General features: G+C 35.1%; 5 protein-coding genes and 4 pseudogenes across 6 annotated transcripts; 5 read left to right on the forward strand and 4 right to left on the reverse strand.

The window, feature by feature from the left end:
* Positions 1-65,462: 65,462 nt before the first annotated feature.
* On the forward strand, positions 65,463-67,408 carry LOC143540399 (uncharacterized; annotated as a pseudogene).
* Positions 67,409-75,802: 8,394 nt separating this feature from the next.
* LOC143540407 (filament-like plant protein 7) lies at positions 75,803-79,774 on the forward strand. Its single transcript, XM_077033481.1, has 6 exons — positions 75,803-75,821; positions 76,457-76,559; positions 76,653-76,782; positions 77,264-78,962; positions 79,042-79,078; positions 79,143-79,774. The coding sequence occupies exons 2-6, from the start codon at positions 76,470-76,472 to the stop codon at positions 79,599-79,601; spliced, it is 2,415 nt and encodes an 804-aa protein (XP_076889596.1). The 5' UTR covers positions 75,803-75,821; positions 76,457-76,469; the 3' UTR covers positions 79,602-79,774.
* Positions 79,775-80,219: 445 nt separating this feature from the next.
* Positions 80,220-82,818, reverse strand: LOC143540379 (1-acyl-sn-glycerol-3-phosphate acyltransferase BAT2, chloroplastic-like). 2 transcript variants are annotated; one of them, XM_077033463.1, is made up of 6 exons: positions 82,805-82,818; positions 81,850-81,913; positions 81,532-81,729; positions 81,040-81,446; positions 80,851-80,952; positions 80,220-80,777 (listed from the first exon to the last, which is right to left on the reverse strand). In XM_077033463.1, exons 3-6 carry the CDS (start codon positions 81,638-81,640, stop codon positions 80,562-80,564), a joined length of 834 nt encoding a protein of 277 aa, XP_076889578.1. In that variant the 5' UTR covers positions 81,641-81,729; positions 81,850-81,913; positions 82,805-82,818; the 3' UTR covers positions 80,220-80,561. The 2 variants fall into 2 exon arrangements, with proteins under 2 accessions (XP_076889578.1, XP_076889577.1); XM_077033462.1 differs by lacking the exon at positions 82,805-82,818 and having other exon boundaries at positions 81,532-81,924.
* A 1,442-nt stretch (positions 82,819-84,260) lies between these two features.
* Positions 84,261-95,126, forward strand: LOC143540400 (histone-lysine N-methyltransferase CLF-like). Its single transcript, XM_077033475.1, has 18 exons — positions 84,261-84,407; positions 85,158-85,289; positions 90,840-90,941; positions 91,037-91,332; positions 91,479-91,640; positions 91,757-91,841; positions 91,973-92,098; positions 92,193-92,240; positions 92,323-92,406; positions 92,474-92,802; positions 92,903-93,050; positions 93,175-93,380; positions 93,469-93,600; positions 93,850-93,940; positions 94,271-94,318; positions 94,401-94,529; positions 94,630-94,707; positions 94,944-95,126. The coding sequence occupies exons 1-18, from the start codon at positions 84,261-84,263 to the stop codon at positions 95,124-95,126; spliced, it is 2,526 nt and encodes an 841-aa protein (XP_076889590.1).
* Positions 95,127-100,572: 5,446 nt separating this feature from the next.
* Positions 100,573-101,935, forward strand: LOC143540401 (sm-like protein LSM36B). The gene is made up of 4 exons (XM_077033476.1): positions 100,573-100,601; positions 100,694-100,752; positions 101,544-101,657; positions 101,739-101,935. The coding sequence occupies exons 1-4, from the start codon at positions 100,573-100,575 to the stop codon at positions 101,783-101,785; spliced, it is 249 nt and encodes an 82-aa protein (XP_076889591.1). The 3' UTR covers positions 101,786-101,935.
* A 209-nt stretch (positions 101,936-102,144) lies between these two features.
* On the reverse strand, positions 102,145-103,735 carry LOC143540402 (tRNA nucleotidyltransferase cca2-like; annotated as a pseudogene).
* Positions 103,736-104,773: 1,038 nt separating this feature from the next.
* Positions 104,774-105,874, forward strand: LOC143540380 (protein HAIKU1-like; annotated as a pseudogene).
* Positions 105,875-106,994: 1,120 nt separating this feature from the next.
* On the reverse strand, positions 106,995-113,943 carry LOC143540381 (mitochondrial carnitine/acylcarnitine carrier-like protein; annotated as a pseudogene).
* Positions 113,944-115,640: 1,697 nt separating this feature from the next.
* Positions 115,641-117,690, reverse strand: LOC143540382 (eukaryotic translation initiation factor 5A-like). The gene is made up of 5 exons (XM_077033464.1): positions 117,568-117,690; positions 116,360-116,482; positions 116,223-116,279; positions 116,070-116,144; positions 115,641-115,984 (listed from the first exon to the last, which is right to left on the reverse strand). The coding sequence occupies exons 1-5, from the start codon at positions 117,688-117,690 to the stop codon at positions 115,883-115,885; spliced, it is 480 nt and encodes a 159-aa protein (XP_076889579.1). The 3' UTR covers positions 115,641-115,882.
* Positions 117,691-144,179: the final 26,489 nt, after the last annotated feature.

Genomic DNA, 144,179 nt, shown 5'->3' on the forward strand with positions numbered 1-144,179 from the left:
CATGCACGAGCGCGTTAGGATTGATCACCATAAGATTAATTACTGTTTCGTTTTAAAATAATGAAAATTCACAAGAATAAGACAACTGCAAAAGTGCTTAAATGTTTAATGTCAACAAAACTGTTGATGATTAGCAAACAAAAAGGGAATTTAGAACCACTTAATGTGGGCAAGTAAGTCTAACAACAGTAAGCCCTAAACACTTTAAATGAAGGCAAGTAAGTCCGACTTGCGTGGCATGTAAGTCCATGGTTCAACCTTTAATGTTTGTAAAAGTTTGCAAAAAGTTTAAATAAGCTTTAAATGTTTTAATCAATCATTAGGGGGTCGGAGTCAATTCGGGGTGATCTGTTGAACTGCCCGAGATATGATGGAGTTAGTAATTTGTTGGATTAAATGGGGACCACATAAGTCTTATGCTTAATACATGCCTTAATATATCACGATGACACCAAAATACTTGTTATAATAAAATTGAAATAGAAGTGTGATCTAGGACATTCGAACAATGTGTTTTCATGTTACGATCTTTCTCACAAAAATATTTACGGCTTATGTTTATTATTTGCATTTTTCATCATGGAAAAATACAAAACATTATGTATATATTTTTGTAATTTTAAAATACATGAAAATGCCAAAAAGATAAGTTTTTTTTGTTCGTGCCTATTTATTAAACCTTTATTTTATTCAAAATCACGTGTTTGTTGTCAAGGTCGTTCATGCAAAGTTCGTTGGATACTTGGGACTTAATAAATCATTTACAAGTTGAGAGACTGAAATTGATATTTTATGAAAACTTAATAAAAAAAACATTTTAAAAACATTTCTTCAAACCAAGGGCATGCTTTGAAAAAAAAATTCTTCCTTGACCTTCAAGAGGGTCTGTGAACGAATTTTATTCGTTCTAAGTTTTGTGCAGTTGTACATGAACATGTTAACGAAGATCAAGTCTGCTGGGCTGCAGAGACCGAAGTTGCAGATGCTGAAGTGCTTAAAAGAAAACGAGAATATGAAAGTTGGTGGTTGAACCTAAAAATTAACTGATCGTGTCTGAAGATCAGAAGATCAGTAGAAAGACAAAGGAAAGAAACCAGTCGGATCAAGAAAGTCAATAAAAGAAAATTAGATGTTGAGTCTCCCGCATATGATGCTTCTAAAATTTGTTGTTTCCGGTCATTCCCAGAAAATAAGATTGAAATTCAAGTATACAAGAATGGAAAATAAAGAATTGTCCAAAATCCAATTGATATAAGGCTGAATATATATAAATCCCTTGTATATTTTATATAATATTTTATTAGTTTTTGTTTGGTTTTTATTAGAATTTGTATATTACTAACATACTTAAATAATGTAGGTTCCAGAGGTTTATCGTGGTTAAAAAGAGCGAAAAATGAGCTAAAACAAGCCAAATCGGTGAACCGGAGCATCAGAATTGAACCGGACCGGTCAGACCGGCCCTCCCACTTTGCCGGAGTGCTGCGCCGCCAACAAAAGCTTCCCGCTGCGCGGCGCGACGGGAATCAGAGTCCAGAAACTTCGATTTTTACTTGTTTTGGGCCCAGAAAACCTATTTAAACACCTCCAAACTTAACCTTAAAGATAACCTGAATACCTTAGACGGCTTGGACGAATTTGGGAGCTCAAGAGAGGATATTTCCGAGGGTTTGAAGGCTACGAATAAGCCGACGAAGTGCTTATTATTCAAGGACGAAGACTACGGGTTTTATCGCCTTTAATCTTCCGTTCTTATTTATTTTCGCCATGATTTCATTTATCATTGTTTTGTTTTATTTTATGATGTTAGGCTAAACATTATAGACTGTCTAGGCGTATGATGAACCTACTTTGACGTTGTGTGTTGATTTGGGATTTATTTATCGTTATGGTTTTATGTTTTGGTAAAATGTTTAATTATATTAAATTGATGCATATGGATATTTAGGATTGTTTGATTAATTGTTATTATTCCATAGTTACATTGATTACTGTTTGTCATTATGATAAGTTGTTATTAGGTCATCTAATTTGCGTTTTTGACTATTTTATGATTGATTCGCGATTAGATCATAGAAATAATTATTATTAATTAATTAAACCTAAGTGTACTGCCAACCTAAATCTGTAAAGTGCTAGGTTATTGATAGATCTTTATTATTTGATCTTACTAGATTTAGTTCTTCGTAAGGAGTTCGTCTAGGTTTGATTATTTAATTATTGTCTATTGAATCAATTAAATATATTAAATTGTCTTTGATTTTCACGCTGTAAGGTAGTATTTCGTATAAAGGAACTAAGTCATAAATAATTAGGTGACCATAAGGAAACTTGATTTTTAATACTGGTGTGCATTAAAACTTATTAGAAACCCATAGGTGTCTCTTGAGAAGGGTCAGGGGTCATGTTCTGGTTTTCTCTTAGGTGTCTATTTTACGATCTCAATCCATAACTAAATATTTTCCAGATTAATTAACAGCTGAAATTTAGGGAATTCTAACCTAGGTAGTTATCTCATCATCATCTGAATTAAGTCTAAGTTCTAAGTTTAGTCTTCTTTAGTTTTCTTAATTAGTTTAAATTAGTTTTAATTTAGTATTTTGAACAAACCCCCCCTTTTAAACAAATAAATAGTCGTGTCAGTATTAGTTGAGTATAATTAGCTAGTTACGTAATTTAAAGAGTCTCATGGGTTTGATATCCGGACTTACTTAGCTGTACTATAGTCGACCGGTTCACTTGCCGGTTAGTAGTTTTAGTTAAGTTAAGAGTTTAGAATTTATTACTTAGTGTCTAGATTAACGTAATTTTAGTTAATATTATTAAACTACTTCAAGCACATCACCAATCTCGTTCAAGCTCTTGGATCAAGACAAGTACTAAATTTCAAGAAATAAAGACAAAGCAAAAAACTTGATAAAGGTGCCTCGGCATACTTAATCATAGAGGGAGATTGTAGGGATAAGCTAATATTCTGTATTATTATTAGGATTGTGTATGTCTTTCAGTTTGCTTATAGCCGATTTATTACGTACTCAGTACGTTTCTTTTGTGCGGTAAAAGCCCATGGGGTAAACCCACTTGGACCCATGAAATGAAAACCTAGAAGGAATGGGAACCCTATAAAAGGGTCACTTTCACCCATTTATCCACACAACTTCTTACAAAAACTTCATCTTTTTCCCTTTTCTTTGTGCAAGACTAAGATACGAGATTCGAGTGTTGTTAGTGATTTCCGCTAACTAACAACACAAATTAATCTGAGTAAGTTATGGATCCGTTAAATAGGACCTACAAAAATTGTTTTTCATGTTTAAACTTTGTGGTACATTAAACAGTAACCACCCATCGTTAGCAATGCTAAACTATTAACTGTTAATTAGTATCCTTATTAATTTAAGTAAAAAATTCATCCTTCATTAGAGCTCTTGTCTTAGTGGCTGTTAGAGTTGATAAAATAAATATTCTAACCTGACGGGAATATATCTCCGAAACCTTCAAGACGGTAAAAATGATATGTATTCATGCATGTGACCGAGCATGAGATCGATAAATGTGTGTGTGGAGTGAATCAAGAGAAAACTCGTCTTTAGAGAAAAAACTTAAAAACTCTTAAACAATTGTTTTTTTAATTACACATAAAAAATTTTCAAAATTTCCGTTTCTTCCATTCTTCTTATATTTTGTTACTATTCACCGGATAAAAAAAAGACATTGTAATGCACATAAGTAATACCGTGCGATACTGTTGTATAGACATGTGTAATACTATGTATTTTTATGTTCAATAGTGTTTAGTTGCATATATTCAATATTTGTGTATTGTATACGTGCAGTAATGGTGTATTATATGCAAAAAAAATATATAAAAGAAAAAATAAAAGTCGATGTAGTACACATGTGTATTATTGTTGTATTACATATACACACTAATGTGTATTCGATGTATGCATTAGTATTATATTGCATATATACAACAATGTGTATTGAATATGTGCAATAGTGTTGTATTCTATGCAATACAACACTCTTGTATATATGCAATGCACACTATTATACATGTGCACTACACCGACGAGGTTTTTTTTCTTTCTTTTTTTTTTTGGAATGATATCAAACTATAAGATTCACGGGGAAAAAAACTACAAAATATTTTTTTTTTAAAATGTTAAAAACTCTTTAAGAGGAGTTTTCATTTGATCCCACCCCTATATATATATATATATAGGGTTTGAATCAAATACAAATAACTTTTATCGTGAGAGCTGTACAAATAACTAAAGTAATTATGTTAACACTAGAGTAATTATTATTACACTATATTATTTTTTACAACATAAGTACTTTAGTTCAAAATTGTAATTACTCTAGTTATTTTTATATTAAGTATATTAACTTTATTTGAATCGGATCCCACCCATATATATATATATATATATATATATGGGTGAGTTAAAATAAAAAGAGATAGTTTTCTAGAAAGAATAAGAATAGAACATAGTCATTGGATCATGTTAATCAATGGTTGAGATTTAAATTTACCAAAAACCGACATAGTTTTCTAGAATTACTCTTTCACCTTTATAACCGACATAGTTTCCTAGAATTATTCTTTCACCATAGGTTATAATGCCACATGTCAAAAATCTATTGGTTTTTATCATTCTTAGGAAACTTCTTATTCTTATTTGAACCATTATATATATATATATATATATATTGGGGAGGGATATTTTGAGAACCTTGTTGAGTTTTAAGAACTTAAAAACTTCATTCTTAACCACACATTTAATTAAATATATTAGATTATTTTGTTAAGATTAAATATGATTAAAAAATTAAGTAGGAGAGAGAATAAAGATGTACGGTGATTACACTAATTTAAACGTCCGTTACGCCTATGTAAAAAGTCAACTCGGTGCGTAAAAAATTATATAATTTTTCTACGTACATGTAACCTACATATATTACATGTATGCAAAAAATATTCAAAAAAAAATGTTATGTTGTGTTTTTTCGAATTCTTAAAACTCAAAGTGGTTCTCAAAAGAATAAATATATAGACACATATTTGCAAATTCAAGCACAATTAGTATGTTGTCATGTGATACCCAACCTAGTTATCTGAAACCATATACACGCTTTAACTGAACCATTTAAGAAAAAGATAATTTTAAGAAACAAAAACTTTTTATGTCTAACCGTTTTCTAGCAATGCTTTATTTTAGAAGCTTCATTATGTTAAAAATAAACTTTTCCTTGTAGACATGTCTACTTATAATAAAATTATCTATATTTTGCACACTATGAAGTAAAAACTTGTTTTATTTTGTTGTTTTTTTCTTTGTTTTTGAAAATACATTGAAATTTACATATTTTAAATATATATTCAGCCCTTCAATATGGGTAAAGTTAAAATACAAAGTACAACAAAAATGAAAAAAGTAAGAATGAATCTGATTCATTGATCTTATATTTGGATGGTGAAGATTAATTTAAAAATAAAAAATGATGAGAAGGGCATTAAGATAATAATCCATTTATGGTGACTTTCTTTCTCCACATGCAAGGCACATGCTAATTCCTTATCATTTTAAAATGTTCATAACTATTTCATACGATAGTTTTGTTAAAAAAATTCATCATAATAACAAGTGTTTTTTTTATCTTTAATTGAATATCATATTGTTATATAAAAATAAAAAAAAGTTAGTGGTTTTTTATTTATATTGCGTTATTTGGTTGTTAATTGTGTTTTTTTCATTGGGGTTTTCTATGCATTGTGTTATAGATTTTGATTATTGTGTTTTTCAATTGGCACTCATATTAAAGATAAAAATTGAAACAAAGATTATGTTATTGTGTCTTTTTGTTCGTCATTGTGCCTTCGTGCTCAACATTTGTCTTTCTACTTATCATTGTGAATGCGCCCATGCTCTTTTGTTCGGGATTGACATCTGCCTTTCCCTTGATTTGAGAAAAATACTATTATGTTCAGGTCATTGTGTAATATGTAGTTTCCATTGTGTTTTACGTTTCAAGTCATTGTGTTATATGTGTTCACCATTGTGTCTTACGTTTCAGGTCATTGTATTATATGTATTCATCATTTGTTTTACGTTTCAGGTTATTGTGTAATTGTGTTTTAGGTATTGGATAATTTGTTGTTATTTTATCATTATATTTATATATTATTATTACACAACGGTGTTATTAGTATTTAAAAAAAACACAATGATGAGCTGAAGACATAATGATAAAAAAAAAGAAGATAATGACAAACAAAAAGAAAGACACAATAATGAAAAAAGACACAATGATATAATTTTTGTTTTAATTTTTATATTACAAAATGATACTCATATTAAAGATAAAAAAACGTTTGTTATTATGGTGATTTTTTTAAAATTATCATATGAAAAAGTTATAAATGTTTTAAAATGATGGAGGAATTAACGTGTGACTTGCATGTAGAAAGAGAAAATATGTACTATTACTTTTATATCATTTTCCCCTTAGTCCATACTTAACACATGTTAATTAATTATGGCCTCTCACATTTCTCATTTTTATTAGTGTTTGTAGAATAACTCAACCCTATTTAACATATTATAGCGATGGGTAAGGTTAAAATGAAAACCCACTTGAGTTGTGAAAACCCTATGTAACATCGTTTTTTTTTGTTACATATAATATGTGTTGTAACATTTAATACAAAACATCGAAACATCAAAAAAAATGTTTTGCTATTTTTTAACATGTTTTTACTAATTTTTATATATGTTTTCAGAAGAGAGAAAAAGTTATATTTATATTTACATTTTTTATTCACTTTAATTGTGGACCACAAGATTTAAACATTAATTAAAAACATGTGGTTGAGAATGAGTTTCTAGAGTTTTCACAACTCAAGTGGGTTTTCCTTTTATACTTAGCCTTATAGCGATAATATAATATATGTAATCTATTATCATATTTTTTTTATTTGTTGTACTTATTATAGCATAATATTATATAAAAGTTAAAAATTAAGAAAAATAAATACATTTAAAAATCCGACATGTATTTTTCAAACAAACTAGCATGTACCATATCTAACACCAATGGATAAGCATTATGCTCGACGTGCATTGGGTCAAGGATCTGCTACAATGGTATGCTTAGAGGTGAGTACTTATTATAGCATAATACGCGTCTCAAACTCATCTTTGTCATTCTTAGACAATCTTAGCTAGTGAATAGAGGGTGAGTAATTAACGTTGAGGTGATTTATAAGTAATGAGCTAATATGCTTAGCAAGCTTCTTACCAATGTTTTAAGCCAGCACCTACATATCCATGGTGTGCGCAGATTTTGATCAAAATGACTTGAAAATCCAAACTTGCCAATGTCTGTTACCAACATATATGGATGACAAACTAAAATCCTAAGGTTTAGCTATCTCTCTACTTACTTGGATTATTTTAGGAATTTTGATAACGCTAGAATAAATACCCCTAATTTGATCATTAACAAATTACCTTTTACTTAATGAAATGTTTTCAAAGATTTTTATTCCTTGTATTACCATTTTGTTTTAAACATGGTATATTAGGGAAATCTATATCGTATGTATCTTTAAGTGCCTATGATTCGATGATGCAATTAATTCAAGGAGTACAAATTAGGTATGCGCGTCATCGGCCACAATCCATTCATGATCATCCGTGCTCGTTGTCTTAAACTTATACTTATTAGAGTTATATTTAATGTTTTATGTTTAGTGTTAAATACCTACAACTTATAGCATGTATTCCATGTATACGACTACTAACATAATCAAAAATAATAAATAATATTATATGTTTTCTCAGAAATAATAGAAGGTATTATTGTATTTTATCGAAAAATAAAGCAAGTAGAGGTGAATTGTCGCAATCGTGGGTGTCCTATGAATCAATTATGGTGAACCAAAAAGCAGTCAAAGAATGGCTTATGGCTCTTGTTTATGAGAGGGACTACACCTACATAAACAAATACTCCTAAACACCACTTTCAAAAAGTATATTTGGTACTTGCGTTGCAAAATGTCAAAAACATTTCATGTGAGATGAGATAAATAAAAAAGCGTAGGAAAAGATAAAAAAATATTTTTTAAAAGACCTTTACATTTTTATTAAATGCATGCTATGTGTGCCCAAAATGTATGTTGTATGAGAGAAATGAGAATGAATATGATTTAATACATCAAAAGCATAATCAATTTTAAATAAAGAATCATGCAATTTTGCAAATAACATTGACACATGTACACCTATACGTTAATGTTTGTGAAAAACAACACTATGTAGTGTAGGTCCTATAATCGGAATCAAACAACTAGTTTTTGAATCAATCTCAACTACAAGCTAGTGAAAATCACTTATAGCCAACTGAGATCTCGAATCTTGTTTAGTGTTAGGTTATTTCCATAAGTAGAAAGTGGGAGTAGTTGAATAATATTTGTCAGACTGTTGTGTGCATGGAGACTTGCGCTATTTATATTACAAGATCCATGCACCTATCTTTCATTGCATGGGCCCAAATGGCTTTATTTACATTGGGTCAAGCTTAAAACATTACAAGTTACAAACGAAAGCTAACAAAATACATCGTAAACTAATATAACAAATATAAAAAGACCTAATACACAAAATGGGCTCTACAATCTCCCTCTAGTCTTTAGGTATTTGTTGTAGCTTTCGTCTTCAGTCCGCCTCATATACAAGGCAACCGGCATTCACACTCGGCTTAAGCGGAAATACCTGAGTGTGACGTACAGGTTGTTCAAAACACATGTGTAACATCCCGAAATTTCAAGATAATATTAATTATATTACTTAATAATAGAGGGAAAGTTTACTCGGGTTATCAGGAAATAAATAAAAGAATAAGAGTTGGTATGGGTCGGGCTAGTGTCGGGTAATGGATGTGGGTTATGGACTTGGATTAATAGAAATGGGTTAAATGAGAATGGGCCTTAGGTCCATGGGATTTCAGGGATATAAATATCCCCTAAACCCAAAATATCTTTCATTTTTCACCAAACTCCCTAACACACACACCAAGCACACCCAAAACCGCCGCCGGCCGGGCCGAGAAAGAAGGAAGGATCGAGCGAGGTCCGGGTAAGAGAGAAAGATTAGTGGTGATACCAAGATAAACGAGATCCAAACAAGCTCAAAAGGTATGATTCTTGATCTTGGAAGTTTAAAGATCCGAGCTTTTAGTGTATAAACGACCAAAAATGGTCGGGAAGTGTAGTGGGTGGTATTGAACCTTAACAAGGGTGTTAAAATCGCCCGAAATGTTGATCAGAAACCGAAACAGCGGACATCTGGGCAACTTCGCCTTCATCTGGGCAACTTCGCCTTCAAGCGATGAACTTCGCCTGCAAGCTAAGTTCGCCTGATGAACTTCGCCTGCAAGCTAAGTTCGCCTGATGACAAGTTCGCCTGAGGTTTAAGTTCGCCTGATGATAAGTTCGCCTGAGGTTTAACTTCGCCTAAAGCTAAGTTCGCCTGAGGTTTAACTTCGCCTAAAGCTAAGTTCGCCTGAGGTTTAACTTCGCCTGAAGCCAAGTTCGCCCGAGGGTTAACTTCGCCTAAAGCCAAGTTTGATTAGAAAATAAATTATCAAGCGATAAGTTAAAGTAAGCTAATACTAGACCACCAGATTAGATCAGGCGAGTATTGATACGTGTAACTTGTACAGTTAGCCGAGCTCAGTTAAAGAAGGGATTTACAGCTATCAGAAGAAAGAAGCAGAGTTCAGGTGAGTTTCTAGCCCCATTCCTTGTTATGTTTTCGGGGCTGTGTGCATACTCGATGTGTTGTTAATACATTTATCCTAAGTGATAAGTGTATGTCATATGTGATATGTGTGATAGATATGAATGATTGTTTGTCGGTACGTGAACGATCTTCGGATATTGCGCGTACTGTCAGGTTAAAAATAAAGGTACGAATATTATATATCGAAGATGTATGAATATTTCAAATGAATACTTGTCGGGGCGTGAACGATCTTCGGATATTGCACGTAACGACAAGGGGTATGGTTGTTAAATGAATGAGGTAAAGAATGCCTAGAGTGTTCTTATGTTATAATGTAAGTATGTGTATATAGGTACACGAATGGCATGTGAGTTCTACGTTCGACATAGTAAGTTGGGATGGCAAATCCCTCTAGCTTCTGTCGGACATAGACTCGGCTGGTGATGGCGTAGTTAAGGACTGCGAGCCTTATATGTGAAGTAGATGATATATGTAAACGTAGATAAGGACTGCGAACCTTATACGTAATGTAGATAGGCGTCAGCATAGGAAAGGACTGTGAACCTTATACGTGCTGTATTTGAAGCATAGGGGAGGACTGCGAACCTCGTACGTGCTATGAATTAGGTTGCAACATAGGGAAGGACTGCGAACCTTGTACGTGTTGTGGATGTATTTCAGCATAGGAAAGGACTGTGAACCTTATACGTGCTGATTTTGTAGCATAGGGGAGGACTGCGAACCTCGTACGTGCTATGAATTAGGTTGCAACATAGGGAAGGACTGCGAACCTTGTACGTGTTCACGACCTTGAGTACGGGTATAGACGGTGAACTATGAACGTACTCTCGGTAGACTGAGGTTAGTGATTGTAGATATGTATGTATGTATGGTAGCAAGTATGTATGTAGAACAGAAGGGTAACTAGTGAAGTATGGATATGTATCTACGGATATGTGTGTATGTGTATGTATTGTATGGCGTTCGATTAACTAGAACTCACTCAGCGTAGCTGACTTTTAGTATGCACGCAGGTGAGCTGATTATAGAGTTAGCATGAGGATGACACACGGCATGGATTGAACGGCTGGCATCTGAAGAAAGAAGTAAAGATGTTTTAAATATAAAGTTTTGTGTTATGGTATCAAAGAAAAGATTTAATGTTTTGTAACAAATGATTGATGTTTTATATTCCGCGAAAAGTTTTAATAAACTCTGATTTGAAGGACTGTGTTTATGAGTAAATCCGACGCTAAAGTAGGGCTACCGGGTTCGGGGCCTTACAAGTTGGTATTAGAGCATAAGTTCGAGAGATTTAAGCATCCTACATGCTTAGACTCGAACAGAGAATGGGATTTAAGTAAGAAAGGAAAGAAGATGCCAGTTCAAGAATGCCATGTGTCGCTCAAGCAAGATCAGTAAAGGTAAAGTGCATGATTAAATGATATATGTTAATGAGAAAGGAAAGATATGTGAACGATAAGGATAGAAGTAATTGATTGTTTGATGTGACTAACTGCTTAAGTAGAACCAGCACAAAGAGACTCATAAAGGGAAGTGTATAGGACACGGAAAGCAATGTGATCAGCTAGTCACAGCTGGCCACTGTTATTACCTGTTAGCCTTGCTATCCTTGTGCTAAATAGTTCCTTGAGTGATGATGTTTGTGTTGTCCCTTTAAGAATACTGATGGCTGGAGCTGGAGAAGTTGTGGGAACTGGGGGTCGCACTGGACGTCGTGGCAGGCCTCGTCTTGTCCGGCAACCCTCGGTAGAAGAAGTTTCCCACACCGAAGATGAAGGAAGCGCCGCTGGAGGAGACCAGAACAACAACGAAGAAGTTCAACTTAGCCCTGCAGTTCAAGCAGCCATTGTTCAAGCTGTAGTTGCTGCTGTGAAGAACCTGAATCCCGAAGGATCTGCTGGAAGCCGTGAACGAACTGCTGAAGGGGCGGGTGGTGATGGTAGGAAGGATGGGGAAGGAGAAAGAGGGGCCTCGAGTGAGGATAAGTCTGTGAAAGTCGATGACAGGAGAAGAGGCCAAGGTGGGTGCAACTATAAGTCCTTCAAAGGATGCGACCCGCCAAAGCTGACTGGTTTGGGAGACGCAATCGCTACTCTCCAATGGATAGCCACAATGGACAAGGTTATCCGCATTAGCGAATGCCGTCCCGACCAAGCTGTGGGTTATGCTACTCAGTCATTTGAGGAAGAAGCTATGTATTGGTGGGAAGGTGTGGAGCAGAGAAAGACTAGGGATGAGATCAAGGCGTTGAGATGGGACGATCTGAAGGAGTTGGTGATGAAAAAGTTCTGCGCAGATGCCGAGGTTGAAAGGACGGAGATGAAGTTCTTGAATTTAAAGGCCGGTATGATGACGCATCGTGAGTATACTACTGAATTCAACCGACTATCTAGGTTGGTGCCTGATATGGTTGACACTGAGGTCAAAAGAATCAAATGTTATGTGAGGGGATTGCCACAAAAAGTCCGCATGTTGGTCAGGGCAAATAAACCTGCTACTTTTGACTCTACTGTTGAACTTGCAGAAGTGGTTTATGCTGACCTGGCTGAGGACGATGTGGTGGTGGGGGAAAAGAAGGAGAAGAAATGGGCTACCTCTGCTAAGCGGTCTGGCGAGATGGTGACAACAACTGATGAGAGGAAGGCCAAGGTTGGGAACAAGGATGCGTGTAAGACGTGTGGGCGAGTGCACCCGGGGGAATGCAGGATTGGGACAGACAGGTGCTATCGGTGCGGAAAGGGTGGGCATTACTCTCGAGACTGCCCTGATCGTCCAAAGTGCTACAAATGCGGAAAAGCTGACCACATGGCTAGGGATTGCAAGGAATCAGGGGCGGAAGGTGCGAAAGGATGAAGACTTGGGGAAACTGCAGAGAGGAACGCTTGATGAAGGAATAATTGCTCATGCAATGGTTTTATTAAGTTACTTTTGCTTAAGGACTTGTTTTGTGTTAAGGTTTAAAACTTATGTTTATCAGTGACGTGTAATATATTGAGTTTGGTTATGAATGATTATTATGTTGTGATGAAAGGTTGTTTTAGACAATAGTGTTAAAAGTACTAATCGAAGCCCTTGGAGGTATGAGATGAGTTGTGGTACATCGAGGGTCTCATGGACAAGCTACCTTAAATAGCTAAAACACATGACCACCATTCGATGACTGTAAAGTCAGAAGTAAGAAGGATAACTCAGAAAGCGAAGGCAATTCAATAAAGCGTGTAAATATAAGAAGTTTCCTTTTATTGGGAATAAGTTAGGTTTCGGGGACGAAACCTTTTTAAGGAGGGAAGACTTGTAACATCCCTAAATTTCAAGATAATATTAATTATATTACTTAATAATAGAGGGAAAGTTTACTCGGGTTATCAGGAAATAAATAAAAGAATAAGAGTTGGTATGGGTCGGGCTAGTGTCGGGTAATGGATGTGGGTTATGGACTTGGATTAATAGAAATGGGTTAAATGAGAATGGGCCTTAGGTCCATGGGATTTCAGGGATATAAATATCCCCTAAACCCAAAATATCTTTCATTTTTCACCAAACTCCCTAACACACACACCAAGCACACCCAAAACCGCCGCCGGCCGGGCCGAGAAAGAAGGAAGGATCGAGCGAGGTCCGGGTAAGAGAGAAAGATTAGTGGTGATACCAAGATAAACGAGATCCAAACAAGCTCAAAAGGTATGATTCTTGATCTTGGAAGTTTAAAGATCCGAGCTTTTAGTGTATAAACGACCAAAAATGGTCGGGAAGTGTAGTGGGTGGTATTGAACCTTAACAAGGGTGTTAAAATCGCCCGAAATGTTGATCAGAAATCGAAACAGCGGACATCTGGGCAACTTCGCCTTCATCTGGGCAACTTCGCCTTCAAGCGATGAACTTCGCCTGCAAGCTAAGTTCGCCTGATGAACTTCGCCTGCAAGCTAAGTTCGCCTGATGACAAGTTCGCCTGAGGTTTAAGTTCGCCTGATGTTAAGTTCGCCTGAGGTTTAACTTCGCCTAAAGCTAAGTTCGCCTGAGGTTTAACTTCGCCTAAAGCTAAGTTCGCCTGAGGTTTAACTTCGCCTGAAGCCAAGTTCGCCCGAGGGTTAACTTCGCCTAAAGCCAAGTTTGATTAGAAAATAAATTATCAAGCGATAAGTTAAAGTAAGCTAATACTAGACCACCAGATTAGATCAGGCGAGTATTGATACGTGTAACTTGTACAGTCAGCCGAGCTCAGTTAAAGAAGGGATTTACAGCTATCAGAAGAAAGAAGCAGAGTTCAGGTGAGTTTCTAGCCCCATTCCTTGTTATGTTTTCGGGGCTGTGTGCATACTCGATGTGTTGTTAATACATTTATCCTAAGTGATAAGTGTATGTCATATGTGATATGTGTGATAGATATGAATAATTGTTTGTCGGTACGCGAACGATCTTCGGATATTGCGCGTACTGTCAGGTTAAAAATAAAGGTACGAATATTATATATCGAAGATGTATGAATATTTCAAATGAATACTTGTCGGGGCGTGAACGATCTTCGGATATTGCACGTAACGACAAGGGGTATGGTTGTTAAATGAATGAGGTAAAGAATGCCTAGAGTGTTCTTATGTTATAATGTAAGTATGTGTATATAGGTACACGAATGGCATGTGAGTTCTACGTTCGACATAGTAAGTTGGGATGGCAAATCCCTCTAGCTTCTGTCGGACATAGACTCTGCTGGTGATGGCGTAGTTAAGGACTGCGAGCCTTATACGTGAAGTAGATGATATATGTAAACGTAGATAAGGACTGCGAACCTTATACGTAATGTAGATAGGCGTCAGCATAGGAAAGGACTGTGAACCTTATACGTGCTGTATTTGAAGCATAGGGGAGGACTGCGAACCTCGTACGTGCTATGAATTAGGTTGCAACATAGGGAAGGAATGCGAACCTTGTACGTGTTGTGGATGTATTTCAGCATAGGAAAGGACTGTGAACCTTATACGTGCTGATTTTGTAGCATAGGGGAGGACTGCGAACCTCGTACGTGCTATGAATTAGGTTGCAACATAGGGAAGGACTGCGAACCTTGTACGTGTTCACGACCTTGAGTACGGGTATAGACGGTGAACTATGAACGTACTCTCGGTAGACTGAGGTTAGTGATTGTAGATATGTATGTATGTATGGTAGCAAGTATGTATGTAGAACAGAAGGGTAACTAGTGAAGTATGGATATGTATCTACGGAAATGTGTGTATGTGTATGTATTGTATGGCGTTCGATTAACTAGAACTCACTCAGCGTAGCTGACTTTTAGTATGCACGCAGGTGAGCTGATTATAGAGTTAGCATGAGGATGACACACGGCATGGATTGAACGGCTGGCATCTGAAGAAAGAAGTAAAGATGTTTTAAATATAAAGTTTTGTGTTATGGTATCAAAGAAAAGATTTAATGTTTTGTAACAAATGATTGATGTTTTATATTCCGCGAAAAGTTTTAATAAACTCTGATTTGAAGGACTGTGTTTATGAGTAAATCCGACGCTAAAGTAGGGCTACCGGGTTCGGGGCCTTACAACATGTGACACTATTAAGTGACAATATTATCATTAATTCATTTACTTCAAATGCACAAGTTCAAACAAAAAATACATTTAATAAAACAAAATAAACTTGTCCATTTATTCAATGTATCCTAAGTCTAATGTCTTCGTCTTGGCATCATCCTCTGATAATGGTACATGTAGCACATATATAAAATAATTTCAACTATATGGATAATTACGTAAAAATCAAGGTTGTAAAATTCGTTAGGCGGTCGACTAGGGAGTCGCGAGTACTCGGGAGTAGTCGAGGATTACTCGGAAAATACCTACGGAGTACTCGGCCGAGGCGGGGAGTACTCGATCTAGGCGGGGAGTAATCGAGGGGTACTCGATCGCCTACTCGGGAGTTTTACAACATTGGTAAAAATCATACAATTCATGAACAAGTGTTAAACGAGCAAGTGAAGTCCTTGGATAATCAACGTACTCGGATAATCACGCTAGTAAGGTCCTTTCCAGTTGGTAACAACTAGCGTACTCGGATAATGAGGCCATTTTCTACTCAAAACAAAATAGTCCTGAGTGCAAATTAGGGGGGCATATGATCATACTTATTGAGACTACCACGTGCAAGTAAGTTCGAGCAAGTAATCAAGTAACACACAAGTCCACATAGTGAATTGTAGTTTTGTAAGTGAAATCATGATACTTTGAATTTGTAAAAATACATATGCTACCCTCAAAAGTAAGAAAAGCGTTAAAAAGGCGGTGTGAGAAACTCACATTTGATATTGAAGCGTAAATAAAAGAAAACCCAAAAACGCGTCAAAAAAGTAGAAATTGTTGAACCTCATGAACTATAAATAAAATAAATACGAAAATTTAACGACTAACTAACGGAATTTTTAAAGTTAATTATTGTATAACTTTGTGGGGAATATATATTATTTTATTATAATTTTTTACTATTTTAAGGCATTTGATTATTTTAATAATATTTTATACTTTAACAGAAATTTTAACGGTTTAATATTATTTTAATAACATTTGATTAACAACTTAACACTAATAAGAGAAATATGATATTTGCAAGGCACGGGCTAAAGCTTACGATTTAAAACTAATTTCTAACGGTTTAACGTATTCAAATGTGACATTCGTCAATTTCGGGTCTTGTTTGTATTCGTTTTTGTATTTGTTTATTATGTAAACCGACCCGATTTGTAAACCGAAGCTTATGTTATAATCAAAATGATGGATTTATGTTACAATATTGTTTCACACTTGTTAGGTCTTGAAAACATCCTACCTTTATTTTTATTTTTATTTATTTATTTATTTTATTATTATATTTTTTTGTTGTTTTGTGTTTTTGTCTTGATCCATTTTGCATGAAAACTCTTGTGTCTCACACCTATATTTGACCACCAACATTACCCTATATATACACCACCTTTCCTCTTCATTTTCCCTTGCTACAACTCCAAAAAAAAAACTCTCTCAAACATCAAAGATTCAAGGTTATCTTCTTAAGTGTTCTTGAAGGTTTTTAGTCTTTCATCTTAATTAGTTTATGTAACCTTATTAATATTTGTTTATGGTTGTGCAACATATATATAATATACACCCCTTGTTTACCTTTGGTAGTTACTTCTCCGATTCCGGTCGGTGAGGTTTCGGACGTCATAAGGCAAGGCTTCATGCAGGACTTCGTGTCCTTGATATATATACATCTATATAACTTGTTCATACATATTAATCTTTCATATTTTAGTTTGTTGGTCATGTTTAAAAGTTCCATGGTTATGGGTTTTTAAGAGTCTATGCTTCGGTTTAACCGTAAATAGCTCTAAACCGTAAACCGAACTTTGTTACTAGTTTTGTTAAATAATTATTTAAACATACTTATTGTTAGATCTAAGTTTCTAAAATCATTTTTACAAATTCTATGGTTATCGTTTTGTAGAATCTTACCTCGGTCTTAACTCGAAACACGATCCGAACCGAAAACCAAACTTTTGTTTAAAGATTTTATTGTTAACTTTCGGTTGTAAAACTTAAAGTATTTTTTTTATTTGTACATTATTATACAAGTTCTTTAGTGTTTGGACATGTGGAAACCATCTATGAACTTGTTGTGAGATGGAAACCGCACCAAACCGATTCTTGCTCGCTTAAGACACACAAGTGTGTTTTTTTTAGCCATCAAGACTTGTATATTTCTTTAAAAATAGTTACAAATTGATTTTTAAATATTTTCTTAAGTACTTGGAAATGTTGTATCCAACTTGATCTCATAACAAAGTTTGGACCGAAAAAACCGAACACTCGCTTAACGTGCGTTGTTAGTTCTAAAACAATGGAACTACATACTTGGTTAAGTCTTATTAAATTTTATTGAGTTATCTCATAACATTCAATATTTTGGAAAGTTGACTTTTGGTTTGACCAATTATCAAGACCCGAACCAACAACCCGAACACTCGATAAAAAAAACTGTTTTAGTATCTTTTTTCCAAAGGGATTTGCATTCTTGCATTTTACCCACCTTATTACTTAACATAGGTTGAGTAAATATTAAGGTTAGATACTTTAACCCGGTTTCGAGCAAACTTACATTTTTAAAGGGTTATTATTATAAATTCTTAAATAGTTACATTTTAAACCTTGAACTTTAATTATTTACATTTCTCAACATTTATTTTATTTAAAGACCTTCAAGACAACCTTTCTAAATTCAAGACTTCTTTTCTTTTTAGGCATTGTGCGTTAAACTCGTCGTTCCGACAAATCTCCAAATTATCATCTTTCAAGTTTACTACTTGAAGGTGAGTACTTCATACCCCATTTTCCATTTTTTATTTTGGGGGTGACATTTCATACTTATTCAACAAAATGCTTTATATTTGAATCTTAAACCACAAACGTAGTTGTATACTTTACCTAAATAATTGCTTGATTTGGTATTTTATGCTTATATGCCTATGTGTTTATCTCTTTTGGTTGGTGAAACTATAAAATCCTAGACTATTTGGCTTCCTCTTATAGCAAGGTGTCGTTAATGTAATGCAATTAACGATAACTATAAAATCCTAGACTATTTGGCATCCCCTTATAGCTAGGTGTCGCTAATGTGTTTAGTGATATCTATTTATCCAAATTACCACTTTTATTTATCGTTTCGTATGCAAGTTTTGTGGCTATCTTTATTATATACTAATATGATTAAACTTATGAATTGCTCACCGACCTTTGTGTTGACAAACTTTATTTTATGAAATGTTGCAGGTTTGCATCTTGGTTGATTTATGATTGTGAAGAAAACGACATCAAAGACCTTAGGATATTAGTAAAAATGAACAATATCAAATTTGCCATATTTTGTGATATCTTGTTTATGGTTATTTTATGGATAACTGTTATGTGACATTTTCGATGTTGTGAAATAAATGAGTTTATTAAATACTGTCACTTTAATTAGTGTCATGTGCTTATGGACAATCGTTACACCTCGGCATGTTCCGCCGCCTTTGGTCGGGGTTTGGCACAAAGCTAAACAATTAAAGTTTAACGAAATAAAATTAATGAATAAATTATAATCAACGGATGAACGAGTTTGGAAGTTTGGTTTTTAAATGGAAAATGAAAAATTATAATTGATAAAAATTTTATTTAAGTTGAAATTAATTATATTTGATTTATTATGATTTTTAAATAATTTATTTGATTATTAAATATATGAAAAATGGTTTTAAAAAAAATAAACAAAATGATTCACTGACCCGGGTTCAAACCCAGGTCTAGTGTGTATTAACTCAACGTCTTACCCACTGGACTAATTTAACTATTCAGTTATGAATGGAAAGAAAAATATATAATCAATATAACATGTTCATCATCATCTACATAAACCCTAGAGTTTCAATTCAGTCAATTCGTTCCATGTACGGTCAATTTATGTTAGGGCTTTTGTTAAAAGGATAGAAACAATGAAAACACCTAAATCATTTACATGGAAAGATACGATTTGACGAAGAACGGGACTTAGCCGGAAAAATGCTTTGACAGTGAAATTGGATAATTTAGAGACTGCTTTAGTATAGTTGGATGTTATGAGCACGATTAGGCGATGATATGTGGTCTATTTATAGCATCAATTGTACTGTTGGATGTTAATTGCCCGTTATTAGAAATTAATCACATTTCGGATGTTGAAGGGATTAAAGTGCTATTATTTGCTTGTTAAAACTTGTTATTATAGACGATTAATATTTTCCGTTAGTGGAGAAAGGTATTATAATCATTAATTTGGTTTAAAACCCATTTTTGGTTACATTTTGATATCGCTGGAAAATGTTAGCCGTCGCTGGACAACCGCCAAAGCAGCCGTCGGAAATACGGGGGCACAAGGGAAGGCAGAAGGGCTGCTGTCTTTATTATATATATTAAAATTTAAAATCCAATTTACACAATACGTCCCTCTATTTTCAAGATTCTTTTAAATCAAGATTTAATATGTATTTATCATTTAGACCTTATGCTTTGAGATGTATATAAATGTATCAACAAGTTATAAAGTTTGATATCTTTTGTATTATACTCAAATAGTTAACGAATTGTTTAAACTTCATTTCTCGGAGCTTTAATAATTGAACAAAAAATAATAAAAAAAATGAACGAGCAATGAACTTAAGTTCTCGGGAATCTTTTATTAATGAAGAATAATAAATGAAATACATCGAAATGACACAATGGTTCAGATACAAATACAAATGCAAATACAAATAAAATTGACGAATGTCACGGCATTCCCTACTTTTGAAAATTCCGTCCCGAAATTATGTAGACGAATCTGTATAAAAAATATGAGGATACTTGGTTCGCATTTGGTTTTCCCACCCGCAAGTGAATTTAGCGCCATGTTGGATTCCCAGCGAACCTTTACCAATGGTATACGGCTATGTTACTTTCCTTATCTTTGCGATCCATGATTTCCACCAGTTTCTCAATGAAGTGCATCGTTTCATCAATGCGCATCTCATCAAGTGGTATGTGGAGATTTCCCTCGACTAGACATTTCTTAAGATTTGACACATAAAACGTCGGATGAATATTCAAAAGTTCTTGCGGAAGCTCGAGAGTATAAGCCATACTACCGACACGTTCAAGGATTTTGAAAGGTCCAACAAATCGAGGATATAGTTTGCCTTTCTTGCCGAAACGAACCACACCTTCCAAAGGGATACCTTGAGAAGAACATGGTCACCGACATTAAACTCGAGAGGTCATCGTCGGTTATCAACATAACACTTTTGATGACTACGAGCGGCTTAGAGATATTGTAGAATTTGAGCGATTCGATAAGTAGTCTCTTGAACAAGTTTCGACCAGTGATTTGAGTTTCACCAATTTCACTCCAACAGATAGGGGAACGACATTTATGACCATAAAGTGCTTTGAATGGAGCAATACGGATACTCGTATGAAAACTATTGTTGTATGAAAACACAATCAAGTGAAGATGGGAATCCCGGTTTCCACCAAAATCCATGACACATGACCTAAGCATGTCTTCGAGCATTTGAATCGTTCGCTCGGATTGCCCATTGGTTTGAGGATGATAGGCTGTACTAAGATCCATTCAAGTTCCCAACGCGGTTTGAAGTGATACCCAGAAATGCGAAGTAAAACGACTATCACGATCGGAAATGATACGCAAAGGCATACCATGACGACAAACGTTACACTGAACATAAATCTGAGCGAGCTGATCAATCGAGAACTTTTTGCTGATCGGAATGAAATGAGCGGACTTAGTTAAATGGTCGACTATAACAGTCGTGGCGGCTTCGAGTTGTCGGAAGTTTGAATACGAAATCCATGGTTACATCTTCCTACTTCCAAATATGAATGTGCGGTTATACGAGCAAACCAGATGGTCTGATGCTCGGCCTTAACTTTAGCGCAAGTAAGGGATTTTGCAACGTATAACACAATGTCTTTCTTCATACCAGACCACCCAAAAGTGGACCGTAAATCGAAATATAATCTTTCCCGCACCAGGGTGCATGGAATATCGAGACTTATGAGCTTCGTCCACGATGAATGTGCGAAGATCGTCATGATTAGGAACCCACAAATGATTAAGGTAATACAACAAACCATCACACATAGTTTCGAGTTGAAGCTCAGCGCCACAGGACATTTCATCGTGCATATTACCCTAGGTGACAGAGATATGTTGGGCTTCAAAGATACGAAGTTAAAGATCGGTTTGAACGGTCACGCTATGAAGCAGAATCGATTTAACATGGGTCTTTCAACTAAGAGCGTCAACTACAACATTTGCTTTACCAGGGTGGTAGCTAATTTCACAGTCGCAGTCACTAAGTAATTTGGCCCGTCGTCGTTGCCGCATGTTTAGATCATTTTGGTCGAAAAAATGTGAACACTCTTTTGGTCGATGAATACCACACACTTAGTGCCGTAAAGGCAGTGACTCCAAATTTTCAACGCGAATGCGACAGCACCTAGTTCGAGATCGTGCGTCTTATAATTCCTTTCATGAATCTTAAGTTATTGTGAAGCATAAGCGATAACTTTACCTCATTGCATAAGGACACCACTAAGGCCTTGATTAGAAGCATCACAATAGACAACAAAATCTTCATTTCCCTCGGGGAGTGCAAGGATCGGTGCATTGCAGAGCATACACTTAAGAGTTTGAAAAGCTTCATCTTGCTTTGCCCCCACTCATAAGGTTTATCCTTGTGAGTTAAAGCGGTTAGGGGCAAAGCAATCTTGGAAAAATTAAGTATGAAGCGACGATAATAACCTGCAAGACCAAGAAAAAAATGAACTTCGGTAGGAGAGGTTGGAGTTTTCGAATTCTTAATGGCTTTGACTTTGGTTGGGTCTACATGGATACCTTTTCGTTTACTATAAGCCCTAAGAACGGAATTTCATTCAACCAGAATTCACACTTCGAGAACTTAGAATAAAGATGATCCTTCCTCAAAAGATCAAGGGTGGAATGAAGATTTTTCTCGTGCTCAGCTTTAGACTTAGAGTAAATGAGGATGCCGTCAATAAAGATAATCACGAATTTATCTATGTAAGGTTTGTATATGCGGTTCATGAAGTCCAAAAACACTACGGGTGCATTGGTTAACCCGAAGGGCATAACCCTAAATTCGTAATGTTCGTATCGAGTCCAAAAGGCAGTTTTGGGCATGTCATGTTCATGCACGCGTAGTTGATGATAACCCGAACGAATATCAATCTTTGAGAAGCATGAAGCTCCTTGGAGTTGATCGAAAAGATCGTCGATGTGAGGCAAAGGATGATGATTATTGATCGTAAGCTTGTTGAGCTCGTAGTAGTCAATGCACATACGAAAAGAGCCATCTTTCTTCTTGACGAAAAGAACAGGTGCGCCCCATGGAGGTGAACTAGGGCGAATGAACCCTTTGTCCGAAAGTTCTTGGAGCTGATTGGACAATTCCTGCATCTCGGATGGTGCAAGATTGTAATGAGCCTTCGTAATCGAGGTTACACCAGGCACAAGATTTATTCGGAATTCAACTTCACGAATAAGAGGAAGATCGGAAACATCACCAGGAAAGACTTTGGGATACTCGCGGACAACTGGAATGTCTTCGATTTTTTGCTCCTTCTTTTCCACCACATGAGCTACGAACGCAACATACTTCTTGCGTAAGTACGTTTGGGCTTGAGAACAGGTTATAAATTTAAGGTTCGAGGGGGAAGGTTTTTCGTTAAAGACACGAAGAAGTTGACCATCGGCAAGCAGGATACGAATGAACTTCTCAAAACAAACAACTTCAACACGATGAAAGGATAACCAGTTCATGCCTATTATGATATCGAAACTTCCCATTTGCATAGGAATAAGGTCAATCGAGAACTTGTGGCCGTTTAAATTTAACTCGCAATTCCGAATAACAGAGTCGATCGATACGGATTTACCGTTAGCTACTTCAATAGAGTACGAGTTTCTAAGCTTGGATCGGGGTTTATCAAGCAAAAATTCAAAATCTAAGGACACGAAACTCATATTGGCACCGATATCAAATAAAATGGATGCAAAGTTGTCGTTTACCAGAAACATGCCGTTCACCACGTCGCCGCTTTGCTGGGCTTGATGGGCATTAATCATGAAAGCACGCCCACGAGCATCTTAGGGAGCTTGAGCGACTTGACCATCTAGTGGTGAAGGTGCTTGGATAGCTGTAATCGGCTGAGCTTGAGCTTGATTAGCCAAAAATTGTGGAACTTGTGGCTAATAAGCTTGATAGGCATGGTGAGCTTGAAGCTGAGACTGCGGGGCTAGGGTAGCTGAAGTGTAACATCCTAAAATTTTAATGTTGAATAAAGAAAGTTATGTTTAGTGATTTCGCGTTACTAATTATTTAATATCGAGTAAGGAGCGGATCATGAACTTAGATTAATTGAGATGGGTTAAATGAGAATGGGCCTTAGGTCCATGGGCTTTAAGGGATATAAATATCCCCTAAACCCTAAACTATCATTCATTCCATCTTATTCTCTAACACTCCAAAACACACACACATCACACACACCGCCGGCGGCCGAGGAGAGGAACAAACAAGATCCGAGAGAGGGTGAGCGATTAGTTGTGATTAAACAAGTTAAACGAGATCCAAACGAGCACAAAAAGGTATGATTCTTGATCTTTAAAGTTTAAAGATCCAAGCTTTATAGTATATATACGACCGAAAACGGTTGGGGAACGTAGTGGGTGATGTCGAACCGTAACAAGGGTGTTAAAATCGCCAAAATGGTTGATAGAAACCAAACAGTGGCTGAACTGGGCAACTTTGCCTTCAAAGCGATAACTTCGCCTTCAAAGCGATAACTTCGCTTAAGGCCAAGTTCGCCTAATTGATAACTTCGCTTACGGCCAAGTTCGCCTAATTGATAACTTCGCTTACGGCCAAGTTCGCCTAATTGATAACTTCGCCTGAGGCTAAGTTCGCCTAATTGATAACTTCGCCGGCAAGCTAAGTTCGCCTGATGACAACTTCGCCTAAAGCTAAGTTCGCCTAAGGTTTAACTTCGCCTAAAGCTAAGTTCGCCTAAGGTTTAACTTCGCCTAAAGTCAAGTTCGATTAGAAAATAAATTATAAACGATAAGTAAAAGTAAGCTAATACTAGGCCGCCAGATTAGGTCAGGCGAGTATTGATACGTGTAACTTATACAGTCAGCCGAGCTCAGTTAAAGAAGGGATTTACAACTATCGGAGGAAGAAGCAGAGTTCAGGTGAGTTTCTAGCCCCATTTCCTTGTTATGTTTTCGGGGCTGTGTGCATACTCGATGTGAAGTGTGAATACACTTACCTTAAGTGGTAAGTGTATGCTATAGATGTTATACGAGGTATATATATTTTATAATGCTTGTCGGTACGTGAACGATCTTCGGATATTGCACGTATCGCCAAGGATAGTAAATTCCAAGTGGTTGATAGTGTGTATGAATGTTATGATGTGACTTGTTTATTACGTAAATACTGAACTGATATGAAGTGTGATATAGGCAGGTAGAGGTAGAGTGTGTTAGAAGTGGCAAGAGTCTAGTAAGGGTATTAGTGGCATAACGTGAGCGCGTGATAGGGAAAGCCTGTACGTGCCATCGTTATTATGTGTGTATGATTGTTGATGTGACTTGCTTATTATGTAAATGATATGAAGCGTGTTGTAGACAAGTAGAGGTAGAGCGTGTTAGAAGTGGCAAGAGTCTAGTAAGAGTGTTAGTGGCATAACGATAGTACGTGGTAGGGTAAGCCTATACGTGCCTTCGTTATTAAAGTGGCAAAGTGGCATAACGTTTTACGTTATTAAAGTGGCAAAGTGGCATAACGTTATACGTTATTAAAGTGGCAAAGTGGCATAACGTTTTACGTTATTAAAGTGGCAAAGTGGCATAACGTTTTACGTTATTAAAGTGGCAAAGTGGCATAACGTTATACGTTATTAAAGTGGCAAAGTGGCATAACGTTATACGTTATTAAAGTGGCAAAGTGGCAAGGTGGTAGGTGTAAATAAGAGGCTAAGTGGTAAGGTAAACAGGTTAGATAGTGGACTACGTGTCTGCGGATACGTATATGATGCATGTAGTGGTTGTATGATAAGTTGCTTGATTAACTAGAACTCACTCAGCGTAGCTGACTTTTAGTATGCACGCAGGTGATCAGACCAAAGAACTAGCATGAGGATGGCACATGGCATGGATTGAACGGCTGGCATCTTAAGATGGAAGAAAAGATGTTTTAAATATAATGATTTGTTTTATAGTATCAGAGAAGAGATTGAATGTTTTGTAACGAATGCTTCAAGTAAACGTTTCCGCGAAAGTTTTAATTAACTCTGATTGCAAGAACTGTGTTTATGAGTAAATCCGACGCTAAAGTAAGGCTACCGGGTTCGGGGCCTTACAAGTTGGTATCAGAGCAAAGTTCGAGAGATTTAAGTATCCTACATGCTTAGACTCGAACAGAGAATGGGATTTAAGTAAGAAAGGAAAGAAGATGCCAGTTCAAGAATGCCATGTGTCGCTCAAGCAAGATCAGTAAAGGTAAAGTGTATGATTAAATGATATATGTTAATGAGAAAGAAAAGATATGTGATCGGCAGGGATAGGAATAATTGATTGTTTGATTTGACTAACTGCTTAAGTAGAACCAGCACAAAGAGACTCATAAAGGGAAGTGTATAGGACACGGAAAGCAACGTGATCAGCTAGTCACAGCTGGCCGCTGTTATTACCTGTTAGCCTTGCTATCCTTGTACTAAATAGTTCCTTGAGTGATGATGTTTGTGTTTTCCCTTTTAAAATACGATGGCTTGGAGACATTGCTGGAGCTGGAGGTCGCACTGGACGACGCAGGCCTCGTCGTGTCCAGCAACTTTCGGTTGAGACAGCTTCTAACACCGAAGATGAAGGAAGCGCAGCTGGAGGAGACCAGAACAACAACGAAGAGGTTCAACTTAGCCTTGCAGTTCAAGCAGCCATTGTTCAAGCTGTAGTTGTTGCTGTGAAGAACCTGAATCCCGAAAGATCTGCTGGAAGCCGTGAACGAACTGCTGAAGGGGCGGGTGGGGATGGTAGGAAGGATGGGGAAGGAGAAAGAGAGGCCTCGAGTGAGGATAAGTCTGTGAAGGTCGATGATAGGAAAAGAGGCCAAGATGGGTGCAACTATAAGTCCTTCAAAGGATGCGACCCGCCAAAGCTGACTGGTTTGGGAGACGCAATCGCTACTCTCCAATGGATAACCACTATGGACAAGATTATCCGCATTAGCGAATGCCGTCCCGACCAAGCTGTGGGTTATGTTACTCAGTCATTTGAGGAAGAAGCTATGTATTGGTGGGAAAGTGTGGAGCAGAGAAAGACTAGGGATAAGATCAGGGCGTTGAGATGGGACGATCTGAATGAGTTAGTGATGAAGAAGTTCTGTGCTGACGCCGAGGTTGAAAGGGCGGAGATGAAGTTCCTAAACTTGAAAGCTGGGACGATGACACATCGTGAGTACACTACAGAGTTCAATCGAATGTCTAGGTTGGTACCCGATATGGTCAGCACTGAGGCTAAGAGAATCAAGTGTTATGTGAGGGGATTACCACAAAGAGTCCGCATGTTAGTCAGGACAAGTAAACCTGCTACTTTCGATTCTGCTGTCGAACTCGCAGAGATGGTCTATGCAGACCTGGCTGCGGATGATGTGGTGGTGGGAGATGAGAAGAAAGAGGAGAAATGGGCCGCTCCTGCTAAACGACCCGGTACTCGGTTATGGAACCCCAAAGATAAGAAGCAGAGAGTGTGGGAGAAGAGATCGTGTAAGACCTGCGGAAAGATGCATGGTGGTGAGTGCAAGTGGGGTAAAAGTTCTGGTGTTTGTCTCAAATGTGGAAAGGCTCACGGTGGGGAATGCCGGATGGGGTCTAATGTGTGTTATAAGTGTGGGAAGGTAGGGCATTATGCCAATGAGTGCAGTGCAAAGCCAGCATGTTACAAATGTGGCAAGACAGGCCACATGGCAAGAGAGTGCACCGATGGTGAGGCTGGAGGTAGTGGGAAGAAAGATGCTGATCAAGCAAGGCCGAGGACTAGGGCCTACATGTTGACCCAAGAGCAAGCTAGACAGATTCCTGATGTTGTGACCGGTACGTTCTTAGTAAACGGCATTTCTGCTGCCGTATTATTTGATTCTGGTGCGAATAGAAGTTTTGTAGCTACGACATTTAGTAAACTAGCTAAAATGAAAGGCTGCCGAGTGCCTGAAACTTTTGTAGTAGAAACCGCCAGTGACACTTCGGTTAAAATAACAAAAATGGTTAAGAACTGTAAGATAGAATTGGAAGGACATGAGTTCCCGGTTACCTTGTACGTTATGACCTTGGGAGGGTTCGATGTGGTTTTGGGTATGGATTGGTTGTCTGAGTTTGAGGCTTAGATAGTATGTAAGAGTAGGATGATAAGGTTAAAGTCATTGGATGGTAGTGCGGTAACGGTTTATGGTGATAAGGAAAGTTCTGGGCTTAATGTCATTTCGATGATAAAAGCCGAGGGTTTGCTAAGGCGAGGGTGTTGTGCCTACCTGGCGTATGTCGTCAACGCTACGGCCGAGACGAAAGAAAAGAAAGATGTTCCTATTGTGCGCGACTACCCAGAAGTATTCCCTGAGGATCTTCCGGGGTTGCCACCGGGGCGAGAGATAGAATTTCAGATAGATTTAATACCAGGAGCCCAACCTGTCGCAAAAGCGCCTTACCGTCTAGCACCGTCCGAGATGAAAGAATTGATGTCCCAACTGCAAGAACTCCTCGACAAAGGTTTCATAAGACCGAGTGTTTCCCCGTGGGGCGCACCAGTATTGTTCGTGAAAAAGAAGGATGGAAGTATGAGAATGTGCATAGACTATCGTGAGTTGAATAAGCTTACGGTAAAGAATAGATATCCTTTGCCAAGGATTGATGATCTGTTTGACCAACTGCAAGGTTCAAGTTGGTTCTCACGAATATATCTCAGATCAGGCTACCATCAGCTGAAGGTGAAAGAGGAAGACATCCCTAAGACAGCGTTCCGAACGCGGTATGGACACTACGAGTTCCTCGTAATGTCATTCGGTCTAACCAATGCTCCTGCAGCATTTATGGACATGATGAATAGGGTGTGTCGACCGATGTTGGATAAGTCGGTTATCGTCTTCATCGATGATATATTGATTTATTCAAAGAGCGAGTCTGACCATGTTGAGCATCTGAGAGAGGTATTGGAGACTCTGAAGAAGGAGAAGTTGTATGCCAAATTTTCGAAGTGCGCGTTCTGGTTAAGAGAAGTGCAATTTTTAGGTCACGTGGTTAATCCGGAGGAGATTACCGTGGACCCAGCTAAGATTGAAGCGATAACGAATTGGAAGACTCCGCAGAATCCGACTGATATACGAAGCTTCCTAGGGTTAGCTGGCTACTATAGGAGATTCATCGAAGGTTTCTCCAAGATAGCCGCACCGCTGACCGGTATGACCCGAAAGTCGATAGTATTCAGTTGGGGAAAGTTTCAGGAAGAAGCCTTTGAAGAATTGAAGAAGAGACTCACGCAAGCTCCAATCCTTGCTCTACCCGATGGTGACGAGGATTTCGTTGTTTGTGCTGATGCCTCACATCAAGGGTTAGGTTGCGTATTGATGCAACGAGGGAAGGTGATAGCTTACGCGTCTAGACAGTTGAAGGTCCATGAGAGTACTTACCCGACGCATGATTTGGAGTTAGCAGCTGTAGTGCATGCTCTTAAGATATGGAGGCATTATCTGTACGGTACTAAGTGTACTATTTATACAGATCATAAGAGTTTAAAGTACTTCTTCGAGCAGAAAGAATTGAACATGAGGCAGAGAAGATGGTTGGAGTTGATTAAGGATTACGACTGTGAGATTAATTATTACCCCGGTAAAGCTAACGTGGTCGTTGATGCATTAAGTCGTAAGAATGAGGAAGTCCTTGCAACAGTGAAGTCATACAAGCTGATCATGAACCCAAGCCTTTTTGAAGAAATCATCAAAGTGCAGTCAGAAGTGTTAGTAGATGAAGGGTTAGTAAAGAAAGAAAGGATTTATGGCCAGCAAGATGAGTTGATGGAAAACACTCATGGAGTTAAGACTAGGTTCGACCGTATGTGGATCCCACGCCATGGTGATCTTAGAAGTCGAATCTTAGATGAAGCTCATAAGTCAAGGTACTCAATCCATCCTGGAGCTACAAAGATGTACCAAGACTTGAAAAGAGATTACTGGTGGCCAGGAATGAAGAATGATGTAGTGGATTATGTTAGTAAGTGCTTAACTTGCTCACAAGTCAAAGCCGAGCACCAAAAGCCTTATGGGAAGATGCAACCGCTAGAGATACCTGAGTGGAAATGGGAACACATCACCATGGATTTCATAACTAAGCTACCTCGTACAGCTAAGCAACATGATACCATCTGGGTGATTGTGGACCGTTTGACCAAGAGTGCTCACTTTCTGCCCATACGAGAGGCCATCTCGTCAGAAACGTTAGCAAGCTTGTTCATCAAAGAAGTTGTAACCAAGCATGGAGTACCGTTATCGATCGTGTCTGATAGAGATACACGGTTTACTTCGAGGTTCTGGAAGAAATTCCATGAAGCTATGGGGACGAGGTTGAACATCGGTACGGCGTATCATCCTCAAACCGATGGACAGTCTGAAAGGACGATCCAAACCCTTGAGGATATGCTACGTGCTTGTGTTTTAGATTTTGGTGGAAGTTGGGATGATCATCTGCATCTGGCAGAGTTCTCCTATAACAACAGTTACCATTCAAGTATTGGTATGCCACCGTTCGAGATGCTTTACGGTAGACGATGTAGAACCCCGGTGTGTTGGGGTGAGATTGGTCAGAAAGAAATGGGAAGCCTAGAAGTGGTTCAAGAAACGTCTTCAAGGTTCGATCAGATCAAAGCAAGAATGAAAGCCGCTCAAGACAGACAAAAGTCTTATGCAGATAAGCGGCGACGACCAATTGAGTTTAACGTTGGCGACAATGTGATGCTTAAGGTCTCGCATTGGAAAGGAATTATCCGTTTTAGAAAGAGGGGTAAGTTGAGTCCGAGGTACATTGGACCGTTCAAGATTGTAGATCGTGTGGGTGAAGTAGATTATAAATTGGATTTACCCGATGAGTTAGAAGGAATTCATTCAACCTTCCATGTTTCCCATCTGAGGAAGTGTCTAGCTGATGACACGTCTCACGTGCCATTGATGGACATTGAGGTTGATGAACAATTGAACTACATCGAGCAACCGATAGAGATCGTTGATCGCAAGGAGAAGCAGCTTCGTCACAAGATTATACCTTTGGTAAAAGTGATATGGAAACACCGCAAGGGATCAGATGCTACTTGGGAAGCCGAGGATGAGATGCGCAAGTTTTACCCTAGTTTGTTTATGTAATAGTTAGGTTTCGGGGACGAAACCTCTTTAAGGATGGGAGACTTGTAACATCCTAAAATTTTAATGTTGAATAAAGAAAGTTATGTTTAGTGATTTCGCGTTACTAATTATTTAATATCGAGTAAGGAGCGGATCATGAACTTAGATTAATTGAGATGGGTTAAATGAGAATGGGCCTTAGGTCCATGGGCTTTAAGGGATATAAATATCCCCTAAACCCTAAACTATCATTCATTCCATCTTATTCTCTAACACTCCAAAACACACACACACCACACACACCGCCGGCGGCCGAGGAGAGGAACAAACACGATCCGAGAGAGGGTGAGCGATTAGTTGTGATTAAACAAGTTAAACGAGATCCAAACGAGCACAAAAAGGTATGATTCTTGATCTTTAAAGTTTAAAGATCCAAGCTTTATAGTATATATACGACCGAAAACGGTTGGGGAACGTAGTGGGTGATGTCGAACCGTAACAAGGGTGTTAAAATCGCCAAAATGGTTGATAGAAACCAAACAGTGGCTGAACTGGGCAACTTCGCCTTCAAAGCGATAACTTCGCCTTCAAAGCAATAACTTCGCCTTCAAAGCGATAACTTCGCTTACGGCCAAGTTCGCCTAATTGATAACTTCGCTTACGGCCAAGTTCGCCTAATTGATAACTTCGCCTGAGGCTAAGTTCGCCTAATTGATAACTTCGCCGGCAAGCTAAGTTCGCCTGATGACAACTTCGCCTAAAGCTAAGTTCGCCTAAGGTTTAACTTCGCCTAAAGCTAAGTTCGCCTAAGGTTTAACTTCGCCTAAAGTCAAGTTCGATTAGAAAATAAATTATAAACGCTAAGTAAAAGTAAGCTAATACTAGGCCGCCAGATTAGGTCAGGCGAGTATTGATACGTGTAACTTATACAGTCAGCCGAGCTCAGTTAAAGAAGGGATTTACAACTATCGGAGGAAGAAGCAGAGTTCAGGTGAGTTTCTAGCCCCATTTCCTTGTTATGTTTTCGGGGCTGTGTGCATACTCGATGTGAAGTGTGAATACACTTACCTTAAGTGGTAAGTGTATGCTATAGATGTTATACGAGGTATATATATTTTATAATGCTTGTCGGTACGTGAACGATCTTCGGATATTGCACGTATCGCCAAGGATAGTAAATTCCAAGTGGTTGATAGTGTGTATGAATGTTATGATGTGACTTGTTTATTACGTAAATACTGAACTGATATGAAGTGTGATATAGGCAGGTAGAGGTAGAGTGTGTTAGAAGTGGCAAGAGTCTAGTAAGGGTGTTAGTGGCATAACGTGAGCGCGTGATAGGGAAAGCCTGTACGTGCCATCGTTATTATGTGTGTATGATTGTTGATGTGACTTGCTTATTATGTAAATGATATGAAGCGTGTTGTAGACAAGTAGAGGTAGAGCGTGTTAGAAGTGGCAAGAGTCTAGTAAGAGTGTTAGTGGCATAACGATAGTACGTGGTAGGGTAAGCCTATACGTGCCTTCGTTATTAAAGTGGCAAAGTGGCATAACGTTTTACGTTATTAAAGTGGCAAAGTGGCATAACGTTATACGTTATTAAAGTGGCAAAGTGGCATAACGTTTTACGTTATTAAAGTGGCAAAGTGGCATAACGTTTTACGTTATTAAAGTGGCAAAGTGGCATAACGTTATACGTTATTAAAGTGGCAAAGTGGCATAACGTTATACGTTATTAAAGTGGCAAAGTGGCAAGGTGGTAGGTGTAAATAAGAGGCTAAGTGGTAAGGTAAACAGGTTAGATAGTGGACTACGTGTCTGCGGATACGTATATGATGCATGTAGTGGTTGTATGATAAGTTGCTTGATTAACTAGAACTCACTCAGCGTAGCTGACTTTTAGTATGCACGCAGGTGATCAGACCAAAGAACTAGCATGAGGATGGCACATGGCATGGATTGAACGGCTGGCATCTTAAGATGGAAGAAAAGATGTTTTAAATATAATGATTTGTTTTATAGTATCAGAGAAGAGATTGAATGTTTTGTAACGAATGTTTCAAGTAAACGTTTCCGCAAAAGTTTTAATTAACTCTGATTGCAATAACTGTGTTTATGAGTAAATCCGACGCTAAAGTAAGGCTACCGGGTTCGGGGCCTTACATGAAGCGAGTTCACGTTCATGAGTCATGGACATGTGCTGTGAAAGCGGCCAGGGTCACCACAGTTGTAACAAGCCCGCACTTGATTAATGGGTTGATCAAATTGCACGGGACGAGGGTTTGGTTGAGCAGCCCATGGGGGGAGCAATTATGGTGGTTTCACGACAAGTGAGACTAAGGTGTCTGAAACGGATGCAACGGGTGCATTGTCGGCAAGTGGCATAGGCAGGATGGTGACGTTGGTAGTTGTTGCAAAACGGATAAGGTTCGTTATAGGGTTTCTTGATAGGTGGTGTGGGATTGGCTTGGGGTTGCAAAACGGATAAGGTCCGTTATAGGGTTTGTTGGTATTGCTGCTAAACGGATAAGGTCCGTTATAGGGCTACAACACCCCCCCCCCACCCAGAAAATGTTGAGGCGATAAACGGGAGGTGACATAGATTTTTCGTCGGGTTTGGGTTGTTTAGGGTTGAAAAATAATAACATAACAATAATTAAACCTTGGGGGGATTTTTTATGTGGAACACCACTGCACCTTTAAAATGAAAATATTCCCTCTGCTGATGTGGCGCCATGTGTCAAAAATTCCCACACCCTCACCCATTTTGTAGCCCTCCAGTACACATAATTTTAACGATACTTTTATTGTTAAATCAATATAGGCTCAGAAATTTAACATGATACATGTTGACTTGAAAACAAATCATTCGAGATTGGTTTGTATCTAATATAATGCACTCTTAGTTTTGGGTGTATACTTATACCGGATAATACACTCCAGGAGTTTGTACAGGAGAAAAAACAAACATTTAAACTGGTGCGAAACTCATGAACCAGAGATGACGTGTAACATTCGTCAATTTTCGGACCTGAAAACCCGGTCCGTTTAAATTTTTGATTATTTTGGATCCTTGTTATTAATGTATATTAGCAAATTATTATTACTTATTCTACTTTGTTTTGTCTATATCTATTTTGTGTTACTCGGCGCTCGGAATTATTTTGTAATCTAAATTACTTAAAGTATCAATCATGTGCAATTATAACCCCTACACATTTGTTTTCCTCTTTTGATGAGCAAACAATAGTGCATGGACCAATTTGCAAATAAAATTTCGAACCCCCCTCCCCCACCCCACCCCATTCCCATCACCGAAAACGACCTCCCCCCCCCCCTATTATTTTTAGCAACAAAACAAAGCGTGATTTCCAGGGTTTGATCCATCTACATGTTTCTTGTCCATCATAAGATCAAACGATATGGTAATTGTGGTTAATTAACAGCTATTGATACCGAATTTATACATAACGACCCACGGCCTAAACGGTCCTATAAACCCTATAAATACAAGCCTATAATTCAATTAAATCATCCTACATACTCCTTACAACATTCGGAAGCAAAACCCTAACGCAATTTTCACTTTAAAGCATTCAAGAATCGTCCTTGAATTCTTGTTCTTGCCGGAAACCCTAGTTCATCGTTCTCATTCAATTCGGCTTCAATCAGGTAATTGATTAGGGCATCTTGATCAGAATTGGATGCTTCACAAAATCCCTCTATCAATTTCGATTGACAGAGGGCAAGTATGCATCAATTGGGTTTTTATCGATTAGGGTTTATGCGATATTCGGTTGGGATTATTATCGGTCAATAACATTTAGGTGGGATTATTAAAATCCACTTTGTCCAATATATTGAAACTAATTTATATAAAAAAACTAATAATTATTTCACTCGTTTTAACGGACCAAACAACCTTATTATCTAAAAATAATTTATCACTGAAGTTTTTCCTCATATGTGTGTGTATATTTATACTAGCTTTAGACCCCGTGTATTACACGGGATGATTGAAATAATAAAAATACAAATAAAGTTAATCAAGAAGTGCATAATTTACGTAAAAAAAAGTATTACATATATATTTCTTATTACTTAAATTTTAAGAGTATTTCTCAAATACCAATTATGTCATTATAATCAAAATTAATGGAACCTAACAAATTAATTTTGAAAGTACCATAATGTCTGTAAATATTGTACTAAATATGACCACAACCTATAATACTACAAAGTAATCTATTTTTCTTTATTGAAAACATTAAAAGGTACTTGTACACTCAAATATATATTTTGGATTATGTTCAACTTGTTTCCTTTTAGTTAAAAATGTAACTTAACTTATTTTATGAATTAGGGATGAAACATAACCTAACTTCACAACATAAAAATAATAATAAAACCATTCACTTAAGATAAAACTCATTCAAGATAAAATTACGTACGAACCAATTCAACGAAATACAGAAAACCCCTATAAATCATATCAATCAAATAATAAGCAAACTTATCAAAACATATTCAAAATCAAAACAAAGAAACACTATGAGAACCCAAAATGAAACTATTTAAATCAAATTAAAGTTGAAAATTAAAGGTTTGAGAATAAACTCCACATTAATCTAAGTCGTGTACTTTTTACAATATATTAAGTTGCATGTCAAACGAAATGTTACAATAATGATTTACATTTGAAATATACTTCTTGGTATACAAATTGACGTGATATTCATAACTTTCTCCAATTATCAAAGATTAATAACATGAGTCCATCTTTGCTTTTTACTCTATATAATGCAACATATAGATGACAATTAGTAAACACTAGGCATTTTAAATACAAACCAACCATTGAAAATTATTGTCATTGATTTTTATTTATAGTAATTCGAAAACATACATCAGTCGAAAATTGTCTTCCTTGAAATTTAAATGGACTTTTCTTGTCTGAAGCTGGTAAAAGTGTGATGGCTAATGTTGCTTCAAGATATATTCTCCGCTTTTATAACATGATTTCCATTTGATTTGACATAAAGTTTTGTTTCATTATATAAACCGTTTTATTAAACAACACATTTTAATAGCATAACTGAAACACTGACCTTTAAAACTATCATCAAATTGATATATTATAATTTACGGTTTGGAAAACCTAATATTTTTAGTTCATTTAAAAATCAAAAGTATCATCCAATGCTCAGTCAACAAATACCCTATGCACATAGATATTCACTAAATCTTCTAAAAACATTGACATCAAGTGGCTATTAAACTTCTTGAACAAGATCAATTTTTAGACAAGTATCACTGTGTTCTTGAAAATAATGTGCATGATCATCTTCTCATAACTGATTCATTTGATACTATTTCATATCGAATTAATTCCATGTATCATTTTATTTTTCACTATGTATATACATATGTGTGTGTGTGTATAATCAGCTCTCCGTCACTCACACCATCAATTTTTCATTCACCTAATTCCAAAAGTGAGTTTGCAAAGTGACGTGTGCGAATATATATATATAAAAATTAAATAAAAGTTTCACACAAATAGGGTTTTAAAAATGGTTTTCACCAACAATCAAACCACACACGAAAGGCAAGTGTACCTATCGTTTGTAGCAAAGTATCGATAAGAACCGAGTGTCAATCCATGGACACGGCTAACTTTTGATAGTAAATCTTTGTAATTAATTTAACCAAACAAACAATCCAAGTAATTTTTCAAGTAACTAAACTAGCATTTAACAATAACAAAGCAAGTAAAATACAACTAACAATCAATCCAAACAAGGCTACTTAGACTATGCATCCACTCAAACTTAGTGACAAAATAGCAATGATAATGACAAACATCATGTATTAAGCACCAACATCAAATTCCAATCAAGGCAACCTAATACTAGCAACAAAACAACATGATGGGTTTTCAACAAGTTAATAACCATAGATTAGTAAGTTTGTCAAAACTACCTAATCTCATAATGAAAAGAAAGCTAGAATGAAAACAACAAACTAACCACCTAAAATCATGTAAAATAGACAAGTTCAAGAACACTAGTTAAACACATGAAACTTTTAATTAGCAAAATATGAACCAAGAATTATTGCCTTAATCCCTAGCAAATATTAACCAACTCAAAGAATCATATCACCATACAATTTTCCAATATCAAGTGATAGGTTTCATGCTTGTTAAAATTCATAACCAAGTTAATTTCCACTAGTCATTCCTAACTTAATGATATAAACAAAGTATACATACACAAACTAAGTTCATAAACAAATGCTTAACACATAGTTTTCCAACATATTATGGTTAAACATCTATCAAACTAACAAGACCAGGAATTAAAACAAGCATTCAACCATCAAACTTTATTCAAGAACATGTCATAAACTTGAAGAACACCAACTTGTCAAAATCATGCATAGATAAAATATCACATAAGTAGAAGTTTCAACATAATCTAAGTAGTAAAAGTATTAGCCCATAAGGCTTGATACAACAAACAAAATCAAAGTAGTCTTACAAAGCATTGTTAGGAACAAGAAATTGCAAACTAAGATGAATGATGAATGCTACTTGCAAGGATGATCATACAAGATGGAAGCCTTGAATTCTCTCTAACAAACACACAATAATTTTCCAGCAATTTAGAGAATTCCCCTAAGGCTCCACACTTGAAATGGGAGTAGTGGAGGTGTATTTAAGCTTTCTGGACGTCTAGCACGGGCATGCACGGTCGTGCATATAACTGGAAAGTCAACAACCTGCTTTAGTCTGACCAAAAGGGCAGACTTCTCTATTCTGGCACGGTCACCGGCACGGGCCCACACGGCCGTGCAGATCAAGCACGGTCATCCGCACGACCATGCACGGTCGTGCACTTTTGAATTTTTGCGGCACTGGCTTGCATCTCCCCGAAGCACGGTTGTGCAAGATCTTGCACGGTCGTGCGGGGTCGGCAGATTGCTGATTTTGTCCACGAAACGCCCTCTTTTCTTGTTTTCTTTGTCGGGCGGGCGCCCGAACCTGCAAATTCACAAATAACTCAAATAAGTATCAAAAACAATGAATTTGCATGGAGTTCGGCTAAAATATGAAGAAAATTTGGTGTAATAAGATGTACACTTTGTGTTACATCATAAAGATCTTTCTTTCTTTCATATCATATCATATCAAACGCTTCACTTCCTACACTTAAGAGTATTTTTTTTGGTTAAATTTAAGATCTACATTTTGCCCAAAAATCATACAACAAATTATAATGATTAAATAGTAAATTTAATATATCATGACTTTAAAAAAAATGTCTTTTACTTAGAATATCAACAGTTTTGTCAAATATTTATATAAGTAGATAGTTTTTAATCTAGGGAAAAGTTAGAATACAAAAGGAGACAAAAAAAAAGAGAAATGTGAGAAGTATTTGTAGCAAAAAAATTAATAAAAAAATCATAACTCAAAATACAAATAAAAAATGAAAAAATTGAAACTAGAATGTCCCCCCCTCCCCCATCCCGTTTTAAAAAAATGACAAAAAGAAACAATACTAGAAAAAAGAAACAATGACAAAAATAAACAAAAAGCACAATGATAAATAAAAAAAATGCACAATAGATCGTAAAATACAACACAATACCGAACAAAATATAACACAATGTTGAGTAATATAACACAATATCAAGACAATGTCAAGAAAAAAGACACAATCAATGACGAAAATGTCACACCCCCACCTAAGGTGAAAATGTCGGGGTGCGAACTGATGGTTCACAGCTCACAAGGTACCATCATACATTATAAAATATGACAATATCTATTTAATTTATTTATTTCAAATTTCAAATAAAATGCACAAGTTTCAAATATAACAATAATAATCCCAAACTAAATAATAGAGTAATTATTCTTTATATTATTTCCTAAGGTCTTTCTATGCATTCTTCACCTTGGCTTCGAAACAATTGTTAACCTGCATATGCGTAGAAAATAAAAAGATTTATCATAAACACATGTTGAGTGAGATTATCACCAGTTTTCATGATATATAATAGATAATAAATGATAGTAATAACTGCGCAAACAAAATAATGTGAGTAATAATCAATCAACCCGTGAGCAAATATTATGTCAACTGACCATGCCTCACGAACACAGGTTATGGCTACTATGACTAGCATACAAATGTGATTGTCGGTTGACCATGCCTCACGAACATGGGCTATGGCTACTAGGACGGCGTATGATCATACTATAATGTGACTATGATGGACCTTTTCAAATATGATAGCATACAAACACTTAAACAAATAGTAATTAGCATTTAATTGAAATACACACAATATTAACGTTTGTGATTTTGTGTGTATATATAATGAAAATATGAGTTAAATACGCATATGTCCCCAAAACATTTGAAAACAGTAAAATAAAAGGGGATTGTTATCTCACCTTATTGCTTAGGCGAGTGCGCAAGAAATACGAATAAAAACGATTAAACGAACGGACCTTCCTTTAACGTGTTGACTGAGATAAACCGAATAGATCTGTAACTTAGAGATAATACACTATGATTAAAACCGAGAACATATCTGCTGGAATCGATCCAAACGGATGTCTAGAACTCCAGTTATGAGAAAATTAATGTTTAAGCGACCCGGTACTGACCAAAATCCGAACAGCGAGTCGGATGTCGGGTTTTGGTCAGTAGCCTACAAATCTCGAGATAAAAATAAAAGTCTTCTGAACCGAAAGTCGCTTCCAACCAGAAGTATGAGAAATTGATCGGTCAAATTTGTTGACCAATATGCCCTTAAACGGGTTTTAGTCAAATTGACCCGTCAATACCCTTCAATATCATAAATTGATTGAGGTTTATTGACTAAGGAATAAAAATGGATGCTTTACAATAGACAACTTACCCGGAACGTGTATGAATCGAAAGAAAAGTGAAGTCAAAGGTTGATATTATGACAAAATCAAACAACAAAGCTTGTATCTTCAAGTAATATGACAAAAATGGAGAAGAACTTGAAGGTTAAAGGTGGGTGACGGCTGAGGAAGTAATTTTTAGGGTTTAGGGAAGAATGTGGCGGATGATTTATGCCTTTTTATATAGATTAGGCAAGCAAAAGTTAATTTTAGTTAGTATGCTCGATTAAGAAATCGAATATGGTTTTAATGACTAAATCAACTATAAAATCATCAAAATTCATTCTTGATGAAGGGGTTATTGAATGTGGACATGTACTTAGTCTAGATTAGTTTTCTTGAGGCTTAAATCATGAAATTTGGTCCAAAAATAACCGATTTTGCACTAAAAACGAACTAGGAAACAAAAATAAGAAACTGTGCAGACATGTGGCCGCGCCACGCAACCACCTCACCCTCCTTGGCCGCGCGGCGCGGCATGCCTAGGGGGGCGATTTACATGGTTTGGCAGTTTTGGTCATGGAACTTGTTTAAAGTGTTAATTTTTTATATTTTAAGAGTTTTTAAGCAAGAAATGACTAATTTGAATAAAATAAAGGGTAGGAAATAAAAATACATCAAGAAATACTTATAAATGTATGATTTTATTAATAAAAAGATCTGAATAGCATTCCCGAATTGGGTTAAAATGTAAACGAATACAAATACGGAAAGTTTGAGATGTTACAGAAAATAAACAAAAAACACAATCAATAATAAAAAAATACAATGGTCTTTTTTCCTCAGCATTGTGCCTCTTCTTTTAAGAACGAGGAAAACGGTGAAAATATTTTTGTGTTTTTATTTTTTCATTTTTTTAAACAAATTTTGAGTTATGATTTTTTTATAAATTTTTCATTATTTTTAGGGGTTTTTTTTTTGTAACCACAAATCCTTCTCATCATTCTCAATCTTGTCCCCCATTGTAGAATAACTCAACCCTTTAATCTAATAATATAAAAAGTGAGAAAATGAATTTTATTAAATAATAAGATTTATTTTGGGTTTTTATTGCCAATTAATAAAATGTCATCAACACATTTATTTATTTGGTAATTAATTACAAATAGAGAAAATTACAATTTTTGTCTTTTTGAATATACAAAATTATGAAATGGGTTCTTTATGAAAATGACTTTCCCTTACTATCCTTTATTTGTATATATCGCTCGATTTTTGTCCTTTACACAATCTGAGATGTAACCGACAGTGACAAGGGATGACGGTGTTGTGGTGGGGGTTACGATTGGAGATGCCAAGTTAGGAGATAGAGATGGTGGGTGGCCTGTTTTTAAGGTGTGGTTGCTCGATTGTAATATTGCCGAAAAATGTGAAGGTGGTTGGAGAAGGCAAACAGTAGTGGTAGGGTCAGAGAATACTAAACGGTGATGATGGCAAAGTGAAGGGTGTTTGATTTTATAGATTAATAATTTTTTTAATATTATTTAATTTATTTTATAATAACTGTATTGGTGACCCTTATCTTTATTTATGTTACACAAACAGTCCTTCAAGTGTAAAAAGACTAAAATACCCTCATATGCAACGCACATGAGATAACTTAACGGAAAAACTTAGCATTCGTTAGTGTAAAGGACAAAAATCAAACGAAACATACAAATAAAGGATGGTAAGTGAAAGTCATTTTCGTAAAGGACCCATTTCATAATTTTGTATATTCAAAAGGACAAAAATTGTAATTTTCTCTACAAAATAAGATCTATTTTAACAAAATAGTGAACATTTAATATAATATTTTCAGTTTTTTTACTATCGTAATATGATTATTGTATAGTTATTAAGAAACTAATCTTTTTGTTTATTGAAAGAAATTATAGTTAAATAAATTCGATTTTATATAAAATAAAAACGACTTAAATTTGGAGATGATATAAAACCTAAGTTGACTTTTATAACTAAAATTTGAACTTAAATATAATATTAGGTAGATAAAATCTCTTATGATTGACTTATATATAGCAAATATATATATTAATTATAATTGAATATTCTAATTTATGAGATATAAAATTAAAGGTGTCTTGTTGGGAAAATAATTGTTAGATTAAACATGATGATAACATGTGGCAAAATTATTTTATTTTATTAGAATAGGTAGACATATACCTATGTATATAAGGGAAGTATCGAGAGAAAACTCTTGCTTAGTGTACATGTGCAGTACTATTGTATTACGTATACACACTAGTGTGTATTCGATGAGTGCAATAGTCTTATTGCATATATGCAATAGTGTGTATCAAATATGTACAATAGTCTTGCATGATATGCAACACAATACTCTTGCATATATACAGCACACACTATTGCACATAGCACTACATCGATGATGTTTTTTTTTTAACAATATCATCATATAAGAAGAATGAAAGGAAAAAAAACTACAAAATATTTTTGTAAAAAAAGTTAAAATTAATTCTTTAAGAGTTTTTAAGTTTTCTTTTTAATAGGATTTTTCATTTGAACTCACCCTTGTGTGTATGTGTGTGTAAATATATATTATTAAACTTAATGTTTATAAATAGATATATCTTCTCAACTTAACCTAATATATTTATCAATAAACTAAAAATAATTTTCACTAGTTAAAATAGGTTTTTTTCGTTTGATATGTATGTATGTGTGTATGTGTGTATATGATACAAATATAACAAATTGATGATTTATTGTTTAAAGATCGATAGGTAACTTTTGTGAATATTTATACCATTTAATCTTTTCACTCATTTTTTTGTAAAGGTAATATATGTATTTAACACTTTACTGATCTCCAAATCCGTTAAAAATCCATCAAGTCATGTTTTGTTCGTTTATGTCGTTAGATTATTTATTTTAGTTGTACCCTTTATAGTTAGGACTTAGTATCGAGACTCCTCGTGGAACTAACTAGTCCGCTTTACCCGTCTTCTCGTTACCGCCTTTATTTATTTTAAGGTGAGTAATCGCTTCCCCTTTTTCCTATTTTTGTTTTGGGGGCACTATGTGTACTAAGTTATTTACTATTATATAATTATGTTTTAAACACAATTCCATAAATTGCATGGTTGTGATATTGCTTGATTAACTGTTAAATGCTATATGATTTTGTGTTTACTGCTTTTTGTGGTTGGTTGGTATCTCATCCTCATAGTAAGATCATACGCCTTTCGAGTAGACTTGACCGAATCTAGTGTCATGATCAAAAGGACACATTGTTTACTGGTTACGAACTTGTCCGAGCTAACATGTCCAAATTTAGTGACATGTTGAAAAGACACATCTAGTTGTTTATGTTAATTGATGTTATTCACATGTCGCAAGTAATTGTTTTACTTCTCAAGATTATTATTATTACATCAAACTATGAATTACTAGCTCAACATGTGTTGTTGACAAATTATTTTTACGCATAGGAATATTGGTTTTAAATAATCCCAACTATAGCCTATTGGTAAATAACAGTCCCAACTTTACACTTGCCTGCTAGCAGTCCCAAGTATTGGTGCATTTGTTTTTAACGGGCCGCGACTAACGGATGACTAACTCCGTTAGTGATTTGCTGATTTGGTACGCCTATGTGTCAAAAAATTGCTTATATGGCATCTTACTTGGCTCAGTATAAGAACTCTCTCTCTCTCTCTCTCTCTCTCTCTCTTGCAATTCACCCTCCACCACCAAACCCTAGCCCGCCAACACTGTTGGAGAAACAAGATGATGTAATTCAGAAACTCCGAAACGTCATAGAGTTACAATTCCGTGTTTGTTGATTCAAAAACATAACTCAAGCACGAGTTATAAATCCAACAAAGCAACCACTACAGCACCACCATCTCTCCCCACCATTCATCAATTCAAGTTTCAAATATCCATTAAATGCATCTAAGATTTACTGATTCGAGTTTCAGGTTTACCAATTCAAGAAAATCGGAGGTTGCAGAGGTGCATAACGGAAGTTGCGGGTGGCGGCGGTGGTGGCAGAGGGTGGGGCGGAGGTTGCAGGTGGCGGCGGCGGGCAGCAGAAGTGGTTAACGGAGGTTGCAAATGCTGACGTAGAAGAAAGTGTGGAGGTAAGACGGTGGTGGCACGGAATATCTATTGTAGCGACGGTGGTGGCGGAAAGTCTGGTGTGGCAGCGGTGGCGGAAAGTCTGGTGTGGCGGCGAAGGCCAATGGTGGAAGTGGGTGGCCGTGAAGTGAAAAAGGTAGAGGAGTTGCAAATGGTGGAAGTAAGGAGATGATGGATTTATTGAGATCTAGGGTACTACTCCTGCTTATGTTGTTGGGGTTGCCACCTAAGCTGCCACACAAATAATTTTTTGACAACTAGGCGCGCCACATTAGCAATCACTAACAGAGTTAGTCATCCAATAGTCGCGGCCTGTTAAAAACAAATACACCAATAGTTGAGACTGTCAGAAGGCAAGTATAAAATTGGGACTGATATTTACCAATAGGACATAGTTTGAATTATTTAAAACAAATATTCCTTACGCATATTGTAGGTTGTTATTCTAGATGATTTGAAGTGGAGAATTTAGATTAGATTTTAGGATGATTAATAAAGATAGAACAATGGTTGTATTTTTCTTTTAATTTGAATACTTTGTGTACTTTAATTATGAATGAATAAATTTAGACATTGACGCTTTATATTGTTTTAGTGTCTTTGAGCTATAATACAAATATTGTCGCGCCCGGCATGTTTCGTCAAAGATTGGGGTATGACATGACAACAATCCAAGGGTGAAGATGTTAGCATGTTGAGAGCTTGATAGAACATGGAGGATACGAAATTGGATTATTATCACTTTCTATTAAAGAAAGCTAATGCGGATCTCAGTATGCTTGGTACGTTATATGTTGCGCCAGGTTAAGGGACATATGCACAACACTGACATTGTCACAGTACACAATGGAGGCATGAAGCTCAAGGAGCAAATTATGTATCCAACATGTCTCGACAACAACATATAGCAATTCCTCGATATTCAGTCTCGACAGTAGAGCAAAAAACTAATTCATTAATAATTAGGATTGATATGAACAATCTCAATAAACCCTAACACGAGAATATATTATAGCAGTTATCATATCGCATGGTCAATTATGCAGAAAACCTTCAACATGGTGATCTCATAACAATACGAGACAATACATTCATGTCATAAATCAAACGATTACAAGAAAATGAGAAATTGTGTTTCAAAAGGATAGATAATGACAAAACCCTAAGATCTTACAAACTTTACACCCAGAGAATCAGATATAATCATTAGTGGATTAGCCACTCATATTGTTGATTTCATTGGAATCCAGAGTTGATTTAGAATTAAATTGATGAGAGAAAACCCCTTAAGTCAGATTTAGAACTTAAAACCTTAATAATATTAAGCTTTAACCATCACCCCAATGGCAATTACACTATCTAGCAAGTAGCAAAAACTACATAGGTTTTTAAATGAAATCACAAATTTTGTACAAACAAGTACAATAAAAATTATTATATGGTATAGTTTCAAGATATACTGTTATATAGGTTGATAAAGTGTACAAGTTAAGGAAACAAACAATATCGAAGATTAAAACTTATGGAACCATGGACCATAAGTAGTACAACTACTTATATGGGGAAACGAGTCCGAGGTGAGTGTGTGCACAATTTTCTTGGTACATGTATGAGTGCAAATTACGCAAGGAAATATCAAACTTAACGTTAATTTAGGTATTTAAATTTTTTTAAAAAAACAACTAAATATATTATACATTACAAGGATTGAACCCATGACCACCAAATTCACATCAAAACCATATAACCATCCCCATTAAAATGGGGAATGACCCTTAGGTATTTAACTTCTTTTTTGTTAAATAAGGATATATTTTTTTAACCGCTAAAGGTTGACATTTTTATAAGGATTAAATTATTATATCTTATTCTATACTCTAACCACCTTAAATATTCTTATACACTAACACTTTTGCATGCTTTTAAATTATAATAATAACGTAATAGCAAGACATGCTTAAATATAAAACTAAAATGTTAAAACATATTAAATTAAAAAGTTACAACACAATTAAACCGATTATCTTTCTAGTAGAAACATAATTGATATAATTTTAGTGAAATGTCTTAAATCCAGGGTCTCACAAGTTTGATTTACAAATTTGTAACATGGTTATTAAACTGGATATTCAATAATTTATACACGGCGAAAATCATTCGAACATAACATAACATAACAAGTCTTTTAGGTCAATTACAAATCCTCAAATTAAACATGGAGGTTTGATAACAAATCATAATGAGGGACACCAGTCTTTGTATAGGGTAGTCTTCACCTCAATGTCATTCATGCCCACAGAATCTCCTGCAACAAAACTACACTTTAATTTAATGTGTGTACTAAAAATCAATTTCATTGAGTTAGTTCTAGCTTTCATAAATCATTGAAAAAAGGTCTTTAACGTAAAAATATAACCTTAGCAGCATGACATAACTTTTAACATGAAAACATAGCATACATATATCACAATGACATGTGACTTTACAGAATACATACTTTAAACTATTGATCAAACATAACATCAAGGTCGTTACACCTTGTTGAGGTCATTAGACCTCGTGAATAAAATAACATTTAGTTTGTAACCCCTTATTAAGGTCATGAAAACCTCACGAATAATATAACATTATGGTCCTGAACACCTCATGAATAACATCACATTTAGGTTGTGAATACCTAATGCATAGCTACGTAACATTAAGATCGTGAACATTTCATGAATGATCGTCATCACTCCATTCGTTAGTCATCACTGCTGTGCCCATACGCTAGTTGTACAACAATTGGCAAGCCACAAAGACAATGTCCTATACCGCTCGTCCATAGAGGGGGCCATACATCCATATAAAACCAAACATCCATAGAAAAACTAAAGATATTTATAGAATGAATTAATTGACCTAATAAAACATTACCTTCTCTTTGTCATCAGACCTTTTTGTTTAGCATTTGTCCGCATAATCATTATACTTTAAAATTAGTATTTCGTGCGTTTAGCCAATGTACATTCTTTAAGAAATAGTTTACCAGGTATGCACGCCACCCCCAAGGTTGGTTAAAAATGCGTAACATCTTGAAAGTTTTTGAGCCAAAATTTACAAACTTTGAAAGTTGGAAGGCCAAGGTAATTAAGCTATATTTAAGTCCAGGGGGTTCAAGTTAAAAGTATGAAAATTTTGATTTAGACAGACCATCTAAAGATTTGTGATGATCCTTATCAGAGCATTTGACGGGTCATCTAAAGGTTTATGATGGTCCGTCTAAAGGTTTATGATAGTTCATCTAAAGGCTATTTTACCCGAGATGAGTTTGAATTAGACAGACCGTCTAATCCACCATAATTTTTAGATGGTATGTCTAAAGGTTAAAGGGTGTCTCAGCAAAGAAAATATTGACAGCACGACCTATGTGTGTCAAACTCGTGGTTAAGCTTATCAGGTTGCAATGAATAATCTTGAGAACGGTAAATATAGCAAGATTAAACAGATTGTTTTTCAATAATAATAATAATAAAAGAATACTTACGTTTTTTAATTTACAATACACATATTCTAATTTATTTTATTATGTAGAACATAAAGATTGCAATTTGCGTCATCTGGGTTGTCATCAATCTTATTAATTATTATTATCATCAATAAACTATTCAAAGTTTGCATATAATAATACCTCAAAACCCTAATCAACAAAAGTTGACGCTGTCTTCGATGTTAAGTATACTAATATATATACTATCAAACCAGATGCTGTTTTTAGGGAATTTATTCTCTTTGAATACCTACGAAAACAATTTAAACTATATACATATACTAAAATGAGATTAGATGTACACAGTTGTTTCCGTTTGTTTAATCTTAGTTATATCTAACTGCGTAACGAATCTTACATTTTAATTTCTTATTCAGAGAATAAATATATTTTAATCTTAGAAAGAATGATGATTGCAAAGTAAATTTGTAAGTCCACATGAACATGCTTGATTATTTTTGGATAACCTATTAAATAAGGTTCAAATATATTGATCAAAACTTGATATCATGCGTATTGTTTACCAAGAAAATATTAATCTTATTATTGTTATTTTAATCTGAATTTCATAACTTGAATTAGTAATTGCATATATAAGTAAAATTTCAATTCTAAATATCATTCATATTAAATATTATATATATATATATATACAGGGGATGGTTCAGGAGAGAAATAAGATTACTGTGAGAAATGTAATAAATAAATATGAGCCACTAGTTTTATTTTATGTTTTAAATACTTAAAGATAAATGAGGAAAGTATTAATGTATACTCTCTCTTCAATTAATATAACTAATAAATATAATAGTTATCTATTTAATTAATATAACTAATCAAATTATTATAATTAGAAAATATTAAGAATTCATTTATTTTTAGACAGAATTACAAATTTTGTCCTTTAAACAAAGCCAATTTATGGATCGTGTCCCTTTTTTAGTTTTCTTATAGGCGGTGTCCTTTAAACATTTTTTTCTTACACGTTATGTCTTTTACGCTAACTGGGTTAGAAAAACTCAGTTAAAAAACGTCACATGAGTCGCATGTGAGGGTTGTTTGGTCTTTTCATCTATACCGCTTTTCTTTTACTTCAATTCCCCTAAATTAAACATTCTCCTACGCCGATTAATCAAAAACCCTAAATGGATGATCCCCGATTCTTCATCCGTGAAGCCTTAGAACAATCGGATGTTGAGAAGTTTTATGGTAAGTTCAAATTGAAGTTCGAACAACAGCTAGCTTGCCACAAACACAGTAAGTAATCCTCAATTGATTCGCATCGAGCCCTAATTTGGGTTATTGAATTGAAGCCCTAATCGGGGGGGGGGGGGGTTAAAAGAGGAGGGAACTGACATACATTTGCAGGTATGGATGAAAAGACCAAACAGCCCTCACATGCGACTCACGTGACGTTTTTTAACTGAGTTTTTCTAACCCAATTAGCGTAAAGGACATAACGTGTAGGAAAAAAATGTTTAAAGGACACCGCCTGTAAGAAAACTAAAAAAGGGACACGATCCATAAATTGGCTTTGTTTAAAGGACAAAATTTGTAATTCTGTCTTATTTTTATAAATTATTTTTTCTCTCTTAAATTTTTATCCTACACAAGTGCAATTTATTCATACATTAAAATTTCTTTTTATCCAAAACCAATTTCGTCCAACTCAATATATTAATATCCATCAACATGTATTTACATTGTGATGAGTAGTATAAAAAACTATCTTAAACGTGTTTGCATTAAATATCAACAAAAAAGTACACAGCCTACACAAAAATATCAACAAAAAAGTACACAGCCTACACAAAAACATACAACCTACACACGAAAAACATATAACCGACACACAAAATTCAGTATCAATAAACTACACACGCACACGAAAACATATAACCTAAACACGAAAAACATATAACCTACACTCGAAAATTTTATCCTACACAAATACAATTTATTCATACATTAAATGTTTTTTCTATCAAATACCAATTTCTTCCAACTGAATATAACAATATCCATCAACACGTAGGTACATTGTGATGAATAATACAAAAAACTATCTTACATATGTTAGCATTAAATATCAATAAAAAAATATACATCCTATACAAAAATATATAACATACACTTGTTTTAAGAATAAGAAAACATATTACCTGCACACGAAAAATATATAACCTACACATATATAGGATATGTGTATTTTTGTCTAGTTTATATAATTGTTGATGTCAAATTACATATGTAAGTTGTATACTTTTTTGTATGTTGTACGTTTTTATTGCTCAAAAGAAATGTAGGTTATATAATTTTATTTAGGTTGTATATTTATTGTTTATATTTAATGAGCATATTTGTATGATATTTTTTTATTATTATTTATAACAATAATTTTCTAAGTATATCAATTGAAAAAAAAAATATTATGTCTTGATATTTATTAATTAGAGAGGATTTATTATGGTTATATTAGTTGTATTAATTGAAAAGAGAGAATGCATTTATTGTTTCATTTACATTTTTTTCATTTATTTTTAAACATAAAATAAAACTAGTGGTCTATATTCATTTCTAGCATTTCTCACAGTAATCTCATTTCTCTCCTGAACTTAAACCTATATATAGGATAAGGATCCTAAGAGAACCCTTTGCAAATTAAGAACTTTGAGAACCATTTTAGACCACTTAAAAAACCTCTAAAAACATATTTAAAAAATTATAAAACAAAAAAAACGAAAATTTTAAAAGAGTAAAAAAATCAAATTCTTATATTTCATTCCAGTTTCATTAAAAAAGCCGACAAAAAATTTTAATTCGTATTATACCTATACACATATGTATAATTTCATTTAATCTCTAGTTACATAATATACATATATGTACATTATCATTTACCTTGATTATATATATGTGTATAAAAAAACATATGTGTACATATATGTACATATTATACATATATGTATAATTTAGCTAAACCGAGAATTTTTTTTTCGTTTTTGTTTTTAGAAACCGGGATAATAAATAAGAATTTTTGTTTTTTTTACTTTTTTTTATTTTTGTGTTTTTTTTATGATTTTTTTTTATTTTTGGGTTTTTTGTGGTCCAAAATAGTTCTCATAGTTCTCAATTCCCAAAAGGTTCTCACATGATCCTGATCCTTTATTAGTGTTGAATTATGTGTTATTTATTAAATAACATTATCTTTATATAGGTAATTATATGATCCTAAATTCATTTCATCGTAATCGTGATTAATCGTTAATATGGTACGTTGAACCGGAATGCCTAGATTAATATTTTATAATATGTAACAAAATATTTTGTTATTATTAGTTTTATCCTAAGTATATATATATATATATATATATATATATATATATATATTATCAAGATCATGTGAGAACTTTTTGGAAATTAAAAACTATGTGAACTATTTTGAACCACAAAAAACCCAAAAATAAAAAAAAATCATAAAACGAAAAAAAGCACAAAAAAAAGGAAAAAAAAAACAAAATTCTTATTTATCATCTCGGTTTCTTTAAAAAAACGAAAAAAAATTCTCGGTTTAGCTAAATTATACATATATATATAATATTTATATATGTGTGCAAATATGTTTTTTCACATACACATATGTATAATTTAAGGTAAATTATAATGTACATATGTTTACATTACATAATTAGAGATTAAATGAAATTATATGCATGTGTATAGGTATAATACGAATTAATTTTTTTTTTTTTTGGTTTTTTTTTATAAAACCGGAATGAAATATAAGAATTTTAGTTTTTAATTTTTCTGTTTTTTAATTTTTTAAACATTTTTTAAAGGTTTTTTTTAGTAATGAAAAATAGTTATTAAAGTTCTCAATTTGTAAAGGGTTCTCTTAGGATCCTTATCTTATATATATATATATATATATATATATATATATATATATATATATATATATATATAACATTTGTGTGTCTCACTTAATTTCTATGGTGTTGTTTAATTTGTCAACTCCATATATATATATAACATTTTTGTGTCTCACTTAATTTCTATGGATTTGTTTAATTTGTCAACTCCACTTTATATTCAAATAATAATGATTGAAAAAAATCATTCGGATCCATACAAATCTAAATTTTCAGATGAATTATTGCATGTTTTAATAAATTATTAATACAACTTATTTAATTAAATAATTTACATATAAAACTATTTTATATGCATTTATTTAAGTAATATAAATTCAATTCACATATACGAATACCTTGTAAATTAAATTATTTCTGTACTTTTTAAATTTTATAATTATTATTATTATTATTATTATTATTATTATTATAACATGGTAAATAATAAGTGTTTAATTTTTCTCTTTATTAATACGCATGATAACACAGATTAATAAGTCAGTTGCTAAAATAAAAGTCACATCACTTGCAGTGATAATCCAATAAAAAAATAAATAATAACTCAACGTTATATTATATAAATTTGATACTACAGTTTATTTTAAAACTATAATAAAAGATTTATTTTTAGAAAGAAACAATTCGCCATTGCATTAAAAAAAAAACTTAATATAGCATTACATCAATAATATGCTCACATATAGATTCTAAATCCAAATAACTTTTGTGATTAGGGCGGATCTGCGATAGGTTGAGGGATATCTCGAAGTGTCTCTTAACTTTGTTAGCAATCTACAGTTGCAGTGTAATTTATTTCTTTTTCGTTTTATGTATCAACTGTCGTTAAATAAACTTCTTTTTACTTAATGTTATCCCTTAACTTTTTATCTAGACCCATTGCTTTTTATAACACTAGTTTTTGTGACCTTGTTGACTTCGGTTTATGTGTTTACTTTTTTAGTTATTTATGTAACGTGTTTAATATTCCATAAACGTACAACCACATAACTTTTATTAAAATATTCATCCAATATAACATTCGACTTTCAGCCTTTCTTTGATTCATATGACTTTTTAAATAAGTAATCTACAATTTGCATTAGTAAAACGAGGTGCAATTGCGTCATGTGGTGCGTCATCAACCTCCAAATAAAATGGAGTGGCCATATTCCAACAATAAAATATAGTATTCTTATTATTAAACTAATTAACAAGTGGAATTATTATTATTATTATTATTATTATTATTATTATTATTATTATTATATTTTCCTCGTACCCAATCTTTTTATTTAATTAATTATTTATCAAATTGGTTTTTCTGTAACCGCAAAAGTTTGGTCCTTTTGTTTTCTAGTTTCTACCAAAGATTTTTAATTTCTTTCATTAGTATTATTGTAAGTTGTGTATCACTCCTTTTTAACACACTAGTGTGGTTATATATAATCCTGTGTACATATACTACCAAAGGACATTTAGCTAAATATACTATCTTGTTCTATTAATAGCGTCCTTCCCTAGAGGTCAGGGGTTCCAAGTCCATTTGTGAAATGTGAAGTAGAACTATGAATAACTAAATCTATGTGTGAATTGTTCCCAAGAAAAGAAAAACACTAATCTTGCTCCTAAACCTACATATATGTCTGTCACGGATTCGAACTTTCAACCACATGCGGAGGAACACTGATATATGCACACCTTAATATGAATAAGATAGAAGCCTTTTCAGGTATATTTAGTTATTTTATTCATATTTACAATAACAATATTTATAGCCTAAGTAGATGCTTATTATGTTAAAAAATATATTATATTTGTATAAACAATAGATTTTCAGGTCCAGTTAAACTCAATTTAAAAAGCTAATATTCGAGCTCGCTTGCTAAATGAGCTCTAAATGTTTAGGCTCATGGTAAACCTAATTTTACTCCCCTAGCAGTCATTTTCTTAAATAAAAAGTTCAAGGTGTCGTACCAGTTAATTTTGCTGTCCTTACTTTACATATTGCATTACACTATTTCACATTTTGAAACCAAAATTACTCAGACAGAAGATAAGGGAGAAAGTTAGGAGCCCAAATTTGATTCAGCCCATCCTGTTATATGGGCCTGCAGAGCAAGTGAGCAAGAAGAGCATGTTACATTGTTACACTAGGATAATAACCCGTGTTACACACGGGTGGAAAACATATCAACAAACAATATAAAATATAAACTACGCATTCAGTCAACACAGATATTTAACATAAGTTTTTTACCCTCAGATATTACAAAAAATGTTAAACTATGTCTATAACATAAAAAGAAAATACTTTATAAATAAACAATGCAATGAATAAGAAATAATATAACATAAATGAACCATTAGACCTAAAAAAAATAAAAACACATATTAGTATTTTGTAATATTAATTGAAAACTAAGTTTACAAATACATACCAGCTTTAAACTGTATCACATTAAGTTTTCGAAAATCTCTTTGTAAACAGCTTTATTTAATTTTTTTAAATGTTCCTAATTGTTCTAAAGAACGTTTTTTTTTTCTTTTTTCTTTTAGAGTGTTTTTTATAAATAATTTTCAAAGATATCTATATTTTTATAGCATTTTTCATGTCATTTCTTAATAAATATAAATAAAACTTAAAGAACATTCGATTTGATCACCATTCACCGACTCTTCTTCTTTCCTCAAGAGTAAATTAAATCATTGACAAGGTGGTTGTTAATTAGAATAAATAGACTTAATCATGGAGTTAATTGCATTAATTTGAGTAAATAGATTTAAATGAAACAGAAACTTAAAAAGAAAGACATACATTTGACAAGGTGTTTATTAATTGGAATAAATAGACTTAATCATGGAGTAAGCATTAATTTGAATAAATAGATTTAATTGTAAAATTAATTGAATTAAATTGGAATGCTAATTTTAAATAGCGGATTAAAAATAATTGTGAATATGTAAAAATTATTAATATGGAAATATGATTACATGGAATCTTATGTGGATAGACTTGAATAAAGACATATGAAGAGAATCATCTTGCTTTAATATATTAACAAGATGTTAGTATCATTGTTTGGCAGATATTTTGAATCCAAATTTAAACACAGCTTCAACATTTTTAGTTTCTTACGGTAGACTTGCTAGGTTTCTCTTATAAACTGGAAAAGGTTTTTCTTTTAGATGATTACTATTTTTTTTAAATAAGTTAATTTGTCAAATTTATTTTTTGGGTTTCATTCCGGTACTAGTAAAAACGTGACAGTTACGACCATAGATACAACCGAATTCGTGTAGATTTGTCATCTCAATGCTTGGGCTTTATCGACCCAATAAACGTTTTAAAGATGTTAAATTTTTTATACCAAGCTATATGAATGCTGCTACTATTTTGGGTGTTTACTAATTTATTTTTTGAGTTAGTGCCAGCGCCATAACAAACCTAACGGATACCAACATAATTCGTGGCGTTTGAATATAAGTTTTATGTGTATCGATACTATTTTGGGCGTTAACAAAATTATGTTTTGGATTTAGTGTCGGTGTTGTAAAAAGTTAACCGATACCGACCGAGTTCAAGTAAACGGTGTTAGCTAGTAGTTATACTTAATGAATAACGGTCAAATGACCATTGCCAACGGTCATGTCTTGCCTCCTAGCCCTGAGTTCCACAACCCAAAAACGATATTCAATTGCACTAATGTGTGGGGGGGGGGGGGGGTGATGCAATCTGCACTTTAATCCGAATTGCAATTGAATATTGGTGATTGAAGATCAGAGATTAATGAATCAATCACAGATTACAAAAGTAAATCAAGAAAAGAATTGATCTCGGAATGTGTAATCAAATATTAGAGAAAGAGAGAATTAGGGAAAAGAGAGCTAGTATTAGTTTCTTGACAAACTGAATTAGTTATAATACTAAGACTTTGTACACTTGTTCACTAACTAATCTAACAAACTTGATACTCTCTGTTGACTTATCATTTGCATTAAGTCAACATTTGACTTTGACTAGCAATTCATATCAATACCCCTCGCTTAAGAAGATCCTTGACCCCAAGGATCAAATGCTGGAAACCATTTTGAAATAAGATCTGCATTCTCCCATGTAGCATCTTCTGGTAAAGACTTCTTCCACTTAATCAACCACTCAATACACATGCGATTATGTTTCTTAAAAACCCGCTTATCAATAACACTTTCAGGCTGTTTTCTTCTTGAGGTGTATAATTCTGAATAGTAAGAGCTGGAACTGGTAAAGGACCATAATACTTTTTCAACAATGAAACATGAACAGTTGGATGAATTTGAACATCCACAGGTAACTTCAAAGTATAAGCAACAGTGGCTACCTTAGCAATCACAGGATAAGGTCCAAAGTATTTCGCGAACAGCTTTTGATTGGACACCGATCGAATCGTAATTTGTCAATAAGGCTGTAACTTCAAATATACCCAATCTCCAACAGCAAAACTTTGTTCAGATCTATGTAAATCAGCCAATTGCTTCATTCGGTGTTGAGCTTTAAGCAAATTGGTTTTAACAATGGTAATAACATTTTCTCTAGCAGTTAAACTACGGTCAACTGCTTCAATGTTACTATCACATGGCAGATAAGGTACATGAATAGGAGGAGGTTGACCATAAACAACCTCAAAAGGTGTACTTTTAATGGCTGATTGAAAAGTGGTGTTGTACCAAAATTCAGCTAAAGGTAACCAATGAGCCCAATCACTAGGTTTATCAAAACACATACACCTCAAATACCCCTCTAAACATCTATTTAATACCTCCGTTTATCCATCAATTTGAGGATGGTACGAACTGGTTAACTTGTGATCAACGCCTTGTAGTGCCATCAATTCTTGCCAAAACGAACTGACAAAAATTTTATCTCTATCGGTAATAATAGACTTTGGTGAACCATGCAGCTTGTAAACATTATCAAGGTAAACTTGTGCTACTGTGATAGCAGTAAATGGATGTGTTAAAGAAATAAAGTGAGCTGCTTTACTTAATCTATCAACCACCACCATAATTACATCTTTACCCTTTGACTTTGGTAAACCTTCCACAAAGTCCATAGCAATATCTTCCCACACCCCTATAGGAATTGGCAATGGTTGTAATAATCCTAGATATGCAGCATTATCTACTTTACACTGCTGACAAACTTGGCAATCACTACAAAAAAGAGCAGTATTTAGGACTGAAAAATCAATCACTAATACTAACGAATCAGTCCCTAATGGTTATCAAGGACTGATTTTTCCAGTCCCAAGTCAGGCCCCTATTCCTAGTCCTAGATAGTAGTTTTAGTGACTGAAAATCAGTCCCCGTTGCATGGCGCCAACAGGGACTAACATTCAGTGTCCAATACACATAAATTCAGTACTTAAACTGATTAATAGTACCACGTCATTTCAGTCTCCAATACATATTTTCTATGAGTAAAAATCAGTCCCTAGTATTATGATATTTCAGTCCCAATTGCATTTCTTTAGGGACTAAAAATCAGTCTTCTAAGACATGTCTATTTGTCTATAATACGTTTTATTATATTCGTAACTCTATACCATATTAGTCCCTAAAAAGGTGTATTAGAGACCAGTTTTTAGTCTCTAATATCACAAATTTCAATCTCTGATAAAGTGTTTTAGTAACTAAAAAGTGTTCTCTTATAACATGTCATTTTAGTCCTTAATAAGTTTTTTAGTGACTGAAAATTAATCTAAACTGCATTGTCATTTTAGTCTCGAATATCTTTTTATATAGACTAAAATTCAATCTCTAATAACAAAATTTACCAGTCTCCAATACGTTTAATCAGATTCTGAAAATCAATCTCTAATACGCTACTTCAGTAACTATAAATCAGTCTTTGATATTATATTTAAATCTAATTTGGTTATTTTAGAGACTACAAAACAGTTTCCAATAAAATCTTATTCAGTCCTTAATATGTATTTGCATTGTCTTAATTTATTTACTTTTAGGACTAAAAATAGTCTTCATATATATTCATTTAACTGTCAATATCACAACTTTATAATGCTAAACCAACAATATCATAACTTTGAAACGTTTTAGACAGAAAAAAAAAACAAAGAAACAAAACTTGGTTCAGTATTTCCAAACATTAAAATGCTAGTAAATAAAACAAGTAATAAACCATAAAGAATAAGTCGCTAGCTAGATTAGGTTTTCGCTACCACTTTCATTGAGTTGTCCATTAGATCCATTTCCTCCATTACTACCTTTATATAAGAAACATGCATATATTAATCTAAACTAAAAAGGGTTGAGCTAGAGCAATAAAAATTACTCACGAGTCGACCTCAAGCTTTATAAATAAAGATTTAAACAAGCCGATCTAGATCTCTCTTTTGACAAATGAGCCAGGAGCCACTCCACTCGCTTACACCCCTAATCATTATACAGTTCAAGAATATAAGTGTGATTTAACAATATGAGACAAAGCGAATAAGTTCATGCTTAAATTGCTAAATAGCATCCAAACAGTTTCTTTTTTTTACACAGTGCATATCTATTATAACCTTAAGAAATAAAAGCTTCATTGTGATTTAAATCAAATTTATTAATTATTTCACTGGCTACATATACAACATATATTCTAATTGTGAACTATGAGCGGTTAATGGAGTCTGTTCAGGGTGATTTCAAAACAAGAGTATTGTCGGTAGCAAGGGGCCCTGACTTTTTAGTCATACATAATAAGAGGAAATTTCCATCAAACGATCCACAATCATTTGAACTTCAGAACTTTAAAAGTGGGCAAGAACATGGCAACTGCATATTTACCTGATCGGGTTGGCGGTTGAAAGGTGCAACCCGAAACCGGCCTATTTTATTATATGCATCAAAGATTTCAACCCTAACCCACATATGCATAAATTCGGGTCAACCCAAACACAACCCATTTAACCCATCTATAAGAAAATATATGTGACAAAATTAATGACTATTCTTCCTTTCTTTTTGGTCTTTTAATGCATTTAGAAACTACAAAACATACAGCAGCAGCCTTTACAAGGGAAAAAAAGGAAACTCTCGAACTCACTTCTATTTGCAACTTTGGCAACAATAAGAAAGTGATCAAACAGTAAAACAAATGTTCTATATGCAAAAATGTGGAACAGTTAAGTTTTGTAGCTCATACCTTAAAAATTCAGGTTCAAAACAAAAGCATTCATCTTCCGTGCATTATTATTTGTCTGGATGTGCACATTTAGCCTTGCGACTTGGTTGGTTAGGCTGGGTCTTTTAGCCTTTAAATAATCAAAAGTCAACCGTTAACTTTAAATAATCAAAAGTTCTCAAAACTTACATAATTTGGATTGTTATATTGTTGGCTCGATGCATCACCACTTTTAACCAAATGAACACCCGGTGTAGCCTGGATAAAAACCGGGTTAAATGGGTCGGTGGGCCATGAAGCCAGGTTGACCGAGATGAACCCGATAACAAAATCAGAACGTTCTTCTGCAATCTTTGCAGCTGCAAGTGCGTAATCTCCTGGAGCAAAGTTAACAGCTTAATTGTCAACCCCTTTTATATAGTGTCCAGACAAGAAACATGTCAAAAAGTCAGACCTTTAGTTTCAAACCGTCAACGATTCCAGAGCCTGAAATAATGTGCGAAATTACTATATCTGCCCATTGATCCATTCTGTTGGATTCTGTGCAGACCCGCTTATTCCTTAATTTTTCTTTTTAAAGTTTTGCATGTTATAAAATAGTTGGCTGTTTTATGAAAACAATTAACAATAAGTCACAAAGTAAATTAAAAAGCTGTAGAACCTTAGGATGACATAGCAATTATGCACAAACAGCAATGCATAAGCACACCACCAGCAGACGCTTCATATTCAATCACCCATTTTGTTACCGATGCTCCTGGAAGTAAATATATGAAATTAGTAATCTATTAGTTTTCAAAGATGGGTAAGAAACACCCTTAACAATATACATACAGCAAACACAAACCTTTTAAATCCAAAACCCCAAATATATGTGATTACATACCAATTAAAACCAAAAAGACCAAATTATCTTCAAAAGCTGCAAATAACATCAATCCAACAGAGTTCTTAAATATAAAACCTAAAATAGACAAACAAATTACCAAAAGAAATTAGCAATTCCAGAAATAAAATTACCAAGCCAGATTGTCAACACAAGACACATATAATTACCTTCAAATCCAACAGAGTAGAAGAAACCATAACCTAAAATCGAAGAAGAAATGCGTTAACAAACTCTGACCTGCATTTATTATCTGAAACATGGAAAATTGGAGTATAATCAGGCTAGGGTTAGGTCAAGCGTACCTTTTAGATGACGAATTACAGAGAGGATGGTCGGATCAGACGGCTGTTGGTCCGGACTGACGTGTGTGGTGGTCAAAATCAGGAAGAAAGGAAGTGAGTGTGGGAGCGGGAGCTGGCCAATGAAACCCTATCGTATATTCGTGGAAGAAACAGGAGCTGCGGATTCGAAATTCAAAAAAAAACAAGAACCGCGGGTTTCAATATTGTTTTAAAACTTTGTGCTTCAAACACGGTAACTTATAATAAATTCATCGTAAAATTCAAGAGATTTGTGGAAAAGATTATTATCTCCCTGTTCTAATAAAATAAAATAAAATAAATTGAGATACTTTTCATGTTTTGGTAGATTTTCACGAATTTTTTCCTTCCAAAACTAATATATATAATAAATCAATAATTATTCACTTTCCTTTTACACTATATTTATATAATATATATATTTTTTTATAAATATAAATATTAACAAATTATTTTACTATATATTTCAAAATACTTGGTGAATTCCAAAAATCAACAACAAATCATGTTTCTCAAATGAAAATTGTTTCGGGTTTTTTGTGGAAGTTAAATTTGATTTTATGGGTCAAAAGTTGGTAAATAGATTGTTTGGTACAAATTAACTACATTTATGTCAAAATTTGTTACGGGTCAAAAATGAAAATTTTGAGTATTTTTAAAAGTTTGAGAATGCAAAATAGATTTATCATTAAATTTGTTATTAGTTCAAAGTGTTAAACTTTAAAATGTCAAAAATATGAAAGTTAGAATTTTAAACATGATTCGGCGGGTTTCAAGTTTATTTTTAAGTGCATTTTTTTAAATAATCAAAAGGTTCAGGATTTGGCAAATTGACTAATTTCCCCTCAACTATTAAAATTTAAGAAAATATTGCGAACACTTTCAACATGCCACCCCCATGCCTATCAATGCTTCTAACTTTTCTCAAATTTGAAATATTTATGTCAACATTAATTTTTCCTTCAATGGTGATCAAAACTTTGTATGGGAAGCATGTCATGCAAAACTATCCTCAAATGAAATAAAATATTCACAAAATTAAATTGGCTAACATGTTGTTTTTTATGTTGTCAAGAAGCCCTCTGAAACTTATCAAAATCTTTTTTATGGTGTAGCTCAGAAAAACATAGTTCTTGAAGAACATCCATTGCTACAATTTAATATCCTACTTTCTGATGATTGGTAAATTGATAAATACATCAATAAAGATAACGTCTCTTTTGTATTTAGGCTGAGTGGTTAGAACTACAATCGTATGAGAAGTCTTATTTTCGAAATTGATTCATAACCAAAATTCTTTCAATTATACATATATGACACCGTGAATGAATTTTTCAATAGAAAGAAGCAATCTCGGGTACGATTTTGCTACGAACATTTGTTTTATTAGGTTTATTTAAAAAAATCATTTTGTGATATAAATAAAACCAATTTATGTAAACATTGTATAGATATAAGCATAGATGTAATATATTTTTTTTCATATTCGCTATGTAATTATTTGTTTTACTTATAATTTGTATAATTTGAATTATCTCGTGTGTGACACGGGCTCTAAAACTAGTATATATTTATAGGGTTAGGTTATAATAAAAACCCACTTAAGTTGTGAAAACTCTAAAACTCATTCTCAACCACATGTTTTTAATTAAAGATTAAATCTCGTGGTTCACAATTAAAGTTAATAAAAAATGTAAAAGTTTATTTACATTTTCTCTCTCCTGAAAACATATATAAAAATTATTAAAAAAATATAAAAAAATAGCAAAACATTTTTTTTAATGTTTTCGATGTTTCGTATTAAATATAACAACATATACTACATGTAGAAAAAAAACGATTTTACATAGGATTTTCACAGGTTTTCACAACTCAAATGGGGTTTCATTCTATACTTTGGTAAAAAAAAACTCAAATCAATTATGAATAGAAATCATGACTTGTATAGAACTAAATCATTAGTGATAAATTTTAAAAAAATTATTCGTATGGCAACTAATATTCAGTCTCTAATATTATATATATGTTCAAATCGTATTAGAGACAGAAGATCAGTTACCATACGAATAATTTTCATCATCAGTTTGGGATTGAAATTCAGTCTCCAATAAGTTTCCGGCGTAAACCTAATATTGTTCAATTAATTAGTAACTGATAAATCAGTCCCAAATACCATGCATTTGAGACTAATATAGCAGTCCCTAAAAGTTTAGACGCAAAATGATTGAAGTTTCGATGATGTTTGGAAAATGAAGATCAATCCCTAATATTCTACGGTTATTAGAGACTATATATTAGTCCCAAATTACTTCATCAAAAATTATATTTAGAGATTGAAAATCAGTCCTGAAAAAGATACATTACATGATTTCTGAGACTGATTCTTAGCCCCGAATATTTTTCCTTAGATTGTAGAATTTGCTCCCAACAAATAGAGACTAAGAATCAGTCCTTAATCTTTCCATACACAAAATACGTCAAATATTGAATATCAATTCCTAATTCGATATGTGTTGGAAATATTAAGAACTGATTTTAAGTCTCTAATGTGTTCCTTTCACGTTAGAGACTAACGACTAGTTACCAAATTTTTGTGCTATTTTTCAGTATCTGTTTATGACTAAAATTTAGGCTCAAATAATATATGCGACTGATTATCAGTCCCTAACATCAGTCACAAAAAAGTCAGTCTCCAATAGTAATGGTAACTGATAAATCAGTCTTAGATACTAAGCATTCGAGACTGATATATCAATCCCTAAAAGTGTAGTTTCTAATGGTGACTTTTTTTGTAGTGAATTCTTGATATGCAATTCCATATCTTTCCTCATTTTTTGCCAATAAAACAGCCGAGTAGTCTTCTGAATTATAGACGTAACACCTGAATGACCACCCTGTGGAGAATTATGCATCCAATTCAAAATCTTACGTTTAAGATCGTCATCATTGCCAACCACCAGTCTTCCTTTTCTTCTTAATTGATCCAATGACCAAGTATAATGTTTATGAGAAAGAGAATTTTGCTTCAAAGCACTAATGAGTAATACTAACTCAGGATCAGTGGACCATAAATGTTGGATAGAGCTCATTAAAGAAGAGTGAATATTAGAAACAACTAATTGTAACAATTCCCCATGCCCCACTCTAGATAAAGCGTCTGCCACTTTGTTGTTAGATCCCTTTTTATACACAATATCATAGCTAAAACCCATTAACTTGGATAACCACTTTTGTTGAAAAGGAGTGGTTATTTTGTTATCAAGCAAGTGTTTTAGACTCTGCTGATCAGTTTTAATCAAAAAATGACGATTCATAAGATAAGGTTGCCACTTCTGAACAGCATGAATAATAGCCAATAATTCTCTTTCATAAGTGGATAACATTAGATTCTTAGGAGATAATGCTTTACTCAAGAATGCAATAGGATGACCTTTTTGCATCAAAACAGCTCCTATACCATAACCAGAAGCGTCGGTTTCAATGACAAAAGTATCATTGAAATCTGGTAAAATCAACACAAGAGGTTGACTCTTAGCAGTCTTTAATGTCTCGAAAGCTTGTATTCCTTCTTCGGACCACACAAAAGCCTCATCTTTTTTTAACATTTGAATCAAAGGTTTAGCTATGCTGCCATAGTTTTTAACAAATCTCCTGTAATACCCCGTAAGACCCAAAAATCCTCTAAGCCGTTTACAATTAGTAGGTTTAGGCCATTCCTGAATTGCCTTGACTTTAGCTGGGTCAGTAGCCACCCCTTTATCAGATATTATATGCCCCAGATATTTAACTTCTTTAGCCCAAAAACACACTTTGACTCTTTAGCTAACAAACTGTAAGCTCTTAATAAAACTAAAACAGTTCTCAGGTGTTCCAGATGAGTTGGCCAATCGGGGCTATATATCAAGATTTTATCAAAAAAGACTAGGACAAACTTTCTCAAATGGGCTCTAAAGACATGGTTCATTAGGCTTTGAAAGGTAGAAGGAGCATTAGGAAGCCTAAAAGGCATTACCAAAAATTCATAATGACCATTATGAGTTTTAAAAATAGTTTTAGGGATATCCTAAGGGCTCATTCTTATCTGATAATAGCCTGACTTAAGATCCAATTTAGAAAAATACCTTGTACCATAGAGTTCATCCATCAGTTCTTCTAGCAATGGTATAGGAAACCTATCAGGAATTGTAGCCTGATTTAACTTCCTATAATCTATACACATATGCCAGCCCCCGTCTTTCTTTTTGACCAGCACTACCGGATAGGCAAATGAACTGTTGCTATGCCTTATCACACCTTGATCTAAAAGTTCACTGGTCATCTTTTCAATAACATCTTTCTGAATCAATGGGTATCTATAAGGCCTTGAATTGATACCAAGGGTACCTTCTGACAACGGAATTTTGTGATCAAAACCTTCTCTAAAAGGAGGCAGGTTTGGTAAATCACAAAAGATATCATGAAAGTCTAATAAAAGGTCTTTAATATCCTATTTCTGTTTTTCATCCTGTGTAACTTCTTGAAGAACTAATGAAGTTTGAGTTGGTTGTCCTTGACTGGAACATATTTGCAACATAGAAAGTTCACCCCTTTGTTGACCCAACTTCTTAAGACTACTTTTACCCATATTTGCCAATTTCTTAGTATTTCCACCCCTTAACACCACTTTTTGTCCCTTATATTTGAACTCAATAGTTTTATCTTGATAATTCAAATGAATACTACCAAGATTAGTAAACCACTTAACCCCTAAAACCAAATCACAACCCCCTAAAGGCATGACATAAGCCTCGGCATCAAATATAATACCCTGCATTTTCCATTGAAATCCCGTAACCATTTTATCGCACACCACCTGACCACCATCAGTCACTTTAACAATCATAGCAGGTCTAGAACTCATTTTACATCCCAATTTCCTCACTAATTTCTCATCAACAAAATTATGAGAGCTGCCTGTATCCATCAGTATTTGTATATCTTTTTTTCCTACATGACCGGTGACTCTCATTGATTGATATACTTCACTTCCCTCCAACGCATTAACCGAAATTTGTGCAAATTCTACACCCACCTCTTCTAATTTCTCTTCACATTCTTCATCAGAACATCTCGACTTCAATGTGATAGAGTTGAGGTTTTTTCCAATACATATATAACCTCTAACACACTTTTCATCACAAACATAACATAATCCTTTTGACCTTTTCTCTTCAAACTCAGCAGTAGTAAGAGTTCTCCTATGACCACCTTTATCATCCATTCTAGGAGGAACAATTGATATAGGCTTAACATAAGGTAATAACCCTTTTCCTGTATTGTTGGTTTTACCACCTATTTTAGTTTTCTTAACATTTTGAGAGGCTTCTCGTAATTTTACCAACCCACAAGCCTTTTGTACTGTCTTAGGGTTAAACATCCTAACATGTAATTGTATATCTTCTTCTAACCCAGCCAAGAAACAACTTAAAGCATATTCAGGTGGTAATTGTAATCTACAAACAAAATGCATCATGATACTCTTCAGCACTACCAGTCTGTTTTAAATTTTTCAGTTCTGACATTGGATCATCAAAAAGATTGCCAAACCTTACCTTCAGTGCTTCTTCAAGTTCACACCATGTTGGTGGAATATTATTCCTTTGTTTCACTAAAGATTGATACCATTGGATAGCTCTATCTTAAAAATGAATAGTTGCCAATCGAACCCTGGTTGCATCTGGTACTTTGTCTAACTGAAAGAATTGTTGTGCCTTGTATAACCATGCGGTCAAATTATTCCCATCAAATATTGGTAATTAGCATTATCATCAGAATATACAACCGAACTTCCTACTCTGGTTGACTTGGTATGTTGACCATCGAGGGAGTTGGCTAAATCTTTGATTGCTTCCTTCATTGCTAACAGTGATTGTGCTTGTTCTCTTATGATTTCAGCAATTGATCCTTTTTTGCATCGGCAATTGATTGAAAACACTCCTTTAGTTGTTGAAGAACTTGCAAATCTCCCATACGTTGATTCGATACTTCTGTCTCTGAACTATTACGATCTTCTGGATTGGCTTGGCGATTAGAATCTGTTCGTCTCGTCATGTTGCTGATGATTACGAACTGTGGAATTGAAATGAACGACGAATTCAAATTAGGGTAAAATTGAACAGAATATGGGGTAATTGATCGAACAATTGATCAATTGGAATTGAAATGAAACTAAATCGAAAAGAGTTGGATGAAATTGATCAAACAATCAATCAATTTCGGTCGAATTGAAATGAATCGGAAAAAATTTGATTGAAGTATCAATCGAATTGGATTACAGATTACCGAGGATCGGTGCTTTGATACCAATGATGCAAGCTGCACTTTAATCAGAATGCAATTAAATATTGGTGATTGAAGATCAGAGATTGATGAATCAATCACAGATTACAAAAGTATATCAAGAAAAGAATTGATCTCGGACCGTGTAATCAAATACTAGAGAAAAGAGAGCTAGTATTAATTTCTTGATAAACTCAATTAGTTACAATACTAACACTTTATACCGCAACGGCTATAGTAACCGATGAGGGCGAAAATTCGACACCAAAAACGAGAAGAGCTGCTTTGAACAGAGATCGTGAAGCGGGTCATGAGCGCATAGTAGCTGATTACTTTGGCGACAATCCGGTATATGACGAAAAAATGTTTAAGAGACGTTTTTGTTTAAGCAAAGAGTTATTCATAAAGATAGCTAAAGATTTAGAAGCCTATCACCCATGTTTTAGACAATCGATGGACGCAAGAGGACATAGAGGTTTTACAACTTACCAAAAATGCACTGCTGCACTACGTTAAATGGGGTACGGGACGACATCCGATGCATGGGATGAGTATTTGAGAATGTCAAAGTGAACCGCACGAGAAAGTATGTACAAATTTTGTAAGTGTGTCATCGAAATTTATGGGAACCAATATCTGAGAAAACCCAATTTGAATGACATTCAACAACTATATGAAGCGCATGAATCTAAACACGGTTTTCCGGGAATGCTTGGTAGCTTAGATTGTATGCATTGGGAGTGGTTTAATTGTCCAACTGCTTGGAGAGGTCAGTACATGAAAGTTGATCATCGTCATCCAACAGTGGCTTTAGAAGCAGTAGCTTCACAAGATTTGTGGATATGGCATGCGTATTTTGGTGTTGCCGGTTCGAATAACGACTTGAACGTTCTGGAACAGTCACCGTTATTCAACGACATTGAAAGCGGGGTTGCACCTGATTCTTCTTTCGAGATTGATGGAGTAAAATATAAATACGGTTATTATCTTGTTGACGGTATTTACCATGATTATGCCGTGTTTATAGACTCGTATTTGGCTCCAATCGGTGAAAAATGTAAGGTATTCGCAAAAGCTCAAGAGACAGCGAGAAAGGATATCGAGCGAGCATTTGATGTGCTTAAAAAAATGGCACATTATAGGTAACCCGGCGCGAGCTTGGGAATCAAAAAGGCTAACAACTGTTATGTATGCGTGTATATCATATTACACAATATGATGATAGAAGAAAAAGGTGGGGCGATTTGTACGTACATTGAAATGGATCATCAACAAGAAGCTAGCGATGAACAAAGAACAATAAATTATGAAGAAATCCGCGACGTACAAACACATCATCTCCTTAAGTCAGATTTAGTTTATCATATTTACGACCTACCAATGAATTAGTTGTGTTTTTTTTATTTACCTTAAGTTATTTTATTTTTTTTAATGTGTAATGTTATTTTAGTTATATTCAATTTTAAATTTAAGTTATATTAATTTGTTTAAACACAATTAAAGTGTCAACGGATCTAAAGATTAAGATGAAATGCATGTGTTTTTCATTTAACTACCAACCATCACCATTTAATGTCTCAAACCGTTGTACAACGGGTTAAAAAATTAACTCTCAACTCAAAACTATTTAACCTCATTTAAACAAACTAATCTCTTAATTCAAATCACTTCTAAAAAAAATTACCTACTGTGAATCCAAACAACTCACAACATCCATTCGGAAATGATGTTTATCAACCGGGGTTCGAGCCTTCTATTTGGCATCGAGTTCCACAGTTCCAATGGGTGCAACAACGACAAGTTGCACCCGGTATGCCAATGATGCTCGATGCAAGTGAGTTTCCCGATTATCAAGCGATACCCGACTCTCAACCGATACCCGACTCTCAAGCGATACCCTACTCTCAAGCGATACCCGACTCTCAACCGATCCCCGAAACTCAACCGTCTAAAGTTTCTAAACGAAAAACCACCAAAAATACCCAAAAAAAAAGATGCACCGGAAGGATCCGCCCCGGCCTTGAGTCAACATTGGACTCCTGAGGAGATAGAAGCATTGGCAAAGGCGTGGATCGACGTTTCGGAGGATGCCGTAAGTTTATTTTTATCTTTATTAATAATTTTTTAAATCTTCACAAAACGTAAACATATATTTTTTGCGTAGGTTCTTGGTAACTCATGAAAGCGAATCGCTTTTTTAATACCGTTACTAAACGGTTTCATGAAGTTCAAAACCGTGAAGAATACTGAACTATTCATCAAATCAATACGAAGTGGCGTGAATTGAGTAGGTGAAGAGGTAGGTCCCAGCAGAGCCCAGTTGGACCCGCAAGACTCACCTTGAACAGGGACGTCTGCGCAACGATCAACTGCTCCCGCAGGACCCACCATGCTCAGAGAAAACCTTACGCGCAGTACGCCAGCTGTACCCGCAGGGAAAGCCTCCCAATGGTGAAGTACCCCGCATGTTCCCGCAGATGCGGATACAAGCCATCAGGGAAGGCTACCCGCACTAACAGCAAGGCTACACGCACAAGGCACTAGCTACTTCAGTAGTCACATGAAGGAATGAGCAAGGCGGGAATACTCCCGTCTAAATGAGCCAGTCCGTATGCTTCTGGAAGATCTTTTGTACTATACCTACTAAGGTATGGGCAGAACAGACGATCTGACCAGAACAGCCCATGAACCAATCACAGGGTGACAGCTCACCGACAACAGTACTCGGAGGAGCACCCTCTAGTACTGTTTGTCACTATTAGCCGCTGCCTACCCACCAACCCTTACTATAGGACGTGCGCAGCCTACAGTTGGTGGAACAGTGCATAGCCGGCAGTAAAGGAACAGTGTACAGCCGACCTTGTTACTGTCAGCCGTAGCCTATCCACCAACCAGCATGGCCTGTGCGTAGTCCACTGTTGGTAGAAAAGGAATACTATTCAGCCGGCTGTACCTTCTATGAAACCTACCTTCGGCTATAAATACTCCAACACCTTGGAATGGTAAGGACATCATCTGATATCTCATCTTATCTAGCAATCTCTTAATATACACTTATATTCAGAGCAATCTAGTCTGATTCTCACGCCGGAGGGTGGTCACAAGGAGGAACCCCCCCCCTTCTCAGTGACGAGCTTACGGTGTCTGTTTTGCAGGTCATCTGAAGAACAATCTTCTCTGCTGAACCTCATCCTCGTGGGAAACATTACTTAGCCCCCAGATTATCTATAATCTGCCCCGGGTCACTTAGTGTTTCTTCAGTAGGCGAACCGCACGGTTTACCGGTATCTACAACAACTTTCGCGAAAAGCCCAAAAGCGGTTGGAGCGATAGTGACATTATGATGAAAGCTCAAGAGAGATACTTAAGCATCGAAGGAGCAAATTTTACTCATTTTTCATGCTGGCACATTTTAAAGGATAAACCGAAATGGCGCGTGGTGCCTAGCGTGACCGCGTATATTAATGGTGGTGGTGTTATTGGTGGTTCGAAACGCACAAAGACATTCGAAGACAATGATTTCATCTCTATCGATTCCGACGCTCGTTGTCAACAAGATCTCAACATGGATGATGTTGATGACATCCAAGACATAAGCCAACCTATCCGCCCTCCCGGGCGGGAAAAAAGCAAACGAGCGGCCGGAAGCTCGTCATCAAATTTAACGATGGATAAATTGGAATCGTTGTCAAACAAGCTAGATGCGTTTAACACCAACTATACGGAAATTGAGGAGCGGAACTCAAAATGAGAGAAAAAACGATGGATGAGGCGAGGAAGCGGGAAGAGGAGGCATCGATGAGGGAGGACTTTAAAATCCTCCAAACTAACATCGACGTCACGGACGAAAAACGTAAACAAGCATTGGAGGTGGTGAATTGGTAACTTGAAATGGGCAAGCCCAAATCGCCGCAAAATATGTTTAATTTTATTTTTTTTCCTCATTTTAGTTGTTAAATTAAGTAATTTTTATTAGTTGCTATTTTTTCAATGAATGTAACTCTAGTTTTATTTAAGCTTTAATTTTAGTTGTATTAAATTAATTCTAGTAATATTATATTAAATTAGTAATATATAAATATTATTATTTTATTTAGAATGAAGGAAAGTGGTGAATTGGCAACCATTTCCATGATATTGTGAAAGATGATGGAGTTGAGTGGAGTATGATATGGCGTTGATGTGGCATTATAAAATAAGAAGTAAAATGACATCCATACCTTATAGTCTAACTGATCTAATAAACTTGATACTCTCTGTTGACTTATCATTTGCATTAAGTCAACATTTGACTTTGACTAGTAATTCGTATCAGGGGGTGGGTTCCTAGCCTACTCGTTGAACTCGTGGGGTCCGAGTAGAACGCCCTGCCTGTCCTAAGGTCTAGGTGACTACAAACCTCAGCCATGGTCCTTTGTTACTACACCAACAGACCGAGAACTAGCCCTTTTGCAGATCAGGATAGATCTTGTTCATGCACTAGCAGACCTAATGCAAGTATGCAACCCTCTATTTATGATATGGGTTTAAATTTATTAAGAAGTCAATGTTACGCTATTATTAATAATGTACTTTTAATTATTATAAACATGCCCATTTCAAGTTAATAGATTAATCCAAACCCACCCAACTTAATTTTTTTCGTGTTGATTTTATGTCACGCTCACTTCTTTTATATCAAAACTTAGTAATTATATGTATCGACACAATTCATGCTTGATTCAAGTCTTGCTAAGAATTGGCATATGTTCGTGCTCGTTCATTTAACTTGAAACGAACATGAACACGACACGGAACACTTAATTGGAAAAATATTTGTGTCATGTTCGTTTGTTTAAAACTATGTTCGTGTTTGTTTATGTTTATGTTTGCTCATTTAAAATATAAACAAACAATTCGATTGCGAAGATAAACGAGCATAAGTGAACATAATAGAACAAAGATAAATGTACACATATGAACAGATGTAAATGCACACATACAAATATAGACGAACATAAATGAACACAAACGAACAAATATAAAACATTAAGTATATGCTTCATCCAAAGTTTCATAAAAAGATGAGCATAATGAATGTTCACGAACATAAATGAACGAATGAAACATTCATGTTCATTCGTTTAATTAAATGAACACAAATTTTTTGTTCATGTTCGTTTATTTATTAAATAAATGAAGATAAATGAACTTTCCGTTGAACAATTCACGAACAAATCACTGAATATTCGGTTCGTTTATTTATTATTTTAGTTTTTTGGAGCAATGGTCTAGGCATACGTGTAAAGAATCGAAGAACACAAGTTCTGAGTTTGAGCGTCGATTAAGTTGTCAATTGAGTTTGAGGAATGAATTTGTGTTAGGGTTTAGTTAACATGATAAACTAATATAAATGGTTAAAAGAAATGAGAAATTAAAAAAGTAATTACAAAATGATCGTTTTACCCCTAACATAACGAGCAAATTAGACGGGGTTAGCAAAAAGTACAAAAATTACATGATTCTTGAATCGTCAAGTGTTAAGTTGCAAAAAAAATTAAAATACGTACCAAAGTTGCGTAGTTGGTCAAATCTAAAGTATAAAATGACTGTTAACTCTAGGATTAAAAAAATAAGAAATAAAAAATAAATACAAAATTATCATTTTACCCCTGACTTAACGAATAAAATAGGCAGGGGTTAGAAAAAGGTACTAAAAAGAACTGCTTATGGAACGTGAAGTATCCGATTATAATGAATGAAAAAACGGTACTAAAATTACGTAATTAAACAAACCAAATGTATGAAATTACACATAACTCAAATATTTAATCGAAAAGAAAGAAAAAAGTTTGAAACTAATACGAATATGCAAGCAACTATGAAAAGAAAGCCAAACTTGTCTCTAGTGTGGCTGTGGGACCAAATTTTAGATAATCCAAACCTAAAGGAAGGGCTAATAATCTCTACCGATCAAATTAATCATCATTACGAATATTTAAAACATGGTATATTAATTAAAGATATATTCGAAGTATAAATGCTCAAATGACTAATTCCTTTATTATTATTACAAGGTTAGATTCCGTGTTACACACGGACGGAAATATATAAAACTTTATCATCATCGTACTCGGTAAGTCCAACCAATAGCAAAGCTATGGTAGGGTATGAGTATGGTAAGATGCAGACAGTCTTACATCTACCTTATAAGTTATAACAATAGAGAGGTGCTTCCAGTGAAACCATATATATATGTGTGTGTGTGCGCGTGTGCGTGTGCGTTGTATACATTTTATAAAATGTAAATCTCAAATAGTCTAGCATTATTATTATTATTATAAGGTAACACATTGCTATTTTAATTAAAAGAACCCAACATACAAAGACAAATAAGGAAAAATTACGATTTAAAACATAATTCTAAGTTATGTCATATATTTCTAACATATACCATGAAACAAAAAAGACATATTAGTTAAAATTTCATCATCTACTGAAGTCATATGTTGTAAACTATGAGCGTAAATATGTAGATGTAACAGAAATTGTGTGTTACAAAAACTATTTTTATTGAAATTATAAAACATTTAAGTACACAACATAAAAAATGCTAAAAATATGAAACAATGAGACGTAATTATAATTTTTATTAAACCGCGCGTTTAATAAAGCAACAACATAATCAAAACCTCGTGACTTAAACCACCATTTCAATCCAAACATTTATACATTCAGTCTAAGCGTTCATAAATAATTTCTCAAAATCCAAAAAAAATAAAATAGCAAAGTCTCAAATTTAAAAAAAAATAACAATAAAAACAATTAATTGTCTTTATTACTCAATAAATGATAATTATAACAATTTATTTTGAAACTTTCTTTAACTTAGGAGTTAGTGTTTAACATTAATGTTTAAATTAACATGTGGAAATTATATAAATGGAAAATTGATGGGTTGAAAGCCTATGTGGACATGTTAGTTGAATGTCATGTGTGAACCTTGTATTACTTTAATAGTATAGTAAGATAAAACAAGATAAGATTATTATTTTTTATTTTTTTATTGACTAAATTTATACGTTTTATAAGGTTTGAACCTATGAACTCTTATTTCACATATTAGCCGCCTTAGCTTCCCACATTTTTTATAATATACAATGAGTATTGTATTTGGTGTAAGTTATTAAAAATGATTGTTCTTATTGTATATTATATAAAATAACAACATATATAAATAGTAGGGGTGTTCACGGTCCGGTTTTCACGGTTTTTAGTCAAACCGCGAACCAAACCGTTAGTAACGGTGTTTGATTTTCGTAAACCAAAACCAAACCGAACCATTTGTAACGGTTTGGTTCCGGTTTGGTTTCACGGTTTGGCTTATATGGGTTTTATACAAAATGTTCAAAATAATCTTGTGATACTTAATTATAGAGCTTCCGATAATTTACAGAATATTACACAAACCAACTGATTCTTTGGGTTCTCTCTTTTAAAATATTGAAAGACCACTTGAAGTTTTTTGAGTTTTGGATTTGTGCTTAACCCACTTTGTTTTACATACCACATACACATGTATAATATATATAAAACATTTGTAAATATATATAATTAAATCATATGGTCCGGTCCGGTTTAAACGATTTGTACCAATACAAACCGTAAACCAAACCGTTCGCTACGGTTTGAAAATTTTCAAGCCGACCAACCGAAAGTTAAGAAAAGAAACCAACCGTGAGACCAAACCGATGACCGGTTTGGACGGTTTCACGGTTTCAAACGGAACCGTGAACACCTCTAGTAAATAGTTAATCAAGGAATCAACACCCTCTAGCCCTCATGACTCGCAACTTAACAAAATATGTCAATACTTCAACACCTCATGCATATTTGAACTAGATACCGAGAATCCAATCACCCTCAATGATGCTTGATTTCCCAAAACGAGAACTAATTTTGTTTCGTATTTCTTTTATCTGCCAATTCTCCCAAAACCAAAATCTTTTGATGTTGGAAACTTGCATCAAACTGTTTTGATATTGCTACTCGATTTGTCAGTTCTTTTCTCGTTGAACCCCATCAACCGCCACTGAAGTTCTTGATTGGCAAATGAATACAATGATCTTGATCTTGTTTTGAGCCTTAGCTCTGATTGCGACTGTAGGACCCAAGAGATCATTGCAACAAACATGCATTCAAGAACAAAACAAGAACATAAAAGAACTAATGATTAACCCTAGACACGAATTTGTATACATCGAACCAAAGATGCTCTCTTTCTATTTACATCAACATCCCTATTTACCCAACGGTTATATAACCGCTTGGTGACTATATAACTACCTGGTGGTTATTTAACCAATCATCTAACTATAGCACTAGTTAATGACAACTGCCATAACTATCTAACACCATTACATATTACATAAAGACCTTTTGACTATACGTACGTAATGACATAAATGACTCTAAACTTTCTTTTAAACTTGATCAAACAATTAAGGCCGACATGGATAACTTAAAAGTGGCTTAGCATATATGTCTCCAACTCAAAAACTTTGTAAAATAAATAAATAAATAAAGCTAACATAAAGACCATCTTCAACGCATATGAGACAAGCTTCTTGACTATCCTCACGTTGGCTACCTAGGCTTATTCCCTTTACTCTCTCCTTCCCTCAAACAAACCCTGCCCTACCCACCCATACGCATAGGCTCTCACCATACATGGTTTTGTCTGGTCGTCCTCATCCGACGCGCCTCTCCACCCCAACACACGTGTTTTAGTGTCGTCCCGTTGGAGTTTTTTGAAGGCTATGAGGCGTACATCAGGTGTGTGTGCATGTGAGCAGTGTTACATAGACACTACACACGCATGAAAATATGTATCGCTCTCACATTCACATTCACATTCACATGGGAAGGCAATTGTGTGAGTGTGAGGAAGTTTATAAATAAAATATACTATGAGTTACATAAAAAAAAAGGTGGGTGTCATAATGTAATTGACTAAAGAAAAGAAACAAATCGGATGCCACATTCACGGTGAGGTTGGTCACGCCTCACTCACCTAGACAGGGCGCAATGTGAAGGTAAAGCAAGCCAACGTGACACTCACACTCATATTATATTAATATTAAATAATAATTCCACATAGCCTAATAAGCTTCAAATAAACAAGTCAAGTTAGAATTTAGTGTGTGAAAATGAAAACCCATTTAATATTATATATCCGTACGTGTAAGTCTTCATTTTCTTGAAATCAGGTGTGGCCTTTTCTCCTCCATTTCTGCCATCTCTGCAACCTTTTTTCTCCTTCCAACTTCACTTATTTCTTCTCCAGATTTAGCTTCCACTTTTATTCTAATTAAAGATTGATCCAACATGATGCTTCCTTTTCCTTTTCTTTCCATGTATTGTATGCACTCTTTACTGGATTTATTTATTCATTCATTTATTTATTGTTTTTACTATTATTACCCTTTTCTGTTAGTTTCAGTACTTAATTAATGGATCTTTTCTGGAACTGATTTCAGTTGCTATTTATGCACTCTGTTTGTTGAATTGTTTCTCTCTCTCTCTCTCTCTTCTACACAAACCACAACTGTTTGTTTCTAGTGTTTTGTCGTTTCTATTTGATTATTATTATCACTTTGATTTGTTTTGTTTGTAGTCATGTCTGTTTAAGAATATCTTACTGAAGATTTGAACATAACCTCAAAACTAGTTTCTGATTTATTATGTTTACATGGCCTGTGCAGTGGAATCAAAGCTTATTCTGCTGGTTGCTTGAAGCTTACTGAGATGCATGCACAGTGAGGTACCAAATTCATGATCTCTAGAATCATCTTTATTATTATAGATCCACTTGCATTGAAGTTTTCACCTAAGAAAGGGAAATCCCCAATTTTTAGTTAGGGGTGTGCACGGTTCGGTTATTAGCCTTAATCGAATCAACCAATTGGTTTTTGGTAATTCGGTTAGTTTTCCGGTTTCAGTTAATTTCGGTTAATAACCAAAATCAAACTTGGGCCAAAAGTTTTTACTAAAAATACATGAAATTGAATGTATAAATCATGAAATGTGGATATAAGTAGATAAAATGGAGGTATATATACAAGAAAAGGTGGTATAAAACATGAAATGGAGGTATAAAAACTAGAAATATATGAAAATATGAATGGTTTAGTTCGGTTAATTTCGGCTAACTGAGGGTACAAAAAGTAACCAATAACCGCCTTCTGGTTAATTCGATTATCGGTTAATTTCGGTTCGGTTATTTCTCACACCTAGTTTTTGTTGATAAAGGCATGAATTAATTAAAAAAAAAAGAAAAACTTTTACTGGAGATAAATCAGGTTATTATTTTGACAATAAATTCATTTTATGTCTTTTTCTTGAGTGGGGCAGATTGTCTATAATTTAAGTTATTCATCATGCATTTTTGACTTTAAGGTTTTGTTAAGTGATGGAAAACAAAGCATGGATTTGGAAGAAAAAATCCACTGAAAAAACAATGATTGCAGCTGATAAAGTTAGCAGAGGGAATGAAGATGAGGTAGACATATCATCATTTTCTTTGACTTTTTTGTGTTTCAAGGTCAAACTTGACCTTTGAGTTCACAATTGAGGTGGTTTTTCTATATTGCAGGCTGATAAAGTGGAACTGGAAAGAGATTTGGAAATTTTAGATGAAAAGCTCTTGGCTGCAGTTGCTGAGATTAATGCTAAAGATGAAATAGCAAAGAAGCAGACAAGCATTGCTAAAGAAGCCATTCAAGGTTATTTGTAGGGTTATGCATGGGTCGGTTTTGGCCTAAAACCATAACCAAGATGTCGGTTTCGGTTAATCGGTCTTGAAAACCGTGAATTTGGACCTAGCTAAAAATAACTCAAAACAGTATAATATCGGGCATTATTTGGGCCTGAAAGTATCGGCTTGAAAGTTTTTGACAATGGAATGAATTTTTATTAGACATTTGTATATTACATATAACTAAAAAGTTAATATTATCTATAATATTTTTAAAAAAAAAGCGCATTTAATCGGTTTGGTTCAGTTTTGGTGGGTATGGAAACCTTGTTAGTCATTAAACCGAACCCCACCGGTTTTTGGTACAGATCGGTTATATCGGTTCGGTTTCATTGGTTAATTTGGCTATGGGTCGGTTAGTTCGGTTTTCTGCACACCCCTGGGTATTTGTAATATGCTTAAATCAGATTTTACATTTATATTAATTAAATAATATATCTACCATACAGAATGGGAGAAATCTGAAACAGAAGTTTTAGCACTGAAGCACGAATTAGGGAAAGTTACACAACAAAGTGGCGCTGACTCAACATTGGACGAGTGTATGCAGCAGCTGTGTTTTGTTCGTGAAGAACAGGAAAAACGGATTCATGATGCTGTGATGAAAACATCAAAAGAATATGAAAGAAGAATAATCATTTTAGAAGAAAAACTAGCAGAATCCAATAAGAAAGTTTCAAAACTAGGTTTGGAGAACACTCAACTCAGTAGCACTCTTTCAGTAAAAGAAAAGATTATTGATGAGCAACACTTGGTGAGGGCTCAGTTGGATTATGATCTTCGAGCTGTCGTGAGTCAACTCGAGTCAACTCAAAGAGAAAACGCTTCTTTAGGTTATGAAATCCAAGTGTTAGAAAAGGAGCTCGAGATCAGAAACGAAGAACGTGAGTTTAACCGCAGAACATCTGACATGGCACACAAACAGTATATAGAAAGTGTCAAGAAAATTGCAAAGCTGGAAACAGAAGCTCAAAGATTACGCCTGCTTGTTCAAAAATGCCTTCCCGGCCCTGCTGACGTGGCAAAGATGAAGAATGTAGCTGAAGTTAATAGAAGAAGGTCAAACCCTTTTCCAATGGAGTCAACCGACTATAGTAAAAAGATCAGCTTCTTGACCGAGCAGTTAATTTCATTTGAAGAAGAGAACAAGCTTCTTAAAGAATTCCTTCACCAGAAAACAATTGAATTGTCAAAAAGTCAAACATCTGACATGGGCAGTGATGAAAAAGTCAGTATGGCGGGATCTTGGGCGCCATCATACAATACGGTTGGAGCTTCTGATATAGGTTTGATGGATGACTTTGTCGAGATGGAAAAATTGGCTCTAGTTTCTGTTGACAAACCATTTGCAGATGATGTCAAAGTCGTTTTGGCGGGAAAAAATAACTGTAACAGTGACGTGGTAATCGACAAGAAAGATGCAAATGGCTACAGTTTTGATGACATCAACAAATCAATACAGAAACTTGTTGAACTTATTGAAGGGATCAGATTATCTGAGAAGAATGATGATATATCAGAAACACCAACAGGGTACACTGTTCATGTGTTTCAGTGGAAAACATCTGAACTTAGGGCAGTTTTGGAAGAGTTTCTTCAGATTTGTAATAAGTTGGTAAATGGGAAGGTTGGTGTGGAGGATTTAGTCAAAGGGTTGACTTCTTCTCTGACATGGATAGTCGACCATTGTTTCTCACTTCAGGATGTGAGTAGCATGAAGGATGAAATCAAGAAGCAGTTTGAGTGGGATGAAACTCGGAGCGAGAGTGAGGTGGAAGGTGGGACCCACTTGTCGGTGGCGGATAAGGTGACTCTTTCAAAAGACCAGGTACCAGGTTGGCCAATGGCTGCTTCTGGGAACATAAGAAATAAGATTTTCCACTTGGAACCAAATGTGAAGGAAGAAGTTAGAAAACTGAAAGATGGCATGGCAAATCTTGAATCAGCTAATAAAGAATTGGAAGGTAAACTCCAATCCGAGAGTGCCAGGTGTGTGTCTTTAATTATTCAACTTCAAGAATCGAGTGTTCTAAAGGAACAAGTGGAAACCATTGAAGACCAAACAGAAGTAGATTTAAAGGCGAAAGATATTGAAAAACACCCCATTGACGCTCATCAAGAAACTAAATCTTTGGAAGAGCAAAAAAGGTATTATTTTTATCTATGATTTATTATATATAAACAAATGTTGTAACTGGTAAGTACTTAAATGGTGTTTTTTTTTCAGTGTGACTGAAATTGACAATGAGACAATCCTTTCAAGTGTAAGTCTTTACCAAACCATTAAATTAATGATTATCGTTACATCTAATCATATACTTAATCAAGCAGGCACAAAAACTAACAGCAGCTTCAGACAAGTTAGCTGAATGTCAAGAAACCATTGTTAATCTCGGGAAACAGTTAAAGGCAATGGCTTCTCTACCCACAGACACGTCCTTATCCGACACTTGTGAAATTACCACATCGCCCTCATCCAACAAAAACAACCAGCGTGTCTCGCTACTTGACAAAATGATTACCGAGGACCCCACAGGAGCACCGCGGTCTCAGAAACCAAAAGGGATTTCTCGTACTGTCACGTCACCGGCAATATTGGATGGGAATTCAAAACCTGTGGTTATTATGTCTCCACCGATGTTTGTAAGTGTAAAGGGAGTGAAAGATGAAAAGGATGAAGAAGCTTTGGTAAACTTTTTGTCAGTTGTACCAAACAAGAAGAATAACAGTGGTTGTGGGATTCTGAAAAGATTGTTTTGGAGAAAGAAGAAAGGCAGTAAAAAGTGAAGGGTGTGGTTGTGAGCTTTGGCTTTTGGTTGTTTAATTTCATGTGGAAATAATGTTATGGTTTGAGGCTGGGTTTCGGTTTCGGTTTCGGTTTGGGTTTAAAGATTGTTTTGTTTGGTTAATGTAAATATAACGATGACAGCCAAAACCAATGGGGTTTGCTTTTTGAATCATGTGAACTTCCATCCATTTTCTCATCTTCTTGGGTTATAACTTATAACATGCATATTATAACTTATTATAATAGCCGGGTTCAAGCTTGTAAATTTATCCATGAACCGAGCTTGAGCTCTTCGAAGTAACAAAATGGGCTTGAGCTTGGACAAGCTTGTCTCAAACTCTATGTAGTTTACAGTTTACACCAATATGCTTACATTTTCATGCAGTTGTGGGTAATGCCAGACAACCGCTAACTACAGATACACCATATGATGTCATCATAGAAGAAAATGGTCATGCGGGCCATATGACATTGTTAGCGATGTCCATTATCACATAAGTCATTTGCGTTAGTCTAACACGTCATGTAACCATATAACCAGTTTTCGTCTATCATACTGCCTGCATGACCATATCAGCCGTATGAATAGTCAGTGGTGTGTGCATTTCCCTTGCACAATCTTAACAATAAATGCACTAATATAAAAATATGACCCACAAAATAAATGAAAAACACAAACGACAAAAACATTTATCATCACCCTTTCGTTCTATCAATTCAATTATAATGTATGCTGTCATTTTTTGTCTTTTTATCAGAATATGTTAAAAGGTCGATACCTTGTCTATACCTTGCCGGTGGACTATACATATAAGCAAAATACAAGTAAACTGCCTACTGAACTACTATAGTTAACTTAAAATGCTCACAGGTAAACGAAACAGTAACAAAAAACAAAACGTTATGCAAACAAATTAAAAGATAGCAAGTAAAACTAACAAAATTTCTTCCATATACAGTCAACAATGGCGATCGAGTTCATCTGCAATTACATTTCTAACATAGGTGCATAATATATCAGGATTATCTCCTACAATGGGCTGGTGAATGACAACTTTAACAGTTCCTGCATTTATTGTACCTTCCATCCCTGCAGGCATAATATTACCCGTCCCCACAAGAGTGATTGGAACCACAGGAACTCCAGTTTTCGCAGCAATACCAAATGCACCTTTCTACAAAAAAAAATATATAAAATTGTTTATTTAATTTCTCAGTATTTAACTCTATGATAAAAAACAAACTCACCTTGAAGGTGCCTAAACGTCCATCCCTACTTCGCGTACCCTCTGGAAAAAGGAAAACAGATCCGCCAACTTTTACAAGTTCCATGCATTGTTTTAGAGTTTGCTACATTTAACAAAATAGTTAAAAATACTTCATAAGTTTAAAAACTACAGCAAAATTGGATACATTAAATAATCATAATCTAGATACCAGTTGGCTCTTTCGGTCCATACGTTTCAGAGGAATAGTGCCTAACAAAAACATGGCCCACCCGACAACGGGGTAAAGGAAAATTGCAGTCTTGCTGACAAATTTGAAGTTTCTGCCTAACGTTAGAAGGGTATATATGTCCAAAAAACTTTGGTGGTTAGACACATAAACAGCCGGAGAATCTTTTGGAGGTAGATTCTCATAACCCTGAATCTTTACTCTAAAAAATGGAGCAATTGTCATAGATGCCCAAATTTTAGCAATAAAGTTATGAAAATTCCTTTGGTATCGATCCCGTAAGAGCACAAACGGATGGCCCACCACCATGGCCACAAACAGAAATATAGCAACGAAGGATGTAACCGTGTAGAAACAAATTCCTCTGATTTTTGAGACCAACGGGATTTCTACAGTTTGAAAATATAAATAATAATCATTAAAAAGAGAAATAAATGGCAAGTTTGAAAATTTAGAAGTTGGGATGAGTAGAACCTGATAATTGATAGGATGTTTCGGGTGGCCCGGTACCAGCAATTTCAGATCTAACGATTACAGATCTTGAATTTTTATTTTGGTCAGGTAATTTATAACTTGCAGACATGCTGATGAGCCTTTCTTGTGTGTGAAGAAAGCATTGAGATTTGTAGGGGATTATGGTTTTACTAAAGAATACACGGTTCTGAATACCATCTGCACAAAACATCAACCTAGTTATATGATTTCAGTTAAACCCTACTAGTGATTGTAATAAGAGTGAATTAATGTACAATTTCAAGAAACAGTCTTGATGTATAAAATAATACCACTTACTATGTTCTAAATGCTTCTTGATTGGATCTTTATACGGAGAGCAATAAAGTCCCTTAAAAGCAGACTGCAACCAGAATGAAAATGTTGGTATGAAACATAAATATGAAATGTATGACAAGCGAAAATAACAGACTCCGCAATATTGCACTTGTACAAATACCACATAAATGAATAATTAATCAGTAATTATCAATTCACACACAAGAATGTGTGTAGGAGCACCCAACGACACATTCCAGGTAAAATAAAGCACTAAGATATGAACTATTTGCCAAAAGAATCAAAACTTTTTTACACAAAATGATTTGAGAACTCTTTTAACAGCAAGAGAACTCGAAACTTCACAAAAGCAATCAAAAACACCACTGGGTCAATTGAAAAGTCAATGCTAATTAAACAGTCCTTTGGGTTCTTTATATCTATATAATCCTAGGTGTTACAACCATCCCCTTACCACTAAAAACAACACCGGCACCAATACCACATTATTGATAAACGCATAGGCCTATTACTAGAAAGGTTGTGTCCAAAGAAACACCATTGACACACTCTTTAGACAATACTGACGTTTCATACAGGCTGAAAGGAGAAAAATGGTCATATGGGTTGCATGATAGGCGGAAAAAAACGTCATACAGCCAGTAGATATGTTTGACCGGCAAAGAAAAGAGTAATTTGACCACTATAAGACGTGCATGACCATTTCTCACTCTTATCATACGGCCCTTATGATGTGACAGACTCTGGTTTCCCGACTTTGGTTGACATCATATATAACATTGCACAACCCAAATGATGTGACAGACTCCGGTGTGCAGACTTTACTTGACAGCATACAGCCCATTCAACCATTAAACGACCCGTAAACGTGACACTTCCAGGGGTGGCGTTTGTTTCTATAGCAGCCCCCAATTGAAAACAAAACTAAAAATATGTAGAAGTAATTTGAAGTTACCAAGTGAAAATAGGATGATGAGTAAACCATGGGTTCCTTCCAACCTGCCCAATTAATCAAATATAACATCATTGACCGATAGCGAAAACACAAAACCATTCATACAATAAAAAGCAAGTCAGATAAGAATACAATGCAGCCTGACTTTTCTAAAAATATATGAAACTATAAAACTGATAGTCCATCTGTCCCACAAGGTAATTTAAACTGGCATTATAAGTATACCAATTAATGAAACTTCAACGATAAACCCTGAACAGTAACTTAGGGTTAAGATTTCTGGTTGGAAAGAAACGATATATTAAACAGGATTTGAAATTTAAAGAAATCAAATTGTGGAAAGATAGATACTTGATGATTAATCCACGCCGCTGACGAATTGTAACAGTTGGCCGGCGTGACGGCTGACGTAAGCTTTGGCGGGTATGAAGGAAGAAAGTGAAAAAAGAGAGAATATAAATCAATCAATCGTTAAACACTCAAGACCATTTCTCGCTAGGGGCAGAAAAATCACAAGCCCATGTTTAGATGGGTTTTTAATACCCAAACCAGTACCTTACCCGTAGGGTATGGATAGCATATGCATTTTATTACCAAAACTCGTAACCGAATCGTATCCTATTTATAGTCGGTAATACCCGAAAACCAGAACCGGTTCCATATCCGAACCGGGTTTCTCCAATACCCGAAACCGGGTTTTTCAATGCCTGATCTATATCTGATATTACTCGAAAATACATGAACAATACCCAATAATACCCTTAAAAAGTGCAACTCCTTAAAAATCCAATTTATACCCAAAAAATGCCCGGAAAAAAGCCCAAAAAAACCTAAAAATAAGGTTTTTTCAATACACCGGAAATAGGTTATTCAAATACCTGGTTTTAGAATACCCAATCCGACCCCATGCATAAGGTATGGTTTTTAGAGACAATGCTCTAACCTGAACCCAACCCGGGTATTACTAATACCCAATTTTCAATACCCGGTCATATCTGAACCCGGTTTCATACCCAAAATCGGGTTTTTCACACCTCTATCCATGTTGTTTCACTGTCCCCCCAAGTGCTTTAAACTATTTTTTTACAATAAAATTAAAAAAGAAAATATCAATACTTAAAACTAAAATTAAAATAAAAAACATGCAAACCAATTAAAAACATAAAAACCTACTTAATTAACTAAAACAAAACTAATACTCGTCGTAGTCGTTCACGGCTTCCTCTTCGTCCTCGTTCACGCATTTGGTTAGAATTCTTTCTTTTTTCTTCTTCATAAAAGCCGCATGTTCGGTCCTAGATGTGAAAAACCCTTTGCAAAAAACTTGAAATCCTTACCTTGTTCCGGTTCCAATTGCATTTTTTTTTCTTTCATCGTGCATCGTTTATATTCCGCATGCATTATTTTTCTTTCTTCGTGCATCCTTGTATTTTCTTCTTTTGTTTCTTTTTTAACCATGACAATCTTGACAAGTTTAAGCTCAAAGTTGTCAAAACGTGAGCTCACTTTGGAACTCATCGAGGGTGTCGTTCTAGACGAAGACCCTCCACCTCTCGCCTCCGCCTTGGCTCTTTCTCTTCGACAGGGCGTTGAAACTCATCCGGTTCATCAAAAACAAATTCAGGATCTTGATTGTTTAATTAAGTTGAATTGATAACGAGCATCCGACGTGGCTTGAGACGATGCTTGATCGGCCGAAGTAGACGCTGTCTTTGACCGTTTGGACGATCGCGAAAAAGGTAGCAGTGGCTTGAGACGATGCTTGATCGGCCGAAATAGGCGTTATCTTTGACTGTTTGGACGGTCGTGAAAAAGGTAGCAGGACGGGCACCCACTTTGGTGCGCTTATGCATTGCCTCCAAGCTTCCAACATATTAAAATCGTCTTTATTTTCGGCTCTGTATTGTTTTAGGAAAACTCCATCACGTTGGCATCACTCATGCCGCTTTTTCTACTGCTGGTTTCGATGCGGTTGTACAACTTGGCGAAGTTAGCTATTTTGTTTGCATTGCCTTTCACTTTCTGTAGACGGCTTTGCCGTTGCGGTATTCACCTCAACCCATTGTCTCATAGAACTTGGCACATATAGTCGCCCAAAAACGAGGGGAAGGTTTACCTTCACCTTTGATGAAAATAAAAAAGCTAATATTAGTCGCCAAATAAATAAAATATGTAACATATATAAATAAATTTTTTTTATAATTTACATTGAATCGAGTCTTCGGACGAGTCAATCCATGCACATGCCAACACAATCTCCTCATCTCTTTGTCACTTCATTTGATCGCCTTTAGCTTTGGTTGTTTCACCTTGAGGTTTTTTTTATGACTTCGTTTTGCTTTTGACGTGGTAGAAGCTACTTGTGGTTCGGGTACTTGGGTTTCGTGTACTTGCGAAGACATATATGGCATTACCGGTCGTAGTAACATATCGAAGAACGTTTGTGACATTTGCGGGGGTTGCGTTATGGGCTGATAAAGACCTTGTTAGTTGGCAAAGAAAGGGTTTGTAGGCCCGTTGTTGTTTGCAACCAAATTAACTACTCCACATTTGAAGCTGGATCCCACGGGTTTGGGTTTGAGTTCGGGTTTGTTGTTATGAAATGTTGAGAATTTTTTAAAAGAGAAGATGTGTTTAGGATGAGAAGATGTGTACTTGAGAAGATGAATTTTTTGGGTTTAAATAGATTGATTTGATTTATTTTATTTTTTAAAGTAACGATCATAAGACTGCTGGATTTGGTCCAACTCATCAAAGAGGACATGGCCCCACATCCCCACCTCTTCACCGCCCGGTCTTCACATAACGGCCCCTCTTTACCGACGTTTGAAACTGCCCCTCGGCGGTGTTCTGAGGGATTACCGCCCCTTTTCCCTCCTGGTTACCGCCCATAGCGAAGGGTCTAAAAGGCAAAAACTAAAATAACTTGTCCGATTTCACTAAAAATGAAAAACGTAGTTCTCATCTCGTCATTGTAGTGTAAGCAGTCGAGTTTTCATTAACCCAGACCATTAAAGCGTATAATGGTTTAATCAAATTTCCGTTTTTTTAGTTCTTTAAAAGGCGTTGATCGGGTTAAAAAACGACTCAACGCACACAAAAGTCCCATGGCTGTTATTTGTCCAAAAATGTCCTTGTGGACAGTATTCCACGTCTAATTCGGATGATAAGGCATGACACGTTGCACAATTACAGATGCTTTTATATTTTTTTTTGTCATCCAAATTATCTAATATATATAAATTAGAAGTTTGGGTCGCTAGCATTTTATTAGACAATTTTTTTTATTTTGTTTCGTAGTTTCGGTATCATAACGAGCGTAATTGAAACAAATTAAATTTGTGTTGACTTACCGCCACAAATCCCGAGACCAACAACGCTTAGGTTTTACCGACTCACCACCGCAATGCCTGAGTTTTACCGATTCTTTTGTTTTAATTCCGGTACCTTAAGTTGGTACTGACCGAATTCGTGTCAACTCATCGTCGTAATGCTCGGGTTTTACTAACGTCCGGGTTTCAATGCTGGAGTTTTACCAACTGCCCCGGCGTAACGCGCCGGGTAGAAAAACTAGTTCATTACAAAATCATGTTCTTAAGGTGAACTCCAACTCATTTAGATTCAAAATTTCTTTATGAAGTTTTAATTCCAAATTCAATTCTTTCAAATTCAAATTGCTTAAAAAGATCAACCGACCAAATGAACCATTAGGCTTAGAGGTTCAGTTTCAGATTTTTTTTTTGTTTAGACGTGAAGATCTTACGGTTAACTGGATTAGGTGGTCAGTGGAGCGACAACACGTAACATGATTTTTCAATTTTAAAAGGATTTTAATTGCACGCATCAACGATATTTTTCTTGAAGAAGTCTTATCGTGCAAGTCATCCACCCTCTTAGCCCAAGAGCCCTCATGCATGTTGTTAGGTCCATCTTATGTCTCACTCCACAATCAATTGTACTACGTTAAAAAACGAACACTTAGTGTAATGTCTCAAATTTTAGAGTTTTAAGAAATAAGTAAAGGTTCGGCTTTCTTGTGGTTCACTAAAGTTGCTGGCCACAGGAGAGGGATGGTGACCAAAGGCAATGGCGGTGGTGACTTCATGTTTTCAAGTGAAGTGAACGTGTAATTCATATTTAATAATTTTTTTTATACCGAATCATAGTTAACAATTGCATATTTGAGAGTGACAAAAATGCTTTTAAGTCTAATAAAATTTCATATTGTATATAAAATCATTTGATTTATAAATGTTGTCTAACCAGTTATAATTCTAATAAAATATAAGTTAGATATCTACATGACTTGTATAAAATATAAGTTAAACAACTACATATAACTCATCAAAATTCTTATCCTTTTCATTTTCAAACAAAGTAATTTAAATATATATAATAACTAAATCAAATAAACAATTTTACATCACAGTTGCAACGCAAGGGTTTTATTACTAGTTAAATTACCTATTAATTATGAAGTTGTTTTTGCCTCACAAAATGATCCTATTCATGATCAACTGTCCTACTTGTTTTTGCCTTTGTACAACAACATCAAACATTCATTATGTTTACGTACATATTTCTTGGTACTACATCCATATGCATCATATGAGTCGGTGGGGTATCCATGCACTTTTTTTAGGGGATTCAACATGTGTGTGCTTACGTGTCTTGTTTCCCTTTGTTTATTTGCATCTCGTTGGTGAAACATCTCAACACTATCGTAAGCAATCAAAACATAAAACATTAAGCCCGTGTGCGACAGTGGGGGGTAAGAACCTAGTTTTATCTAAAAAGGATATAAGCTCATTCTTTTAAAAAGGGTTTGCTACTAAGACGTTCATCCCCAACTTTCATACACCTTTATACGACTCGTATAACCCATAAAAGTCATATAAGATTTTCGTACCTGACAGTGTACTAGGCTTTTCAGAATTGGCATTGACCAGACTCATATACAAGAATGACTTGTTGCTTATTAGTAGTATAGCTCATACAATAGAAAGGATAAATATTGGTTAGCGTGACGGAATTTATTAGGCATGATACAATATCCCGTTAACTATTTTACACAATATAAGATTTCATAAATTATTTGAGAAGAAATAAGATTTCACCGCTAATTAATTACTTGACACGATATAATATTCTAACGAGGCACACACATATAGGACTAGACGTTTGGTCATTTTATTCATCAAGCTTCGTCGGTTAGCCATAAGAAGAATAAGAATATGAAGAATTTCTTTTACTTCTATTTTTATTATTATTATTATTATTATTATTATTATTATTATTATTATACGTAGAGTTTTTATAGTGGGGATTATATGTTTAGAATTTGAATATGAAAGTTGTATGGACTCATAGTCTCATACTAGTTGTATGACCTGGTCTCATATATGATAATTCATATGGATCTCATACGGGTTAATGCTACTCGTATGGGACTGACTTGTATGATTCAAATGGATCTCGTATATATGACCCAATACTACTCGTGTGTGACCGAATACATGTCTTGTAAAGTGGTCGTCAACGAACTCTGACACAAAAGCGGCCGCCATATGGGTCATATGAACCTATACAGCTCGTAAGGACGTTGCTGTGGGTCTAGATAGCAAGACCGGCGTCCGAATAGCCAAAGTCGTTAAAAATAATTTCATACGCTTCTATTAAAGAAACATTGTATAAGAAAAAGATTCTATTTTAGGAAATAAGCAGGATGACAGATGAAATATTTTTGGGAAAACGAGGGTTGAAACCTGACAAGTGTTGAGTGAAAATAGAGACCCACGTGTCGTTATCCAACTCACGCACTGAATACAACGCAATCACTTACACTTGGCTCTTCACAATATAAAATCCTGTCTGTCAGAGCCCCCAATTCTCAACCTACCTAGGGTTTCTTTTCAAACTTCTTCTTCTTCTTCTTCTTCTTCTTCGCGTTCGAACATCGTTTCGTTGCAGATTGACCGGAGACGGTGGCAATGCCGTCACCTCCTCCCTTCACCGCCGCTGGAGGATCGGAGCTTCCCAATGCTTCTATGGTATAGTGACGCTGATCAATTTATCTGTTAAGGTTTCGAATTGCATGTTTGGTTTGGTTACCTCTAGTTTGTGTTTACGCATCGATTGGCGTATTTCTATACGTTCATCTGCTGCTGCTATTAATTAGTTGATGCATGAGTTTGTGTTTTGGTGATTTACTAATAAGCCTTAAAGAATTTTGTTCTTAATTTATACATGATATGTAAATGTAGTTAAGTTATTATTATAAAGGTGATGCTATATATATATCATGCATGCACACCAGCTGTATTTTGGTGACATGAGTAGAGTTTTAATCCTGAGAATTATGTTACCAATTACTAGTTGAAAGTTGAATGAAAAATGGTGTTGTTGATTAAACATAAAGGCTGAAATATTAGAGAAGAAATTAAGCTAACACCATATATAGGTTAAATGGTCCAAGCTAGCTAGTTATAAACCTACTTATCATGCACCCTGATACTTCATATCAACAGACTAAAAGAATTAGTAAATGCTATAACTCAATCACAGTTTTGGGTTTTCATGGCCTTGTTATGCATATGATCTAATTACTTTCATATAATCGATTCATAGCTAAGCAAATTATAAGGATGCATCACAATTGTTTTTAACTGATAGGGTATATGGAAGAGCTAGCTAGCTTACTTTAACTACCCTTTAATCCTTGGATTTAATGAATGGTAGATGGAAGGATGCTTCTCTTTATCATATATCTTAGTATTGAATTTTTTATTTTGACAAACATATGCTGTACTTTTGCTACAACACACCATGTTTCTTCGATCTACATATCAATTCTTACTTTCTTTGTATCTTCTTAATGGAGTTGTGAGATGAGAACCTCTTGCTAACGCTTTGTTACAAAGGAAGAGGAGAAATTAATGCATCGATCTACTGTTTCTAAAATCACTGTTTAGTAAGGATCATATGCATTGTGAAATAACTATTATCTGATCTTAGAGTAATAAGAATAATATGTTGCGTTTATCTAATCTTAGAGTAAGATAACTATCATATGTTACAACTGGAATATAAAATTTGATACCAACATGAATCTGCCGGCACATTAGTTTAAAAGGTCCAACTCGTGAACCAGGGCTGGCAAGCTCAAGTAGCTACAACAAGTTGGTTGTGAACTTAAGGGGAGATTAAGGTGTTTAATGGGTTTCTTAATGACCAGGTTATGGTAATTTAGATTTCTTGTTAGCTAAGTTGAGTTGACATTATAAATAAATAATCAAGTCTAGGCCAGGTTATGTAGGAGAGTTGTAATAGAGGTTTTTGAGTTTTATTTAATCAGAGTAATAATATTTGGGAGTTATCCCAATTGTTGTTTGTTTTTTCGTCTGTGTTCATATCGATTCGGGACTTGAGAACTGGCCTTGATTCGTTTCATCTTCACTCCCCAGCATTTGCCAGCAACCTTTTGAAAATTGAATATATTTTTATCCATCATCACTTCCCAGCAAGGTGAAATACAAAGAAGAGAAAAAAAACTGAAATATTAATGAAAATCTTACTCATCTCTTGCCTTTTCTCTTCTTTCTTCCACATTTATTCATTATTTGGAGTACCATAATGTTTCAGGAAGAATACAATAGAGATCGGTTGTGAGAAGTGAATTGTAACGGTCAAGAGCCATCCCCAATTTTCTTTACAGTTGTTTATTTTATACCTTCTGGATTTCTTTATTACAGATGACAATTTTCATTTCTCATTACCCAGCAATATCTGTGGTTAAATTTTTTTTTTCTATTTCTTGCTTATCACAACTGGTTTGAAATAGTATGTGTCACCTTCCCTTTCTTCTTTAGTATCTTATTGGTTAATACTTTTAGACTTGATGGATTTTAGAGATAAACTATTGATTGTTATATGTAAGAGTAAAGACTGCTTCTAGCTATTAATATTTCCTCACATAGTGTTTATAGCTTTTACTCGTACTTCGTAAACTCTATGACTGTTTGTTCATATTCAGCAGAATGCAGCACTGCAAGAAGCAACTACAAGTCTTTCACAGATTTCACTGGTTATTGACTCGTTGAAGAATGATGCTGAAGCTAAACGGACGGATTATATCAACGTACTTTCTTACAGCAGTCAAATTCTCACAGAACACTTTATTATCTTGAAAAACTTTTATCTCATTGTACCTTATATATTGGAGTGATCTTGCAGAAAAGAATGGAAGATAACCGGATGAAACTGGCTGGAATCACTAAAAATAATCACATCTTGTCTGTAGAAAGAAGAAATTTAGGAATAATAAACGGTGGCGAAACTGACAATTTATTGGCAAAGAGGATGAAGGAGGCAATTGATATCGTAAACGGGGATAGCAACTTTCAAGACTATGAACATGCTTCAGTAATGCTTTTAGGATCTGGTATTCCAGTAAAACCTCCGCCTCCGCACACTATTCTTCCAAAAATGGAGAAAATACTTCCTTTCACCACATGGGCCTTCATAGATAGGTGAATTTGCCTGTAATTTTTGATTTTCTATTTCTTGTATGTTCTTTAGAAGCTACTATCCTTTTATCATGTCTTTTGATGCTGGCTTTTTGTTGAGTGAGTTATTGTTTATAATTGTTTTAATTAGTAATTGATTGAAAACTCAGGAATCAATATATGGAAGAAGATCAGTCTGTAGTAGGCCGAAGGAGATTATATTATGACCGAGACGGGGGTGAAACTTTGATCTGCAGCGACAGTGAGGATGAAGTTATTGAGGATAAAGAGGAAAAGAAAAGGTTTTTTGAGTCTGAAGATAGCATCATCTGGTTTGTATACTGCAGTTTATATGTGCCATATCATAAGTATCCTTATTTGTTAAAAATTTTCACTCGCGCAACAAATAATATTACTGCGTGTTGTTGTGGTGGTGTAATGTTTCCAGGTCAACCATTGAACAGGCCGGGTCATCTGATATAGTCTATGATTTATTATCCCAACGCTTGTCTAGAAAACCTTGTGAAATCAAGGTAAGCACTTACTGGATATACATTCTTGTTTGTGATTTTGGTTCTTTGTTTAATCTTTTCTTTTCTTTTCTTCTAGTAGTTTATCATTTGTGATTAATTTATGAAACATATATCATCAAACATCTACACAGGAACGGTATGAAGCTCTTAAATGCTCTAAACCTTGGGTAGCTGACTTCAATATAAACTCATTTCTTGATAATGATCTTGAAGATGCTCAAGATTCATTTGACAAACTATTTTGTCGCAGATGCCTAGTAAGGACTGTTATAATATGTGTTAAGTTCTTGATTTTTTTTGTGCTATACTTGTTGTAATTAACCAATTAATATTTTATGTTTGCATTTTCAGATATTTGACTGTAAATTACATGGGTGTTCACAAGACCTTATATATCCTGTTAGTTGACTTTTTTTTTCATTCATTCAGTTAAATTTACCTGAATCCTATGGCTAATTAAGTTTACTTAAATTACTATTAGGCTGAAATGAAAAGGTCTACTGGGAAAAGCTTGGATGTCGAAATGAGTGACGGAGTCCCTTGTGGTGCACATTGTTACCTGCAGGTATAATTTGTTTTATCATACTATGAAAGTTTTACTTGGTCCCTTATACAATGGCTAATATTCAACTTTCCAAAATGATCTATCTGTATGCCCAAAGTTGGAGCCGGTTCATGATGTGAATCCTACTAATCCTGATTCGCCATCACCAACCAAAACAAAACGGGCCAGAATATCTGTAACAAGTGGAAGCAAAGAAACACATGAACTCGGCTCATCATCAGTGAAGGCAAAATTCTTGAGTACTGGTAATTCATTAGTATACGGTAGAAACAACACGAAGAAGAAGAACCTGTCTATGGATGATCATTCTTCTAGAAACATAACTGACTTTGAGTCTTGGCGAAGTTTGGAGAAGTCTCTTATTCAAAAGGGTGTCGAGATATTTGGTAAAAACAGGTAAGTACATCATTGCATATGGAGCATTTTATATATATATTCTGCATGATTTATTTTATCATTTATTTCTAAAATGTTTGATCCTTTGTCTTCATTACAGCTGTCTAATAGCAAGGAATACAATGAATGAGCTGAAGACATGTGCAGAGGTGTACCATGTCTTACAGTATCATGAGAATAAGCTATATTCTCAAGGAAGTAACGGCATAAATTCTCAAGATGATGACAGGACTAAGACTAATGAGAATGTGGTTAGTAAACATTAAGTCATCTTCAACCTGTTGCAGTGACAAACACTAATAATAATTGCTAACAACTAAAATATATTTTTTTATGTTTGGCTTATTAATTATTCATTATGGCACTGCACAGAGAAGAAGATCAAATTTCTTTCATAGAAGAGGTAGATTTCGCCGATTAAGGTACACGTGGAAGTCTGCTCGTTCCCGTTCAGCGAGGAGACAAAATTCTGGTAAGAAAGCTGTGATAGAACATCAGTACAATCCCTGTGAGTGTCAAACCGCTTGTAGTGGTGATTGTCCTTGCCTTGCAAGTGGTACATGTGAGAAATACTGCGGGTAAGCAACGTTTTATTGCCGTCTTATATATTAATGTTTATTTGTTTTTGGTGTTTTATAAAACAAATTTCATTTTTTTCCTCATTAGATGCCCGAAAACTTGCAAAAACCGTTTTAGAGGATGTCATTGTGCCAAAAGCCAGTACAGAAGTCGCCAGTGCCCTTGCTTTGCTGCTAGAAGAGAATGTGACTCTGATTTATGCCAACATTGCTGGATCAGGTAAGATTTTTGTATTATAAGTTTTGAACTTTGTATAATTGAAAATCTCTAAACTTATCTAAAGAAAGTAGAGAGAATATGAAACTTAAAACAATTGTGATTATGAAATAGAATTTGCTACAATGGAGTTAACTGTATATTTATATTGGTTAGAACACAAATACAAAGAATGAAATTGTAGAATGTATCATGTTATCGTCTAAAGACTCAGACAAAATTGATATTCTAGTTCTTTAATAAACTTTGCAGCTGCGGTGATGGGACTCTTGGAAGCCCTGGCAAGAAAGGCAATAGTTTTGTGTGCCAGAATATGAAGCTTCTCCTCAAAACACACCAAAGGGTAACTATTGTCTACTTTTCGAGTTCATATGCTATTGGAACATATTATTAATTATTTAGGGTTTAGTTTAGCCGACGAGCCCAATTTAGGTTTCTAGTGTTTCTTATGATATCTATGTATGTAACACAACCTTAGTAATCAAAATCAGTTCAGATCTTTACCATCTACATGGTACGCGAGCCACCCAAGGCTCTCTACCATCTCCGTCACGCCACACTCATACTAATAAATTGTAAACAGTATAATAGTTCATCAGGGAATCAAATTAGTGACCGTCAGTTGTATTTCAAGGTTTTTAATAATGCAATTTTGTAATCATATGATTCACAGATTTTACTAGGAAAATCTAAAGTCTCAGGCTGGGGTGCTTTCTTAAAGGTAAATGTAATAACTATATATTATGCTTGCTATTATTTTCTCTAGATGACTCACTTGTAGTTAATTTTTTTTTCTTTTTCAGAATAGTGCAGCTAAAGATGAATATTTGGGTGAGTACACTGGAGAATTGATCTCTCATCATGAAGCTGACAAACGTGGAAAGATCTATGATCGCATAGATTCTTCATATCTTTTCAACCTTAATGACCATGTATGCTGCACAATGTTTAGCCACATAGGATATTATTATTTTTGATCTCCCCTTTTCAAATTTGTACTAAGTGATCGCTATTTTTGTTTACACTATGCAGTATGTTGTCGATGCTTACCGGAAAGGCAACAAACTGAAATTCGCCAATCATTCTACAGACCCGAATTGTTATGCCAAGGTATTTACTTAGTGTGTTAAATATGATTATAGTTATGTATCTCAGTAATGATATGATAAGTTATCTCAGGAGGTTTATGCAATTAGAATACTATAAAATACACTTTACTTGGTTTGACGGCCCATTTGACTCATCTCCTTTTATAAGCTATTTCTTCTATCAAGTTGACCTGTTAAAGGTAAACATAAATTGAATCAACATCACTAAATGGTATTATTTGAGCAACTATGTGACAGGTTATGATGTTGGCTGGAGATCACCGGGTCGGGATATTTGCAAAGAAAAACATCTCTGCTGGGGAAGAACTGTTTTATGATTATGGTTATGAACCCGACCAGGCTCCGTATTGGGCTAAGAAGGCCGGGCATTCTGGTAAAAAGAAAGAAGGCATTGCTTCCTCGGCAAAGAAGACTGCTTAACTTGCATCATATATTATATATATAATAGCCCCAGATGGTTTTGTTTTGTTTTGTTGTGTTTTGTTTTAGAAAAATGGTAATTAACCTCCACATAGCCAAATCTCGTATACGGATGAATTATGGATTTCACATAGCCAAAACTTGCATCATATATTATGTGTTTTGTTTTATAATAATACATATATGGATTTCACATATTTAATTTAGGAGGATGAATTATGAAAAGTATACCAGGGCCTAGAGGTTTGTTTTGCACTCTAGTTGAACTTTTGGTTCTTTATCCATTTCTTTTAGTCGGAGAAAACACTTCTTCTTTTAAAATGCATGCGCTACATTGATTTTTAAGATTATTTCATAATAATTAGACAAAAAAAAATTCTCACTATGGTTTAATTGCTTTAATTTGTTTGTATACATATATAGAAGTTTTTGTGAGCTCATAACTTTTATAAGTTATAAGGTGAAGGTCATTAAAATGCTAAGACATGTGTACACATATTAGGCAATGTGTAGTACGAGGTTATAAATTGAGGGATAGGGGGCATGTGATCTCTAGTTAACAAAGAGAGAATTTTTGTTTTAGGTTATTTGTGGTGTGTGTGTGGGGGGGGGGGGGGGGGGTTAGTGACATGTGACGGCTAGTTCAGCAAAGGGGGAATTTTTGTTTTAAGGGTGTAATGGTTTTGTAGCCCAATATGTGTGTGTATTACACACGCATCACATCAAATAATAAAACTTTGTAAACACAAGCCGGCGACATGCATTCCCCCCCCAACGCCAACCACATATTGCCTCTTTTGTCGCTGAGTGTGTTTATGGAGATTCTGGCATGGCGATCAACTATAGGTGGGGGTGATTTTTGTGCTACAACACCGCTCCCCTAAGCTACATATTGCCCCTTGCCATGTGTCAAAGATCCTCTCATTTTGTAGCCCCTCCACCACACATAGCCTTAGGCCAAGTGTAGTGGGTGGTATTTTTGGGCTATGCAGTTAATGCGGTAAAAAATCGGTTAGCGGTCAAGGGCCGCTATTTGAGATATAGGTTATCGCAGTGGAATAGAAGTGAGAAAGCAGTAATTTTAAGATCATGCATATATATATATATACATACATATATATATACATATATATATGTGTGTGTGTGTGTGTGTTAATAGTAATATCAAAAGTAAAAAACACAAAAGTATCAAAAACTGAAACATGATTCAATTATAAGCAATGAAATCTTCCTCCAAGTCCACATCATCCAAGGAATCATTGGTAGACGAAAGAGCGAGAACATAACTTTTCTAGGAGTTGGATAACAAAACTGGTTATAAACAAATAAAAGATCAAATTTGAATTTTGAGCTATTTTGGTCTTTTTTTTAATTTAGCCCAAATATACAAACCTTGAAAATCGGTACTATGACCGCTATCTAAAAATAAAAAATCGGTAAAATAGCGGCTAATAGCGCTGCTAATAGCGGTTCCGCTATTCTGGGCCGCTATCGGTACCGCTATTTTTCAAAGGTCCGTTAACCGCTATCCCACTTCTATTCCACCGCTATTGACTGCATAGTTTTTGGGTGACAAAGGGGCGATCAGGCGATGAACACCGCCCCCTGGGCTACAAATGGGCGAAATGTTGGAGGAGCGACATGCAATTGCCGCCTTGGTGGGTTTTGGATTTAATAGTATTATATTAGCATGTGTTTTATATATATATATATATATATATATATATATATATATATATATATATATATATATATATATATTGGGGTACAACACCACCACACCTCTAAAACAAAAATCTCTTATTTGCTGACTAAACGTTACATGTCATTTATCCTCCCAAATTTGTAGCCCCACTACACATAATCTAAGGGGTGTAATGGTTTTGTAGCCCTATCACGTCACCACATCATCTTTTTCTATTTTTCTTTTTATAATTAAATTAAACAAATAAAAACTCATTAAATGAAATAAATAAATATTCATTAAATTAATTAAATAGAAGAATACATTAAAATGAAAATAAAAACACAAAAAAAAATACATATAAAAAATACTAATTTAAAATTCGTCTTCGCTTTCGCCGTATTGTTGAACGTGTTAGTCTTGGTCCTCGTCTTAGTCTTCAATGAAACGATTATCCCAAACATGTTGAACCAAATCCGCCTTAAGTTGGTTATGTATCTCGCTTGATGTGAGCTCGTGATTATTTCGTGTTCGTTGTTCTTCGGTTGGTTTAGGAAATTGTTCTGAAACGCTCCTTGGTATATAGTGTTGGCATATTACTTTGCCTTTGTCTTTTAAATCATATTATGCAATATGATACACGTATACATGGCATTGCTCATTTTCGCCATCAACCATACACGAAAGGTTTTTTTTTTTACATAAAGCCAACGTTTGTTTAGAACCCTGAAACACCTCTCGACTTCCTTTTACGCAAACTCTTGCTTCTTCTTAAAATATTCTCTTTTTTCTTCAATCGGGTCTTGAAACGTTTTGACGATGATCGAGCACTCTGGATACATCCCGTCTCCCATATAATATCTGTGATGGTAGTAGGTACTGTTGGCATAAAACGATAAGACCGGTATGCTACGGATGATGTAATACTCTCGCACGGGCGACGAGTTGAGAACGTTTATGTCGTTGTTGGACCCGACAGAGCCAAAGTAGGCCGACCAAACCCAAAGGTCATGTGAACAAATAACTTGAAGACCGTGCGAATGCGAACGATCGTTTGATAAAAGACTACTTCAACGACACGCCTAGATACGACGACGCTAAGTTTGATAAACGATCGTATATCATTTCATGCAAGAGACAACAGAGCAAGAATGATATACGATCGCCTACGGCACAATCGAGAACTAGTAGAGCTAGAAGCTATCTCATTTGCTACAGCCGGAAATGCACTCATGATCTCACCTTCCTGCTCCGTTGTCTCTTGCATGATCTGATCCATCTTCTTCTTTTCTCAATAAATTGTTCCATCATGTCGGAAGTATTTGTTGAATCTATTTTTGTAAAGAAAGTTGGTTAAAATGGTTTTTAGAGGTTGAGTTGTATATGAAATGGTGAAAATGGTTGAATTGATTGGGATTTATATTAATTTTGTGTATTAATTTTTTTTTTATGTTTTGGGCTGTTCAACGGTTAGAAAAATTAAGTAATAATATTCTTCAAACTCAAACCAGCGACAAATATTCGTTGCCCCTCCAAATTCGACCACATGTTGCATCTCCATTGCCACCCACTGCACATTGTCTTATTGTCAAATCTAAAATACCTAATTAGATCAATACAAAAATGAGGATATGTATGTACGCAGTAATCCAAGTCTGGTTTAATATTTAGCACCTTGAAACTAATTGTTTATGGGTTGACTGACATTTGGACATTTGAAGAGAAGTTGCATCATCCCATGTATGATACATGTACACGCTTAGTTAATGCTATTAGGATATGTTTGGTACGGAGTAATGAAATATATGAGGGAATGGAATAGATATGGTAATGGAATGGATAAAGGAATAAAATTGAGTATTACCATTCTATTGTCATGTTTGGTTGCCATGTAAGAATGGAATGATTAATCATTCTATTATTATTAATATTTTTATTAGTAGTAATAATAACAAATAAATAAAAATAAAAATTAATAATATTAATAATAAATGAATATTCATAATAACTATTTTTAGAACCCTCGTGCTGCAACGAGATCGTTAAACCGTATATGCATTGTGAAATGTTAACTCATCAAATTTAAAAAAAATATTGATAATGTAGTAATAGTTCTAATATAATAATAGTTATATTATAATATAGAAAACAATAATGATAGCTATATAATAATAATATATATATAATAACTATAATTGGAAAATAATAATTATAATTATAATTATAATATAATTAGAATTTTATAATAGTAATAATGATTGTTGACTTTTTGACCTTTTCATTTCTTGAAGGAATGAAAAAAAAACACCCATACCTATGAGAATGAAAATTCTAAAAATGAAAGGAGTTTCATTTCATTTGGAATGATCCATTCTATTCATGCATAGTAACCAAACATGTTTTTTTTTATTTCTTTAAAATGATTTATTACATTCCACCTTCCATTCCTCCATAACAAACACTACCTTATTGTTTTGAGCAGTGTGGAACCTCTATTGCTTTAGACTTTGGGGAATACTAAAAAGGACCGGATCTTGGCAAGGTTTGAGGCACCGCTCCGCCATTGGGGACAGGAGCTAGCCACAATGGAGTCCAAGGCAAAGCCCTCCCTGGTTGGGGGTAGCATTGAATAGAAGTGATGCGTTGCAACTAGGGGTGAGCAGAAAACCGCATTAACCGAATCGAAACCGAATTAACTGAAAAAACCGCACCGAAAAAACTGAACCGAAGCATTAACCGATGGTTAATTTTTTGTTTTTTTAACCAAAATTTCGGTTTCGATTCGTTTATCCATTTTAAAAAAACGAAAAAAACCGAACCGAACCGATTGATGATGATAAAGATTATCAAGATGATGAAGAATGGATTAAACTTTTAAGATAAATAAATAAGATGATGAATGAAGATCGGGACTAAACTTTTAATTCTTTTTAATTTTAAACTCTATTTTACAACTTTGTATTCATATAGTTTCACGTAACACATGCTTTTTTTGTTTTTTGAATTCAATATATATGTGGACTGTTGTACTCTAATACGCTCTTATACAAGCTTAAAATATGCATTTTCATTTTTTTATTTTTTTTTGCAATGTCAACACATAATTGAAAAAAAACCGAACTGAAACCAAAATTAACCGAAAATCCGAAATCCAAAAGACTAGAAAACTGAACGGTTTGCATATTCAAATAACCGATTACTTCGGTTTCAATTTGAGTTTCGCCTAATAACCGAACCGAACCGACCCGTGCTCAGCCCTAGTTGCAACTGATCATCAGTGAGGCTCACTGGGGACCAATTTACTAGGTCACAGGTCGAACCATATTTTAGAATTGAGTAACGGTCACATGTAGTTCCAATAAAAATTCAAATATTACATAAACTCTGAATGCTATCAAATTAAAAGTTTAATAATCCTATGTTGTTATTTTACCTATATTTAAGAAAACAAAATAAATGTATTCGTTTCTTATAAAAGCACTATTTGTAAGAAAAAAGATAAATTTAAAGCACTAGAAAAGATATTAAACACATATACTTAGAAAGCATTTACAAATACTATTCTATGGAGGCTGGTAAGGTTTTGAATAAGGTGGTCTTAAGTTCAAACCAACATAAAAATAAAAATACACCTATATTTTGGTCTGGCCAACAACCGGTTCAACCTCTAAATCGCTCTGAACCAGCTGGCTCAATTAATCATGCCCCATCCTCGGTTGAACTTGTCTGATTGGTAAGGACTTCCCGAGTATTATTTAAGAGATGAAAGGGCCGAAAAGAAACGTGGTAAGGTAAATCTTGGGCTTTTATAATAATAATAATAATAATAATAATAATAATAATAATAATAATAATAATTTCCTCTCTTTAAACCAAACCCTAGAAATCCATCAGTCAGTAGACCTGTTGTTGTCAAATTGAACTCTGGAGTCGATTATCGAGGTTGGTTCCTCCTACTTTCTCTTTATGACAGTATGCAATGTGCAAATATTACCATTAGATTGACCTAATTATACGGCCTTGAGAAGATGTTAGTCTGTATCTGGGTTTCACATTTTGTTAATCCTCCAAGACTGTAAACTTACTTGCCTTCTTTAGGAACAGAGAAAGTGTGCATACTGTAGGGATGACAATGGGTCGGGTTTTAGGTCAACTTGTCACTTGTTAGTTTGTTAAAAATACAGGTTGGGTGGACCCGTCCCGAATGCTTCGTGTTTTGGGTTGGGCTCTCATTAAGTTCGGGTTTCAATAGCTATCCCTAAGTGTGCAACTGGTTTTAAAATGAAACTTAAATGAGACACTTGCTGTCAAATATGCATTTTATATTTATTGTATTGTTAAGCGTTTTAACATCCAAGATTATGGTCACCTGCTACTTTGATTAGTTTAAGTAGTAGCATAATTAAGGTATCTATTCATACAGTGTCATCGGGCATGCCTTTCATTTTTAGGTGATTGAACACCCTTTCCCTCTTCCTTTCCATCTAAGAATGTAGTTATATCAAAGGCAGCACACAATATCTAATACTTAATAATACTCATTATTATGTTTTATTTAGAGCATTAAGTTTAAGAAAGCGGTCTGATTGACGCTTTTTAGAACACAGGCTGCTTTATTTATGAATAAATGTAATAAAGAAATGAGCTTTTGCCTTAATTGTGTGAAGCAAGTATGTTTGGATACTTGGATTTGCGTCGTGAACCAAGTAATAGTAAAGTTAATGATTTTGCAGGTATCTTGGCTTGCTTGGATGGATACATGAACATAGCAATGGAGCAAACCGAAGAATATGTTAATGGACAACTAAAAAACAAATATGGCGATGCGTTCATTCGAGGAAACAATGGTAAGTTCTTGGAATTTATTGGTTACAAAATTGGTTTATATTTTGAGTATTTTCTTTATTTATGTCTTCATGTATCTGCAGTTCTTTACATCAGTACATCCAAGAGTACCCTTGCGGAAGGTGCCTAGTTCAATTGTTGACTCCAGAAAGAGACCCACCCTTGTGCTTTTCAATTTTAGATATTATGTCATATTGCTGCAACTTTTAACTGCTTTTATTATTTGTGATCAAATTTGGGGAATGTAATATCAAACAGTTGTTTTTTAGTTATTTTTTTCCACACCTCTAAAGTTCATACCTGATAAATTAACAAGCATGCTCTCCATAGCATTGTAAATTATAACTAATTGATTAACTTAACTATACCTTAAGTTAATAATTTAGTAAATTTCAACAATATGCATACGATGTTACCAAAAATTTTTAAAGATTTCATCCAGTGTTCATAACCAAAAGTCCAAAAGTGTCTTCATCTTGTAGGATCCTTTTAGCAGTTTAACTGTGTTTGCATCATCATCCAATCAATACATTCTTGTACATTACCAGAAGGGTAAGCAAGCTGCCATTGTATCAATTTCTGCTGCCATTCGCTAACAACTGGACCACCATTTTTAAGCTCCAAAAGCTTCATAATATCCCTCCCATTAATCAAAGGTTCAACCTCCCACACTTTTTCTAAACCAAGTTTCAAGATCTCTTCTTCAATGTTTTTAAACACTGCTACTTTATCCACAATACTCTCAAATGTATGATCTTTGTCTATAAGTACCGTTAGCATCAATGCAGCCCGCCAAAAGTCTTTAATTTCTCTAAGAACCAGACCCGCGAAGATTCTTAATCTAAACGAATCAGGAACATCAATCATATTTGATTTCCAATCAACCTCAACAGGCTTCATATCTTCACTTGAAATCATATAAGGAATCAAAAACAACTTCTCAACTGCATTATGCAACTTTATGACATTTTCAGCATCACTAGCTTTGCGCTTCAGAGCGTTTTTGAAAATGTGCTTCACAGTTGAAGTCTTTCTAAGTGGAAGGGATAATGCTGCATACAAGTACAATCTCCTCTGTTCATCACTAAATGTACAACCCCCTAAAGCATTCATAAATCTCCAAGCTGCATTAAAAAAATCAACACAATTATTTTCATGCTTTGAGATTTCAAGCTCAAAATTTGGAGGCAGAGTGAATACAACCCAAAATAACCCTAATTCAGATACACAATCTATAGCTTTAACGGGTTCGTTCCCACTTAACATAAGATCAATCTCATTCCCAATTCTTTCTCTGCTGATTTTATCAGCAATGGCTGATTTCAAAGCAGTATCAGCAGCTGCAAGTTTAACTTCTTTGACCATTTCAAAGTCAAACACGGTACTAAACCGAATTGCTCTAAGAACTCTCAAAGGATCATCTAAAAACGTTTGTTTTGGAGGTAAAGGCGTGACAATCTTTCCAGATTTCAAATCATCAAGTCCTCTACCCGTGAAATCTTCAACTGAGCACGTATTAGTATTGTAAAAACAAGCTATTAATAGTCAAATCCCTTCTATAAGCGTCCTGTTCTGCCGAACCAAAGTTCATGGTTCCACTTCTTCTGCTTTCAGTGTAAGATTCTGATCTTAAGTTAACAAAATCAACCCACACATCAAAAAGACGCATCCTTGCGGTTTCCAAATGCTTTGATTGATCCGGTTTGTTTTGTATAACACCAATTCCTTGCGGGTTTCCACCCGTGGACGACAAGTAACCGTTCACCTTTTCACAAAACTCTTTACCAGTTATATTATCAAGCGCAATATCGAAATCATAACATTCTTTTCCTAAAAGCTTGTCTCTGACCCACCCACCCGCAACCCGAAGTTGAGTTTGAAGACTATAATGATCAAGAACCCGAACCAGGTGATCGAATATTTGCTTCTCTTTATGTGTTAAACTGATACTTTGAGTAACCATAACACTAGACATTGATTTTGAAAGGAGGAAGCTTGGGTGGTTGAGGGTGGTTTTGAAAGATGTAATGGATATTGTGAAAGAAGATCTAGAAAACCACCCAAATTGAGACATAATCATTGTATTGTATTGTATTGAACTAAAGCAATACAAACATAAACCCTAGGTGTAATCAACACTTTATTTGCAGTAAATAAGGGAATAAATAAGCATATTTGGTTTGGGAAAAAATGTATAATTGAAGACTGCATAAAAGAAAACCCTAAAGAAGGAAGTTGAATCAGATGGATTCATTCATGAAAGAGCTAACAACTTTTATTACAGACAGAGCATGTGTAAGCAAACTCCTAATTCACCAAAAATGTAAGTTGAATTGAGCAAGCTATTCTCCTTTCCCTTTGAAGGAACTTAACACCATTTTTTCTAAAATAATGATATTTACTAATACTAATGATACGCAGAAATGACAATGGAAATTAAATGGCATGTTACATGATAAAGGAAAAAAATTGTGTATGGTTGGTGAGTAAAATGAAATCAAATTTTACATAAAAATAATCTTATTTCATCAAAGCCATTTAACAATAAGATAATGATATTTTTTTTGAATTTTTTTTGAGGGGTTTTTATTAACAATAAAAACCCCTCCAAAAAGTTTAAAAAAATTAATAAAAAAATCATAACTTAAAATATAAATAAAAAACGAAAAATGTAAAAAAATTAAAACGTTTTCATCTTTGCCCTCGTTCTATTTTTTTTTTTTTAAAAAAAAACCCGACCTGAAACCCGTTTTGACCCGTTCTGACCCGAACCTTTTGATCCTAACCCGTTCCGACCGAACCAAAACAACCGTTGACCCATTCCGACCCTAACCCGTTCCAACCCATGACCTGTTTTGACCCAACCCAACCCAACCCATTTGCCATCCCTAGTGATTAGGGTTAATAAAATAATCCTTTATTTTCCATAACAAAACTTATAAAATAGGTGGGATTTTAAATCCTATGAAATATGGGATTTGATGGAATTTAGTTTCCATTCCCATTCTTTCATTTAATGAAACGAACGTATAATTCATTTCAAATTCTTGAAACGAACACGACCTTATGGTTAGGGTTTGGTAATTTGAGGGAAAAGGTTTGATTTTTATCAGAAAAGATGGATAATAATTCTGATTATTCGAGGAATAGGAGTAGTAATGATTACTTACTAGTCCGGCTAGACAACAGCCTCAAGTGTATAATATCAACAAGAATGATTTTCAAAAGTATTGTTCAACAGCTTACGGGTTCGCCTTCCCGGCAGTCCCAGGAACCCATTCCTAGACCTCCACAAAACTCGTCTAAGCCGCCTAGTATGCGCTTGCAAAGAAACCGTCCGTCGCCGTTGACACCGCTAAATGTTGCTAGACCGCGAATGGCTATGCACCATGCACCGCCACCACAGGAGCAGATGCTGCCTCACCGCCCGCCAAATGGGGCGGTTCCGTTTAATGGAGGTGGTAATGTTGCTAGGCCGCCATATCCTGGTCAACACCGACCACAGCCGCCGCCTATGGCTCCACCGCCGGGTTCTGTTGATCAGACAGGGTGGTCAAACACTGCAGAGTCACCAATCTCTGCTTATATGCGGTAACTTCAACATTCCATCATTGATTCAGCTCAAGGATCGCCTCATCCTCAGACTCATCAAAATCAAGGTGAAAGCCAAAGTCAAATGCAAGGTCAAAGTCAGTATCAGCAGCAATCGTCTGGATTGCTTCCTTACCCACCGGCGCCGCCACTACCATCTCCTCGGATGAATGGCGGCCCACCGGCGCCGCCTTTTTCATCACATCGGATGAATGGCGGCCCGCCACCGCCTTTGCCTTCACCAAGAATGAACGGGCCGCCACCGCCTTTGCCATCACCAAGACTGAATGGGCCACCACCGCCTCTGCCGTCACCAAGAATGAATGGGCCGCCGCCGGCTTTACTATCACCAAGAATAAACGGGCCGCCACCGCCTCTACCATCACCAACTTCTCAGTTTCTCCTGCCATCACCGACTGGTTACCTAAACTTATTATCTCCCCGATCGCCATATCCGTTGTTATCTCCCGGATATCAACACCCACCACCATTAACACCAAATTTTTCATTTTCACCCATGACTCAACCGGGAATGTTTGGTCCAGGGCCTCAACCGCCACCTTCACCAGGATTAGGGTTTCCGTCGCCCGGGTTTTTCTCATTACCAAGTCCAAGATGGAGGGATTGATTAATAACAGCATAAAGATGCTAACTTTGTATGGATTCAAGATTTCAAGATTGCAGCACTTTAACATTAAGGTAAATTGTAAAATAGTTACTTTGAAGTTGTTTTGTTTTTCTGTTGTTGATTTCTGTTTATAGACTTTGAATGTTTCTTTAGTTTAACATAAGGTAAATTGTAAAATAGTTACTTTGAAAAAGTTTTACGTTAGGTGGGTGACCGAAAATGTGGTTCGAGGCAACTTTGAATTTGTTATGTAGGTTGTCTGCTAAGAGATTCATCTCTGTTTAGTAATTTCATAGATTTTTTTTACAGTTTGCAGACTTGTTGCAAGATATGTTTATGGTTATCGAAATTTGTTCTTTTATGTGATGCTTAATGGTTCATTAGGCCTGTAAATTACTCAAATGCTCAATGAACTATTTGTGGATTGTTTGGCGGGAAGTTCTTCTATGCTCGTTTATTCAATAAATGAACAAACATGGACAAATATTTTTTGTTCATTTGGCTAAACGGAACATTAACACATATTTTGCGTGCTTATTTATGTTAATTGATTTATGTTTTTAAAGTCTATTTGTTTATGTCTTTCACCAAAAAAACTTTAGGACCATTAAAATTGTCTTGTTTGGGGAAATTGTAAATGCCCCTTGTTTTGGATTTTTACAAGGCCTGGTAGATTTGTTCTCACATTTACTTTAGATTGGTCTCCCTTTGTTAAGTTATGTTCATTTATACTATTAACAAACAAACATAAAAACATACACGAACACACTCCTTTCCTTAATGAACAAACACAAACAAGAGATCCTTGTTTGTCTAATTGTTTGTGTTCGATTAAAATTAAATGAACGCACAATCGTACATGAGCATGTCCTGTTTGTGTTTGTTTATGATTTGCCAAGATCATGAATTGACTTTGTTTAAATGAGGATATGTGATTTGAAGACAAGGTAATGTACAACAAAGCCAAGTAACATAAAACACATATTATTTTAAGATCTTTTTGTATTAAAAGGTTGAACTGCTACCATGAAACAACAAATAAAACTACTCAAAGTCAAACTGTTGCCAGTAGTATTCTTTGTAAATGCAATCTGAAGACTATAAGAATAACCCTTTAAGATCAACCAAGGCTCGGCCGTACAACTTCATAAGCTAAAAAGCAAGCAGCATTAGTCAGGACATTTCTTCCTGTTGTGGGTTCAAAACCTTTGTACAAACTTCCTACTCCTGCACTTTTAATTATCTATCTAAAAGCATCATTTTGAGCCCGAATATTTAAGGATTTCTATCTTCATCAATCTGGATGACACTCTTAACACAGAAGCCCAGAAACCCTCCTGCTAAGATCAATGAACCACGGTTTAGACCTGATGTGTCGGTCCCACCAGCAAAATACTGTTTCAGGGCCTCGTAGACACCAAACATGGCTGCATCCCCAGACCAGTCATTTGAACAGACCTCTCACGCCTCCTGGCCTCAAGACTTGCTTGGCTACATCTATTGGACCACTGTACTTCGCTGCGGTGGTTAATGGTGCACTTGGACCGGCTCCTGCACCAACTAGTCTGCAATATTTAGAATGGTTAGGGGTGTTTGGATTTGCGTTTTGAAAATCAGAATCAATTTACCAGTTGTAGAAAGTAGTGCTTGAGTGTGCTTTTGTTGTTAGAAGTTGTAACGTCTGTCAAATTCTTATTATTAAAGTAATTAAAATATAAAATATCCCAAGATATTTTTCAGTAATTTTAGTGAGAAAGGAGATAAGTCATGTGAAGTGAAACTTTAGTTGGGTTAAAAGAAAGGGTAAATACGTAATATTCTTACTTTTTGATAGTATGCTTTGCAACTAGGGCTGTAAACGAGTCAAGTTGTTCAATATACAGAGCTAGAGGTCCGCTTGTTTCGAGTTCGATTTCTAAAGCTCAAGATGACTTGTGGGTAGTTTTTAAAGCTTGAACTTGGATTGTTTACAAGTTATTAGTTAACTTTTACACATGTATATTTAATCTTTAATAAGATTTAATTATAACTTTTAATCACATAATACATTATTTTTTTATCCTAGTTTTATATATATATATATATATATATATATATATACTAGCTTTTAGCCCGCGTGTTACGCTGGTTTTATTATGTTTTTGTTTTAATAATTTTGTTATTTTATTTTTGCTAATGATATTTTTTTATTTTTCCGAGTTGTGTATGAGATTTAATACTTTAATTTAATTTGATTTATTTTTATTTAATTTTTTTATAAGAATTTTATCTAAACAGGGCCTAATAAACTATTCACTACCCAACAACTCCAGTCTTTTCACACGCATGCCATGTCAACAAAAATAAATAAATAAACAGTCGATTATATTTTAAGAACCTTGAAATAATTAAATTTTTATAATTAACTTGAAATAATTAAATTTTTATAATTAACGGTGTTATTACATAAAGCGACTTGCCTTTGTATAGAAATCTGGGGGCAAGTAGGCATAGAAATGAGCATGTGAAAAATCATAATACCATCCTTCACTCATATAAACGGTTACCTAAGAAACGTCAAAAAAGGTAATATTATAAAATAAAAACTTGTGCAAAATCAAGTAGTAAAATGATAATATTTACCTTGAGTGTTATTTTTGACATGCAAAGTAACTCTATGATCAAATATAGAATCTTTTTTCATCAAGATATCAGGTTTTCTAAGGTATCCACAACCAAAATTGCGTTGAGCATTCCTTGCATCACCCAAAGTGATCCACTAACCAAACTTTGGATTATCAAATGTCTAACCTGCATGTTAAATACACCATTCGAGCTCCATGCTTCCATCCAATCAACAGGTTATAATTAGATGAGTCGAACCATATAACCTAAACCAAGTTAACTCTTAAGAGTGAATATATTTGTGAAGAAAATAAAACATTTATGAAAAATTAGATAATAACTTGACAATTTGTGGCCATGAGTTTTTCTGCATATTCAAGCTCTTGCTCACTTTAACTACGACTTTTGACTTTATATGAGTTAACTCTCAGCCAATCGTCAAAACCGCGCTTTCCCTTTTCTAGCAAGAATTGCAATAAAGCATCTGCATTCAAGTTTCTGTATTCAAGGACACAATGGTCATCTTGAAGATCCTCTGCTTAATCTTCCAAATCATCGTGCTGGACCTGCAAGACAATAGTCAGATGTAGGATTGTGCATAAAGTTAGAAAAAAAAAAACAAACCGAAATAACTTACCCAAACAAAAACCAAAGGTTTGGTTTTATGTTTACATAAAACTTGAACTTTTCGTTCAGTTTCAGCTTTGCATGTAATTAAAACTGGAAAAACCGACCCGGAACTGAAAAACCAAATCTGGTATGTTCGTAAAGCCGCATACCAAAAACAACATCCATTTACCGAACCGATTTGGTTTGGGTTCTATAGTAATAATAACAAGAATATTGACTGTGTTCTGTGTGTTCTTGATGTTCTAGCTTGAGACCATGTACTACACGAGTAGTTCATTAAAATATAATATTTAATAGATATCAATAATGCAAGTTAACAATCGATTTGTTAAACACTTTTAACACAAAGTCATCGTAAAGTACATGTTACACCCGCTGATTTGGATTTGCACAATAAGTTCCTTATTTCTGTATGGCATTAGAAACTAGTGTATGTTAATTCTGTTTGAAAACCTTCCATCATTTCTTTTGATATCCTCAATCTTTTAATAATTATAAGTTGTGAGCATACCAATAACATCTAAAAATACGAAGTAAACATATATAAGTTAAATATAAATTTGATTTTAAAATATAAACAAAAACCAAAAGAAAGTTTCAAATCTTCAAAAGCTCTAAAAGCAAAAACATTCCTATTACAGTTGCAATAACCACATATTAAAACTTTAAACATATAATCGTTTGGTTCTAAACCACTCTGTTTAACCATCACAAACAGGCTCTTAACCATTTTACCATCCCCCGAACCGCAAAATGATGCATCCACAAACCAAAAGTATTAATATCCGATGTGATCACTCTGAGGTAAAACCTAAGTGTTAACTCCACCTCACATGCCTATAAATTAGTCCATTTAAGTTATATTTTTAATCATAAGTTTTACCCGTGAAGAATCATTACTTTGAACAGTAAGTGAATCTTATACAGTGAGTTAAAACCAATAAATGGCTAATATTATTGTTTTTCATGTAATTATAATTATGGCGTGTCATATAAAATGCATATAGAATCTATACACAATTTAGCCTAACTAAAACCTCCAATTAGTACAGTAACAATGCAGATGGTATACAAATAAAGTGAGTAACAAAGTACCTATAACATTGAAGATATATATCTACTTGAAGTAAAAAAGCTTTTATATCTTGCCAAAATCTTCGCAAAATTTCTTTCTTGGGCAAAATCGTAAGATGAAATTTTTGTTCAGTCTAAATTCACTCAGATTAGGGTTTCACCGTCGAGATTTTTTCATTCAGCACCACATTAACAATAGTGCCATCGTTATCTTCGCCATGGACGTCTCCGATGCAATGGATGTGGACTTGACTGAATCAAACATCAAACAGAACAACACAATCACACTCTCAACAATATAAATGATAACTGGCTCATAAAACAACATTAAATTACAATAAGATGATTTAATTTAGTTTATATCTATATTAAACTATTTCATGAATTGACTTTACTATTGAAACAACAGCTCAAACATAATCAGAAACATGCAATTATACCACAAATAAACATTGCTAAGAAGCCTAAAATTTCAAACGATTCAAACATAATCTGAAACAGGCAATCAGGCCTGTCTACCTTGATTTGCATATGAACGACGATAAAAAATATCATACCTGTTGATAGTAAATGAAATGATGCAGCGGGGATAGATATCTGGTATCAACAGCATAGCTCTAAAATTTCAAACGATTTGAAAATATTAGGGAAAAAATAATAACAAAAATTATAAAAATCAAGATATGAAAACGATTATCAACGTTCTTACATGTTGAATCTGATTTAAAAGATCGAGCGATTAACCATGCCTGCACAAATAAAAACAGAGATTAGTTTAAAGAAAACACAAATAACTGATGCTCAAAAATTAAAAAATGAACTAACATATATTCTAAATACATTCTGAATGTCAAAACTGCATCTCCATTTTCTAACAACAAATGGAATAATAAATCATGTTCATTATACAACAATACCGAAATCTTGGTAGGTTATCGTTAACGTAGTTTCGTTAACTTGGCAACAAAAAGACAACTTATTCTAGAAGTTAAGTAGTTAACAGGTGGGTCAAACCGTAATGTTTTCAGTATCTATCCACTCTCGCAGGGCCAACATTTCGAACCATCTATTTCCAATAACTCTACACAACCAATAAAAGCCCGACAATCTAATTCAAAACAATCATCAAAATATTAACAACCAGACCAGTCAGTTGTCACAACTATTGGAAACTATTGTCAAGGCAAGTATCAAGGCACATAATCCTCACCTATTAAGTCACACTCAAAAAATAAACTGGATCTGGGGCCTAATTATGTCAAATGATATTAAAGAGACAAAAGATTTCAACACATAATTTCATAACATGTTAAGAATAGAAACATATGTGAGAATCTTGCATTATAAATGTCTGGATAGCAAACTTGACAGATGCATAACACTTTCATGATATTCACACACAATATCCAGATATGTTGATTTTTAATTTGGGAACAATGCGCAATTCCTTTTTGTTGTCACAGATTCTAACATCTTGACTCTATTGATCCAACTCAAATTGATTCAAAAGTTTGAAAACTATATTTTGATACACCTATATTCAACATTGCAGAAGATAATCAACAATTAATGGCTAATCACAGTTGCCATAGGGGCATATGTTATACCAATGCATCGTTATAGCCTAGTATCATAAACCCTAAACGATTTAGAGATTAGGGCCGCCAAAATTAACAGGAAGAATGAAACACGAACCTATTGATTGAGGTCGACATTAATTTGCCGGTAGTTAGATCTATCAGTAATATAAGATTTAGCGATTTTGGTGGCTGATTATAATCTGCCGCAATAATAAAAAACTTGGGATGTAGGGTTTGTAATTGAAGATGGAGATGATGAGAGAGCTATGAAGTTTTGGTTAAACGAATATATGGTTTCATAGAATTGTGGAAGACGAACATAAATTATTGGTTATGACCCGAACCCAGCACCCATACCCGCAAATTTTAAAGTAACGGGTTAAATCAATGTGAGCTCATAGTTTGCAAAAGAAGCAATCAGGTGACACCAAAAGAGGTAGGGAGTAATCTAAGAGCGACACATAGGATTTTATGATAGGCAATTATATATATATATATAGGGTAAGGATCCTAAGAGAACCATTGGAAAATTGAGAACTTTGAGAACCATTTTGGACCAGTAAAAAAACCCTTTAAAAAATATTAAAAAAATTATAAAACAAATAAAACCGAAAATTTTAAAAAAGTAAAAAAACCAAAATTCTTATATTTCATTCCGGTTTCATTAAAAAAAAACCAATTTTTTTTTTTGTAATTCGTATTAAACCTATACACATATGTATACTTTCATTTAATCTCTAGTTACGTAATATACACATATGTACATTATTATTTACCTTAAATTATACATATGTGTATAGGAAAAAACATGTGTGTACATATTATACATATATGTATAATAAAAAAACCGATTTTTTTTCTTTTTAATTCGTATTATACCTATACACATATGTATACTTTTATTTAATCTCTAGTTATGTAATGTACATATATGTACATTATTATTTACCTTAAATTATACATATGTGTATAGGAAAAAAACATGTGTGTACATATATGTACATATTATACATATATGTATATGTATAATTTAGCTAAACCGAGAATTTTTTTTACGTTTTTTTTAGAAACCGGGATGATAAATAAGAACTTTGGTTTTTTTACTTTTTTATTTTTGTGTTTTTTTTTGTTTTATGATTTTTTTTATTTTTGGGTTTTTTTGTGGTCCAAAATGGTTTTCATAGTTCTCAATTCCCAAAAAGTTCTCACATGATCCTGATCCTATATATGTGTGTGTGTGTTTGTGCGCGCGCGCACGTATATTTTAAGAAAATTATATAATTCGTTTAGGCTAGCAAGCTACCTCGAGCCCAATAAGTGAAGCTTTGGCTCGTATACTAAACAATTTATTTTTGAGCTCAGGCTCGTTTATTTTTGAGCTTACCTCCAAGCCTGGGTAAGCTCGACTCGGTTTGACCTTTTAGCGAGCCGATTTTAAAATAGCTCAGGAGAAGCGTGGCTTGCTTACACCCCTAGTTGCAACCAGTAGAAATCATTTATTTGGCTCCTAAATAATTAATAACCGGATGCGTCCGTTTATCCTAATCAGACTAATTAAACATTCTGAACTTTGAGGTCAAACTTATATGGTCAATTCCATGAGAGAACATATTAAACAACAAGAACCACCATAATGTGATCCACCTCTAGGGTCTATATACAAAGTTAAAAAAGTAACTCCAAAACTTTTCAAAAAAACTAAAGCGATAGCTGATCATATTCAAAGCTGCAAATTTGTATATTTGACTTCTGAAAAAGTCAATTTAAAACACAATGAGCTGCACTTGATTAACTCAGCTGGGGTAGACAAACCGCAACAGCAACTCCAGCCCCGTCTCCAGCAGCCATCTGCTGGCTCATGGTGAGTGGTGCACCCGGTACAGACTTCAGACCTCAACAGTGCTTACATTTGACCCGTTCAAAAGGAAAAAAAAAAAACTGTAAACAGGACAACATTCAAATATTCAATGATGCCACATTGGCAAGTGGGCCCCCCATCCCTTTATGTAGTGCTGCTGCTAATGTTTGTTTAAGCGCATCTGTCACCCCAGAATATCTAGGGAGTTGACCTGGTGGCGGGATTGGTTGACTTTAATAGTGTTGAAAGGGTGTCCAGTTATTAACTGTGCAGTGAGCCCCTCCTATTGTTCCTGCAGTTAAGTCCTATGCTACTTCTGTCATACACAAGTTCATACAAAAATAAAAATGAAAAACATATGTTATATACTTATACACAGCTATTAACCTTTAATTTCATTCAAAAATAATTAAAGCAACCATCTTTCTTGACGTATATCACCTTGCAAAATATCAGTGAATCCAATAGAGAAGAGTTATTACAGAGATTTAAAGGACCCAATCTGAAATTATTATCGACAAGGAGGAGATAGTTAGTATGGCTCGGTTTCTTGGGTGCAAACCAGGTTCCGTCCCAATCCCTTATGTCGGTATATTGGTGGGTGCCAATATGAATAATATAAATAATTGGGACGGCATCGTTAACGTTTCTGAAAAAAAAAAAGATGTCCTTATGGAAAGCCCACTCGTTGGCAATTGGGGGCCGTGTCACTTTAATTAAGTCGGCACTCGAAAGTCTTTCGATTTATTATTTCTCGATGTTCAAGGTGCCTAACAAAGTCGTGGGGAAAATTGAAGGCATTATGTGAAGGTTTTTGTGGGGTGGGACCGGCAAACGTAAGAAAGTTCTATTGGGTGGCTCTTCCTAGAGATGGGTGGACTTGGCTTATCTAGGCTTAAAGAAGTTAACCAATCTTCGTTCGCAAAATGGGTGTGGAGATTTAAGACGGAAAAAGCGGGGCTTTGGAAATGGGTAATCGAAGCGATTCATTGGCAAAGATTGGGTTGGGTTTCGGTTCCGGCATGGGCGGATCCACCTACTAAATGGGTGGTTTACAGGACCCACCCGAGTTTCAAAATAATAGTGTATTAGTAAATAAAAAATAATAGAGTGAAGCACCTTATAAATTAGAAAGGAACCATCATAATTAGAATATAGAGTTAGTGGCCATTTTCGCCGTAGTTTGCTACTTTTGTCACTTCAGTACAAAGTTTGAAATTTGGTCAATTTAGTCCTTAGGGGGTGTTTGGTACAGAGAATGGAATTGTAGAGAAATGGAATAGAGAAATGGAATTGCAGAGAAAGGGAATTGGTCTGGAGAATGAGAATTGACTGTTCTGTTTGGTAGTACAGAGATTTCAGTAGAGAAATATAGCTGAGAATCATTTCTCTTGTTTGGTACATAGAAAATAAACAGAGAATTATATCAACTTTATTATTAGCACAAGTATTTTTTTCATAACAAATATTTATTAAAAAATAAAAAACATATAAAAAGATGCATAAATTCCAACCAAAATATGCATTGATCAAACCAATTCACATACAAAACATAGTTTTTAAGCAAAAAACATCAACCATAGTTAAAACCAATTCACATACAAAACATACTTCAACCATACACAACTATCCCATTGAACCATCGGTATACAACTCGACCATCTCAATTTTCTCTTCTATTGTCAACGCAAGAAAAGAACGTCCTAGATCCACATCTTTACCAATCAAATGAGCTGCTTTGAACCGTTTTTTCGTAGTGATACCTGGTAAAGCTTTCAACTCATCACTAACCTTTTCATAGATTTCACGAGCCTCCATACCTTCTTGGCGCCAGAAATACCAACTGTCTAGATTATTCGTTAACTACAAGACTGTCTATGTATCATTCCAATGTGCCATCCGACTTAAACTTATGGCAAAACAACCACATACATTGTATTACCTGGCTGCCAGTCGGTCTAAGGACAAGTTCCTAAGTCCATATTAAAATAAATACGATGGGTCAACAAACAGCAGAATATAGAGCACCAAGAAAACAAAATGATAAAAAGTAGAAGTGTACATATAACATCTCCCCAATAGCCAAAAAGTCAAAAGACTTCAACACAATAACAAAAACCGGAAACAAAGCAAAGATTGTAAAAAAAAAAAACGGAAACCTAAACAAACATTCTTCAAATAACCACCACCATAATCCAAACATACGGTTCTAAATCAGCCCTTAATTGCATGAAACCGTCATATGAAACATAATAAAAATGTTTACTTGGGACCAATATCCTTGAGAGCACAGATCTGCTCTTCTCCCATGGCAGACATAACAGTCACAACAAGATCCTTCCCTTCATTGAAACCATCCTTAATCTGCACATGTTTTGTTTTATTTAGTCGTGATTTTGAATATATAACAAATAATTGAAGTCGCATAAACCAAATGTTTTCAACTAACCTGTGTAAGCAGAGTGTCATCGGTTGGAAGCTTGAGGTCATCCTTGGTACCACCACTTTCGGTCAACAAACTCACCTAAACAAGCACCAAATAAGATATCAACATATGCACAGTAACGCTCAACAAAACTTCAAAATAGTAAAATGGGCTTACAAATCCATCCTCAGAGATATCGATGAGCTGGTAATCAGTACGGTTAACATGTGGAACCTACAAACAACGAGAAAGTCACATAAGCGAAAAAGAAAGAAAATTCTATGAAAATAATAAATGAGGGGTATAAAACATACATCACAATTGTGGGAAGATGGAACAATATCTTCAAGTTTCTTGCCATTGAAGATATCAATTGCAACAAAGTGACACTTAGCGTGACCGTGCTTGCCAGTCTTCGAAGTCGAGACTTCAACAACCTTCAAAAAATATTTACACAAGTTTAGCACACGAAACATATATAAACAAGAAAACCATATGATAACTTTAAATTGTTTTCATATCCGAATTCAGTATCTTTATAAGGTCAAAACCCTAAACCAAAATAAAGGTGGATCAAAACCCTAAACCAAAATCATCCCAAACAGGTGTGCATAAAATCAAAATAACCTATCTGAAACCGGAACAAAAACCAACAGTTTGGTTTTATGTTTTCGTAAAAACCGAACCAGCCCAACTTTATAGATTCTTAATTTTACTTTTAAATTACAAAAATTTATTTGACATTTAGCTCAAATATTTTAGCCCAAATGTAAAATAAATCATCTAGTTAATAATTAACAAAATGATTTAGGCCCAAATTCATTAATTTAAGCCAATTTTCTTTCTCATCCCAACAAGTTTCAAGCTCAAATAGCAAAACCAAAAAAATCAAAACCAAATGGTTTTCAAAAACTAAAAGTTTCGGTTTTTAGTTCAGTTTTAGCACTAAACGAATTCGTGCAGACCCCTACCAAATAAGACCAAAATAATCAGCTCATCGAACGAACATGATTGTGAGCAATACATCTCATCACAAACATTATCAAATCCATAACTTCATCCAAAACTTTGTAACAGTAACTTTAAATCAGTAACATATAAAGTTTATTTCCAAACAACTAACCCTATCAAATCCATATATTACTCTGTTTGCTGCTCGTAAACTATTCACTCGCTCAACAAACAAACACGAACAAGACTTTGTTCAGTTCGATTCGGTTCACTACCAGCCCTAAGTCCATAATAATCATATCAACAAATGAACATAATTTACAACAATAGAGCTAATTAACTATTCTTCAATCAATCAAAACCCTATCAAATTAGATCAAAAACATAAAATTTATACTCCAAACAATCAAACTCCTATCAAACAAAATCAAAAACATAAAATCAATTATTCAAACAATCAAAAAACTAACAAATCCATAAACCTAGCATACGAATCAGAGATTATTATTATTACAAGTACTATTAACATCAATAATATCAGATCTGAAATTACAATAATAATAATATAAACCTTGCAAGCACGATTCTTAATAACGATGTAACCGTTCTTCCAGATGGTACCGGCTTGCTGCGGGAAGGTCTTTGAAGCTCCGGCATCGGCCTTTGACTCAAACTGATGCTCTTCGTCAGACATGATTCTACAAGGTTAGGTTTAAACTAGTAAATTATAAGCAAGATATTTTGATTGATGCTGTTTAATCCAGCAGTAACATAAATCTTCTAGGTTAGGTTAAGAAGTTAGTTGATCCAGCAGCAGCGTTAGCCTAATTGCAATTACACATACATATAATATAACAAATCATCACTTTGACATCAGATCTTGGCTAAATTAACAGTTGTGAGCAATTAATCGTGAAATTAGGGCAAAATTAAATAAAATTAAAATTAATAATTACCTGTTGTTGTCTGGCGACTTATTCTCGAAGCTTTGTTGCCTGTTTCCTGATGGCTTCCATTCACCGGAAAAACAAACTGATGGCTTCCATTCACCGGAAAAACAAGCTTTGTTGCCTGTTTCCTGTTTCCTGATGGCTTCCTGTTGTTGTCCCCCGTTGTGTTCCTGAGTTCTATACACGGAGTGAAAAGAAAGAGTTTGAAAGGAAAAGGAGGAAAATGGGAGAAATGAAATCCTGGAAATCCATTTCTCCGCTTTTTGCAGAGAAACAAAATCAGAGAAATGGAAATTGTTTATTTCCATTTCTCACCTCTTTCTTTCATAAACAAACAAGAGAATTCTTTCCAATTCCATTTCTCACCCCTCAATTCCCTCTACCAAACACCCCCTTATAGTCTTAAATATTAACCAATTACGTCCCCTCATCTAACGGCATCCAACTATGCCGTTAGTTTTAGGCTATTTTTATCTTTCTTCTTTTTATTTTAGATAATATTTAATTTAATTTAGTTTAGTTTTTCTTTTGTTTATAACCCCTAAGACCGGAATCCAAGCCCTAAACCATTGAGCATCGACCAAAACAGGCCTGCACTTACTCTGTCGACAACAGTAATCATACCCCCTCGTATGTAGTTTCTCCTAAACTCTCTCCAATGATGGAATTCAATGGTAAAGTGGTTAAGGTAATTCCCTGAAACCGAATTGTACAGAAAAACTAAAAATATTTTCTTTGATTAATGCATAATAGTTAGGGTCTAGGGATTAACATACCGTAGCAACATATGGGTCGAAATAAACATTAGGAGGCCGAACATTCCACATTTACAAAATAAACATGTTACAAAATGACTCATCTGAAACACATTATTTGTTCAAAACAAACACATAATAATAAACATGTTACAAAATGACTCATCTAAAACACAAATAAAAGTTTTTTTCTATAAAAAAAGGCGAACTATGCGGATTGAACCCACGATCTTTGTTTTCATACTTTAGAAGACTTCCCATTCAACCAAAGAGTCATTTTGTAGTCTTTTGTGTTACAACAAAATTATATATAAAATACATTTTATTTTTTTAACAATTATGACATCTTGGGAGTGGGCCTGGGTCCGTCGCCCTCCCCTTGGGCCGGGTTATAGAGATACTTAGTCGGGTCCAACGGATCATGCATAGCAATATTATGACTTCAAGATTTATGAATACGTTTTTAAAAGACTTAGTGTGTCTATTCAAAAGAACTAGCGGTACAACTTTGTTGTCCGTTTTCTTCTATTTTGATATAAAAGTTGAAATTGATATGGTAACAGATATATAATCATTATTGAATCGGCATGTTTTCTGTTTGTGTTATTTGCAATCCATTAGCAGATATCCAGTTTTGGATTCTTATTGATACCTTTCCCCACCATCACATATTAATTATTATAATAACTCTCATTCATACTGAATGGTACATGAAACCCGCATTTCATTTACATACGTAATTTGCATCATTTTCTTTTGGGATTCTTCTTAGTGAGTTTATACAAAATATTAATCTGACATCCTTAAAATTGCTTGAATCATAGAGGAGGGCCTTGATATTGGTTTTTTTCTTTGGGCCAGTTTGCTTGTATGGCATCAATTCATGTGAGCAATTCCAATGTTCTATTCTCACCCCTTTTCACTCGAAACGAAAACCATAGGCTGCAACTTTTTGTTAGGTGTGTACCCAGTGAGAATCCAGTATCATTAACATCGAAATCCCTTAAGATCAATGGCGCTGACAGGAAGAGTACCGTTGAGAAGGTTCAAAATGTTCCTGAAGAGTTAAAGCCTTTGTGGGATGATGGTTACGGGACTCGAAATATCAAGGATTATGCTGAAACAGCAATGGATTTGATCAAGAGTGATCATGGAGGGCCACCTAGGTGGTTTTGTCCGGTCGCATGTGGCTTACCAATAAACAATTCTCCTGTTCTTTTCTATCTACCTGGTAATTAATTGATATTACATGCATAGTTTTTTGCTTTGCTTAATTTTGAACCAAAAAAAAAAAAAAAGAAAACAAACAAATTGACACATGTTATGTGATTTTAGCATCTTCATGTGATTTATGATTCCTTACACGATTCCACCTAGCTAGCTTTTAACATGGTTTCACAATTTTACAATTTCAACATGTCAGAACAACGGTTTTACGTGATTTCTACTTCGTATGCTATTTGAACTATTGACACCTTAAAATAGTACAACCAAAAATAGAAGAGGGTACAAGGGTCACATCACAGAAAAGTTGGTGTTAAAAAAAGCATGATTGCATAAATCATTGGCTTTTATGACACATTAAAAATATCATATATACCTAAGTAACATCATATATTGTTCTTCTAAAGGAGTTATAAAGTTGGGTGTATATGATATTTTTTAGTTTTGATTGTGTATATATGATATTTTCAATGATGATTATACGTTAACTGCGTAAGAATGCTAAATCACGTATGTTATACCATTTTTATTGGTTAATACTGTTAAATGGTGGGTCCGTTTTCCCCTCCCGCCCAAGCTATAGCGACGAAGTGTTTTGAGACAGACTGTGGAGGGCAACTATATGGAACCATAGTATGCTAACAACATGTCGTGGGGAACACTTGTACTATACCAACGGCATTCTATCGTTGCGATAGCCCTTGTTGCGCCATGCATGCGATTTCTTGTAGTGCAAAATGACTATTCCTTTTTTACAACAACCTTTTTAACGCACGACGCATTCATGAAAATAGAATTGTCAGATATAAATATGCTTTTTTGATGAAAGTGTTACCTTTACAAAATAGTAAATTTATTTAGATTGGCTGGGTCATAATCCATTTAGTTGACTTACGGGTTACATGAGATCATTTATCTTAACTTTTTTTTTGTTTTGGTTTATTGGTTTTAATTAACCCCAAATATCATCTTTTGGTCGCTTCCAGTCCCAACTAACGAAATGAAATGACTGGTAACAGTCCCACCTTTTAACATGTTTGCTTCCAACGATCCACGACTAACGGAAGCGTAACTCCGTTAGTCTCCGACCACCGGAAAAACGTTTTTTTTCCTGAAAAACTCAACCTGAATAGCAGCACCACCACCTGAACATCACCACTTGAACACCACCGTTGACCACCACCACCACCGCCTACCGACAACCACTACATGAACATCACCACTGCCACTTGAACACCACCGTTGACCACTACTACTCAAACACCACCACAACTGTTGACCACCACTATCTGAAAACCACCATCGACGTTTTCCACCTGAAAAAGGAGTTTCTGGTCGAAAATGTTTTTCCGACGACGACCACCTAGGCTTCTAGCGACCTCAATAATTGAGGTTTTTACTAAAAAAAGGTTCCTAAAAGGTTTGATCTAAGGTTTCAAAGAGGTTTGGGGCGAAAATGTTGAGTTTTCTGGCGAAAAAGAAGTTTCCTGGCAACCTTTGACTAATGGAGTTATACTTCTATTAGTCGTAGATCGTTGGAAGAAAACATGTTAATAGGTGGGACTGTCACCAACCATTTCGTTAGTTGAGACCGACAGCGACCAAAATGTGATAGTTGAGATTATTTAAAACTAATATACGCATTTTTTTTTCTTAGTAAATGATCTTAAAAGATCTTTTGCTAAAGCATAATTGGGTGTGATATATATAATTTATGTAGGAATGGATGGAACTGGAGCCGGCCTTGTTGTGCATGAGAAGGCTCTTGGAAAGTAAGTTACACTCATCTAAAAGATCATTTTGAAAAGTAAACGAGTAAATCAAAATCTCAAAAGTTTATAGTATATAAGCATACAAATCTATTTAATCTACGGAATCTTTTGATAGATTATAAGATAAACTTAATTTAATAGATTGGTTATCAATGACAGGATTTTTCATGTGCAATGCTTGCATATTCCTGCTTCTGATCGTACGCCATTAGAAGGTTATTTTCGTCTCTTGCATTGTAACAGTTTATATAATCGGACCATCAACCAACTCTAAAGTAGTTTCATAATCAAACAAACTAATTTTCGTGAAGGTCTGATTCAAATTGTGGAAGAAATTGTAATGATTGAGCACACCACATCCCCAGATAAACCAATTTACTTGCTTGGTGATTCTTTGGGAGCAAACTTAGCACTTGCAGTGGCTGCTCGTAATCCGACGATTGACTTAATACTCATACTAGCAAACCCAGGTTAATCTATTTCCTTTCTTTTCTTATTTATATATTCTTTACAAGGGTGTTGCCATTCTCATACATGTATATATGTCAGATAGTGACTTCTATTATTCCATTAATTTCAGCAACCTCCTATGAGACGTCGCTTGACCCTTTATTGTCGCTTCTGAGAGATATGCCTGTGAGCCCTCTTCTAAGTAGGTTACTGTTAACTGAAATTTCAAACTTGAACTTACTAGGATTTTCATTTGTTTTCTAAATGATTAAAGTTTGGTTCACACAGTAGCCAATTTTCCAATCTTGATGAAAAAATTGTAATGCGGATCATATCCTCTTTCTAAGTTTATGTATTCCGACTAGGTGATTTTGTAAACATGGCTCTGGCTGAAATCAGTAATGCAAATTATTTGATACAATCCCGGGCCAATCACCAAGGAAATCAGAGGCATTAAAAACATATTTCAGAAAAAAAGGGAAGAAAATCAAGACAGTTGTGAGTGAGAAGGAGTTCTACACTATTTTTGGCAATTTATTCAACCCATTCGGTAATAGTAGCAACTGATATCAATCAGCTCAATTCTAGAATAAATCACACCTTAATTCTAGGATCAGTTTATTTTCATATTTTCATTATAAGTAGGCAGACTAGCTATCTGTTTAGTATCTCATTATTATTTACTACTACATTTTGTAATCGGAGACCGAGCCCCTCTCGAATGGGGCCTTATCATTTCTGTTTCAATAAAGAAGTTAGTCTGCTGTTGTTTGCTTTATTTTCGTGTTTCTATCATTGGTTTCATTGCCGGGAAACACGAAACAAGCGATTGAAGAACAATGGTTCAGACCCGGGGGAGTACAGGAGAAGGGAACCAGCAGCATGATACTATCGCTGCACAATTGGCTGACATTGCAGCTCGATTGGAGTCCATGGAATCCATGAAAGATGACATTGCGGCATTAAAAGCGGGAGGACATTCACGAGGGGGGAGCCGGAATGAAGAGGGAGAAAGTTCTTGGAAGAATAGGCAGCAGTATCGACCTTACAACAAGATTGATTTTCCCACTTTTAGTGGTGGGGACCCTCGCGGATGGTTGTTGAAAGCTGAGAAGTACTTCAAGTATTACAACATAGACGATGAAGAAAAAGTTGAAGTAGCTTCTATGCATCTAGAAGGAGATGCGCTGGATCTATATTCCTGGTTATCCCAGGATCAACCTCTGGTTTATTGGGAAGAATTCTCCAAGATTTTCACAAAAAATTTCGGTCCGCACGAGTTCCAAAATCCCGATGAGTATTTTTGTAGCATTAAGCAAACTGGTACGGTTAATGAATATCGGCAAGAATTCGCAAAACGTTCTTCCCGAGTTTCAAATTGGCCGGACCACTGCTTATTGGGGGTGTTTCTAAATGGATTAAAAGATGAACTGAAAGCCGATGTACGAATACACAAGCCACGCACAGTGTATAAAGCGATGAGTTTGGCATTGGAATTTGAATCTAAACTCACCCACTCACGAGCCGTAAAAAACACGGCCGCTACCACCAACAACAAGAACTCTTATTCTGAATCCCGACCCAATTCTCTACCAAATTCAAACTCCACCACACATACCAACAGAAGCAATCGAATCAGTGAGACCGACAAACAACAGAGATTCTTGAAAGGCGAATGTTTTAGATGTGGGGAGAAATACGGCCCGAGTCACAGATGCAAAACCGGGACACTCATATTAGAGGCTGAGGAGGAGGCGGGAGAGATCTGTGAAGAAGAGATGGAAACAGATTCGGATCAAGTCAACACCGCGGAGATTAGTCTGCACGCTATTCTGGGTAAAACTCCTCCAACTACAATGAAAATCAAAGGTACGTTGCAAGCAACTGAAGTACTAATTCTGGTGGATGGGGGGTCAACACATAATTTCATATCGGATGTTCTTACTACTGAGCTACAACTGGCTACCCAACCTGTTGCACCCTTTGGTGTGCAGATTGGGAATGGAGACATCATAAGATGTAGCAAGATCTGTAAGGGCTTAAAATTAGAGGTGGATGACCTCAAAATTACCCAAGACTTTCATCCTTTTTCATTGGGTGGGGCGGATTTAGTCTTGGGAATCCAATGGCTAGCAACTTTAAACACGGTGCAAGCTAATTGGAAGGAAATGTTCATGGTCTTTACTATTGAAGGAAAGAAATATAAGCTGTGTGGTATTGAATCGGGTCCTCATAAATCATCAAGTTTTCAACATTTAGCCATTGAACCCATATCTACACCAGCCATACCTGTCCCATTTCAGCCGATTGTTGACCAATACCGAACGGTTTTTGACGAACCCACCAGCCTGCCACCTGTTCGTTTCCAAACACACTCCATATCTCTGTTACCCAACACCAGCCCTCCCAATATTCGCCCTTACAGGTACCCTTATTCCCAAAATAATGAGATCGAAACACAGGTTGCCCAGCTCCTCACCGATGGCTTTATCCAACCCAGCACCAGCCCTTTTTCTAGTCCCGTATTACTAGTGAAAAAAAAAGATAATTCATGGAGAATGTGTGTGGATTATAGGGCCCTTAACAAAGTGACTATTGCCGATAAATACCCGATCCCGAATATTGATGAATTATTAGATGAATTATATGGATCCACCATTTTTTCAAAACTGGATTTAAGGGCAGGCTATTACCAAATCCGAATGACACCCGAGGACATTGAAAAAACAGCCTTTCGAACTCATTCCGGGCATTATGAGTTCAAAGTTATGCCTTTCGGCTTAACAAACGCACCATCCACTTTTTAGGCTGTTATGAATGATTTATTTCGACCACCCTTTTTACGTCGTTTTATCCTTGTTTTCTTCGATGACATCTTAATTTAACATTGAGCAGCATCAAGACAGGTCCTGAAGCTATTACAAGAAAACCAATTCTTTGCCAAGATGTCGAAATGCTGTTTTGGGCAAGATCAAGTGGTATTTCTGGGACACGTCATCAATAGACATGGGGTTGGTGTGGAAGAAGAAAAAATAACAGCGGTTAAGTCGTGGCCGATCCCAACAAATGTTAAAGGAGTGAGGGGTTTCTTAGGGTTAACGGGGTACTATAGACGATTTGTCAAAAACTATGGTATTATAGCCCGCCCTCTCACAAATTTAACCAAAAAGGATGGGTTTATATGGTCGGATACAGCATTGGCAACATTCGAAGCTCTGAAACAGGCCTTGATGTCTACTCCTGTTCTAGCTTTACCCAATTTTTCGAAGTCATTTGTGGTGGAATGTGATGCTTCATCAGAAGGCATAGGGGCTATTTTGTCTCAAGAAGATCATCCCGTGGCATATTTCAGCAAAGGGTTTTCCCCTTCAAACAAGTTTAAGTCGGCCTACGATCGGGAGTTACTAGCCTTAGTGATGGATGTCCAAAAATGGAGCCATTACTTATTAGGTCGCCACTTTATCATCAGAACTGACCATTACACTCTGAAGTTTTTGCTGGAACAGCGGATTACAACTACTGAACAACAAAGATTGTTGTTGAAACTAATGCCTTTTGATTTTTCCATTGTTCATAAAGCAGGGAAAGAAAACAAAGGAGCTGATGCACTTTCAAGAAGACCCCACACAGGAGAATTTTCAGCACTGATCACTCCTTATTGTGCTGAAATAGAAGAAATAAAAGCAGGCTTGAAAACAGACCCGTTCACCAGAAATTGGATTGATAAATTAAGTGAAGCACCCGACAATACTTCGGGATTCACTTTGGTCAATCAATTATTATTTTACCATGGCAGATTGGTGATACCAGCCACCCCCAATCTCCGCATCAAAATGTTACAGGAGGCGCACGATACTCCAAGTGCTGGCCATGGAGGTTTTTTAAAATCCTACAAAAGGTTATCTGTCCGATATTTTTGGCCAAAAATGAAAGCTGATGTGCGACTTTTTGTACAACAATGTTTAGTGTGCCAACAACAAAATTACCGAGCACTGTCTCCAGCCGGTTTACTCCAACCACTGCCCATTCCCGAACGGATATGGGAAGATGTCTCAATGGATTTTATTGTGGGGTTACCCCCTTCTAATCGAGCAGATACGATCTTGGTTGTTGTGGATCGTTTGAGCAAATATGCACATTTCATGTGCTTATCTCATCCTTACACGGCCAAAACCGTAGCTGCAGTTTTTTGCAAAGAGGTTGTCCGGTTACATGGGTTCCCTAGGTCCATTGTCTCTGATCGGGATGTCATTTTTATCAGCCATTTCTGGCAAGATCTTTTTCGTTTGAGTCAAACTAAGCTCAAACTAAGTACTAGCTATCATCCTCAAACAGACGGTCAAACGGAAGTCTTAAACAGTTGTTTGGAGGCCTACTTGCGCTGTTTTGCTAGTGAACAACCGAAGAAATGGGGTGATTATTTATCATGGGCTGAGTACTCGTATAATACGGGGTACCATACATCAACCGGCACTACTCCGTTCACAGTCGTTTATGGCCGAGAACCTCCCCCTTTGGTTCCTTATGTGGTGGGAGAAACTACAAACGCTGATTTAGCACAACAACTTATTGACCGGGATGATATGCTGAAGATATTGCGGACAACCTCCAAAAAGCCCAAAGCCGCATGAAGAACCAAGCTAATACAAAGCGGCGCGATGTTTCCTTTCAAGTGGGGGACTTTGTTTTTTTAAAAATTCAACCCTACCGACAGAAAACGCTGGCCAAAAAGAAATACGAGAAACTGTCATCAAGGTTTTTTGGACCGTATCGTGTCAAAAGGGTTGTTGGCCCTGTTTCCTATGAGTTGGAACTCCCTGCTGATGCAAGAATTCACCCGATATTTCATGTCTCCATGCTCAAAATGGCTCATGGTGATTTATCGTCCACACCAACGCCTCCATTACCCATCACAAACAATTGGGAATTACATGTGCAACCAGCTGCTGTTCACGCTCATTGCTGGGTCAATGAAGATGGAAAACTTGTCTTGGAAGTATTAGTCTCATGGCAATCACGCCCGATAGAAGAATCTACTTGGGAACCATATGATTTATTGGCTGAGCAATTTCCTACTTTCAGCCTTGAGGACAAGGCTAATTTCCAGGGGGGAAGTAATGATACAATCCCGGGCCAATCACCAAGGAAACAGAGGCATTAAAAACATATTTCAGAAAAAAAGAGAAGAAAATCAAGACAGTTGTGAGTGAGAAGGAGTTCTACACTATTTTTGGCAATTTATTCAACCCATTCGGTAATAGTAGCAACTGATATCAATTAGCTCAATTCTAGAATAAATCACACCTTAATTCTAGGATCAGTTTATTTTCATATTTTCATTATAAGTAGGCAGACTAGCTATCTGTTTAGTATCTCATTATTATTTACTACTACATTTTGTAATCGGAGACCGAGCCCCTCTCGAATCGGGCCTTATCATTTCTGTTTCAATAAAGAAGTTAGTCTGCTGTTGTTTGCTTTATTTTCATGTTTCAATCATTATTTCTCCTCTCTTTGGCAATTGTTTGGCAACCTTGCAAAAGATCTGCCAGTTCTTTCAGTAAGAACTACTTGTTCTTTAGTTACTGTTGATTATTAGTATTAAAATATATATTTCTCCCCAGTCTCTATCATTTATGTTAATTGAAGTTTTAATACTTGTTCGGATAGGTGGCTGCCAGAATATTGCCCAAAGACACTCTTACATGGAGGTTGAAGCTAGTTGAAACGGCTGCTGCTTATGCTATTGCTCGTCTCCATGCTATTACAGCTCAAATACTTGTGCTTGCTAGGTTTCCTTCTTTTAATAATGCAAATCATAGTTTAGTTCTCGCTCGTGGTATATTTATTTGTGGAATCTAAGATATCTAACAAACTTGGATTTCAGTTGGAAGGATAGCTTCATGGCAAGTAAAAATGAAGCCCAAAGGCTTTCAAGATTATTAAAGAATTGCAGCGTACGTGTGTTTGAAGGCAATAGGCACACAATCCTACTGGTATCAAGTAACTGATCTCTGTGTCTAACAATTAAACTAATACTAAAGAGGTTATGGTAAAGTAGCAGCAATAGATCTTTCTTATTTGTTCACAGGAGAGCGGTGTTAATTTGTTGTCTGCTATCAAAACTACTCATACATACCGTCATTCTTCTAAGTATGATCTATTCGAGGATTATTTGCCTATGAGTATGACAGAGTTCAAAAATATGCCCCTGGAAAGTTGGTAATTTAGTAAATTAAGTTAACAACTTTGTTTTCTAGTAAGCTTAATAGATTGAAATACGGTATGTATTAAAAACAATACGATGCAGGTGGTACCGTCTTTGTATCGGCGCAGCAGTGTTTTCAACAATGGAGGACGGAAAGATAGTGAGAGGTCTTGCAGGGATTCCTGATAAAGGGCCAGTATTAGTAGTTGGTAATCACATGTTGTGGGGATTTGATGCCTTTACTGTTGTCTTAGAGTTTTTGAGGGAAAAGAAAATCACACTTCATGGTTTAGCCCATCCAGAATCTTATCAGTATCATGTTGATAATGAGATGGTTATGCTTCCATATACGGATTTTGTGAAGACAATTGGTGCATTTCCGGTTTCTGCTAGAAACCTTTTCAGATTGCTATCACAAAATTCATATGCCTTACTTTATCCTGGTGGTGCGCGCGAGTCTCTCCATCGTAAGGTGTTTTACTTCTTCTCACTTAAAGAAAAGAGTGTTGTTGTTTCTTTTTTTCTTTTTTAATATTCTTAGTAATTTTCTTCTATGATTAACAGGGTGAAGCTTGTAAGTTATTTTGGCCTGATAAACAAGAATTTGTAAGAATGGCAGTGAAACTTGGGGCCACCATTATACCATTCGGAGGCGTTGGGGAAGATGATCTATCAGAAGTAACAACACATTCTTTTTACTGATTTAATTGACACAACTTCATCTTCCTAAACAAACTAATTTTCGTCTTAATTCTTGATTTACAACTTATTTCATGTTGATGCTCAATAGTTAATCTACTGTTGCCAGCTAATAATTGATTACAATGACATGAAGAGAATCCCATTATTTGATCATATGGTGAATGACTATAATCAAGGGAGAAAAAATCTAAGGTGAATATATACTTGCCACTATATATCAAGTTCACTTAATTTTCATTTTTAATATATATATATATTTTTTTCACAATATTGGAACTCATATATAATAAAAGTTGAGTGAGTTTAGAGGAACAAGAAAAGTTTGAGTGGCTTTAGTAGACCAATTGGGTGAATTTTTCTTATACTTTTTAACCCATAAACCTTCATTTTGGGTGGTTTGCTGCAGTTAGTCAAATTGTTTTTTTAAGACATATAATGATCATTTTGGTGATCTTCTTTGATGATAGGGAAGGGATGAAAGGAGAGATTGCTGAGCAACCACTTCATATTCCTGTATTTTTGCCCAAGGTACCAGGTCGATACTACTTTTTGTTTGGGAAGCCCATACAAACAAAAGGAATGAAGCATATGTCAGATGACAAAGATTATTTGCGAGAGTTATACACGCAAATAAAATGTGACATCGAAAAGAATATGGCTTATTTGTTAACAAAGCGAGAGGATGATCCTTATAGAGGTGTTTTCGAGAGATTCTTGTGGGTAATGGATTATGGTTCTTTCGATCACATTCCATCTTTTGAGCCATGAACATAGTTATTCATGCGTGTTGTATGTTACTATAAATAAGTTAGACTTCATCATGATTCTGGCATGATATTGGCACCTTTGGTTTCATTAATTCATGGAAATTGGACTAACAACTTTTAAAAGAACTCTTAAATATGAACTAATCTATACATTTCGTGTAAGAAATTAACGTAGTTATATGGCACGACGCACAAAAGAAAATGTATCAGCAAATTACAAAATAATGATTTTAAAAGAATTAGGAATCAAAACGGAACTAGACTTTTTCCTTTTTACCTGGAAAACAACGTAAAGGCGAGTCAAATCTTGATTGATGAATGATGCTTTCTTAATCTAATATAAAAGGTGTTCCGGGGTTATGATCTTTTGGTAAGTGTCCAATGCTATATCTTTAATAGAATTAATTTAGGATAAATCAACAAGATTTGTCATTGGAATTTGAATAAGTAGGAAATAAACACATTAATAGTTTTGATAATAAATGAGACACACATGAAACTGAAACAAGGATTAGTTTGACAAGATTGAAGATAACAATCGAATGATCGTTTCTAATACAATGTGCGATGTTGGTGTAGCCACGGTCTTGGATCTCCAAATCTCCCAAGGGCAGCTGTTGAAGATTCTTGATGTCACGTTTGCCCAAGCGAAGAAGCTTATGATCATCAAAGAATCAAAGCTCGACTCCAGTGTAGTACACAACAGCTTCGCCGGTCTTGTGATAAAAGCTTCACCCATTCAAAGGATTAAACATATCATCATCGAAAGCATCACCGTGATAAACGATATGCCCAGAGCAGATGTTACATGGCTTCCTAATGAACTCATTAACCTTTGTGGGGGTGGGAAAACTTGTTTCCTTTGTTGACCCTGTAATCTTCAAAGCTCTTCTTGGTTTGCTTCTCAACTGGCAAAACCTGTGGCTTTATCCTCTTGTCGGGCAAAGTAGTTCAGGACCATTTCTGACAAGGTGTGCATCTAAGGGTGGCGAAGATACGTTATATCACTGTTTTCCCTTCGGGTTACCCATCATTCATTGATATGGTCCCATTTGCTGAATTGAATGAAACTAGCATCATGATAAGGATTGTTTCGGTCTCGAAAACTCCACCGATCATTAATGCCAATGAACTTTCTCTTCTTAAATTAGTTCAAACCTTGATTTAACTCCAAAATATTCAATAATTGACCATTTATGAAACTACAAGGGCGTAACTTGTCAAAACCAAAAATTCCCCACATGGGTGCCGAAGCGTCGCGCGGTGGGCAAGCCACCATGTGGTCGCGCAGCGCCACCACCCCCTGTGCGGATCATATCGTTTAATATTGCTTCCTAGTTCATTTTTAGCATGAAAATCGCTTATTTTAGGATGAAATAGAGTAAATTAAGCCCCAAGAAAAGGAATATAGCCTAGATACATGTCCATGTTCATTACCCCTTGTTCAAGAACGAATTTTACTAATTATTATGTTGATTTGATCATTAAAATCCGATTCGATTTCTTAAACGAGCAAACTAACCAAATTAGTTCGTTTTTACATATATTATTTAAACAAACCTTACATTATCAGTCATAAACTTTACCTAAACCCTAATTCATCATTCCCAGCCGTCATCCTCTCCTGCCCTTCATAAACTTCTTCGGTCTTGCCTTAATGTTTGAAGATACAAGCTTAATCGGTTGACTTTGCTATATTGATCTTTGACTCCACTTTGCGGTTGATCCTTTCACTTTCCAGGTAATTTGTAAACTGTAAAATCATTCATACTTATTCCCTAGTCAATAAACTTAAATCAATTTACATGGTTGAAGGGTGTTGACTGGTCAATTTGATTAAAACTCGTTAAAGGGCAAAACAGTCAACAAGTTTGACTATCCATTTTCTCATACTTCTGGTTGGAACCAACGTTCGGTCCAGAAGAATTTTATTCTCGTAACGAAATTTTAAGTCTACTGACTAAAACCCAACTTCCGACTCGCTGTTCGGATTCTGGTCAGTACCGACTTGCTTAAAACTTTAATTTAACATAACCGGAGTTCTAAACATCCGTTTGGAATGATTCCAGCGGCATCGAGTTCTTTTTTATTCATATTTTCTTATCTCAAAGTTTCAGGTTCAGTTGGTTTGTTTCGTTCAACGCGTTAGTGGACGACTCACTTAATTATTAACTCGTTTATCATTATATTTTATTCACTTGTCTTCGATTTAAGGTGAGTTTTGTCATTCCCCTATTTTACTATGTTTTCACAAGTTTTGGGGACACATGCGTACTTATTAGTATTTCGTATTATATATATCTAAAACTGGCAAACGTGATGTTGTGTGTGATTAATCAAATATACTCCATCCGTCCCATTGGAAGTGTCAATATTTCCTTTTTTATTTGTCCCATTACAAATGTCCACTTTCAATATTTATTAGCCAATTTCCAAGGTTACTCTTAAAAACACACAACTAGCATTAATAAACAATATTGGTGGACCCGGTTTACAAGGGCATTATTGTCATTTGGTAAGTAAAAAAAGTAATCATTCAATCCACCTTAAACTTTGTGTTTTTCAAGCCATGACACTTCTAATGGGACGGAGGGAGTATTTGTTACTTGCTTATTTGTTTATTTTTATCGCATTCGATAGGTCAAGCATATTCTCATTTATAGTATGATAATACTATTGACCCGCGCTCGATTTGCTTGGCAATGGTTAATTGACACCTTATTTGCTCATGGTTTGATTTCATTACCGTAATTTTTTACGTTTTGCTCATTTCTTTTATTTATTATAATAATATTATATCATTGCAAAAACTGGTGATAATCTCACTCAATATGTGTTGTTGACAAACTCTATTTTCTACGCATATACAGGTTGCCATTGAATTGAAGTTTGACGTGAAAAGGACATCTAGAAAAGACCATAGGGAATTTAATGAAGATTATATTTATTTTGATTAGATTATTTGTTTTAAATTATTTATTTGTCATTGTTTGAATATTGTGTGCGCTCTTTGAATAAAATAATTATCTTAATAGATATTATCATTTATATTTATGATAGCACCTTTGAGCTGTGAACAATCAGCTCACACCCTGACATTTTCGCCTTAAGTTGGGGTGTGACAGAAATTCATCATAATATGGCAACTAGGACATATTGTTTGTTGTGGGCTTTGATTGGGCCTTTTTCAAATCTTCTATGGATTAGGTAATTAATATTTGAATGGGCTTTAATTGCACTTTGGGCTGAGCCTTCTTTAAAGCTGTTATGGACCAACAGATTGTGGGTTGCTGAAATTATTGGCAAGTGTTTAGGAGATACATTTTTTTTTTCAAGAAATAATTATTTGCGGTTTGACCAAACTGAAGAAAGTAATTTTTTTTAGGTTTTTGCCATTGTTTGACTGTGTTCAAAACTTGTTATTTCTAGGCGTTCGAGAAATTAAATCCAAAAGATGAACTTCGAATGAATTAATAAGCTTTGTCATTTGACCATTGAAACCGGTATTTCGAGCACGATATATGGATATTCGAGCTCATCTCAACCTATATTGCTTAAGATTTGAGAGTATGGACTGAAACAAAGAGACTCCAATTTATCTGGTGATTTGTGATGATGCGAGACACGGTTTGACAAAGTTTTGTAAGTCCCGAAACCAGATCCAACAACAAACGGCTTTGTTCTTGATAATCGTGCGAGACGGGTGCGGTAAATCAAACAACCGAACATAAATAATATAGAGATAAAACAAATGAACGATCTCGTTGTCGGTTAAAGATTTGATAGATTAATAAACGAGCCGACCCCACCCAAGGTGAGCTCCCATTGGGTGAGTGATTTACACCTTACAAAACACACACTAAAATGAAATACAAAGTCCTATTTATAGCATAAATAATAATATTCTAGAAGCCTTATCCGTTGAAGTTAAACGCGCGTCGAAGCTCTCGTCTTGTGTCTGGATTTCTCGCTTACTTTAATTATTAATTTGACCATATTATATTTAACGAGTTTTGCCATATTAATATCGCAAGTCACAAATATTAGCCTTACAATCACCACCTTGACTTGTGATATCAACCTTGTCAAACCGTGTCTCGCATCTTCACATATCACCCGATAAATCGAAGCCTCTTCGTTTTAATTCACCCCCTAAAAGTATGACCCACCTAATTCATTCATGAAGAAATTCCCGCTTCTTTATCCATTCTCTCGGATCTTAAGCGTTATAGATTGAGAAGAGCTCGAATATCCACAAATCGATTTCGAATTATCGAATTCAACGGTCAAATGACAAAACTTATTATTTTCACTTCAAATCCAAATCCAATTCTAATTTGTTCGAAGTTCACCGCATGGATGCAACTTCCCGAACATCTTGGAAAAAATATAAGTAATATGTTTTGAACACTCGATCAAACTATGGCAAAAACCCAATCAGTTTTGAGTATCCTTGGTCAACCAAAATATGGACAGCCCACAACATCTTAAACAACCTAGCCCAAATCAAACATGAAGTAAATTGGTCCGTATAACCAGGTCCAAACCTAACCAGGAACAAAAGTAAGGTTTAAAATGGTGGACCTGAGACATTTCAGCCCAAGTACCCAAATTATGTTGAAACAAACCAACTTCGTGGCCCAGTATGGCCCATCATGAGAATTTAATTATGATATCCAAAAACCCTAGTGAAAACCATCAGCTGCCACCTGTTGACCCCACACCGTAAACATAATGCACTACCGTCATCGGTGACCAACCACCTTCTGTCGGAAAAACGTGTTCTACAACCTATCCCGCCTCCCAACACGATTCAACAACAAAAAATAAATAAATAAATTATGTCAAAGAAAAATCTGGAATGTCATGCTTCCATGTTTACCGACAACCACTGGCTGAAAAATCGTATTCCAGCAACTTTACCAACATATATCATCTTCGTTGAACACCGGTTCCGCTAAGACATGAAGCATCCATTGCCGTCGTGGCGGTGTACAACCAGCACCGCCACCTCTATTTATCGAAAAACGGGAGTTTTTTTAAAGGTGTTGTCGGAATCAAGGGTAGTGCAGAGAAGATGGTGATGATGGAAGGGTGAAGCTTGTGTGGGGAGGCAGCCAGGCTCAAAACCATCACTGGTAGTGACGTCGGAAACTGGGATTTCGCCGGAAGCTACTAGGTTGCGAAGTTCGGTTGTACAGAACCCGATCCACGATGGGACTCCATCTTCTTTCTCTTTCTTATAAGCTTGCGACCACCTCCGCCGACTAGTGAGGTCATTGGCAACCCTCCGCCTCCTGAGCGAGGTTACCGGCCACCCACCATTCTTCACAGAAACCCTTTAAACTGGGCTAAGAATCCAGATCTACAAACACAAGATGAACCTCTAGCACTTTTATTTCCAAACTTTAAACTTTATTTCCAAAACTTCAACGGATCTTCAAAAAATTAACGTCCCGGTTTGGGTAATCGTGGAAATAGAACCCAAATATCAAGAGCAAAGTTGAATCATAAGATTTGACCCGCTCTGATACCAATTGTAGGTCCCAAAACCGGATCCGACAACAAACGACTTTCTTCTTGATAATCGTGCGAGACGGGTGCGATAAATCAAACGACCGAACATAAATAATATAAAGATAAAATAAATGAACGATCTTATTGTCGGTTAAAGATTTGATATATTAATAAACGAATCGACCCCACCAAGGTGAGCTCCCCTTGGGTGAGTAATTTACACCTTACAAAACACACAATAAAATGAAATACAAAGTCCTATTTATAGCAAAAACAATAATATTCTAGAAGCCTTATCCGTTGAAGTTAAACGCGTGTCGAAGCTCTCGTCTCGTGTCCAGATTTCTTGCTCACTTTAATTATTAACTTTACCATAATATATTTAACGAGTTTTGCCATATTAATATAGCAAGTCACAAATATTAGCCTTACAAGTTTTGATATCAAAAGTCAAGGGGGTGATTGTAAGGCCAAAAATGTGACTTACGATATTAGAAGAACGAAACTCGTAATATATTTATGGTCAAGTCAATAATTAAAGTGACAGAAAATCCGGATACGATACGACAGCTTCTGTGCACGCGCTTAGCTTCAATGGGGAGGAGATCTTCTAGAATATTGTTTTTGCTATAAATAAGTCACATGTTGTCATATGTATGTGTGTATTTTCTATGGTGTAAATCACCCACCCAAGGGGAATTCAAATTGGGTGGGGTCGGTTTGTTTAATCTAATTCATCTTTTTATACCGATAACAAGATCATTCATTATTATATTTTCTTTATATTATTTGTTTGGTCGTTTAATTTACAGCACCCGTCTCAAACGTTTATCAAGAACAAATCCATTCTTTTATCGGATCCAGTTTCGAGACCTATTGCTATTGAATTGTCAAAAGGAGTATTTATTGGTTCATGATCATATTTTGTATATACAAAAGGTACACATTTTAATCGTTAGATATTTTTATTGAAAATTTTTAAATAGTTGATGAACTATACATTATTCTTTATATTGGAATATTATATAGTTTTACATAATCATTTAAACTTATGAACTTTTTGAAAAATCGAATTTTAGTTAAATTAGTAAATTTGTAGGTCCTCTAGATGGATCTCACAACTTGACTCGGATCAATCCGTGTTGTTGGTTAGCGGAAATCACCAACGATACTCGGATCTCGAATTTTAGTTTTGTTATTCTAAAAGAGAGAAAAGATGAAAGGTGGAGAGAGACTTTTATTTCCAAAGAGATATCTTGAATTGTGAAAGGGTTAAGTTGTGGAGAAATGGGTAAGTGGTCCTTTTATATGGTCCCCATTTCTCCAAACTTTACATAATAAACTTATAAAATAAGCATACCGAGTACATACTACACCGACTAAAAGCAAGCTAAAATGACATATACAATCCTAAAAACAATATATAATATATATTGGCCCTACAATCTCCCTCTAGGATTGAGTATGTCGAGGAACCTTCATCAAGTTCTTTGCTTCGTCTTTATTTCTTGAAACTTAGTACTTGTCTTGATCCAGGATCTTGAACCAGATTGGATCTTGAACAGTTCTTTATTTTCCAGTCTTGTAGACTTGAACTTCAATCTTATTCTCTAGAAAGGATCGGCAACAGCGAATTTTAGAAACATCAGATGCGGGAGGCTCGACATCTAATTTTCTTTTGTTGACTTTCTTGTGCCAACTGGTTTCTTTCCTTGTCTTAAGATACAGTCAGTTCCTTTTAGATTCAATCACCAACTTTCACGTTCTCATTTTCTTTTAAGCGCTTCAACATCTGCAACTCCAAGCAGACTTGACCTTGATCTACCTGTCCATATATAACTGCACAAAACTTAGAACAAATAAGATTAGTTCACAGGCCTTCTCGAGGGTCAAAGAAGAATTTGTTCACAGACCCTCCCATTTTAAGTTCCTCAACTTGTAAGTGATTTGTTTAAGTCCTATGTTTCCAACAAACTTTACATGGGCGACCTTGACAATAAAACACGTGATTTTGAATAAAACAAGGGTTTAATAAAATATGTACGAACACGATAAAAACTTAAAATCTTTTTGGCATTTTCATATATTTTAAAATTACGAAAATATAAACATAATATTTGAAGTTGAAACAAAAATAAGATAGGAGTAAAGATGAAATTAATATTATATATCAAAAGTATTTATTTAAAAGTTTACTAAATTATTTTTGTGAGAAAGATCATGACATGACATTATCTTTTAACGTTCTAGATCACACTTCTATTTGGATATTATTATGCCAAGAACCCAAAGTCGATTGTAGATATAATTTGTCCACTTTAAACTTAACAAGTATTTGGATGTCAATGTGATATGTTAAGGTATGTATTAGGCACAATACTTATGTGGTCCCCATTTAATCCAACAAATTACATACTCCATCATACCTCGGGCTTAATTTGTGTTAACATATCAGCTCAACTTGACTTAAACCTTTCTTATTTGATCACAGTACTCTTATTAACACACTTGACACTTTATTTCTATACACTTGACTCGATCTAGAAAGATTAAAATAAAGTAGAAGTTCAGGGCCTTAACAATCAGGTCGGATAATACCATATTATCGCGCAGTGAAAGTCCAAAGCTTGAACAAAAGAAAGAAAATAAAACAAAGCAGAAGATTCAGGGCCTTAACAATTAGATCTTGTATGACTACAAACGTAGAAAGTCCAAGGCTTAAATCAAAATAAATGAATAAATAAAGTAGAAGTTAAAATTCCTAAGACTGACTTTCCTTGACTCTTTTTCTTGATTTTTCTTTTACTTTTCCGACCCTTTTTGATTTTCTTTTCTTTTCTTGATGCTTTTCTTGACTCAATAAAAATTAAAAATTGACACGTATTTCATAAGACAACTATGATCAGGTAAAGAGAGGCTTGGGTATGACATGTGTAATTGCATTTCAACCTTCATTGATATAACTTTAGTTGGAGTCGGCAATCGCTTCATAAAGTGTAACCACTAGCATAGGCAGATATTTAAGTTTATATCACTATGACTCTTACTCATTTGTCAAGCCTATCTACACATCAAGCAATGATCTTGTTGGCTTTTCATCTACTCTTTTTATGTGCTAGAATCGTTAAATATAATTTTTTATCATTTTCTAAAGGTCGGATCAATTTATCGAAATTTTTAAAATTTTTATTATCTGACTCCCTCTAAGCAGGAGCTCCCTCTAAACGGGATAGTATTTTTAGAAACGTTTTTCTGATTTTCTTAAAAGAACATAAAATATTTTTGATAAGTCAAATGACTCATTTTAGTTTTTTTTGAAATCAAACTGAAAATCTTTTTGGCGAGTTAAACTTAACTCATTTTCTCCCTTTAAAATTGTGACATATTTTAAAAATATTTATAATTTTATATACAAAAAGATAGATAGGTTGTTTTAATTAAAATTATCATGCCGAGCTATTCGACCAGAAATTCAAATCGGACATTTTAAGCATGCATTATCACATTGTATGACAAAGTTGAAGAGATTCAAACCGAGATCCAACAGCTGATGCTGGATCCATCACTTGAGAGAAGTAGTTGGATGAGGCTGGTTTGAGAAACGCTCGATAAGTTGTGGTTGAGCCATTTGAACAAGGCTTCCATTCCTTGAAGTTTGTCCTCCCATTTCGCTTATGAAAGACTCGAATCCGTCATTGAATGGTTTAGCATCAAATAGCAAGGGTTCGTCTCCCATCATATGCCGGGTGCAATCGCTATCTAAGTACCTAATACTATTGACAGTCCTCCTTGATTAACCCTGCATGCACTAAGCGTTTAAATAGACATGGCACACTTTTGTCCCGGGAAGGTCAACCGTAAATCGACCAAACTTGATTTTATTTCCTGAAAACCATTTATTTCTTGTTGGAGCCACACTTGATGAAGAGCAGTCCTTAGGAATCCAAGCAAAAACTTGCTCCTTGGTTTTGGCAATTTTGAATTTCTCTTTTCTTGCTTTACAACTGTTTTTGGTGAATCCTCAGACGTTGCAGTCTTAGGATCCTTTTTGATTTTATCCTTTTTAGTTTTCCAAAAAGGTTTCTTTTTGCGTTTTACTTTATTTACTTTGGATCTCACATCCATTTCACTGGGTTCACTATTAGCTTGATCAGTCCTTGAATCAGGGCTACTAAAAGCTCCTTTTGGGGACTGACTAAGCCGCCTTTGAATATCAAGTTGTTGCTTGAACCAGTGCTTGCAATGTCTTGCAAGGTAAGAAGAGTAACCACACACAGAACATCACTTTCTCCTAGGAGTGCCAAAGAACTCATCTGAACTATAATGTGGTTGGTGTAGTGGGAAAGGTGATCCTTGGAAAGGAACATGATTATAAAACACATTTGTGTAATATGGATCAACAAAATGTTGTTGATAATGACCATAGTAGTTGTATGACTGAGGATTTCTTAATTAATTGGTTGTTTGAGAAAATAATCGTTTATTTGGTGGAACATATTTACACGAAGTAATTGCCTTTTCATTTTCAAAAACTTTGCTTTTACTTGAATTATTCTCAGTCTCACAACTTGATGATGAACAACTTGATATGTTCACCTCAACAGGTCTACTTTCATTGACACATTTTTCAACAAAAATTTCATCATAAACGGTTTCACAATCACAACTCGTGTCCGTTTCCACCGACCCACTTTCTTCAACACATCCAGCTGAACAAGATGAATCACTGCTAGAATCAACAGTTACACGTACTGAAGCAGTTTCTTTAGAAGCTGGAGGAACAAATGTTACTGGTTTTGGTACATGACCAATTCCATATACCATCTCTGCCTCTGGAGGGGTGTTATAACTAAAGTGGGGCAAGCTTGTATAATTATCATTCATAGGAGGGGGTACAGCCGTGTAATCATACCCTGGCCCGACCTTTAGTTTAACACTTCTCTGTGTTCCAATAATTTCATTCAACTGACCATATGCTATTTCAAATCTTTCAACTGCTTTTTCATGTTTCTCAGAAGTTGCTTTGTTAACTGAAAGCTCATTTTTCAAGTTTTCATTTTCATCTTTTAATTTTGAAACTATGTCTTTGTAGTATACAACTTCTTGTTGTGTTTGAAAGATTTTCAGTTTGAGATTTGAAAGATCATCATGGTGAGTTTTGATCTTTTCGGTATAAATCTTGTCAGCTTTAACGTATTCGGTGTTCAGACTCTTTAATTTTGATATTTCTTTCAGGGCACTATCATAATTATGTCTATAAAACTTAACTTTATGAATGCAGGCTTGTGTGCACAAATTTGTGTGTACCTTGGGAAGGATAGGACATGCATGACTGCTTTCACCTATAGCACTTGTCCTAACTTTATTACTTGACCCAACTTTATTTTCTTTGGAATGATGTTCATTTGGAGCTTATCTTCCATTATTTCAAAAGACTTGATGGTAGAAGTCAACTCTGAGAGTGTTAAGGTATTCAGTTCTATGGTTCTCTTTATGGTATCAACGTTGACGCACCATGAGCAAGGCAATGAATTCAACAGCTTCATGTTGATCTCAAACAAACCATTGATGATACCGACACTTCTCATTTTTGTGACGAGCGACTCAAATCTGTTGATGAGAGAGGCAACCGATTCTCCTTTAATATGTGTAAACATATCGAATTCTCCTTTTAACATTGTCTTTCGGCTTTCTCCCATATCCACATTTCCTTCAAGTTTAGGTTCGTAAGACATTTTTTTTCTTTAACTCGATAGGATTATTTTTATTATTTATTTATTTGCTACAGTGCTGAGTTGCTATAGTGCATGCGAATTCTTTCTACAGTAATTCACATTAGTTGCTATAGTGTCGAGTTGCTACAGTCCCCCCCCCCCCCCGATGCGAATCGATTGCTACAGTACCCGTGCGATGCGAATCGATTTGCTACAATACCCGTGCGAAGCGAATCGATTTGCTACAATACCCGTGCGATGCGAATTGATTTGCTATAGTACCCGTGCGATGCGAATCGATTTGCTACAGTACTCCGCGATTTCTACAGTACCCCCCCCCCCCCCCGGTGATGTGACTGCTACAGTACCCCGGAAGCGATTGCTACAGTGATTTTTTTAAAGAATATAGCATCTAAACTTCCAAAAAGTCAAAAAACTTTAGTCTAAAAATCACTAAATCGGCCTAGATCTGAGTTTTAAGCTGAATCTAAGCTCAGACAAAAAACTAAACACTAAAAAACTTAGATTTGGTGATTCTCGTGTGTTTCTAAGGTGTAAGGTACTCCAAAAGAGGTGAGTAACACGAAATCAACCTCAAATCCAAAAAAAAACTATATCAAAATCCAAAAAGTTTGACCCAAAAACCCACAAAAATCGAGCCGAAAGCTCTGATCCACTTGTAGGTCCTCTAGATGGATCTCACAACTTGACTTGGATCAATCCGTGTTGTTGGTTAGCGGAAATCACCAACGACAATCGGATCTCGGATCTTAGTTTTGTTATTCTAAAAGAGAGAAAAGATGAAATATGGAGAGAGACTTTTATTTCTAAAGAGATGTGACATTTGAGCCAAAACAAGGTACACCTCAGTACGTATTTACCGATTAAGAAAATAAACGCCTTTTGCGTAACAAATGAACGATCAACCGAACGGGTCGGGTTATGACCCAGATATCTCGGGGGGGGGGGGGGCATTTATAAGTGATATACGATCTATACAAGCTAAAATATTAGAAATATGGTCTTATTTTGATAGCAAACAGGTTAAACGAAACATGCTCGTTTAACCACCCGCTATAGATTTAAACGCGAAAGATAGTTACAAACCAAGCATTGTATCATCCGTTAAGCCGAAAAAGACTTACCAAACACTTATTTGAAATGTTTTAAGTGATCCGTGAAAATATTTTGATTTTACAAACATATAGTATGTTTTTATAATTTTACACAAAACTAGCCGAAAAACACTCGTTTTCGCGCTGTTATAACGCACCCGATAAGTTTTTCGCGCCAAAAAACCGAACCCGAACTAAATTTGGACCTGGCTTTTCGTATTTGGGCTTGAGAAACCAGATCATGGGCCAAAACAGCCCATTATGGGCCCATATGGAGTTCCGATCGGCAGCCCACCCCACCCCCCATTTTTTTATATAACTTATTTAGGAAGCTTGTTTATCCAATTTGGTTTATAAAATCTGAGGTCCAAGCAGCTGCATCCTAAAATTCCAGAAAACCTTCAAACCCTAAGGTAAAGAGCTTAAATAAGTTGCTTTTGAACTTGTTTAATACCATAAAAACATGTCTTGGTTACTAAAATCATTCCTAATCGTGTAAAAATCCTAAAAATGGTCCATAAACATGTTTTGATCATACATGGTAAGGAACCTGTTTTGATAGTTTTTTTTGGCCATAAACACGGATTAAAGGGTTGAAACGACGTTTTTACGGTTCAAAAGTTCGGTTTTGTGCACTAGCCGAAACCCTAACTTAAGGGTTGTTATGTTGATGAAATATTGCTTGGTTTGTGATATAGGACTTGTACCTAGCTTTCTTAGAAGCACAAGAACCGGAAAACTTGATTAAAAGGTCGGAAACGAGCCAAACCCGCTAAGGTAATGCCGAAACACTCGCTTACGGGCTATTTAGGTTAAGGTTGAGATGTGCATATTTTTAGGACTTGAAATTTTTCAGCGACATCAGGGACCATGTCAATGAGTCCCTGTTCAAATTTGGTAATTTTTCGACCATCTGAGAATATTTGGCGAATTTATTACCGAATTGGGACATTTATTTGGGAAAAATAGCTAAAATACTTAAAAAATTATGAAAATTTTCTGGAAACTCAGATTTAATGAATTTTGATCACATATGAATTTGGGATAATTTGGAGAAGTTTAAAGGTGTTTTGTTATTTGCGTTCGTGTGAATTTTTACAGCCGAATTTGGGCCGAAAAGAATATTGCACGAGCTTTTTACATTCTGGAATTGATACAGGTTGTTTTGGGACATGATTTGAGTATTCAGGAATTTTTGTGGAATTTTTGGAAATTGTTCAGGGTAAACGGATGATTTTCAGGCAAAATATAGCTGATAAAATGAATTTTTATAAATTAATAAATCAGTTAATAAATTCCAGAAATATTTTTATTAAAATCTACATATTTTAATTGATAAGTGGTTAAATTTTCATAATTTAATGATTAACGGTTAATTAATTATGCTAATCTGAATGTTAAACAAATTCAGTTTTTATAACAACCGGCAAGTTCGCGACTAGTGAACCTGCGGGGAAATCAAAACACCAAGAGTGATCAAAAATCATATGTTTGGACTAATTAAGTGAAAATGAACTTTTCTATAAGAAACCTGGACAATCCGGGTGGATTGTGCGCGTTTCTTCTCAAATCAAACTGAATAAACGGAAACGGGCCCCATGGTTAATCCGGCACCCCAGTATGTGATCTTTCTTTATAACTTAATCATGTTATTAACCAATACATTTACCCAAGCTTTTTTTCCCATAACTGCTTTCTGAACGCGTAAACGAGCAACTTGGCCCAGCTGGGATAACGGGAGTCTGAGCCAAGTTCGGTTTTAAGTATTAGACATTGAACAACATCACAACCTAAGCCTATTGCCACTTTCTGGGCGGTTCCAGCTACACCCAGATTAGTTATACAACCCAGTTTAGTATTGAGATTATAATAATATTAAAATATTAATATTATTATAATATTGATTATAGGAACTACTGATAGCGGACCGAACAAACCACGAGCTGATACAGTACTGAATATCTACTAAACCGTGAGTTTCATGACCCACTTTTAAACTGTTTTACGAA

The sequence above is a fragment of the Bidens hawaiensis genome, unplaced genomic scaffold, assembly GCF_021521415.1.
Source record: "Bidens hawaiensis isolate Kalapana, Puna unplaced genomic scaffold, B.hawaiensis_p1.1 tig00012229_1, whole genome shotgun sequence".
NCBI classification, from domain to species: Eukaryota; Viridiplantae; Streptophyta; class Magnoliopsida; order Asterales; family Asteraceae; genus Bidens; species Bidens hawaiensis.

Coding starts and splice junctions, on each gene's coding strand:
- LOC143540407 (XM_077033481.1), top strand. CDS start 76,470: ATGGAAAACAAAGCATGGATTTGGAAGAAAAAATCCACTGAAAAAACA. Junction 76,560..76,652: donor GCAGAGGGAATGAAGATGAG/GTAGACATATCA, acceptor TCTATATTGCAG/GCTGATAAAGTGGAACTGGA. Junction 79,079..79,142: donor ATGAGACAATCCTTTCAAGT/GTAAGTCTTTAC, acceptor TACTTAATCAAG/CAGGCACAAAAACTAACAGC.
- LOC143540379 (XM_077033462.1), bottom strand. CDS start 81,742: ATGTTTTGTGCAGATGGTATTCAGAACCGTGTATTCTTTAGTAAAACC. Junction 80,953..81,039: donor TGGACCGAAAGAGCCAACTG/GTATCTAGATTA, acceptor TGTTAAATGTAG/CAAACTCTAAAACAATGCAT. Junction 80,778..80,850: donor GACGTTTAGGCACCTTCAAG/GTGAGTTTGTTT, acceptor TTTTTTTTGTAG/AAAGGTGCATTTGGTATTGC.
- LOC143540400 (XM_077033475.1), top strand. CDS start 84,261: ATGACAATCTTGACAAGTTTAAGCTCAAAGTTGTCAAAACGTGAGCTC. Junction 85,290..90,839: donor TATGGGCTGATAAAGACCTT/GTTAGTTGGCAA, acceptor CATATTCAGCAG/AATGCAGCACTGCAAGAAGC. Junction 91,641..91,756: donor TCTGAAGATAGCATCATCTG/GTTTGTATACTG, acceptor TAATGTTTCCAG/GTCAACCATTGAACAGGCCG.
- LOC143540401 (XM_077033476.1), top strand. CDS start 100,573: ATGAAAGGGCCGAAAAGAAACGTGGTAAG. Junction 100,753..101,543: donor CTCTGGAGTCGATTATCGAG/GTTGGTTCCTCC, acceptor ATGATTTTGCAG/GTATCTTGGCTTGCTTGGAT. Junction 101,658..101,738: donor GTTCATTCGAGGAAACAATG/GTAAGTTCTTGG, acceptor ATGTATCTGCAG/TTCTTTACATCAGTACATCC.
- LOC143540382 (XM_077033464.1), bottom strand. CDS start 117,690: ATGTCTGACGAAGAGCATCAGTTTGAGTCAAAGGCCGATGCCGGAGCT. Junction 116,483..117,567: donor TTAAGAATCGTGCTTGCAAG/GTTTATATTATT, acceptor TATTTTTTGAAG/GTTGTTGAAGTCTCGACTTC. Junction 115,985..116,069: donor ATGACACTCTGCTTACACAG/GTTAGTTGAAAA, acceptor AAACATGTGCAG/ATTAAGGATGGTTTCAATGA.